This window comes from Danio rerio, chromosome 1, assembly GCF_049306965.1.
Source record: "Danio rerio strain Tuebingen ecotype United States chromosome 1, GRCz12tu, whole genome shotgun sequence".
NCBI classification, from domain to species: Eukaryota; Metazoa; Chordata; class Actinopteri; order Cypriniformes; family Danionidae; genus Danio; species Danio rerio.
Genome location: NC_133176.1, coordinates 59,093,740 through 59,236,009, shown reverse-complemented (window position 1 = coordinate 59,236,009; position 142,270 = coordinate 59,093,740). Strand labels below are relative to the sequence as shown.

The following is a 142,270-nucleotide window of genomic DNA, read 5'->3' as shown; positions in this document are numbered from 1 at the left end:
TTTGCACAGTGAACCACTGATTTTATTTAAAAAAAAAACTTCATAAAAGTTTGAACTGATCTAAAAATAGCCTTCTTAAAGCAAAAAAAGTAATAATTTCAAAATTGCAAGGTGATTATATAAACCTATTCACACTTTCACATAAATCATTTCCTTTTTTCCACATAGCAAATTTACATGCAACTTGACTGTTGCATAAAAATAATAGGTTAAATGACAACTAGATTTAATTAACAAACAAGTTAAACATTTTAAATAAAATGAAAACGAAAAAGTACTAAGTACTTAAACCAGCTCAAATGTCAAATGAAAAGTATTACATATTTGTACAATTGTAAGTCATTTAATACTTTTATAACCGCGCTCCACACTTAAAAGCAGGCAGTTCTGTACAAGTACAAAATTAATTGGCTTAAAGATATCAGCCTAATTTTGAAATTGGAATGATAACGATAACATTATTAATAGCATTTTTCAGCAGATAACGATATGGCTGCAGATACATCGTCTAGGCATGGGCTGATATAAGATTCTGACGGTATGATACCTTGGATCAAAATATCACGGTTTTACGGTGTTGTGATTACTGCTCTAGAATATATTCCTTTTTAAATGTCTGGGTAAACAACAAAAACTTTTTTCCCTTTTGATCACACTATATTTTATTTTGAGAAACCTTTAAAATATTTAGGAGCAGTAAAAGTGTCAGGCTTAATGAACTATTGAATTTAGCTGTCTCCGTTTTTTTTTTTTCAAATCAATCATTCTGCTGGAGATATTGTTGTCCTAAAAAACGTAAATAAATAAATTTACACACACCTTAGGAACGGTATTGCGGAACATTTTTACGGTTTAAAAACCTTGACTTTTCCAAACCACAGTACATCTCAAAACCGTTATCGTCCCATGCCCATGCGTCTCTAGTAAATACATTTCCTGAAGTGCTAAAAATTATTTCAGACAGTGTGCTAGTGGCGGACGCTCAAAGATTTGTTTGTTTTAAATCACTAATTTATCTCAAATCACTGCAATCTGTATATTAAATTTACAATTGCCAATTTTGATGTTGCTCAGCCGTAATGTTTTTGAATTCTGAAAATCGCGTAGAAATAATTCATTTACCTTGCATTTTACTAAAGTCTTTCTTCTCCACTCTTCTCAGGCTCTTTGTGGTTGTGTGATTAACGTTCCAACGCTAGATGGTCGCACGGTTAAAGTAACATCTCAGGACATTGTTCGGCCTGGGATGAAGCGGCGCCTCACCGGGGAAGGTCTTCCTCTTCCCAAAGCTCCAGATCGCCGCGGAGACTTGGTTGTTGAGTACGAGGTCAGGTTTCCAGAAAAGCTCTCCCAGAATGCCAAGGACACTATTGCAAATGTTTTGCCAGCTTCTTGAGCTGCATGTACTATAAAGCTGGAGTCACTACCATTGCCATGTTTTGTTTCATAGTGTTTAAATATCTGAGCTCTCTTGAGCTGCGTTATTTAAAGAGCTGTTTTTCCTGTAATGTTCAGCCGATAAGAGACTACATGGACTGAAACGTTGCTGGACTAGACTTGTTTATGCTTCTAAGTCATGTTTATTTTGGTGCAATATTTCTTTAGGGTCTAGTCCAGCAGAAGGTTTCCAGCTGTTCCAGTTTTTTTTTTGTGCACTGTTTTAGATATGGAGATGCTATGATGTGCAAGAGAACAGTGATGTGGTTTCTCTTCAGCACTTTGGACCTTTTGGACACCTCAGGGAAGTCTTTCTGTGAAAGCACCCTGTACTTTTTTCCTATAATATGGTGTAATGGGACTGTGAGAGATGCCACTGTTAAGTCGTTTCCAGTGTAATGGTGGCCCGAGGTGATTCCTACTTGAATAATCCTACGTCAAGTACATAAAAAACACACTTGATGTAGAGGTTACGTGGTTGGCATGTTAAAAAAAAAGTCAGCTAAGCCACAAATTTATGAGTAGATTTTATTTTTCAATAAAACAATACCAAAGAAGATGGAAAATGTTAGTTTACATACATGTAAGTGATGATATGAATTGTGACTGTGAAACATGTTGATTCACTAATCACTACACAGATGCTTTTCTTTCCTTCTTGGATTGTGTGAATGTTGAGGTTTGGGGTATTTTTGTAAAGGGTTTTAAATAAAATGTTTATAAGAAAACATGAGTTGAAGTTACATTTATAAAGCATTTTAAATAAATGTTATTTGTAAAATAAGCACAGTGCAAGATGTTAAATAATGAAAGTCACATTCATCATGTTTAATGTGTAAATAATGTTAAAATGGCACTTGATTGTCTAAACCTGAAGTGTAATCCTCAGCGTGTTTTGAGGGCCGTGTTTACGTTGTTGGTTTTGCATCCACAGCACAGACATGTGAAGATCTTCTTGTACTGCTGCCTGATCTGAACAAGAATGAGAGATCATTGTATTTGTATGAAGAATGCAAAATAGGCTTAATTTTACCAGAGATCATTTTTTTTCGGCCCCATTTACGCTAATACGTAGTTTTAAAATGGTGTTTTAGAATGAAAATGTTCCATGTCCACACTGGTGTTTCACCTAGTGTTTCTAAACAATTTTTCGTCCACACTACACTCTGGCATGCCCTGCAGGGTATGTGCATGTCTGAGCTCTAGGCAGTCACCAGGTGCTTTGAGCGCGGAACCCCAGGTGAGAGCTGTGCACGTCGAACGGTTCATCAAGAATCTACCGCTGGATCTAATCTCACTATATTTGTTACACGTGATCTTTAATTAACATTGTCCATGTCTAATGACATATTCCCCAACTTTGGTCTTTTGAATCTATTACTTGAACTCAGGTGTTGTGTTTTGGCTGAGCGTGAACATAAGTTAATATATTAATTAATGTAACCACGTACACTGATTCTGAACATTTGACTGATTGCTTGCCTTTATTTCCTAAAATGTATAAATTTATTGTATGTTATACTTTTATAATGGACATTATTGATCATTAAAACTGATATTCAGCAAAAGAGAGGGTATGTTTCATATTTTCAGTGAAAATTAAAGGAGGCAGTTATACACTCAGAAATAAAGGTACGTGAGCTGTCACTGGGGTGGTGGTACCTTTCCGAAAGGTACAAATTTGTACCTAAAAGATCCATATTAATACCTCAAGGGTACATATTGGTACCTAAAAAGTGCAAAAGTGTTCCTCCTAAGATTTTTAGCTACTAATATATACTTTTAAGGTACCAATATGGACCCTTTAAGTACAAATGTGTACCTTTTAAAAAGGTACCATCCCAGTGACAGCTCACGTATCTTTATTTCTGAAATTGTTGGCTCCGTTTTGTTATATGCATAAAGTTGACAGTCATGTAAAAATGCAGCTACACAACGTCTCAACATTCTTGGCGTCTGTTAATATCAAAATAAAAATAAGCAGTTTGTAATATCAGGTTTTCATTTTATTGTTTAGCTAGTGAAACAATATAGCCTGGGTGATGTAAATGAGGTACAAAGTACACTGTTTCCTTAAGATTTACCCAACGAGTTTTAGGAGTTTGTTTTCCATATCAACCTTCATAAGTCTGAACTTAAAAGGAGAGGTTGCAAGTCGGAACTTTTTTTAGGCTATTTAATATTGAGGAAAAAGCCCGAATCAGACATCTGAAAACAGAGTCTCCGTTTTCCCCCATCCACACTGAGACGGAGCAGCAGCATTTTAAAATGAAAACTGCCTCTACAGCGTTTCCAAAATGCTCTGTTTTCAGCACTCAAAATCTCCGGCGTAGTGTGGACAGAAGTAGTAACCGTAGCAAAACGTTGTAAAATGTTTTAGTGTAAACAGGGCCTCAGAGTGATGCCTTACCTCAGTACTGAGCACACAGTAGATCAGGAAGATGAAGGTTCCCTGCTGAGAGTTTATGATGATGAAGACGATCTCCACCACCATATTGACATGAGCGAAGAAACCCAGAATCCAAGGGCAACCAAGAATCACAAACTGACCCAGTGTTTTAAACACCATAACCCTGCAGAGAAATTGAAATTTAATCTTTAACTTTTACATTTTGTTATTCTAAAGAGTAATTAAACCAATGTTTGTTACTTGGTTTGTTTCAACTGTGAAACTTCAGCGTTCAGCTTTTTGAGTGCCGAGTTCAGATAGATGCTGATGCTGATGAAGAGAATCACGTTCAACTGTGCAGGGAAAAAAAACAGTATTAATCAGATTGTTTTTCTTCTAAACTTAAGTCATAGAAAAAAAAGCTTTACTCCAAGTATGACGCAAACAGGTCCCAAAAAACTCCAGAAGAAGCCTTTATCCATTTTAATCCAGCATCTGTTTGAAGTAAGATACAATCAAATAAACACTGAAAAAATATGGATGAAGCTGTTGAGAGTTGAATCACTCAAAAGTAAACTCACTGTTCACTGCCGTATCCTTCTGGAACCATCCCAATAGACACACTCACCCCAATCAAAGCAACCACATATCCAATCACACACAGAAATCCATTGCTAAGCACCTCCTTCTTTCTGGAGCTGACCTGTGATAGGTTCTTGACGCAGATGAAGAGCAGCACAGCTTCAATGAACATCCACACAAAGGCGGAGAGGAAGAGGAAGTGCAGAAGGCCTGCTATCACCACACACAACACCTGGAGAGCATGAGAGAGGGTTATGATGATTCTCAGTGCGGCTGTGCTGAGCTGTAGAGCTCCTTCATCATTCTCACCTGCTGAGGGCGAATGAGGCTCAGGAACTGTTGTGTGAGCAGCAACAGAAGGTGAGCCGACAGCAGACTGATGCAGATGTTGATTCGAGCCACATTATTGACTCCAGGACTCCACTGACAAAGAGCAAAGGACAACAGAGCCAAACTGAAGAACACCAGACCCACGATCACACACACCAGATTCAGCAGATCCAGCAGATCGCTCTGAGAAAACATGCAGAGAACATGAGTGCCAGATCTGTGCTGCTCTTCAATGCTCTCTAGAAATGTTCTGGTACCGGTGGTGGACTGCTGCTGGTCTGCATGATGAGAGCGAATGTGGACAGATGAACACAGGAACACACAGTGTGGCTGCTGTTGCTGTTTAACACAGAACAACCATCTACAATCCACTCGCTGATATTCCAGTACACACAGGACAGAGAACCGCTGGGGTCAAACTCCTGCAAGAAGAAGAAGAAACAAGCAGAAAATATGAGCAGAGTGAATATTAGATGTGTTCAGATGTTGATCAGTGCTGATGTTGGACTAAAACACATTTCAGTCTCTCACTCTGATGTGTCTGAAGGTGAAGTTGACTGGTTTGGTGAGTGCAGTGTTGCTGGTTTTGGGAAGAGTAGCTGAGATCACAGTGGACATCATGGTTTTATTTGTGTTTTTTTGTGTGTTGAAGAAGTCGGCCTTCAGTAGATTCTCCATTATAGTGTAGCTCATGAAAGCCACAGCAGCAGATCCTGAGGGACAGAAACAGGTGCTTGCATGCAATACTGGCTGAAAAACGACAATAAAAACACTGCGAAGTGTATTTGATATGTTTATCTTGACTTGTCCCCCCTACAAAGTACATACGTGTGTCCTTGTTGTTCTTGGCAATGCCAATAAGATCAATGTCCATAAATGAATTAGTTGTGTTTAGTTGAAGGATTTCATTTAAAGTGACATTTGGTCCAACCATGAAAACGTGTCCCTCTGATTAAAAAACAAAGCAGGAGTTATTAAACACTTCACTCCATATCCTGTATTCATTTAGATATTTCTCTCATCAATAAATTAACACAATATATATTTATTTCTGTAAAGATTTTGATTCTGAACCATTTTGAGAGATGTACACAATAACAGTGGTTCCAACGTTTTCCCTGTATTGCATTTCTAATTTCTACTGCTTCCGAGAATCCAAAAAGAGCCACATATTGATAAATAATACTATGATAGCTGTTTTAACATTAATTTATGATAGAATTGCCTCTTTATAAAGTTATGAAATAGTTTGACAACAAACAGGAAACGTTCATGGGCCGATGACACAACCACATTGAACCACATATGGTCTATAGTTCAATCTCTACTTGGAAACAGACTTATATAACCTCAAAAGACCAAGATTTTACTTCATATATGAAGTTTTAACCAATACTGCGGCAACAAAGTTTTCTAGGAAAAATCAAATTCTTAATCTCATTATAACAACAATTAAACGAATGTAGTCTTGAGACGTGCTTTCCCTTATAGTTTTGAAGATAAAAACATTACTGGCGGTCTTGACATTTGTCTAATTTGATGGAATTTGTGCTATTTTGATTTATTTTCTGTAATGATAGACAATTATGTATTTGCGGTAGACATTTTCATTAGTGCCACCCCATCACTGCTTACTAGACTATATAAACTAACTTTTATTATATTTAGCACAAGTGTCTCCACTTACCTACATTCTCCAGAGTAAAACTGACATTGGCACTTGTGTCTGTCAGCTTCACCAGTGTAGAGATGAGTTTCTCAGTGGATTCCAGCACACGGTTTCCATATGAGGCCAGTTCAGCCGGGCTGTCTGACGATGAAGACACTAAAAACTTCTCTGTGGCTTCAAGGACCATGTCTAAATAGTTGGTCACTGTCTAAATTATTGATCAAACAGATACAGTTACATGTGAATGTCAAGAGAGCCAACATAAGAAAACTGGATCAGTTTTTATATAACTGAAGATTTGATTGTTTTATATTTTTTCTTATGGAGACTTACATTTAAAGGAAGCACTTGAACCGTGATGTTCTCTATCAGCTCAAGAATGTTTACAAGACAATCTTTAGCAGTCCAATCCTGAAATCACAACAGATAATTCAGATCATGTTTATATAGGCTATTAACGAGCAGGTCAAATAAGTTTTCAAAAAATGTGCTGTTTGTAAAGTTGTTAATCAAAAAAAGTGCATGCTAAATCAAAATGTAGTCTCTCAAAAAAAAAAAAAAAAATCAGCTCTGAATTGTATTAATGTGTTGTTATACTTTCAAATTGTTTGCATTACAGTGATCTACATCACCACAATCGAAGTAGCATAATTGCAAAACAGCTGACAATTCAGATTTAAGTTGGCTCGTGGAAGGGAGTGTTTTACAGACCTTAAGCCTCATCGAAATAGTTTCTGGCTACACAAAATAATTCTAATATGAAATGCATGTTCTGAGAAACATTTTGAGACATATTTTCCTGACCATGGAGACATTTAAACCTTTGAAGGGGACTCCAACACAACATTACCACACTTGAAAACACCACATGACCTGCTGTTTAATAGCAAAAGGAAGTTCCAGAGAAAGAAAAGCACATTGTACATTATCCTATCATTTTGATCGGAGCTTAAGTCCACCTCAACGTCAGAAACTCAACTTACTGTGCATGCTTCCTCCAGTGTTGTATGTACATCTGCAATTAGAGAAATCAACATGAAGGCAATAATAAAATAAACCATATCAATTTTAAAGTTCACATTGTAAAACATATTCAAAACATTTCATGGTGTTAATTCACCAAGTTAATCACAGTGTTAATAGATTGCTCAACATAGTATATACTTATATTTCAGAGGTTTTTCATCTTTAATGTGATATGACAGTGGAGTTTACAGACAGGGAATTTCATCACATAATATTGTGTAATGGAAATGCCAAAATGCACATAAATTTAGAAAATGAGCATAAAAAAGATCCGCTTGCAGGTCCACCATCATAGTGTGGCATTGTCTTGGGTGACACTTCTTTACAATATGGCATGGAGGTCGAGGACAGTACCACTGGACTGGCCAACTGGGGTGGTAGTTCTCATTTTTAAGAAGGGGGGCCAAAGGGTGTGCTCCAACTAAAGGGGGATCACATTTCTCAGCCTTCTTGAAAAAGTTTATGCCAGGGTACTGGAGAGGAGGATCTGCCCGATCGAGGGGGACCAATGTGAATTTCGTCCAGGCCGTGAAATACTGGACCAGCTCTAGTCTATACCCTCACCAGGGTGCTCAAGGGTTCATAGGAGTATGCCCAAACAGTCCACATGTGTTTCATAGACCTGGAAAGACATTCGACCATGTCCCTTATTGGAGGTGCTCTGTTATGGGCTGTCTCGTCCCTGTGTGAACAGAGTAGGAGTTTGATTCGCATTGCCTGCAATAAGTCAGACTTGTTTTCAGTGCATGTTGGACTCTGGCAGGGTTGCCCTTGGTCACCCATTCTGTGCATAATTTTTATGGACAGAATTTCTAAGCGCAGCATTGGGGTGGAGGGGGTCTGTATAGGATTATAATTCTGTTATTTGCAGACGATGTTTTCTGTTGGGTTCATCAGACATGGTCCTTCAGCATGCAATAGGGCAGTTTGCCACCGATTGTGAGAATCAAGACCTCCAAGCCTGAGGCCATGATGCTCCACTGGAAAAAGGTGACTTGCCATCTCCAGGTTGGAGGAAAGTCCTTACCTCAGAGGGAGGAGTTTAAGTATTATAGGGTTATTTTCGCAAATGAGGGAAGGATAGATTATGAGATTGACAGGCCGATCAGTGCAGCAGCAGCAGTAATGCAGTCAATGTACCAATTCTTCTGGTAAAGAAAGAGCTGAGGCAAAAGGCAAAGCTATCAATTAACTGGTTAATCCTGGGCCATGACTGAAAGGAAAAGATCTCTGATACAAGTGGCCAAAAATGAGCCATATAGTTATAGACAGGGTGAGGAGCTCTGTCACCCAGGAGGAGCAGATTAGCAGCTGTTCAAGCAATATATATTATAATAATAATAAAAAAACACATTGGCTTCTGTCACAGCAAATGACATTTTTCTTTTTCATAATTGGTGCTAGTTTATCCATGATGATTTTGTTTTCTTTGACATTGGATAAAAACGAATGCTTTATTTGCCTAAATTATGCTTTATTATTATTTATACAATATTGTAATTTTGGAAGCCCTTGGATCTGTAGTTTTTGGCTTTTATCGGTGGTATGTTAAAACCAATAAATCCTGATGGAGTATATCACTAAATAAATTAGCAATCATTCAAATGTACTCGATTAGATGTTAAAATTTGATGGTTTGTAAAAGTTATTGGATTGTGAGTATAAATTGGGTATATTGATCATGTAAATTAAATAATATCACTACTTGATTAAGCTTCAACGCAAGGTGTGATGCTAAACTCAAGAGTTTAAAAAAGCTGAAAGTAAATAGACTTACCTGCACAGTAGGCTGAGCAAATTAAGGGACTAATCAGTTCATAGACAGAATAATTTCCAGGACAAGCTTTGACTTGAATGGAAAAAGAGCCGTTAAGGCAGCAGTCCCCGCACCAGTGACTGCAGACATTTCGAGTGACGACTCCATCCTCTACTGCTGGGTGTCCACCACTAATCCACAGTGGGGCAGCAGTGCCACAGCTATAGACCTCAACACATGTGTCTGGGATATGAGCGCTCAGACCGTTAATGAAGAGCCGATACCAGCCGCTCCAGGAGACTGAGGCATCACACATGATGGGGGGTTGTGAATTACCAATGTGTCTCCATGAATCGTTCAGCACAGTGTAGTTGTTGCAGGGGTCAGTCAGACTAGCTGTTAGGAAAATATTTTGAAAAATCATTACAAAACATTGTTTTAAACTGCTATAATGTATACAGGGAGAACTACAAAGCATTATTTAAAAAACACATCATGATTGGGAAGGAGAATCTTGAGTAAGTCATAAAAATTAAAGGAACACTCCATTAAAAAAAATAATAATAATGGAAACATTTTTTTTTCTCTCAGTTTTGTTGACATCTGAAGCTGTGACTCACTGAGATGTGAAGGGGTGTCCACAGATGCTAAGTTTTTTCCTGTTATTAAAAAAAATGTCTTAGGAATATATTTTATGGGAATTACTGCTAGTAAAATTAATGAACAATTTACTTATTTTTATACAGCTGCCCTAGACTTAGTTTTTTAAATTGAGTTTTGCCTTTTTTGTTGTGATTTTGTTGTTTGTTGTCTAAGAAAACACAAATTAGACATTAATTTCTCAACAAATTATTCAACAAAATGCAAAAGGTGAGATATCAACATATGTCGTTTTCGCAGGGTCAGCTTTTGAAAATGGTGCCTGAGGCTCTAAAGCTAGCTTAAAAATAGAGTTTGATTAAATTTAATTAAATCTATCTAATAACAGTATTTATTCTTTTATGTCAGACTATTGAAATAAAAATGAACATTGCACCTAATTAGATTAGTAAGCATCCGCTAGGGATCACTTCCTACATTTTGCCAATCTACACGTGCCAGAACTGCGGGCACTGTCAGACACACAGTTAGAGTTCATGATTCACTAGTTACAGGACTGTTGAAACACCTCAGTTTCACACTCAGTTAGCTGTGTCTTGTCTAGCTATATCACGTAAGCGTTTATCCTTGTATCTTGTCTTCCTGTGTCTTGACCTGTAGGATTGTTTATATTGTTTTTCGATTCTTTGCTGCCTGCCCTGAACTTTTTGCCTGCCTTTTGGACTACGCTTCTGGATTGTCTCATAAGCTTGGTTTCAACCCCTGCAAGACCAGTCCTTCATTTATTCGGCCCTTCCTTTGTTCCTCCCTTCATTCTTTCGCTCATTCATTTGTTCATATTTTTGTTCCTTCCTTCCTTTCTTCCTTCCTTCCTTCCCTCCTTCCTTCATTCATTCATTCATTCATTCATTCAGTCCTTCATTCTGTCTTTCCTTCCATTTCTTGTTCAGTCCTTTCTTTAATTGACCCTTACTTCCATTCTTCATTTATTCCATTCAGTGATCATTTAAGGGTGTTTGGTGATTTCAGTCCTCATGCAGTCGACATCCTTAATTTTCTCATTAGTGACATGAAGTCTATAAATAGTTTCTGGGTCATTGCGTGTAAAGATTTTAGACATCTTCTTGGACTTCTTGATGCTTCCAAAAGATTTGCTGCATTTATAAAGCTTCCATATCTTAAGGTAGTTCAGTATGATGCGATTTTACTTTCTATGTGTGCACGAGATATTTTATTGCATGAGAATCGCAGGACTGATTTTTCCACTTGAGCCAATCTCCATAGACAAGAAATAAATAAAGTAGTGACTGCAGGTTGACGGAAAATATGGGGTAAAAGTACCAGTGTGCATTAAAATGTACTCAAGGTAAAAAAAAGTGCACAGTTTTAAAACTAATCAGTAAATTACAATTTCTGGAAAAAAAAAGTTTATTACAGTAATTGGAGTATTTGTAATTTGTTACTTTACACCACTAAACCCTAAATAAAACTGCATTTGGAACTAACCACTGGGTAAAAGCTGCTCCAATGCAATACACAGCACAATAGACAAGACAGTCTGAACTTTTATAAAGCCTGTTAAGAAATATAAAAAGGAGAAAAAAAGTCATTTCATTTGATTAAATTGCATTTTTTTAGATTTTAAAATTCATAATCTGACTGCATACATATGTGAACCAACTTTTATATACTCACCTCCACAAAAGCCCATGGTCAGTTTTGACGTTCCAGTGTATTTCACTTTATCTGAAGTGAATTAGAGGACATTACAGTTCAGTGGGAGAAAAACAAATGAGCTGTGGCTCCGAGGCCTGTCAAACACACATGCGAACTTCAACTGCATTTATGAATTTACAGCTATATATGGTTTATTTACTAATTCAAGGTATCAGTATGGACCCTAGGTAAAACTATGTACCAGGTACTGCCCCACACTCTCAGAAAGAAAGGTACAAAATATTTCACTGAAGTAGTACCATTTTTACACTTCCAAAACATGTAGTGTTGGTCATCCTCCAGGCATGTGGTTGAGAAACACTGCTTTAGACTTTACACTTCATTCATTAATTCTCCTTCGGTTTAGTCCTTTTATTCATCAGGGTTCGCCAAAAGTGGAATGAACCGCCAATTTTTCCAGTATATGTTTTACACAGCAGATGCCTTTCCAGCTGCAACCCAGTACTGGGAATCATCCATATACACTTCAATTTAGTTTATTTAATTCCCCTATGGCGCATGTGTTTGGACTGTGGGAGAAACCGGAGCACCTGGAGGAAACCCACACCAACACAGAGAGAACATGCTGACATAGAAATGCCATCCGACCTGGTCGGGACTTGAACCAGTGACCTTATTGCTGTGAGGCAACAGTGCTAACACCTGAAGCATTCTGTCGCCTAGAGTACACTTTTGTACCTTTAATGTTCACTTTTTTTTTGTATATTCAAAAAGGCAGCAACATAATAACAATCCAAAAATGCTAATTTATTTAGCCAAAAGCTTTGTGTCAGCCTTTTTATTTTAATAAGTTAGCATTTTTGGTTTTGCCGCCTTTTTGAATATATAATTTGCACTTTTAGCATTTTGGCTGAGAACCCAGTTAAAAGTGACGTGTGTGCTTTTGTAATTTTTTTTCATTACATTTTTTTTTTATTTACACCTTTGTATTTTTTAGGTATTAATATTTTCCTTTAAAGACCTCTTAGGAACAAAAATGTACCTTTTGAAAAGGTACTGCCCCAGTTACAGATTTGCTATATTTATTTCTGAGAGTGCAGTAGCTGTGTTTCTATCCACAAGCGCAAATTAGATTTAAATAAAAGTTTTGAAAATACATTAGCTGTTTCTAATCAATCAAAAAGAACATAATTGTCTCTTGCTGATAAACTGGTGACAAATATCTACTATAGGACAATGTTTTTTTTTTTTTTTTGCAGCAAATCCCCTTCCAACTAAAACCCACTACTGGGAAACACTTTTCCCTTCACACTCATACACTACGACCAATTTAGTTTATCCAATTCACCTAAAGTTGAAGTCAGAATTATTAGCCCCCCTTAATTATTCGCCCCTCTGTTTATTTTTTTTCCATAATTTCTGTTTAATGGAGAGCAGATTTTTTTCAACACATTTCTAAACATAAAAGTTGAATAAATTCTAAAAACTGATTTATTTTATCTTTGTCATGATGACAGTAAATAATTTTTTACTAGATATTTTTCAAGACACTTCTATACAGCCTTAAGTGACATTAGGTTAATTAGGTTAACCAGGCAGGTTAGGGTAATTAGGCAATTAGGTAATTAGGGTAGTTATTGTATAATTATGGTTTGTTCTGTAGATTAACAAATAAAAATTTAGCTTAAAGGGGCTAATAATATTGACCTAAAAATAGTTTTTTTAAAAATGTTAAACTTCTTTTATTCTGGCCGAAATAAAACCAATAAGACTTTCTCCAGAAGAAAAAAATATTATCAGACATACTGTGAAAATTTCCTTGCTCTGTTCAACATCATTTGGGAAACATAAAAAATAATAATAATAATTCAAAGGGGGGCTAATACTTATGACTTCAACTGTATGGCTGTTGTTTTAACTGTGGGGGAAACCGGAGCACCCAGAGGAAACCCACACCAACACGAGGAGAACATGCAAACTCCACACAGAAATACCAATTGACCCAGCTGCGACTCAAACCAGCAACCATCTTGCTGTGAGGCCACAGTGCTAACCACTGAGCCACCATGTCTTCCAATATCACTCATTATCACTCCTAATATACAAAGACTAAAAGAAATGTAACAATTAAGAGGTTTGTGGTAATACTGAGAATGTTGTTTTTATAATATTTCAAGAATGTCTTACCTGATCTGAGTTTATCCTTAAATGATCTTTACTCATCTAAAGGCAAATGTGCTGAAGATTAAATAACACATTTTATTTTCCCCTCCTACTCAAATTCAAATTCATATTCAAATGCTGTCGCAGAGATGATTATTCATACGAAACTAATAAAACACTAAAGGTCACATTTAGTGCTAGATGCTTTTCATAAAAACAAGACAAACATTTACCTGTGTGAATAGTTTCATGAGAATTTATTATTTGCATGTTGTGTTGTAAAATCCGGTTAAGAGCAAACAAGTTTACAGTCTAATTGCGACAAATTATTAAAATAGTCAATGATTTAGTTGTGAATTTCACCATGTTTATGATCTAAATTAAACATTGTATGTTAATATGTTGCATAGATTATTACAGCTTTTTTGGCGAGTAAAACTTGCTGATCAAGTTTCAGCGTTTATTGCCAAATCACCTTATCTCTTTGCTCCATCCTGCTGAAATAAGACTGAGATAAATCTTTCACTGCTTTACATCTCACATCAATAATGCAAACAGAAATTTCCTGACATCATCAAGTTAAACATTTCAATATTTAGGTTTATTTGTGGCCAATGAGAATTCCTGAAATCATCCCACACTGTTAAAAAGTGATAACATGCACTGTAAAAATATGTTAATGAACTGTTTCTGTATTTTGTGTTTTACACTTGTTTATTTACGGTTGTGAATTGCATTTTGGAATGTTGATCTCTGTTCTGTCCAATTATGATGTTGACAATTTAACTCTGCAGTTTCACAAAGTTACATTTATTGACATTTTAGTAAATAATATGATGTAAAAGAAATAACATACAGAGAAATAAGTCTTTAAAATAACAGACAGTGTGCTGCAGTTTACTAGAAGGTGTTTACAGTGCAATATAGAACACCAACACCAACCCAGAAAATATAGCAGTGCAAACTATTACAGATGTCCATAAAAGTCACTTTTTCAAACCTTTTAAGGATAAAAGTTGCTGAAAGAAAGATCAAGCTCCCACAATGCAATTCAAAAGCAGAAATAAGCTATATGATATCTAAACAAGGCCACATGGTGACTCAGTGGTTAGCACTGTCACCTTACAGCAAGAAAATTGCTGGTTCGCTGGGTCAGTTGGCATTTTAGAATGGAGTTTGCATGTTCTCCCTGTGTTTGTGTGGTTTTCCATCGGGTGCTCCAGTTTCCCCCACATTCCAAACACATGCTATAGGGGAATTAGGTAAACTAAATTGGCCGAAGTGTATGTGTTTGAATGTGAGAGTGTATGGGTGTTTCCCAGCACTGGGTTGCAGCTGGAAGAGCATCAGCTGTGTAAAACTTATGCTGGATAAGTTGGCGGTTCATACCGCTGTGGCGAGCCCTGATTAATAAAGGGACTAAGCCAAAGAAAAATTAATAAAAACATGAACACAAAATACGAAAACTGCTAATTTACAGAATTTTTTTAAAAGTGTGCAACAAATGTTTTTATGTTAATCATTACTTATAATTTTTTAAATATCATGTTTTAACCTGTTATTTACCAAGCCTATTTGTGAGTTTAAGACTGCAAAGGTAATTTAGAAATTCTAATATATATATATATATACATATATGTTTGTGAATTTTATTTTGTATGTTTGCACAAGTGTCATTTGGGTGTTTATGCACACATCAAGTTTATATTCTTATGTGAGAGTTTATGGGTGTATATGCATAGATCAAGTTTATATGTATATGCAAGTGTGTATAGGTGTGTTTGCATGCAGCAAGTTTATATGTATGTGCGTGTGTTAATGTGAGTGTTTATGTGAGGATCGAGTTTATATGTATGTGTGTGTGTATGTGGGTGTATTTATGCGTCAAGTTTATATGTATATACACAAGTTTCATCCCTGTTGTTTTGAACATCCGGTAGTATAGGTGTATATGCGAGTAATTTATAGGTGTATATACACGTGTTTCATGTATGTGTTGATAAGCAAAGTTTGATTTAAATCCTATACGGCACCTCATATAACTGAGCAACAAAAAATACATTAAAATCATGATACAAATTATACCAAATGAAATTTGCTACAACAATATCAAATTAGACAATATGAAGTGGTCTAAAATAATTTAAAAATTTATTTCAGTGTTTCCTGTTGCTCTTTTGGTTTTTCATCTATTGTTTTTTTTCACAGTTTTGCAACCTTAAAGTGCTCTACAGACTATTCAAATAAAAGGATCTATTGTCGCGCAATCTTGTGAGAGCATTTTAGTGACGTTTCCACATGCAACAATATGTATTTAATAAAGAGACAGTTAATGACGATACTAGCGTTTACAAAATATAGTGGCACCACCAGTATTTTGGAGCCATAGTATCACGATACTATTATAGTACCGGTAAACCGCGCAACCCTAATTACTACATTTCACTGTACTCTGAAAAAAATATATATATATATATTTTTAAATATATATATTTTTTGCTTGTTTAAACTATTAAATTAAAATAAGCTGAAACAACACAATTCTTGAGATTTCATTGGGACAATTGAATTTTTTTTGTTCAATCCACATAAATATGTTGAGTGTTAAGTTAACCTAATCAATTTGTGTTGGGACAGCATGAATGAATTGTGTGTAATCCTGCACTTTTTAGTGTATGAAACGCTGGGTTCTACACAATTCCTTTGTGTTGCCCTGACACAAATCAGTTAGGTTAATTTGATTGTTTTTTACAATTTTAAGTGGATTGAACCAGCCTGATCTTACGAGGAAACGAAAGTATTTTAAGTTTTGTCATTTTAGTGGCTAATCCGTAAGTTAAATTTAGTCTTAAGCTCAGTCATGCGAAAATGTATGATTTTGAAAAGGACATGTGGCACCAAACCCCACCGCTAAACCCAACCGTCATTGGCTGATGAGTGAATCATATTTAATTGCACGAATTAGATCTTATGAATTCATATGAATTAGCCACTAAATCAAAAAGTTATGAACTGCCATGATATTGTGCTGGATTGAATAAAAAACAATTAGGTTGACCCCCAAAAGTCAGCGCCAGTAGCCTAGTGGTACTGTGCACTGACATATACTGTGGCACCAATGTGCTCACGATGACCCGAGTTTGATTCCTGGCTTGAGGTCTTTTGCCAATCCTTCCCCTCTCTCTGCTCCCAATGCTTTCCTGCCTAAATTTTGTACTGTCCTGTTATAATAAAGGTGAAAAACCCCTAAAATTAATTATATCAAAAAAGTTGACCCCCAAAAAAAGACAAAAAATGTGCTGATTCAGCTCATTTCAAGCAAGTAATTTGAACAAGCAGCAAAAATCATTTATTGAGTGTTGTGGTATTATAGCATTAATATATTTACCTCAACAGATTAATAGATTAATTAAAATACTTTGCTATACATTGAAAAAAATTATTCAAAGATGATTTCTTGGATTTACTCAATTTTTTTATGTTAAGTGGTTGTAAACAATTTATTTGGGCTGAATTTAAACAAACTAATTAAGTTGAACATTATTAAACTTAATTTGTTTGTTTAAATTCAACACAAATAAATTGTTTGCAACAATTCTGTTTAAAAACATTAAGCATGTGTCACTCTCACATTACCTTTCAAAATATACTGTACTTTTTAGGAACCGATATGTTCCTATTTGACCCAACATTGGCTTATATGAACCCAGCATTTTCTAAAAGTTATAGTAACTTCCTGTAAATTTGTATTTTTTTAAATCTGAAGGTAAGATAAAGAGAGAAAAGTGTAGATCTAGTTTTAAATAATGGCTAATGTCTGTTTCATTGCATGTCAAGTTTTCTATCCTGTCTATAAGCGTCTCCTTGGAAACCTGTCTGATCACAAACAGCTACTGAAGACAAACACTGTAAATACGGAGAGTGATAATAACTAAACAGCTTCTTCTCATTAAAGAATGTAAAAAGGATCTTACCTGATCTGCGTTTACACTCAGTGATCTTCTCCTACTAGACTGAATACTCCTACTGTTTGTTGCTTCATAATTAATGCAAATATTTTGTGTTGGAATTTCTATAAAAAGGTTACCTAATGAGGAAGCTAACGTATTTTCCTGCTGAAATTCAAATGGATATTCAAATTGATGCTCTGAGCTAAAAAACGAAAACAAAATGCAATTACAAAAACAACAACAGCTCCACCTCCATCATCATAATAGTGTTGATTTTATTATTGTTGTACATCTGTTATTATGCTTTACAGACATCAAAAGAAACATTTGTAGATTATTTATTTATTTCTATCTAAAAATAATGATAAATCCCCCACCATCTTCATCACACTAAATATTCTTGTATTATAATAGAGGCAATTAAAATGAAAGCACAATTCACAAATACACACTTGTAAAATAATAAAGCAAGATTTCAACAGAGAAAATAAAAAAAGAAAGATAATTAGTCTAAAATTAGACTTTATAAACAATATGCTAGTTGCTAATATTAATATATATATGGTCTGAGACTGATAGTGTAATACATCCAAAGCAATAACTCTGTTGTATTTATGTTTAAAACTTTAATTTAATTTAAACTTTAATTTTTAAAACTTTAAATATCAAGGCATGATCAGATTTTATTTTGGTAAAATAAGGTTAATCTTGAGGCCTCTGCCTTTATATAAGCCACTTCTGATACTAATTGATTAACTAGAAGTCAACTTATTATTTGTTGTTCCTAAAACTTGAATAGGTGACAAGACTTTTGGCAGGTAGTGGATGTTTTTGAAACTATTTATAATAAATGTGGTTTATTTCAGAAAACTCAAACGAAGCTGAAAAACAAGAAAACATGATATTTACAGAATATTATCAATAAGGCAAAAATGACAAACATCTACTGTCTACATTTGACTAAATATGTGAGTATGATTACAGAAATAACTAAATACAAATATGAAAAAACTACAAAATGAGACATAAAGCTTTAGCATAACAGCTAATTTACAGAAAGTGATTTACTGATGTTATCTTTAAAAAACTGATTTCATTACAAAAGTACTTTAATGGTGTAATCGGACGAAATGTTCACTTTTTGTAGTTTTTTGCATGTTTAGTCATGTTTCTGCTGTGTCTGCCAGCTCAGACAAGTTGAAAGTAAACATGCAGCTTGTTTTTTTTAAGTGTTTGAATGTGCCATAATCGACCTGTTTGAAATTAGTGAGGGTTTATACATAAACGGCTGCTTCTTCAGCAAGTCATGGACTCCACCCTCTTCGCCAGCTCTTTTTGTAAACAGATAGCGAAGCAGCTGATGATGCCTTTAGTTTATCAACATTTGAGCAATGAAACTATTCTGGCATGCAGTCTAATGTGTGTTCAGATGAAGAGGCTCATCGTTGTGCTTACACAAAATCTCATATGCATGTAAAGCTCACTCCTCTGACCTCTAAACATGCTCTATTGACAGGCGCTAGAGGCCATGGTCTTTAGCCTTCTTGTTAGAGCAAACAACCCCCATGCAAAGAATCGCTGATTTGATCCTAGCTCAGACCGGGTTGGGTGGAGTATGACCAGTGGGTTACACGAGGGGGCTCTTCCGGGATGGGAGTGAGGTAAAAGGGGTAAGTGTAATGGAGGCCAGCTAGCGAAGTGCTATGCAGGTAAATCTCACTCCTCTGACCTCTAAACTTGCTTTATCGACAGGTGCTAGAGGCCATGGGCTTTAGCTTCCTTGTTAGAGCAACCGACTTCCATACAAAGAATTACCGGTTTGATTCCAGCTCAGACCGGGTTGGGTGCAGTAGGATCAGTGGGTTACATTTATATATATTTTGTTTTGTCTGGTTACAGTTAGTAAACACCAACTTAAGTTCACTGTTGTTTAGAAGTGTGGTGCTGCTGATTTTCACTCATAGACTGTGCAGCCGAGCATTTGTTAAGTAAACCAGTGTCACTTTTCATATATGTAGAGGTTTGTTTGAATACGTTTTACATTGATAATGTTGGGCTGCAATGTCAAGCAATGATGAATTATATGTGATGATTATAGGCACGGGACATGGCTGTCATTAACAGCTTTAACTTAGCTGCTCCTCAAAAATGAATGACCATTCCTGATCCAGCATGAGAGATGGGCGGGGCATCTGCTGCTCATTAGCATTTAAAGAGATATGATCTAAAACAGCTCACTGTGCTTTGACTGGGTAAAGGGGTGTTTATTTACACCACTATTAAGAAATTAAATCAAAGAAGGCTATAAAGTTTCCTTAAGACTCATATCAACTGAAGTGAAATGGGCACACAATGTCACCTTTATGAGGATTTTCTAAAAATAAGTGCTTTAGTCCTCAAAATTTCATCAGGTCTCAGTTGATTTTGCTGGGTTTGTGTCCGGAGCAGAGAAATGTGAAGCATTTCCAGTACTGCTGTCTGATCTGGGAAAAGAGGAGATGGGTTCATTTAACTTCTGAAACATATTAGCTTGGTTATAATACAATTTTGTCAAGAAAATAGAGTTGCATTTCCACACACTGTCTGTTGAAGGATAAAGTGACTGAGCTCATTACAAAATTGCTTATATATAAAGGGGGCAAATTATGCAAAACACACTTTTATAAGATGTTTGAATGCAGATGATGAATAACCAGACTATTAGCCCTTAATGACATTGTGCTGTAATTTCATTTCTTCAAGAAATGTAACCAAGAAAGTCTAAAGACTGTAAGCGTAACCATTTTAACACTATTTTGAAGGGATGGGACACAGAAACATTTGCATATCACCTCAGTTTGCTATAAGAGTTCTGTGGTTCGTACTGTAGGGGGAGTATCATGTTTGTTTGGTAACACTTTATTTTGATGGTGTGTTTGAGTATTAGTAGACTGTCTGCTTATTATATGTTGATACTGATCGTTCAACAGACATTTAACTGACTATGAGAAACTTTGCAAGTATATGTCAACTAACACTAACCCCAACAGTCTACTTATAATCTAATAAGACTTAGTTGGCAGGTAAATGCAATGTAACTTAAATTCAACAAACAGACTATCAAAATGAAGTGTGATCTTTGTTTAGTTCAGTTTGAATATCGTTACACCCCTAGTTATGATGGTAGATTGAGTAAATGTCTGACCTCATTATTGAGCAGACAGTAGATCAGGAAGATGAAGGTTCCCTGCTGAGAGTTCAAGATCAGGAAGACGATCTCCAGCACCTCACTGCTATTAGTGAAGAAACCCAGAATCCAAGGACAACCAAGAACCACAAACTGAACCAGTGTTTTAAACACCATAACCCTGTGGTAAATGAGAGAAAGAACAAGATATTGTGTGTAGTTTAATTCATTTGTGTTTTTTGTTAAAAATGAATCACATTCATTACTTGGTTTGTTTCAACTGTGAAATTTCAGCGTTCAGTTTTGAGAGAGCCGAGTTCAGGTAGATGACGATCCTGATGAAGAGAATCAAGTTCAGCTGTAGAAAGATTAAGAAATGATCAGTTTAGAGTTTTGTTGATTTTAACAGGTCATGAGAAAAACGTCTGTAACTAAAACTTACTGCTAGTATGACACAAACAGGACCCAGAAAACTCCAGATAAACCCTTTATCATATTTAATCCAGCAACTGATTAGAGGAAAACACAATATAATAAACGAATACATTTATCAACAAGAACTGATAGTTACTGATATTAAGATTATATGTGACATTGTTACAACCTGTTAACAAATTTAAAAAAAACAAAACAATGAAATTAACAACACCAACTCACTGTTCACTGCCGTATCCTTCTGGAACCAGCCCAATAGACACACACACCACAACCATAGCAAGCACATATCCAATCACACACAGGAACCCACTGCTAAGCACCTCCTTCTTTTTGGAGCTGATCTGTGATAGGTTCTTGACGCAGATGAAGAGCAGCACAGCTTCAATGAACATCCACACAAAGGCGGAGAGGAAGAAGAAGTGCAGAAGGCCTGCTATCACCACACACAACACCTGGAGAGCATGAGAGAGGGTTATGATGATTCTCAGTGCGGCTGTGCTGAGCTGTAGAGCTCCTTTATCATTCTCACCTGCTGAGGGCGAATGAGGCTCAGGAACTGTTGTGTGAGCAGAAACAGAAGGTGAGCCGACAGCAGACTGATGCAGATGTTGATTCGAGCCACATTATTGACTCCAGGACTCCACTGACAAAGAGCAAAGGACAACAGAGCCAAACTGAAGAACACCAGACCCACGATCACACACACCAGACCCAGCAGATCCAGCAGATCGCTCTGAGAAAACATGCAGAGAACATGAGTGCCAGATCTGTGCTGCTCTTCAATGCTCTCTAGAAATGTTCTGGTACCGGTGGTGGACTGCTGCTGGTCTGCATGATGAGAGCGAATGTGGACAGATGAACACAGGAACACACAGTGTGGCTGCTGTTGCTGTTTAACACAGAACAACCATCTACAATCCACTCGCTGATATTCCAGTACACACAGGACAGAGAACCGTTGGGGTCAAACTCCTGCAAGAAGAAGAACATTAAAAAAAAAAAGCATCTTACGATAACTTCTTTCACAAATTTGGCTCATTGGCTATGTTAGGGGTAGCCAACCCTGTTCCTGGAGAGCCAACTTCCTGCAGATTTCAGTTGCAACCCATATCAAACACACCTGCCTGTAATTATCACGTGGTGTTCAGGTCCTAATTAATTGCTTCAGGTGTGTTTGATATGGGTTGCAACTGAAATCTGCAGGAAGTTGGCTCTCCAGGAACAGGGTTGGCCACCCCTGCACTACAGGCTACTCAAATCTCAAAAACGGCACTGGGCCACATTTTCTCATGCGTTCTCTGTACATGTCTTTTTCCTATTTGTTTGTAAGGATCCGCTCAGCTTGTAGTGCATCTATCAATGAACCACACCTTTCCCTTAACCTAACCAATACTGATTTTACAAATTCACACTTAGCTATTGCTTGATACTATTAGCAGATTTGACATTCTGTCCCTGCAGAGAACCCTGAGCTCTGAGATAATTGAGCCCAGAGCTTCCGCCTGGTCAAATAGCAAGCAAGGAGGTTCAAGATTAGGTAGGTCTCAAAAGCTTCCCCTGGTAAAGGGGGAAATGACAAAGATAGCGGAAGTAAGACAAAATGGGCTAATTGGTAATTCAGCTAATTGGTTTAACAATGATAGTTGTCATGCCATTTACCAAGATTTCACAAACCCAGACCACTCTGCATCCCAAGTACAACACTGTACAAGGTGAGCTACCAAGCAAACTGACCGTGCTAGAAAAGCTTTAGATATCAGCGGGTGAGGCGAACTCTGACGATTACAGACCACAGATGCTTCTAGGTCATTTTTGTGCTGTTTATCATGTGCTGTGGGGGAAACCATGTGAAAACAACCCTTTATCCATCGATAATATGCCCTTGGTGCTAAAAGGGACAGAAGTTGTCAGTGGTGTAATACAGCACCGTACCCACAAACTGCAGACAAACCTATTTGGTTTTCCAACAAATTGGCCGCGTATTCCCAATGAGCCTGTAAATAAAACCAGGATCTGCTGGTTAGGTATGTTTTAAAGCATGCATGCTGGTTTGACCTATGTGCTGGTCCTCAGATAGTCCAAAACAACTAGTTCCCATAATCATCACATGACCATCAGCCATGCCATTCAACAGAATCGCTCTAAATGAACTCACTCTGATGTGTCTGAAGGTGAAGTTGACTGGTTTGGTGAGTGTAGTGTTGCTGGTTTTGGGAAGTGTAGCTGAGATCACAGTGGACATCATGGTTTTAATGGTGTCATTAGTTGTGTTGAAGAAGTCGGCCTTCAGTAGATTCTCCATTGTGGTGTAGCTCATGAAAGCCACAGCAGCAGTTCCTGTGGGACAGAAACAGGGTCAAATGCACAGCACATCCAGAAAGAATCCACAGCTGCTGCATCCCAGTTCACCTTTACAGACATCTGTGTGGGGCTTTCATGCACAATATAGGAAACTAAAGTTAATATCAGTATGTGTATGACTGATCACCATTCAGGCATGCAAATACTGTTGACATACCTTTTTCCTCGTTACTCTTGGCAATCCCGATCAGATCAATGTCCATAGAAGCAGTTTTTGTGTCCAGCTGAGGGAACTGTTCTGAAGCGAATTTTGGTCCAATCGAGAAAACTTTTACCTCTAAAGAAAATAATGTGAGTTAATCTTTTCTCATGTATCTTTATTATTAGCTCAGAGAGTAATGCATGAGGATTTCTCACTTTATCCAGAAGAAATACCTCTTCAGATAAAGTCTGACTCTATGAACTGTATGTGAAACGATGTTGCTTGATTCTTAATCTGCACCTTCACTCACCAACAGTGTCGAGAGTAAAACTAACATTGTCGCTTGTCTCTGTTGGTTTCACCAGTGCAGATAGGAGCTTCTCGCTTGCTTGTAATACACGATTTCCATTTGCCACTAATTCTTTTGAATCAGTTGACGGCAAAACCACAGCGGATGTGTTCAGAGCCATGTCCAAAACCGTAGACACAACCTAATTTATGATACAAAAACACTTATAAATGGGTAATAATTCAGTCAGAACAGCAATGCTACACACACACACACACACACACACACACACACACACACACACACACACATCTCCAAACAACAGGACATGTGATTTTTTTTCCCTCCTATAAACGTACAGATAATGGAAGTTGTGTAACGTTCTCCAGCTGCTGAAGTAGATTCTGAAGGCATCCTCCCTGACTCTGAAATCACAGGTGAGCTTTATCAATACACCTAAAAAAACTCTGAAAGTGCACTGAATAAGTGTTTAGTGTTGATTGTACCGTGCATTGATCAGGCAGAGTGATAGTCTGAGCTGAAATGAAATGGCTCGTCATTACAACACATATACTGTATAATAAACTAAATATCATGTTTCATTCTAGGAATATCTCACCTGGAGTAGTTGGACTGGGTGTGGTTGTGGTGGTGGAGATGTAAGACTCACAGTAGCAGGAGGACCAAGTGCTTCTGGAGCAGGTACAGGTGTCTTTATTACCATTGCAATAACAGTAATTACTCGAGCACTGGCTCTGATACTGGTTTTGGTTTTTATATCTCCAGTAATTGAAACTGTGCATGCTTGTGTTGCAGAACATGCGGTACTGAGCACCAGTGCAGACGTATGTGTCATTATAAAGCACACAGTCATAGACTGGACTGACTCCTGCAGGGATGATGTTATTATTGGTGTAATTTGTAGATAAGCAAGAGGATGGGGCACTAGTGGAGCATGAACTGGTATTTTTATTCCCAGTACAGCTACAGATACTGCTTGTACACTGATGCGCATTTGTACTATAATAGAAATTATGTAGACTTGTGTTGCAGAACATGCGGTACTGAACACCAGTGCAGATGTAGGTGTCTTTATAAAGCACACACTCATAGACTGGACTGACTGCTGTAGTGAGAGCGATGCTTTTTCCATAAGACTCACAGAAGCAGGAGGACAGAGTCCTGCTGTAGCATCCACAGGTGTCTTTATTACCATAGCAATCACAGTAATTACTCCAGCACCGGCTCTGGTACTGGTTTTGGTTTGTATTTCTCCGGTAGCTGAAACTGTGCATGCTTGTGTTGCAGAACATGCGGTACTGAGCACCAATGCAGACGTATGTGTCATTATAAAGCACACACTCATAGACTGGACTGACTCCAGCAGGGATGGTGATGTTATTGCTGTAATCTGTACAGTAGCAGGAGGATGGAGCACTAGTGGAGCATGAACAGGTATTTTTATTCCCAGTACAGCTACAGATACCGCTTGTGCACTGATGTGAATTTATATTATAATGGAAATTATGTAGACTTGTGTTGCAGTAGATGTGGTACTGAGCTCCAGTGCAGATGTAGAGGTCATTATAAAGCACACACTCATAGACTGGACTGCGTGATGTAGTGAGAGCTGTGATATTGCCGTAAGTCTCACAGAAACAGGAGGACAGAGTGCTAGTATAGCAGGCACAGGTGTCCTTATTGCAAACGCAGTTACAGTTATCGCTCACACACTGGTATTGGTGTTGATTCTGATATCTTTGGTAGGAGAAATAATGCACTTGTGTGTTGCAGTACATGCGGTACTGAGCACCGGTGCAGATGTAGGTGTCATTATAAAGCTCACAGTCAGGGGCTGAGACTGGAGGCAGATTTGTATTGAGTGAAGTGCTGTTGCTGAGGGTCTCACAGAAGCAGGAGGACAGAGTGCTAGAAGAGCATGAACACAAATTATTATTAAAATTGCAGTAACAGTTATTACTCTGACAATAGTACTGGATTTGGTTTTGATTTCTCTGGTAGTAGAAATAGTGAATTCTTGTGTTGCAGTACATGCGGTACAGAGCGCCAGTGCAGACGTATGTGTCGTTATAAAGCACACAGTCAGGGATTGTGGCTGGACTCTGTCCTGAGGAAAGAGAGGTGCTGTAGCCATAATTTGTACAGAAGCAGGAGGATGTCGGCCTATAGCATGAACAGGAGTTCTTATTAAAACTGCAGTAATAGTAATTATAATAGTTATTATAATTCCGACATTCATACTGTTTTTGGTTTTGGAATGGATATATGTTGTACGTAAAAGAATTCAGTGTTGTGTCACAGTACATGTTGTACTGAGCACCAATGCAGGTGTATGAGCCACTATTAAACGTACAGTCTGAAATTGAACCGTCTGCTGCAGGGACACTGATATTACTGCTGAAGGTGTCACAGAAGCAGGATGAAGTATTATTATAACACACACAGGTGTCATTATTACCAACACAGACACAGTCATTACTCAAGCACTGGTATTGGTGCTGGTTCTGGTTTCTCTGGTAGTAGAAGTGATGTTTTGTAGTGTTGCAGTGCATGCGGTACTGAGCGCCAGTGCAGATGTACAGGTCACTATAAAGCTCACAGCCAGAGACTGGACTCACTGCTGCTGCTGCTGTGGGGGATATTAAACCTGAGGAAGAGGAAGATGTGATCAGAAAGAGCAAATGACAAACCAGATTAACTTCTTTCTTCTGATAGAGAGTTTCTCAGTACTGACTCTCTTCTTTCAGGTAGTAAAACAGCTTTAAACTGTGTTTATTTGTAAATATTTTATTCCAGCATATTAGATCTGTTTTGTAAGTGAGATTAACTGATGTTTATTAGCATCCTGTCATAGACAACTGCTAAAGCATCTGCTAAATTACTAAATTTGTCACGTTTTAACAGTAATTATTGTAAGATTAATGTAATTAATGTAAACAATTGCATTAAAAAACGTATTGCAACACTGCTGGCTTACACTTACAACAGCTTAAAGTGACGACAGTCAACAGCAACCGTACAACACCTGAGATGAAAACAAAAAATAACCAATATCATCATGCTGGCTTTATAAATTGAACTGTAGGCTACTCACTGCTCACAAAAGAGAACTGCGGCCATTCAGAGACACAAGGTGGCGCCATTTGACTAATTTTAATTTTTGTGACACAAAACCCGTTTTGCTTTTAATTTAACCATTTCAATAAATGCCATTTTTCTGATAGAGTTTAATACATTTAGATAGATTTTGGCTTACAGATGAAGGAAAGGTAATGTTATGCAACACTGTTCCTGCATATTGTTATGAATTATATGTGTTGTTTGGTTTACAAATCAATAAATTATTAAATGTACTATTTTTTTTCTTAATCTAAATAGAAAAATCGAAACTTACTTTTGAAAGCAACGAGCTCCATTATGGGATCCGATGTCCAGCAGTGTGTAGTTTTTTCATCAACCAACCAAAGCACTGACTGCAAATTAAACAAATTAGTAGGAGGAACTTGACAAACTATTAATTTTAAGTCCTCTAGCCATTATTTTCTAAATAACTTAGAATTTAAAATTACAAACACACCAAAAATCGGAAAATATTTTTCTTTATAAGTTGCAAAGGCAAATTTGTTGCTAAAAGCTGCTAAATAACGCTAAGAATATTTAAAAACATTTAAAAAAACATACATATGTACTATTTATATATCACATATATATAAATATCACCAGCCACTTTATTAGGTACACCTGTCCAACTGCTTGTTAACACAAATTTCTAATAAGCCATTCACATGGCAAGGCAAAGCAAGGCAAGTTTATTTATATAGCACATTTCACGAACAGTGGCAATTCAAAGTGCTTTACATAAACAGAAATAAAAGAGACACGTATTCAAGAAAAAAATATGAATACACACAAATAGTATAAAAACAGAATTATTATAAAAACATTTTATTAAAAATTAAAATGTGTTAAAACAGGTTATAAAAGAATGAAAAGTGGTAGAAAGACATAACAGTGCAATCTGTCGGACGTAGCACAGTACTCATTTAATAAAGGCACAGCTAAATTTCAGTCTTGATGTGAATATGCCTAACTGCTTTAACTGAACTCTTGGAATTTCTAGTTTATATGATCCTAAATTGCAGCAATCCAATGCATTTAGGCATGTAGACATGGCCAAGATGATGGGAAATGAGAAAGAAAGGTGTTTTAAGTGAATTTGAACAAGGCATGGTTGTTGGAGCCGGATGGGCTGGTCTGAGTATTTCAGAAACTGCTGATCTATTGGGATTTTCATGCACAACCATCTCTACGGTTTACACACAATGGTCCAAGTGAACATTGTGTCAACACCACAGCCTACCTCAGCATTGTTGCTGACCATGTTTATCAATAGAGAAAGTGACGTCACTGTGAGGAGTAGGGTTAGGAGTGGGGTTAGGTGAGCTCATTAAAAAGTAAAGGATGCAGCTCAGATTGCACTACACCAGGTCTGCATCCAGACCCCTCACTTGTGATGTGGTGGAATGAGAGATTCACATCATAGATGTGCAGCTGACAAATCTGCAACTGTGTGATGCTATTATGTCAATATGGAGGAAAATCTCTGAGGAATATTTCCAGTATCTTGTTAAATCTATGCCACAAAGGATTAAGGCAGTTCTGAAGGCAAAAGGGGTCCAACCCAGTACTAGTAAGGTGTACCTAATAAAGTGGCTGGTGAGTATATATAGATAGACAGATAGATAGATATCAAATTCTCTGGCTTTTCCGTGCCATTTACATAGATGAATTTCCTTGACCAACTATGAATTGAAAACAGGAAGCTGTTGTGTTTAGCAGTCCCTCCAGATATAATGATTTTACAAACATGCAAAATCAAGCAAATGACACAACATTGATGGTAATTAATATTATATTCACCTATAGAAAATGCTCATCTGATGTGTGATACCTGGAGTTGTCATAAACACAGCTCATTGATTCTGTGAGTCATTTCAGACACTCATTCAGCCAAAACCTGTTTGAGCCTGGTGTATTTTTATATTAATTGCTCAAGTTTCAAATTCTAACATGATTTTTCTAAAACCATTGCAGAAGAGATCTAAAGTTTTATTTATTTACATAATTTTGGGTCATGTGTCAGATATGATGGTAGGCTTTATGGTTAAGATGTAAACACTTTCCCTGTAAATTACACAGACCAACAGCTCTTGAGGTCAGAAAAGTAACGCAGCACTTAGATTTGTGTATATTTCCACTGCAGAACCACACAAATGCTGAACAATCATTATTATAGTCTGGAAATATCAGAATTTTTGCATGCAAATTCCAGGAGAGACTGCTTGAACACAGACACACGATAAAACCATTTTGATGAATTAAAATTAAAATTAAAAATGAAAAAATAAATATTCCACAACTTCAATTATTTTCCTTTGGTTTAGTCCTTTATTTATCAGGGGACAGTGGAATGAACCACTAACTATTCCAGCATATGTTTTACACAGCGGATAACCTTCCAGCTGCAACCCAGTGCTGGGAAACACCCATACACTCTCATATTCACACACACTCATACACTTCAGCCAATTTAGTTAATCTAATTCACATATACACCTGTGTTTGGACTGTGGGGGAAAACGAAACTCTCGAAGGGAAACCAACACCAACACAGAAAGAACATGCAAACTCCACACAGAAATGCCAAATGTCCCAGCCGAGACTCAAACCAGCGACCTTCTTCAACAGTGCTAACCACTTAGCCACCCTGCCGCCTTTTTTACAACTTTAATATGTAAGCAAAAAATCACAACAATAAAATACACAAATTTAATATATAAATACTTTTTATCACCGGCTTTAGCCTGAGGTGACAGAATTTGTCAAGACTTGTTTTATTCGTAAAGTCTGTTTCACATCAAACAAAAAGTCTTTAATCACTGAGCAACTGATCCAGTGTTTGGGCTTGACTCATTTAAATATCACAGCATAAATGAGCAACTATAGATTTACCACAACAGCTTATTTCAGGTACTTTACTAATGACAGAAAGTAACACTGCAGTGTTCAAAAAGACACTATAGTATTTGTGTCAAAGCTGTCAGCGGGACGATACCTTTACTAAAACACACGTCAGTACTTTTTAGGAACCGATATGTTCATATTTGACCCAACATTGGCTTATATGACAACCCAGCATTTTAAAAAGCTATAGTAACTTCCTGTAATTAGATAAATAAAAATCTGAAGGTAAGATAAAGAGTGAAAAGTGTAGATTTTGTTTTAAATGATGGCTAATGTCTGTTTTATTAAATGTCAACGCTGTCTATAAGCGTCTCCTCGAAAACCAGTCCTATTACAAACAGCTACTGATACCACTGTAAATATGGATGAAGTGACAATAACTAATCAGTTTCTGATTAAAGAATATAAAGATGATCTTACCTGATCTGTTTACATGCAGTGGTCTTCTCCTACTAGACTGAATGCTCCTACTGTGCTTCGATAAGTCCCAATTCATGCATCTAAATAAGAGTTTTGTTTTTGTTTGTTATCTGATGAGGAAACTAACTTATTGTTTAGTTGGAATTCAAATGGATATTCAAATTAATGCTCTGAGACAGAAAAAAAACAAGACGTGATTACACAAACATACTAAATAAACACACAGAGTACATTTTACCAGAATACATTTTAAAAAGACCTTCATATTATCCAAATAATGGAAATCGTGCTTAGGGAGTGGAGTGTGTAAAGACAACAACAGCTTCACCGCCATCATCATAATAGTGTTGATTTTATTATTGTTGTACATTTGTTATCATGCTTTACAGACATCAGAGGAAACATTCATAGATTATTTATTCATTTCAATCTAAAAAACAATGTTAAATCTTCAACCATTTTCATCACACACTATATTCTTGTATTATTCATTCATTCATTTTCGGCTTAGTCCCTTTATTAATGCAGGGTCGCCACAGCAGAATGAATCGCAAACTTATCCAGCATGTTTTTATGCAGCAATTGCATTTCCAGCTGCAACCCATCTCTGGGAAACATCCATACACATTCATTAATACTTATACACTACGGGCAATTTAGCCTACCCAAGTCACCCTTTACCACATGTTTTTGGGGTAAACCGGAACACTCGGAAAAAAAAAACATGCAAACACGGGGAGAACATGCAAACTCCACACAGAAATGCTGACTGACCCAGCCGAGGCTTGAACCAGCAACCTTCTTGCTGTAAGGCGACAGCACTACCTACTGTGCCACCGCGTCGCCTATACTGTTTATTTTAGTAATGATCTTATTCTAAAATGCGGAAGTGCACCTGAATCTTCTGATTCAGTCGCCTGTGGGAGAGATGACTAGCAATAACAAACTTCAGAAAACAGTCAAACTACTTGCTCTACAAACAAATGTTTGCATGACTATACAGACCAAGTAAAATAACATAATAAGAAAATATCAGTTTGCAGTTTTTAACGTCTAAAAATGAATGGAAGTGAATGAGACTGGAAGTCTCGAGCCAAAAATATTTAAATGGTTGCTCCCACTCGTCGGCAAAGAATAAGGTGAATAGACTTAATAAACATTAACTAGTTGCTAATATTAATACATACAACTTGCGACTAATAGTGTGATACAATTAAAGCTCTAATTTTGCTGTACTTATGTTTAAAACTTTTATTACTGAATGATAATGCCACTTTGAAGTCCTCAGTGATGCATGATGAAGAATAAGTATATTTGCCTTTAAAACTATTTATAGTAAATGTGGTTTATATTTATATATCAAATGTATATCGAAGCTGAAAAACAAAACAAAAGCAAACATATTTACAGAATATTATTAATAAGGCAAAATAATGACAATTATCTACTGTTTACATTTGACTAAATATGTGAGTATGATTACAGAAATAACTAAATGCAAATATGAAAAAAATCATAATAAAATTCTATCAAAATTAATGACAGAGAAAATGACACATAAAGCTTTAGCATAACAGCTAATTTACAGAAAGCTATTTACTGATGTTATCTTTAAAAAACTGATTCCATTACAAAAGTATTTTAGTGATGTCATTCGACAAAATTTTCATTTTTTGTAAATTTAGTCATGTTTCTGCTGTGTCTGCCAGCTCAGACAAATTGAAAGTAAACATGCAGCTTGTTTTTTCATAAACGGAGTGTTTGTATGTGCCATAATTGACCTGTTTGAAATTAGTGAGGGTTTTTACTGTACATAAACGGCTACTTCTTCATATGTGCAAGCAAATTATGAACTCCGCCCTCTTCACCACCTCTTTTTGTAAGCAGATAGCGAAGCAGCTGATGATGCCTTTAGTTTATGAACATTTGAACAATAAAGCTATTTTGGCATGCAGTCTAATGTGTGTTCAGATGAAGAGGCTCACCGGTGTGCTTACATGGAATCCCATATGCATGTAAATCTCACTCCTCTGACCTCTAAACATGCTCTATTGACAGGCGCTAGAGGCCATGGTCTTTACCCTCCTTTTTAGAGCAAACAACCCCCATACAAAGAATTGGCGGTTTGATCCCAGCACAGACTGGGTTGGGTGCAGTAGAACCCATAAAAAACATTAAAAAAACATGTATGCCCAGACAGATACCCTGACTTTTTCATGACATTTACATAGACGCATTTCATTGACCAACAATGAATTGAAAACAGGAAGCTGTTGTGTTTAGCAGTCCCTCCAGACAAAGGGAATCTACACACATGCAAAGTCAAGCAAATGACACAACATTGATGTTATTTAACATTACATTCACACATAGAAAATACAAATTTAGTGTGTCATACCTCGAGTTGTCATAAACACAGCTCATTGATTCTGTGAGCCACTTCAGACACTCATTCAGCTAAAGCCTGTTTGAACAAGGCTACATTCTTTGTACTCTTTTTGTAAACAGATAGCGAAGCAGCTAATGATGCCTGTAGTTTCTCAGCATTTGAACAATAAAGCTATTTTGGCATGCAGTCTAATGTGTGTTCAGATGAAGAGGCTCACCGGTGTGCTTACACAAAATATGCATGTAAACCTCACTCGTCTGACCTCTAAACATGCTCTATTGACAGGTGCTAGAGGCCATGATCTTTAGCCTCCTTTTTAGAGCAATCAACCCCATACAAAGAATTGGCGGTTTGATCCCAGCTCAGACTGGGTTGGGTGCAGTAGAACCCATCCCAGGGTTACACCTGGGGGCTCGTCTGGGATGGGAGTGAGGTTAAGGGGGTGAGTGTAATGGAGGCCAGCTAGCGAAGTGCTATTCAGGTAAATCTCACTCCTCTGACCTCTAAACTTGCTCTATCAACAGATGCTAGAGGCCATGATCTTTAGCTTCCTTTAGCAAATGGCTCCCATGCAAAGAATCGGCGGTTTGATCCCACCTCGGACCGGGTTGGGTGCAGTAGGACCAGTGGGTTACATTTATATATATTTTGTTTTGTCTGGTTACAGTTAGTAAACACCAACTTAAGTTCACTGTTGTTTAGAAGTGTGCTGCTGCTGATTTTCACTCATAGACTGTGCAGCCGAGCATTTGTTAAGTACACAAGTGTCACTTTTCATATATGTAGAGGTTTGTTTGAATACGTTTTACATTGATAATGTTGGGCTGCAATGTCAAGCAATGATGAATTATATGTGATGATTATAGGCACGGGACATGGCTGTCATTAACAGCTTTAACTTAGCTGCTCCTCAAAAATGAATGACCATTCCTGATCCAGCATGAGAGATGGGCGGGGCATCTGCTGCTCATTAGCATTTAAAGAGATATGATGTAAAACAGCTCTACTATTAAGACCACAATAAAGCTCTACTATTAAACACCACTATTAAGAAATTAAATCAAAGAAGGCTATAAAGTTTCCTTAAGACTCATATCAACTGAAGTGAAATGGGCACACAATGTCACCTTTATGAGGATTTTCTAAAAATAAGTGCTTTAGTCCTCAAAGTTTCATCAGGTCTCAGTTGATTTTGCTGGGTTTGTGTCCGGAGCAGAGAAATGTGAAGCATTTCCAGTACTGCTGTCTGATCTGGGAAAGGAGGAAATGAGTTCAGATACATTTAACCTCTAAAACATATAAGCTCGTTTATAATTCAAGTTTTTTTTTTTTTTTTTTTTTAAATAGAGTTGCATTTCCACACACTGTCTGTTGAAGGATAAAGTGGCTGAGCTCATTACAAAATTGCTTTTATATAAAGGATCATATTATGTAAAATACACTTTTATAAGATGTTTGAATGCAGATGATGAATAACCAGACTATTAGCCCTAATGACATTGTGCTGTAATTTAATTTCTTCAAGAAATGTGACCAAAAAAACTATTTTGAACTCACTATTTTGAAGGCATGTGGCACAGATACATTTGCATATCACCTCAGTTTGCTATAAGAGTTCTGTTGTTCGTACTGTAGGGGGAGTATCATGTTTGTTTGGTCTGTTTGAGTATTAGTAGACTGTCTGCTTATTATATGTTGATACTGATCCTTCAACAGACATTTAACTGACTATAAGAAACTTTGCAAGTACATGTCAACTAACACTAACCCCAACCTAACAGTCTACTTATAAACTAATGAGACTTAGTTGGCAAGTAGATGCAATGTAACTTAAATTCAACACACGGACCATCAAAATAAAGTGTGACCTTTGTTTAGTTCAGTTAGAATATCGTTACACCCCTAGTTCCCCTTCGGTTGGGGAACTCCAGTACTATAAGTGGATTTGATGTTCTAAATCCACGTATGGGAGATTCGGTTCAGAAGGTACTCGTCTGAAAGTATTGAACGGGCCAATGAAAGCAATGAATTGGCAGCGTAAGCTTGTGCAGCAAACGCTATCCTTTTCGCTTCAGAGACTTTTCTGATCGAGTCGATGAGGGTTCCTCCTGCTGTGACCAGCGATGCCGAGCGAACGAGAGTTTCTCCCGACCCAGAATGTCTACAAACGCAGCGGCAGACGGTCGAGCTGGGTTTCTCCCTTGCTGGCGTGCCTTTGGGTCCGGTCCTCCAGAGCGGTGCGTATAAAGTTGCAACTTCACAAAAAGAGCAACACAGTCGTGCAGCACGTCCTTTTCAGGACGGCGCTCCGACTGTGCGTTTCTGGATGCTGTGGGTTCCTGTCTTTGGATGATGGGCACGATAAAGATCGCGGCTAGCCTTTGCAAAAGGGCGAACCACCCCAGCTGTCCCCTGCTTTGCAGCAGGCACTCGGGCAGATCTGAGGGTTCAATGAGAGATAATACGTCGCCCACGGGCCCGCGTACCTCTCGCTCCTCCAAGCGCTCCATCTAAGCTTCGAGTGAGGGAAGCGATCCGTCTAACAGATGGTAGCCCTTACGCTCGATGACACCGGAGACCAGACATCCACCGCGGCATCGGAGGGTGGGCTTTCATTGTCCGATGATGATCCAGACCCGCTCGCCCCCTTCGGGCAGGTGAGCGCTGTCAAACGGATCCTGAAACAGACGTGTTAGCCATGCTTTCCCGGGCTGCTTCGGCCGTGGGTTGGAGATGGTTTATCCCCCAGCTCCTAGAGGTGGAGGTGCACAGTAGGCTCACGCGGACTTGAAGGGCACTTTTTACTGCTCGTGCCTCCACCCTCACCACTCTTGGTGGTGGATCGGCCAGGGGGTATGTGGCGATTCCTCAGGTTGAGTGCGCGATGGCGGTTAATCCGCGCAGCGCCTCTTCTTGGTGGGGTCTGCCTCGTCTCCCATCCAAAGCCTGTGAGTTTTCTGCTCCCTCAGAGCTAGAGCTTAGAAAGCTACGGACCAGGCTGCTTCCGCCTTGCATGCAATAGCCACCTACCAGCGCTACCAAGCGCAGGCGCTGGCCGAGCTGCGCGAGGATGGGTCCAAACCAGGCTTACGAGCTTCGCACCGCCGCCGACTTAGCTCTTCGGACTACTGAGTCCGCTGCGTGTGCTTTTGGGGAGGACGATGTCCACACTAGTGGTCCAGGAGTGCCACCCCTGAGTAAAACTTGGCTGGTATGCGCGAAGTCGACAAAGTCCGCTTTCTTGACTCGCCCATATCCCAAGCTGGTCGGCGACACTGTCTGCGAATTTACCCAGGAATTCGAGGCAGTGAGAGAGCAGTCTGATGGGTGATGTCTTATTGGCGGATCCGTAAGCCGGCTCCGCCCGCCGTGCCATCCATACCTGCTCCTCGCCGAAGGCGCCCGCCTACGAGAGCTGCACCGCCCCCACACACGCCTCTGGCAAAGCGAGCGCGTTGAGCACCTCAGAAGCAGGCAGCTCCCCCTGCCCAGAACGCCACTAAGTCCGGCAACGGACCGCGAAGCGTCCCTGGGACAGGTCATCTGGAGAAGAGGGAACTTGCTCTTCCCCGCTGGAGGGCGGGGCGCCATTTCCAACGGCACCTTTTACTGCCATGAAATTAAAGGGCACTTTTCCACTTCCCCGGATGTGACAGCCCGAAATCTGCCAGTCTGAGACACTGTGCTCTCTAGCTCGCAGGTTCGGTGCGCTCTGCTAGTGGCTCATGAGCACTGCAAGCCCTGCCAGTCTGGGACGCGCAACCTCTCAACTCGCAGGGTCTGCATGCTCCGCCTGCAGCTCACGGGCGCGGGGGGGACGGTCTCCCTTCTCCCAGCCTCCAAGCACCCTTTCCGGAGTCAGGGTGCGGAGCCAGAGCGAATCGCTCTCCTCCAGCTCTTCTGTGGGACCCTCGCGCTCCCCGGATCAGCACACCCGCTCCGCGCTGCCCCTCCGCGGGTACGTCAATGATTTCTGCGATGATGTCATTAGCGAGGGCTCTGCCTGCCTGGTTAGCGAGGGCCAGCCCCTCGCAGTGGCTCATACGCACGATCAGACTCGGCTACGTACTTCAGTTCTCGAAACGGCCTCCCAAGTTCACGGGCGGGTATTTCATCAGGGTCAATACCCTGTCCGCCCCTGTCTTGCGAGAGGAGATTGCTGCCTTCCTGGCGAAGGGTGCAATCAAGCCGGTACCTCTAGCCGAGATGGAGAGCGGGTTTTACAGCCCGTACTTCATCGTACCAAAAAGAGCGGTGGGTCACGGCCAATCCTAGATCTGCGCGTTTTGAGCCACTGCCTTCACAAGCTGTCGTTCAGAACGCTCACGCAGAGGCGCATTCTCCAATGCGTTCGTCCTCAGGATTGGTTTGCAGCCATAGACCTGAAGGACGCGTATTTTCATGTCTCCATTCTTCCACGCCACCGTCAGTTTCTGCGGTTTGCATTGAAGGTCGAGCATGGCAGTACAAGGTCCTCCCCTTCGGGCTCTCTCTGCCTCCGCGGGTCTTCACTAAACTCGCGGAGGGTGCCTTACCGCCCCTTTGGCTTGCGGGCATCCGCATACTCAATTATCTCGACGACTGGCTGCTTAGCCCACTCGCGGGAGTAATTGACTATGCACAGAGACGAGGTGCTCCGGCATCTTCGCCTATTGGGGTTGCAGGTCAACTGGGAAAAGAGCAAACTCGCCCCGGTGCAGAGGATCTCTTTTCTCGGGATGGAGCTGGACTCGGTCACCATGGTAGCGCGCCTCTCTGGAGAGCGCGCTCGGCTGCTGCTGAACTGTCTGAGGGAGCTCGACAACAAAACAGTGGTCCCACTGAAATATTTTCAGAGGCTCCTGGGGCATATGGCTTCCGCCGCGGCTGTCACGCCGCCCGGACTGCTCCATATGAGACCACTTCAGCACTGGCTTCAAGATCGAGTTCCAAGACGCGCATGGCATGCGGGCACACACCGAGTCTCTGTTACTGCGCTGTGTCGCCGCACCCTCAGCCCCTGGAATGACCCCTCGTTCCTGCAGGCCGGTGTGCCTCTGGGACAGGTGTCCAGTCATGTTGTGGTCTCAACAGATGCTTCCAGCACAGGCTGGGGAGCCGTGTGTCGCGGGCATGCAGCTGCGGACCTGTGGGTAGGTGCCCAGCTGCATTGGCATATCAACCGCCTAGTGCTGTTGGCAGTGTTCCTTGCTCTCCGCCGTTTTTCTCCGGTGCTGGAGCAGCAACATGTGCTGGTCAGGACGGACAGTGCGGCGGCGGAAGCGTATATCAACCGCATGGAGGGTATGCCCTCTCGCCACATGTCTCAGCTTGCCCGCCGTCTGCTCCTCTGGAGTCACCCGCGGCTGAAGTCGCTGCGCGCCATTCACATTTCAGGTATGCTCAACCGTGCAGCCGATGCGCTCTCACGGCAGCAGTTTCACTCTGGAGAATGGAGACTCCACCCCGAGTCTGTTCAGCTTATATGGACACGATTCGGGGAGGCCAAGATCGATCTGTTGCTTCCCCAGAGAACACTCATTGCCAGTTGTTTTATTCCCTGACCGAGGGCACTCTCTGCACGGATGCACTGGCCCACAGCTGGCCTCGGGGCATACGCAAGTATGCGTTTCCCCCAGTGAGCCTGATCACGCAGTTACTGTGCAAGGTCAGGGAGGACGAGGAGCAGGTTCTGCTAGTTGCGCTCCTCTGGCCCAACCGGACCTGGATATCAAAGCTCTCCCTCCTCGCGACGGCCCTCCCCTGGCAGGTCCCTTTGAGAGACAACCTACTTTCTCAGGGACAAGGCACCATCTGGCACCCTCGCGTGTGGTCCCTAGACGCGAGGAAGACTTAGGTAACCTGCCGTCCGCGGTGGTGGATACCATCACTCAGGCTAGGCCCCCTCCACGAGGCGCGCCCACGCCCTAAAGTGGAGTCTATTCACTGAATGGTGTGTCTCTCGCAGAGAAGACCCCTGATCTTGCCAGATCAGTTTTGTGCTCTCTTTCCTTCAAGAGAAGCTGGATAGCAGGCTGTCACCCTCCACTCTCAAGGTTTACATTGCCGCCATCTACGCTCACCATGACGCGGTGGCTGGCGGCACCGTGGGAAAGCATAACCTCATCATCCGGTTCCTCAGAGGTGCTAGGCGAATTAATCCAACTCGCCCCCCTTTCATGCCCTCTTGGGATCTCGCCCTCGTCCTTACGAGCCTGCGATCTAATCCCTTCGAGCCACTCGACTCAGTATCCTAAAGATTCTGTCCCTGAAGACAGCTCTGCTGGTCGTGTTGGCCTCCATTAAGAGGGTCGGGGACCTGGAGGCATTTTCGGTCAGTGACTCGTGCCTGGAATTCGGGCCGGATTTTTCTCACGTTATCCTGAGACCCCGCCCGGGTTATGTGCCCAAAGTTCCTACCACTCCCTTAGAGATCAGATAGTAACCCTGCAAGCGCTGCCCCTGGAGGAGGCAGACCCAGCTCTTTCCTTGTGGATCGTATTCAGTACTGTAGATCTTCTGAGCAGCTCTTTGTCTGCTATGGCGGACGGCAGCAGGGAAGTGCCGTTTCCAAACAAAGATTTTCCCACTGGATTGTGGAGGCCATTTCATGTGCTTATTTGAGCAGAGGTCAGCCGCGTTCCCCGGGAGTGCGTGCACACTCCACTCGGAGCATTGCATCATCTTGGGCGTGTGCACGCGGCGCCTCTTTAACAGACATTGTAGAGCTGCGGGCTGGGCGACACCCAACACATTGCAAGGTTTTACAATCTGCGAGTGGAGCCAGTTTCCTCAAGGGTGTTAGGTAATTGAGGAAACAACTCGGTGGGGTGTTGTAGCACGCTTGCGGTGCCTTTTTTTCCCTAACACGGAGAGATGTGCACCTTCCTGTCTGTCATTAAAGTTCCCCATTCGGTGAGCCCGGCAGGTTCCTCTGAGGCCCCCAGCACTGACTCAGCGGAGGAGTCACTCGCTGGCCCACTACGTTAGGTCTGCCCGCTGGTCAGCCCGCATTTTGGGGATAGGTCCCTGCTATGTGCGATCCCCGCTGGTGATCCCCATATGCTTTTCTGCCACAGTTAAGTCCCCCCACTGGGTGGACCCGTGCCTTCCCTATCCGTTAACCACCTTCTTATGCGCACTCCCCCTCCTTAGGGTTAGTCCATATGTAATTCCATTTGTCTCCCTATTGGGTGCGGATGGTCTCCGCAGCGTCCTCCCTACCGGGATTGCACGCTTCCCAATGTACTGTCGTATTTTCCTACAATTATCTAGACGCTAGCGACTCCCAAAAAAATATACCTATTCCGCAAAGCTTCTTTTGAAGAGGGAATAAGTTAGGGCCAAGGGCACGTTGGAGGACCGCGCCTTCCATAATTTGAGTGCGTCACGCTTGCCTGACTGCCCTCTCATCGGAGGCGTTGGTAAGGTGCAGTCATTATGAGGCTTTCAATGGACTCCCATACGTGGATTTAGAACATCAAATCCACTTATAGTACTGGAGTTCCCCAACCGAAGGGGAATGTTCGAGGTTACAGAAGCAACCCTTCGTTCTCCGAGGAGAGGAACGGAAGTACTATACTCCGTTGCCATAATGACTGTCCCTTAGCTGTTAAAAGTCTCTTCAGCTTAAAAAGGATAGCGTTTGCTGGCGCCAGGTGTGCTTATATGCTCAGTTAATTGGCGATGCAGCACACCTGCGCAAGCTTACGCTGCCAGTTCATTGCTTTCATTGGCCCGTTTAATACTCTTTCAGACGAGTAGCTTCTGAACCGAATCTCCCATTCGTGGATTTAGAACATCAAATCCACTTATAGTACTTCCGTTCCCCTCCTCAGGGAATGAAGGGTTACTTCTGTAACCTCGAACGTTATGATGGTAGATTGAGTAAATGTCTGACCTCATTATTGAGCACACAGTAGATCAGGAAGATGAAGGTTCCCTGCTGAGAGTTCAAGATCAGGAAAAGGATCTCCAGCACCTCACTGCTATTAGTGAAGAAACCCAGAATCCAAGGACAACCAAGAACCACAAACTGACCCAGTGTTTTAAACACTATAATCCTGCAGAGAAACAGAAAAGGAGATTTAGTCTGTACTAACTGTTATTTTCATGAAGTGATTAACTCAGAATGTTTATTACTTGGTTTGCTTCATCTGTGAAACTTCAGCGTTCAGTTTTGTGAGAGCTGAGTTCAGAATGATGACGATCCTGATGAAGAGAATCGTGTTCAGCTGTAGAAAGATTAAGAAATGAACAGTTTAGAGTTTTGTTGATTTTAACAGGCCATGAGAAAAATGTCTGTAACTAAAACTTACTGCTAGTATGACACAAACAGGACCCAGAAAACTCCAGATAAACCCTTTATCATATTTAATCCAGCAACTGATTAGAGGAAAACACAATATTATAAATGAATACATTTATCAACAAGAACTGATAGTTACTGATATTAAGATTATATGTGACATTGTTACAACCTGTTAACAAATAAAAAAAAAAAAAACAATGAAATGAACAACACAACTCACTGTTCACTGCCGTATCCTTCTGGAACCAGCCCAACAGACACACACACCACAACCATAGCAAGCACATATCCAATCACACACAGGAACCCACTGCTAAGCACCTCCTTCTTTTTGGAGCTGACCTGTGATAGGTTCTGTACACAGATGAAGAGCAGCACAGCTTCAATGAACATCCACACAAAGGCGGAGAGGAAGAGGAAGTGCAGAAGGCCTGCTATCGCCACACACAACACCTGGAGAGCATGAGAGAGGGTTATGATGATTCTCAGTGCGGCTGTGCTGAGCTGTAGAGCTCCTTCATCATTCTCACCTGCTGAGGGCGAATGAGGCTCAGGAACTGTTGTGTGAGCAGCAACAGAAGGTGAGCCGACAGCAGACTGATGCAGATGTTGATTCGAGCCACATTATTGACTCCAGGACTCCACTGACAAAGAGCAAAGGACAACAGAGCCAAACTGAAGAACACCAGACCCACGATCACACACACCAGATCCAGCAGATCCAGCAGATCGCTCTGAGAAAACATGCAGAGACCATGAGTGCCAGATCTGTGCTGCTCTTCAATGCTCTCTAGAAATGTTCTGGTACCGGTGGTGGACTGCTGCTGGTCTGCATGATGAGAGCGAATGTGGACAGATGAACACAGGAACACACAGTGTGGCTGCTGTTGCTGTTTAACACAGAACAACCATCTACAATCCACTCGCTGATATTCCAGTACACACAGGACAGAGAACCGTTGGGGTCAAACTCCTGCAAGAGGAAGAACATTCAAAAAAAGCATCTTACGATAACTTCTCTTCACAAAATTGGCTCACTGGCTATGTTTTTCGCAAACAGTAAAATACATTGCTCCGGCAACATTTGCTTGCAGCTCGTGTTCACAAATCTACTAGAGCAAGGGTAGGCAACCCTGTTCCTGGAGAGCCACCTTCCTGCAGATTTCAGTTGCAACCCATATCAAACACACCTGCCTGTAATTATCACGTGGTGTTCAGGTCCTAATTAATTGGTTCAGGTGTGTTTGATATGGGTTGCAACTGAAATCTGCAGGAAGTTGGCTCTCCAGGAACAGGGTTGGCCACCCCTGCACTACAGGCTACTCAAATCTCAAATACAGTACTGGGCCACATTTTCTCATGCATTCTCTGTACATGTCTTTTTCATATTTGTTTGTAAGAATCCGCTCAGCTTGTAGTGCATCTATCAATGAACCACACCTTTCCCTTAACCTAACCAATACTGATTTCAAGAATTCACGATTAGCTGTTGCTTTATACTATTATTAAAAAAAAATACTAATACTACTAATACTTCCCTTCTTAGACTTTACAGACCTGAAACTTGCCTATAGCACTTATTCATTGTTGCTCTTAGTTGTGTAAATTGCTTCCTTGTCCTCATTTGTAAGTCGCTTTGGATAAAAGCGTCTGCTAAATGACTAAATGTAAATGTAAATGTATTAGCAGATTTGACATTCTGTCCCTGCAGAGAACCCTGAGGTCTGAGATAATTGAGCCCAGGGCTTCAGCCTGGTCAAATAGCACGCAAGGAGGTTCGACATTAGGTAGGTATCGAAAGCTTCCCCTGGTAAAGGGGGAAATGACGAAGATAGCGGATTTATAACAAAATGGGCTAATTGGAAATTCAGCTAATTGGTTTAACAATGATAGTTGTCATGGCATTTACCAAGTCCCCGTTTACACTAGTGCGTTTTAGTTTTAATACGGTGTTTTAGATCAAAAACGATCCGCGTCCACACTAGTGTTTCACCTAGCGTTTCTAAACATATCTCCTTCTACACTACGCCACCAAAAACATATATCACGTGACCATTCGCACATTCTAGGTATGCGTGTTCTAGTATAAACAGGAAGCGTGTGTCTCGCTTGGCATTTGGTTATTGTTAGTCAACAAACGCTGGTTAAACAATAAACGCGATAGCAAAGAAAGAGGTCTTTTTGTGTACAGACAACGAGGTCGAGTTGTCACTTAAACACAACAAACGAATAACTGTACAATGGCGCCTAAAACAGACAATAGTGCAAACAATGCTCCCATTTCTGTGCCCATGTTGTTGTTTACAGTGACGGCTGGTCTACTGTCTTCCGGTAGTGTTAAAGCCATGTGTTATGGTCATGTGACAGTAGCTTGACAAAAAAGGGAAGGATACGCAATGACACAAAAGCCCCAATCAGGTAGCAAATCTCAGCAGCCCCGCCTCCCTTTTCAGATGTCTCTGTTTTCCCCCATCCACACTGAGACGGAGCAGCAGCTTTTCAGAATGAAAACGGCCTCTCTAGCGTTTCCAAAACGCTCCGTTTTCGGCACTCGAAAACTCCGTCGTAGTGTGGACGGATGGCGTAACCGTAGCAAAACTTATGCATTTTCCAACTAAAACGCATTAGTGTAAACGGGGCCCAGGATTTCACAAACCCAGACCACTCTGCATCCTAAGTTCAACACTATACAAGGTGAGCTACCAAGCAAACTGACCGTGCTAGAAAAGCTATAGATATCAGCAGGTGAGGCGAACTCTGACGATTACAGACCACAGATGCTTCTAGGTCATTTTTGTGCTGTTTATTATGTGCTGTGGGAAAAACTATGCGAAAACAACCCTTTATCCAGTATGTTCCTGTTAATGTCAGTATAAGCGCTAAAAGGGACAGAAGTTGTCAGTGGTGTAATACAACACCGTACCCACAAACTGCAGACAAACCTATGTGGTTTTCCAACAAATTGGCCGCGTATTCCCAATGAGCCTGTAAATAAAACCAGGATCTGCTGGTTAGGTATGTTTTAAAGCATGCATGCTGGTTTGACCTATGTGCTGGTCCTCAGATAGTCCAAAACAACTAGTTCCCATATTCAGCACATGACCATCAGCCATGCCTTTCAACAGAATCGCTCTAAATGAACTCACTCTGATGTGTCTGAAGGTGAAGTTGACTGGTTTGGTGAGTGCAGTGTTGGTGGTTTTGGGAAGTGTAGCTGAGATCACAGTGGACATCATGGTTTTATTGGTGTTATTTTGTGAGTTGAAGAAGTCGGCCTTCAGTAGATTCTCCATAGTGGTGTAGCTCATGAAAGCCACAGCAGCAGATCCTGTGGGACAGAAACAGGGTCAAATGCACAGCACATCCAGAAAGAATCCACAGCTGCTGCATCCCAGTTCACCTTTACAGACGTCTGTTGTGGGGCTTTTGTGCACAATAAGGTGAATAAAAGTTAATATCTGGAAGAGTATGACTGCTCACTGTTTAAATGTATGGTGAAAATCAGAGGATGCAAATACTGTTGACATACCTTTTTCCTCGTTACTCTTGGCAATCCCGATCAGATCAATGTCCATAGAAGCAGTTTTTGTGTCCAGCTGAGGGAACTGTTCTGAAGCGAATTTTGGTCCAATCGAGAAAACTTTTACCTCTAAAGAAAATAATGTGAGTTAATCTTTTCTCATGTATCTTTATTATTAGCTCAGAGAGTAATGCATGAGGATTTCTCACTTTAAAGAAATATCACTTCAGATAAAGTCTGACTCTATGAACTGTATGTGAAACGATGTTGCTTGATTCTCAATCTGCACCTTCACTTACCAACAGTGTCGAGAGTAAAACTGACATTGTCGCTTGTCTCTGTTGGTTTCACCAGTGCAGATAGGAGCTTCACACTTGCTTGTAATACACGATTCCCATTAGCCGCTAATTCTTTTGAATCAGTTGACGGCAAAACCACAGCGGATGTGTTCAGAGCCATGTCCAAAACCGTAGACACAACCTAATTTATGATACAAAAACACTTATAAATGGGTGCAAATATTTCAGTCATAACAGCAATGCTACACACACACACACACACACACACACACACACACACACTTTTCCCTCCTATAAACGTACAGATAATGGAAGCTGTGTAACGTTCTCCAGCTGCTGAAGTATATTCTGAAGGCATCCTCCCTGACTCTGAAATCACAGGTGAGCTTTATCAATACACCTGAAAAACTCTGAAAGTGCACTGAATAAGTGTTTAGTGTTGATTGTACCGTGCATTGATCAGGCAGAGTGATAGTCAGAGCTGAAATGAAATGGCACGTCATTACAACACATATACTGTATAATAAACTAAATATCATGTTTCATTCTAGGAATATCTCACCTGGAGTAGTTGGACTGGGTGTGGTTGTGGTGGTGATGTAAGACTCACAGTAGCAGGAGGACCAAGTGCTTCTGGAGCAGGTACAGGTGTCTTTATAACCATAGCAATTACAGTAATTACTCCAGCACTGGCTCTGGTACTGGTTTTGGTTTGTATTTCTCTGGTAGTAGATATTGTTCATGCTTGTGTTGCAGAACATGCGGTACTGAGCACCAGTGCAGACGTATGTGTCTTTATTAAGCACGCAGACGTACATTGGACTGACTTCAGCAGGGATGATGTTATTGCTGTAATCTGTGCAGTAGCAGGAGGATGGAGCACTAGAGAAGCATGAACAGGTATTTGTATTCCCAGTACAGCTACAGATACTGCTTGTACACTGATGCGCATTTATATCATAATAGAAATTATGTAAACTTGTGTTGCAGAACATGCGGTACTGAGCTCCAGTGCAGATGTAAGTGTCATTATAAAGCACACAGCCAGAGACTGGACTGACTCCTGTAGTGAGAGCGATGCTTTTTCCATAAGACTCACAGTAGCAGGAGGACCAAGTGCTTCTGGAGCAGGTACAGGTGTCTTTATTACCATTGCAATTACAGTCATTACCCAAGCACCGGCTCTGGTACTGGTTTTGGTTTGTATTTCTCTGGTAGTCGAAGCTGTGCATGCTTGTGTTGCAGAACATGCGGTACTGAACACCAGTGCAGATGTAGGTGTCTTTATAAAGCACACACTCATAGACTGGACTGCGTGCTGTAGTGAGAGCTGTGATATTGCCGTAAGTCTCACAGAAACAGGAGGACAGAGTGCTACTGGAGCAGGTACAAGTGTTCTTATTACCATTGCAATTACAGTAATTATTCCAGCACTGGTTTTGATACTGGTTTTGGTTTGTATTTCTCTGGTAGTAGATATTGTTCATGCTTGTGTTGCAGAACATGCGGTACTGAGCACCAGTGCAGATATATGTGTCATTATTAAGCACGCAGTCGTACACTGGACTGACTCCAGCAGGGATAGTTTTATTACTGTAATCTGTGCAGTAGCAGGAGGATGGAGCACTAGTGGAGCATGAACAGGTGTTTTTATTCCCAGTACAGCTACAGATACTGCTTGTACACTGATGCGCATTTATATCATAATAGAAATTATGTAGACTTGTGTTGCAGAACATGCGGTACTGAGCTCCAGTGCAGACATAAGTGTCATTATAAAACACACAGCCAGATACTGGACTGACTCCTGTAGTGAGAGAGATGCTTTTTCCATAAGACTCACAGTAGCAGGAGGACCAAGTGCTGCTGGAGCAGGTACAGGTGTCTTTATTACTATTGCAATTACAGTCATTACCCAAGCACCGGCTCTGGTACTGGTTTTGGTTTGTGTTTCTCCGGTAGTCAAAACTGTGCATGCTTGTGTTGCAGAACATGCGGTACTGAGCACCAGTGCAGATGTAAGTGTCTTTATAAAGCACACAGTCATAGACAGGACTGACTGCTGCAGTGAGAGCGATGCTTTTTCCATAAGACTCACAGAAGCAGGAGGACAGAGTCCTGCTGTAGCATCCACAGGTGTCTTTATTACCATAGCAATCACAGTTATTACTCCAGCACCGGCTCTGGTACTGGTTTTGGTTTGTGTTTCTCCGGTAGTTGAAATTGTGCATGCTTGTGTTGCAGAACATGCGGTACTGAGCGCCAGTGCAGACGTATGTGTCATTATAAAGCACACAGTCATAGACTGGACTGACTCCTGCAGGGATGGTGATGTTATTGCTGAAATCTTTACAGTAGCAGGAGGATGGAGCACTAGAGGAGCATAAACAGGTATTTTTATTCCCAGTACAGCTACAGATACCGCTTGTACACTGATGCGCATTTATATCATGATAGAAATCATGTAGACTTGTGTTGCAGAACATGCGGTACTGAGCACCAGTGCAGATGTAGAGATCATTATAAAGCACACACTCATAGACTGGACTGCGTGATGTAGTGAGAGCAGTGATATTGCCGTAAGTCTCACAGAAACAGGAGGACAGAGTGCTAGTCGAGCATGTACAGGTGTCCTTATTACCAAGGCAGTTACAGTTATTGCTCACACACTGGTATTGGTGTTGATTCTGATATCTTTGGTAAGTTAAATAATGCACTTGTGTGTTGCAGTACATGCGGTACTGAGCACCGGTGCAGATGTAGGTGTCATTATAAAGCTCACAGTCAGGGGCTGAGACTGGAGGCAGATTTATATTGAGTGAAGTGCTGTTGCTGAGGGTCTCACAGAAGCAGGAGGACAGAGTGCTAGAAGAGCATGAACACAAATTATTATTAAAATTGCAGTTACAGTTATTATTCTGACAATAGTACTGGATTTGGTTTTGATTTCTCTGGTAGTAGAAATAGTGAATTCTTGTGTTGCAGTACATGCGGTACAGAGCGCCAGTGCAGACGTATGTGTCGTTATAAATCACACAGTCAGGGATTGTGGCTGGACTCTGTCCTGAGGAAAGAGAGGTGCTGTAGCCATAATTTGTACAGAAGCGGGAGGATGTCGGACTATAGCATGAACAGGAGTTCTTAGTAAAACTGCAGTAATAGTAATTATAATAGTTATTATAATTCCAACATTCGTACTGTTTTTGGTTTTGGAACGGATATATGTCATATCTAAAAGAATTCAGTGCTGTGTCACAGTACATGTTGTACTGAGCACCAATGCAGGTGTATGAGCCACTATTAAACGTACAGTCCAAAATTAAACCGTCTGCTGCAGGGACACTGATATTACTGCTGAAGGTGTCACAGAAGCAGGATGAAGTATTATTATAACACACACAGGTGTCATTATTACCAACACAGACACAGTCATTACTCAAGCACTGGTATTGGTGCTGGTCCTGGTTTCTCTGGTAGTAGAAGTGATGTTTTGTAGTGTTGCAGTGCATGCGGTACTGAGCGCCAGTGCAGATGTACAGGTCATTATAAAGCTCACAGCCAGAGACTGGACTCACTGCTGCTGCTGCTGTGGGGGATATTAAACCTGAAGATGAGGAAGATGTGATCAGAAAGAGCAAATGACAAACCAGATTAACTTCTTTCTTCTGATAGAGAGTTTCTCAGTACTGACTCTCTTCTTTCAGGTAGTAAAACAGCTTTAAACTGTATTTTTTAGTAAATATTTTATTCCAACATATTAGATCTGTTTTGTAAATAAGATTAACTGATGTTTAGTAGCATCCTGTCATAGACAACTGCTAAAGCATCTGCTAAATTACTAAATGCATTACGTTTTAACAGTAACTATTGTAAGATGAAATTAATGTAAACAATAGCATTAAAAAACATATTGAAACACTGCTGGCTTACACTTACAACAGCTTAAAGTGACGACAGTCAACAGCAACCGTACAGCACCTGAGATTAAAACAAAAAAATAATTAAAGTTATGCTGTTTTTATAAATTATACTGTAGGCTACTCACTCACTGCTCACAAACGACAACTGCAACCATTCACAGACACAAGGTGGCGCCATTTGACTAATTTAATCATGTGACACAAAACCCATTTTGCTTTTAACCACCTTAATAAATGTAATTTTTCTGATGGCTTGTAGAGGAAGGAAAGGTAACGTTATGCAACACTGTTTCTGCTTAGTGTTATGAATTATAAGTATTGCTTGGTTTACTAACTAATAAATGATTAAATATACACCTTTTTTCTAAATCAAAATAGAAAAATCAAAACACTTACTTTTGAAAGCAACAAGCTCCATTATGGGATCCGATATCCAGCGGTGTGTTGTATTTTCATCAACCAACCAAAGCACTGACTGGAAATTAAACAAATTAGTAGGAGGAAATCCTTAATAAATCTTGGGTAATCTAGCCATTATTTTCCAATCAATCAATCAATCAATCAATCAATCAATCAATCAATCAAAAAAAAACGTTGGTGGTGATTACAGACCCACCAAAAATTGGCAAATATTCTTTATGTGGCAAAAGGCAAATTTGTTGCTAAAAGCTGCCAAATAACACTGTGATGATTTAAAAAGTAAAAAAAATAAAATAAAAATCACCGGCCACTTTATTAGGTACACCTGTCCAACTGCTCGGTAACGCAAATTTACCAGCCAATCACATGGCAGCAACTCAATGCATTTAGGCATTTATACATGGTCAAGACGATCTGCTGCAATTCAAAGCGAGCATGAGAATGGGGAAGAAAGGGGATTTAAGTGACTTTGACTGTGGCATGGTTGTTGGTGCCAGACAGGCTGCTCTGAGTATTTCAGAAACTGCTGATCTACTGGGATGTTCACGCACAACCATCTCTAGGGTTTACAGAGAATGATCCGACAAATAGGAAATATCCAGTGAGCGGCAGTTCTGTGGGCGCAAATGCCTTGTTGATGCCAGAGGTCAGAGGAGAATGGCCAGACTGGTTCCAGCTGATAGAAAGGCAACAGTAACTCAAATAAGCACTCGTTACAACCGAGGTCTGCAGAAGAGCATCTCTGAACACGTCCAACCTTGAGGCGGATGGACTACAGCAGCAGAAGACCACACCGGGTGCCGCTCCTGTCAGCTAAGAACAGGAAACTGAGGCTACAATTCACAGAGGCTCAAAACTGGACAATAGAAGATTGGAGAAACGTTGCCTGCTCTGATGAGTCTCCATTTCTGCTGACACATCCGGATGGTCTGGTCAGAATTTGGCATCAACTACATGATCAACAGTTCAGGCTGGTGGTGGTGGTGTAATGGTGTGGGAGATATTTTCTTGGCACACTTTGGGCCCATTAGTACCAACTGAGCATTGTGTCAACGCCACAGCCTACCTGACTATTGTTGCTGACCATGTCCATCCCTTTATGTCCACAATGTACCCATCTTCTGATGGCTACTTCCAGCAGGATAACGCACCATGTCATAAAGTGTGAATCATCTCAGACTGGTTTCTTGAACATGAAAATGAGTTCACTGTACTCAAATGGCCTCCACAGTCACCAGATCTCAATCCAATAGAGTGCCTTTAGGATGTGCAGCCGACAAATCTGCAGCAACTGTGTGATGCTATTATGTCAATATGGAGCAAAATCAGGTATATTTCCTGTACCTTGCTGAATCTATGCCACGAAGGATTAAGGCAGCTCTTAAGCAGTAGTAAGGTGTACCTAATAAAGTGGCTGTTGAGCATATATACATATATATATATATATATATATATATATATATATATATATATATATATATATATATATATATATATATATATATATATATATATAGATAGATAGATATCAAATTCCCTCTTTTCCGTGTTATTTACATAGATGAATTTCCTTGACCAACAATGAATTGAAAACAGGAAGCTGTTGTGTTTGGCAGTCCCTCCATACATAGTGAATCTACAAACATGCAAAATCAAGCAAATGACACAACTTTGATGGTAATTAATATTATATTCACCTACAGAAAATGCTCATCCAGTGTGTGATACCTGGAGTTGTCATAAACATGGTACATTGATTCTGTGAGTCATTTCAAACACAGAAAAGTAACGCAGCACTTAGATTTGTGTATATTTCCACTGCAGAACCACACAAATGCTGAAAAATCATTATTATAGTCTGGAAATATCAGAATTTTTACTTGCAAATTCCAGGAGGGACTGCTTGAACACAGACACAGGATAAAACCATTTTGATAAATTAAAAGTAAAATTAAAAATGAAAAAAAAAATCCACAACTTCAATTATTTTCCTTTGGTTTAGTCCCTTATTTATCAGGGGTCGCCACAGCTGAATGAACCACTAACTATTCCAGCATATGTTTTACACAGCGGATACCCTACCAGCTGCAACCCGGTACTGGGAAACACCCATACACTCTCACATTCACACACACTCAAACACTTTAGCCAATTTAGTTAATCTAATTCACATATACACCTGTGTTTAGACTGTGGGGGAAACAGAAACTTGAGAAGGGAAACTCACACCAACACGGAAAGAACATGCAAACTCCACACAGAAATGCCAAATGTCCCAGCTGAGACTCAAACCAGCGACCTTCTTGCTGCGAGGCAACAGTGCTAACAACTTAGTCACTGTGTCGCCTTTTCCATAACTTTAATATGTAAGCACAAAATTACAACAATAAAATACACAAATTTAATATATAAATACTTTTTATCACCGGCTTTAGCCTGAGGTGACAGAATTTGTCAAGTCTTGTTTTATTCGTAAAGTCTGTTTCACATCAAACAAAAAGTCTTTAATCACTGAGCAACTGATCCAGTGTTTGGGCTTGACTCATTTAAATAGCACAGCATAAATGAGCAACTATAGATTTACCACAACAGCTTATTTCAGGCACTTTACTAATGACAGAAAGTAACACTGCAGTGTTCAAAAACACACTATAGTATTTGTGTCAAAGCTGTCAGCGGGACGATACCTTTACTAAAACACACTTCAGTACTTTTTAGGAACTGATATGTTCGTATTTGACCCAACATTGGCTTATATGACAACCCAGCATTTTAAAAGTTATAGTAACTTCCTGTAAATCATTTTTTTTTAAATCTGAAGGTAAGATAAAGAGAGAAAAGTATAGATTTAGTTTTAAAAGATGGCTAATGTCTGTTTTATTAAAAGCCAACGCTGTCTATAAACATCTCCTCGAAAACCTGTCCAATCACAAACAGCCACAGATACGACTTTAAATATGGAGAGTGACAATAACTAATCAGTTTCTCATTAAAGAATATAAAGATGATCTTACCTGATCTGTTTACATGCAGTGGTCTTCTCCTACTAGACTGAATACTCCTACTGTGCTTCAATAAGTCCCAATTCATGTAAGTATTTGTTTTTATAAAGGTTATCTGATGGGGAAACTAACATATTTTTCAGTTGGAATTCAAATGGATATTCAAATTGATGCTCTGAGACAGAAAAAAACAAGATACAATTACACAAACATACTAAATAAACACAAAAAGCACATTACATTTTTACAATTAATATTTACAGTGTTGGAAATAGTAAAAAATAATACTTAAAACTGTAAAACTGTAAAAGTAGCATTACTTGCCTAAAAATGTAGTGCAAGTAGAGTAAAATTATCTGTTGTAAATATTACTCAAAGTATGAGTGAAAAGTAAACCTTTTTAAAGTACTTAAGAATGGTGAGTATTACGCTGTAAAAAGCTGACGTGTTTACATGTAATTTTTGGTTGTGTGTAAACGTAACATTCTGTAGTGCATTTAGTTATTGATCAGCAGACACAACATCCTAAGACATTAGTATTAGGTTAGATTTAGGTGGTGATGTCAGATGATTAAAATTCAAGTCTAACTAGCATAAGGACAAAGTTATTTTGATGACTAATAATGATGACGATATTTGGTTGATTTTGTGTTGGAAAATGACCAAAATCCAACAGCGAACCAACATCTTAAACCAACGTCATATTGACGTCAAATACAGACATTTGTTTGTCAGCTATGGCAACCAAAATCCAACATCTGATAGACGTCATAGTGGTAATGTCCACACATCGTTAAGCTGTAACCTCATTAGACGTTGATATTTGGTTAATTTTAGGTTGGATATTGACGTCAGTCTGATGTTGAGTTCTGAAGTCAACCAATTTTCTTTTCCTAATAAAATTCAATGTTTCCATGACATTGGGGTACAACATCAATTTGACGTCATGTTGACATCTTGTGCCTGCTGAGTGTTTAAGGCCATTTCTGTCACCACACAGTAAACATCTGTCATCTTGTCATCAGTGACATGCATCTAAACAGTCTCTGGGTCAATGCGTGTGAAGATTTTGGACATCATCTTGGACACTTTTAATGCTTACAAACAGTTTGCTGCAATTATGAATCATTCTTGTCTTGAGGTAGTGCATTATGAGGCAGTTTACCCTCTGTGTGAGATTTGATTGGACAAGAATCACAGGACTGATTTTTCTAATCACCATAGACAAGACAAAATACAGTAGTGACCGCAGGTTGAAGAAAAGTAGTGGAGTAAAAGTACAGATACAGCACTAAAGATGTTCTCAAGAGAAAGTGAAAGTCCACTTTTTTAAAACTGCTTAGTAAATTACAATTCCACTCAAAAACTTACAAAAACTACTCAATCACAGTCATTTGAGTATTAGTAATTATAATGATGAATTCGGATTTCTGCCTTCCAATTCGTCCCAGCATGGATCAACATTTATCCTTATCATTTAAATATGATTATTTAATTAATGAATAAAGTTAACTCATTGCTTAATATAAGAATGTTTAGTGTGTTTGCCTGTCTCCTTGTCACTTTATTTTCTGAAGCTATACCAAACTAGTTCAGAGATCACAGAGACCTCGAGTGGAACTGAAGGGCTGAGGACTGAAAATAACTGTTTCTATTGTTCTTTCTATGAGTTAATACTATATAAAATGTCTACTAAAACCACTAAAAAGTAGTTTTACTCTTTTTACGGTTAATTCTTTTAAAGTGATTCTACTTTTATTCAAGATAGACTTTGTGTGGTAAGGATATCTGGTTGAAATCAGAAGTTTCCATACACTCTAAAAAAAGGAACATAACCATTTTTTAAAAATGTCTGATGGTACATCATACTAAACGTTTACTATTTTAGGTCCGTCTGGACTACCTAAATGATTTACATTTGCTAAATGCCAGAATAATGAGAGAATATTTTTTTGAGAATTTTTTATTAATTTCTAGATAGTCAAAAGTTTACAAACATTTCCTTAGTGTTTTTTTTTTTTTTTAGCTTTGCTTATAAACTGTATAACTTTGATCAACTGTTTTGGGTGTCCTTTCAAGCTTCTAACAATAGTTTGAAGGAATTTTTCGGCCCATTCCTCCTGACAGAATTGGTGTAACTGAGTCAGATTTGTAGACTTTCTTGCTAGCACAATCATTTTCAACTCTGCCCACACATTTTCTATAGGATTGAGATCAGGGCTTTGTGATGGCCACTTCAAAACATTCACTCTGTTTTCCTTAAAGCACATTTTAACTAGTTTGGCAGTATGCCTAGGGTCATGTTCTGTTTAGAAGACCCATTTGTGGCCAAGTTTTAATATCCTGGCTGATGTCTTGAGATGTTGCTTCAGTATTTCTCCATAATGTTCTTTCTTCATGATGCCATCTATGCTGTGAAGTGGATCAGTCCCTCCTGCAGCAAAACAGCCCCACAACATGATGCTGCCGTCCCCATACTTCACAGTTGGGATGGTGTTCCTAGGCTTGTAAGCTTTCCCCTTTCTCCTCCAAATGTAACACTGGTCATTATGGCCAAACAGTTCAATCTGAGCTCCATCAGAGCACAGGATATGTCTCCAAACATTACTCCTTTTTCCAGTGTAATTTAGCAAATTGTAATCTGCCTTTGTTGTTGATTCTGGCTTGTTGATTTTCCCATGTTGTCACACAAGGAAGCAGTGTGTTTGAGCTTTTCCTTCAATACTATTCTACAGTTGTGCCTCCAGATAACTCAAATGTTGTCCATTAACCAATCAGAAACTTCCAAAACCTTGACATCATCATCTGAGCTTCTTCAGAGGCAGAATAATATTATTGTGTATAAACTTGAATTTCAAGAAAAGTTATAACAGTTTTTCAGCAAATATCTCTCTCATTATTCTGCTACTGAGCATAACAGAAACAAATTTGATAATCCGAATTTAGTCACATTAAAACCTGACCTTTTTTATATGGTTATGTGCCTTTTTATACAAACTTCTGCTTTTAACTGTAACTGCCTGAATGTAGATTATAGTTTTTTTTTAACCAGTTTTAATAAAGATGGCTGAGAATGAACTCAGCCTTGGGTAAGAGATTGGGTTAACAGATTGTACTTCAAGCGTTTGCATTTTATTTGATTATGGATCCTTTTGACAGGTCTGGAGTCAGCTCTAAACAGTCTAGTGGCTGTCTGATGTTTAGATGCTTAAGATATTGTTCAGAATTGTACGCACGTACACACATGGAAATTTTCCTAGGCTATCTGTGAAACCAATCAGGGTAGAAAACCAAGATGTATGACGCAGTTAATGACGTTATGTGAGAGGATTACTGATGTTGATTTGTGATTGTAAGCAGAGTGGCCTAGGAACTCATTGCGAGTGCTGAAATTGCTTATCTTCCATACATTTTATTTATTTATTTGAATCTCTGACTCTTCGTCATCTGACAGACTGCTCATTTTTTGGGTTAAAACTGTAAATAATCCCTTCAATAAAGTCCTTCATATTTTCTATTATGTGTATATTTGACGTTCGGGAGGTGTGGTGTGTAAAAACAACAACAACAGCTTTTACATCCATCATCATAGTGTCTGATTTTATTATGGTCATACATTTGTTATATTATTTTACCTTTACAAACAACTCAGGACTGTTAAATGACATCAGACGAAACGTTCAAGGATTATTTACTCATTTAAATATTAACATAATGATTCATCTTCAACCACTATCGCATTAAATATTTTAGTTTGATAACAGAAGCATTTGAATAAAAGTACAATTCACGTTTTATATCCAAAATACAAGCAAGGATAGACACAAAACAATAACGTAAGATAAAAAAATTATAAAAGAAAGATAATATATCAAAATTTATCCCCTGAATAAAATAACATTAGGCTGACGGCACAATCGCCTCACAGCAAGAAGGGCGCTAGTTCGAGCCTGGGTCAGCTGTCATTTCTGTGTGGAGTTTGCATGGTCTCGTCGTGTTGGCGTGGGTTTCCTCCGGGTGCTCCTGATTCCCCCACAGTCCAAAAACATGGTATAGGGGAACTGAATAAGCTAAATTGGCCTAATGTATGTGAGTGTGTGCAAAAATGTGTGGGTATTCTCCAGTGTTGGAGAACCTTTCATGTTATTTTGATTGTCATGTAATAATGTAAACATTTCGTAAAGCTGCTTTGGAATCACAATCATCGTGAGAAGCCATATACATATTTAAATAGAATAAAATACTCGAAGAAAAATGAATGAATTTTACAGTATTTGCTGTTATTTCTCATTGATGCTGTGGTCCTGTTGTTGTCGTCCAGAGCACAGAGATGTGAAGCACTTTCTGTACTGCTGCCTGATCTGGATAAAAATCACACGACAGATTTGGAGATCAGTTTAACTTCAGAAAGTTTACAATGGGTTTAAAACAATTTACATAAGAAAAGTGATTTAGAAGACCAACCCCAGGATCATTAATGATACGTACCACCCCTGTATTCATTTCTGGACAGCACGAAATAAGTCCCAGGAAGCACATTGTTTTGCAGTTTTTTTAGATCTCAAATTTTTCTCACGAGTGCCATTCACATCTGCTGTTCTTGCTTTACCAGTGAAACGGTAACGGGTCTGTGACGTCATCGGCTTTCGTTTTAAGATTTAAAGGGCTAGCATTGCACCAGACTCCCTTAAACCCACCAGAGGCTGCTGATGACGGACTGACTAACCAACTGGCCAATCCCCCACCCACCACCTAGTAAGAGTATTTTCAAAAGCATTAATTGACCCAATCGCCCACTTCCCAAAACCCAACCGACAGTGTTTTCAAAGGAATTCAGAAAAAAAAAACCTTGTGGCCGCCTGACTTATTATTTTTTTTACCACATTCTCATTCTGTTGTTTGTTTTTGTTTTACCAGCTTTCTGGAACAGTTTTTGGTTAAACTAGAACCCTGTTGGCGCGGTCAACTCCACTCTGCATCTCAAGTCCGTTGTTATACATGGTGAGCTACTGGACAAACTGGTAAGAGCAGAAAAGTCGTCCACATGGAGGTAAGCGATCAGCTGGTAGCGTGAAAAAAAATCAGATGTTGGCGGCTTCATACCGCCCTGTAGCATCCGTTTTAAAGGCGAAATGCAGCCATACATACCTCTGGCTACATAATTCACACTCTCCAGAAATGTATACAGGGGTACATTTTTACTATGAGTCTGTGTTGAAATTCAAAATGGATTGAGAAAACTTGACCTTAAAGCAGTTTTACTGCAAAAATGCTTCTGCATTCATACTATGGGTTTTTGTCGTGCCTAATCCAAATATTCTAAAATTCTTAAATCAAGAAACATTTTCTAGAAAAGCTAAAATGTTGTCTTGTTTAAAGAAATGAAGTCTAAATGAAGTCGAGTTTTTTCCTGAAAACAAGCTAAATAATCTGCCAATGGGTTACGGGTAGGATATGGGTCGGGTTAGGGACAGGTTTGGGGGTATGTGTAGGCCCAAGGGTGAGTTAAGGTGTAAAGGATGGGCAACAGTGTGATTACAGAAATTAGTTCCAGATTTATCAGCAATAAGTGCAATGTAAAAACATGATGTACACAATAAATACATAGTAACAAATGATCAATTTCAGTGTAAGTACATATTAGTTAAGGCCACCTAATATAAAGTTGGACCGTTGGATGTGTTATTGTTTGCTGGTTTTAGTACTAAGATCTTGATCCACAAGGGAGTCAAGATTTGTACCTCTAAATTGTTATTTCTTCCTCTGTAAAGCTGTTTTTATTGCGTGCATACAAAAAGGTATCTGAGGTGTTTGTTGTAATGTCAGAACGAGTTACTTGAACTCACAGATAAAGCTGCAGCATAGAAAATTATTACTTTTTCCAGGCCAGAAAAATGACTTTATCTTTGAACTGATATAGAGTTAAATAGTAAGCTCAAACAGATGAGCAGATCAGTGTATGGGAACTTGAGTTCTGCTACCATTAATGATAAAGTCAACCCAAATATTCATAATAACAACTAATAAATATTCATAATTATATAGGCTAAATGTTGCTACACAGTTTAGAGATGTATCTGTTATGATCACCAGCTGTGTTGCCCTTGCAGGCTGCTAGAGATCACTCCTTGTCCTTCAGCTGAACTACATTTCCATCATGCCCTGCACTCACACACCAGTTCCCGATCAACCCTTCATTACACCAAGCTGAAGCTTGTCATTACTGATTACTGGGACTATATGTATATATACACAAACCACACACACTGATATCCAGTGCTGAGTCTTGTTAGCTGCTAGTGAACAATTGTAAGCGTTTCCCCGCCTTGTCTAGCCATTGTTTTGACCCTTTTGTCTTCCAACACTGGCTCATTGTGGATATTTACCCCAGTCTACATTTTTGAAGAGTGTGAAAAAATTTACTTGGAGTTATGTTTTCTTGCAGTTTTTGTTTCCGAATCCACAGCCGATGTGTGCACTTTTCAATAATCTCAAATGTCTCCTGTACATGCCTCTTACGCAAATCCACCAGATGGCACAACAACATACACTAACTTCAGCTGACTGGCTGACCGACTTACCCAATCCACCCCCTTCCTTAAACTAAACCGATAATGTTTTCGAAAGCTAATCTAGAAAAAAAGAGCAGTCGCCACCGCGCAATTTTACCATGTTTTCAGATTTTTGTAACCACGTTCTCGGCCTGTTATTTATTTGCTTATGTTTTACCTACTTTCTGCAACTGTTCTTCGCTGGACTCTGATGCCTGTTTTTGCAGCAACCCATCAGGCAAACTAACAATAATAACGGGAAAACCCGTCCACACGGACAAAAATACCAAAAGCTATTGGTGCTGACGTCATACCGTCTTCCAGTAGCGTTCGTTTTTGCAGACTAAATGAAGCCAAATGTAGTTCTCAGTACATTGTTCACACTTTCCAGCAATGTAAACTGAGGTATGTATCCACAGTGAGCCAGTGTTGTTTTATTCGTCGTTCAAGTTGTTTTGCCGCCTACCCCGACCATTCGCCTGTGACTTCGATTAAGCTTTGGATTACCTGCATGCTCCTGTCTGTCCCTGTTTTGACCTTGCCTGTATGATCATTCTCTAAACTTGCTCTTCAGTGTTTGAACTCTCAGTAATGATTTTAAATCACACTGAACTGAGCTAAACTGAACTGAACTTAAACACGAAAAACTGAACTACAATGATCCAGTTACTATGACCATTTATGTGAAGCTGCTTTGACACAATCTACATTGTAAAAGCGCTATACAAATAAAGCTGAATTGAATTGAATTAAATCAGGGGTGTCCAAACTCGGTCCTGAAGGGTCAGTGTCCTGCACAGTTTAGCTCCAACTTCCTCCAACACACCTCATTGGAGGTTTCAATACCTAGAAAGAGCTTGATTAGCTGCTTCAGGTGCGTTTATTATGGGTTGGAACTAAAATATGCAGGACACCGGCCCTCCGGGACCGAGTTTGGATTCCCCTGCTCCAAATAAACTGTGTTTGGATCCTTTCATTGTTACTTCTGAAGTTACAGAACTGTCACAGAAATACACTTAAAACTGGACTGACTACAAAACTTAGGTGTAAAGGTACAAACTAAGAATAGGGTGAAAACCATTGTAGTGTTCTCTCATGTTAACTGTTGATGTTGATTGGGGTGGTACTGAAGACGGAGTAAATGTCTGACCTCATTATTGAGCACACAGTAGATCAGAAAGATGAAGGTTCCCTGCTGAGAGTTCAAGACGAGGAAGAGGATGTAGATCACCATATTGACATTAGTGAAGAAACCCAGAATCCAAGGACAACCCAGAACCACAAACTGACCCAGTGTTTTAAACACCATAATCCTGCAGAGAATGAAATTGAGTTAATGGGAGGATTCAGTGACTACATCTTGTTCTCTTGGAGTAAACAACAAGGGATCCACATTACTTGGTTTGCTTCATCTGTGAAACTTCAACATTCAGATTTTTGAGGGATGAGTTCAGAGTGATGATGATGTTGATGAAGAGGATCATGTTTAACTGTGGAGAAAAGAAGAAATACCTAGTTTAGTTTTTTGGGCTTTGACAGCTTGTGTGAAAAAAATGTTTTTTACTAGAACTTACTGCTAGTATGACACAAACAGGACCCAGAAAACTCCAGATAAACCCTTTATCATATTTAATCCAGCATCTAGGTCAATAAAAACACAATATTAAATTAAATAAATATGTAACTGAATAAAATTAAATAGTAAACTGTGGTCTGTGAGGATGTTACAGCCCGTGTACAAATATATATTTAAAAAAAATCCCCTGCTTTACTTCCTTTTAATCAAATGAGCTCAATAAAAACAACAACTCACTGTTTACTGTCGTAGCCTTTAGGATCAGTTACGACTGACACGCCCACCACAACCAGAGCAACCACATATCCAATCACACACAGGAACCAACCGCTGGGCCCCTCCCACTTTCTGGAGCTGATCTGTGATAGGTTCTTGACGCAGATGAAGAGCAGCACAGCTTCAATGAACATCCACACAAAGGCGGAGAGGAAGAGGAAGTGCAGAAGGCCTGCTATCACCACACACAACACCTGGAGAGCATGAGAGAGGGTTATGATGATTCTCAGTGCGGCTGTGCTGAGCTGTAGAGCTCCTTCATCATTCTCACCTGCTGAGGGCGAATGAGGCTCAGGAACTGTTGTGTGAGCAGCAACAGAAGGTGAGCCGACAGCAGACTGATGCAGATGTTGATTCGAGCCACATTATTGACTCCAGGACTCCACTGACAAAGAGCAAAGGACAACAGAGCCAAACTGAAGAACACCAGACCCACGATCACACACACCAGATTCAGCAGCTCCAGCAGATCGCTCTGAGAAAACATGCAGAGAACATGAGTGCCAGATCTGTGCTGCTCTTCAATGCTCTCTAGAAATGTTCTGGTACCGGTGGTGGACTGCTGCTGGTCTGCATGATGAGAGCGAATGTGGACAGATGAACACAGGAACACACAGTGTGGCTGCTGTTGCTGTTTAACACAGAACAACCATCTACAATCCACTCGCTGATATTCCAGTACACACAGGACAGAGAACCGCTGGGCTCAAACTCCTGCAAGAAGAAGAAGAAACAAGCAGAAAATATGAGCAGAGTGAATATTAGATGTGTTCAGATGTTGATCAGTGCTGATGTTGGACTAAAACACATTTCAGTCTCTCACTCTGATGTGTCTGAAGGTGAACTTGACTGGTTTGGTGAGTGCAGTGTTGCTGGTTTTGGGAAGAGTAGCTGAGATCACAGTGGACATCATGGTTTTAATGGTGTCATTAGTTGTGTTGAAGAAGTCGGCCTTCAGTAGATTCTCCATTGTGGTGTAGCTCATGAAAGCCACAGCAGCAGATCCTGTGAGACAGAAACAGAGAAATAAACCTCTCTTTAAAGTTACTGTTAGAGGAATAGTTCACCCATTTTGTCTTCTAACCACATTTTGGTTCTGTTGAACACAAAAGAAGATGCATTGAAGAATGTTGGAAACCTGCAACCACGGGTGTTCAACAGAAAGAAAAAACTCAAACTGATTTGAAACAAGCCAAGAGTAAATAAATGATGACAGAACTTTTATGTTGGAGTGAACTGACCCTTTAAAACTCCACAAAGATTTTAAATGTACTGTACTTGTTTCATTGTTGTTCTTGGCGATGTCTATGAGATCGATATCCATAGAAGAACTTGCTGTATCCAGTCGAGGGATTTTATCTAAGGTCACCTGTGGTCCAACCATGAAGACTTTTACCTCTAATTAAAAAAATACACAGCATATGATAATGGCCATATATGCAGATTACATTGCTCGGATTTCATGTCATAATTTGCAACCTATATTTCAAAATATTCAAATGTCTATTTGCATATTTGTACACAATTCTGATGGCTGAAAAAGATATGTAAACGGCAAGTTTCAAATTGCATGCACTCACCGGCCACTTTATTAGGAACACCTGTCTAACTGCCTGTTAACAATAATTTCTAATCAGCCAATCACATGGCAGCAACTCAATGCATTTAGGCATGTAGACATGGTCAAGAGGATCTGCTGCAGTTCAAAGCGAGCATCAGAATGGGGAAGATGATGATATAAGTGGCTTTGAAGGTGGCATGGTTTTTGGTGCCAGACGGGCTGGTCTGAGTATTTTTAGAAACTGCTGATCTACTGGGATTTTCACACACAACCATCTCTAGAGTTTACAGAGAATGCTCCGACAAAGAGGAAATATCCAGTGAGCGGCAGTTCTGTGGGCGCAAATGCCTTGTTGATGCCAGAGGTCAGAGGAGAATGGCCAGACTGGTTCCAGCAACAGTAACTCAAATAAGCACTCGCTACAACCGAGCTCTGCAGAAGAGCATCTCTGAACACACAACACATCCAACCTTGAGGCGGATGGGCTACAGCAGCAGAAGATCACACCGGGTGCCACTCCTGTCAGCTAAGAACAGGAAACTGAGGCTACAATTCACACAGGCTCAAAACTGGACAATAGAAGATTGGAGAAACGTTGCCTGCTCTGATGAGTCTCCATTTCTGCTGCCACATCCGAATGGTCGGGTCAGAATTTGGCATCAACAACATGAAAGCATGGATCCATCCTGCTTTGTGTCAACAGTTCAGGCAGGTGGTGGTGGTGTAATGGTGTGGGGGAGATTTTCTTGGTACACTTTGGGCCCATTAGTACCAATTGAGCATCGTGTCAACACCACAGCCTACCTGAGTATTGTTACTGACCATGTCCATCACTCTATGACCAAAGTGTGCCCATCTTCTGATGGGTTCTTCCAGCAGGATATGAGCCTTGTCATAAAGCGTGAATCATCTCAGACTGGTTTCTTAAACATGAAAATGAGTTCACTGTACCTAAATGTCCTCCACAGTCACCAGATCTCAGACCAATGGAGCACATTTTGGGATATAGTGGAACGGGAGATTGGCATCATGGATGTGCAGCCGACAAATCTGCAGCAACTGTGTGATGCTATCATGTCAATATAGAGCAAAATCTCTGAGGAATATTTCTAGCACGTTGTTAAATCGATGCCACAACTGATTAAGGCAGTTCTGAAGGCAAAAGTGGGATCAACATGGTACTAGTAAGGTATACCTAATAAAGTGGCTGTGTATGAGATATTATGTTAAATTTAAACATTAACTTGCATGTCAGTAAATATCTTTATATATATATATACACACACACACACACACATAATATTTTAAAATTCTATAAGGGAATAAAAATACAATTAATAATCAAAACAGAAAAAAAAATACTTGTAAAGTTGTGGTTTTCACTCACCCACAGTGTCCAGAGTAAAGCTTACATAGTCACTTGTGTTTGTGGGCTTCACCAGCATGGACACCAGTTTCTCGCCTGCATTTAACACACGGTTTCCATCTGACACCAGTTTACTTGGGTCTGCTGCTGCTGCTGATGAAGACGTTACAACCATCCCTGTAGCATTGAGGACTGTATCCAAAATGATTTTCACATCCTAAATTTGGATAATTAGAATGAAAACATTCCTACTGTTTCATCATGTAAATTACAATTGATGATTATTTAGTTTGGTTTATCTTACTGTCAAAGGAAGCACTTGAGCTGTAATGTTTTCTATCAGCCCGAGAACATTTTGCCATTGTCCTGCAGCCTGAAATCACAAATGAGCTTTGGTAAATTAAACTGAATAATGATCTCTGTGGAGTATTTTAATTTCTTTCATTGTTTAAAATGAAGTGTGTTCTCTAAAAGCAACAAGGGCAGCTGTTGTTTCAAGTTTTATTAATAAATCCAAAACCTCAAATCACAATGTTAGAAATTTGTCTTGCAAATACATACCCTGGATTCTTCCAGCACTGGGATATTCAGACATAGAACGAGAAAGATAAGACTATGTGATGTGTATTTGTGTTAAAAATAAGATTATATGTTATACAGCATATTATAAAACTGGTTAAACACGTCAAATACAAATTAAAGTTCATTCAAGATTCTGAAATTTCTAGGTCAGAAGAACAGACTTAATGTTATAATATGATCAATCAGATTGCCTTTTATTTAAGTTAAAGTCAAACATTCAATGACTATAAAGACTCAGACTGAATTTGACAGCTGCAACGATGGAGAAATAATTATGACACGCCGTATTTAAAATGCTCCTCTAGTAATTGTGAGAGATGAAAACCCAGCAGAATAAAATGCATGCAAATAGAAAAAGCATCAATAAAATATGTTCAATAACTTGTACTGAAAATCTTCACAATGCAACCAAATACAGAAAATTTCATTGTTTAAAATGAGCTTTTTGTTTATTTTAACACCCTATATAATATTAGTCTCAGTAATCTAACAATCTACATGCTATTTAAAGTGGATTTACTATCATAGATGTAAGTTAATGAGGAAGTTGGGGGGATTTGCTAGTGTTTTTTTCAGTTTGCAGTGACAATTTCACCAAAACAGGATGATAGAAAGTCTACTCTCAGACTGACCTGCAGAACTAGTGAATGTTGTGGAAGTGACTGATGATAAACTAACTGAAATGATAACAATCAGAAAATGAAGTTTATTCAGAACGAAATGATCATTTACTGTGCTTCTTTTGAAAGCCACATTCTAGTTTGTTAACACATTCACCTGTAGTAGTAGAGCTAGTCGATGTTGCGGAAGTGACCATGTGTGAAGAAACTGAAAAAGCAGATAAACTCTGTTAAACACAAACTCAGATGCTGAATTACTCTGTTGCTTATGAAGAATTTGATTATGGAGAATTGCTTTTCAATATTACAGTTCAGTCCATCATCATCCTCACCTGTAGAAGTAGCTGATGTTGCGGAAGTGACGGCTGGTAAATGAACGGAAATAATAATAGATTAAAAACAAAGGCTAGTCAGTCTCCAACCAAGATTAACTGTGCTCTTTATGATAATAGCCAGATTTTAGCTCTGACACATTGAAACAATTAAACATTGAAAAAAGTCATATGCAGATGCTCAATTGTTTCCTCATGTAAGAAGAGGGTCATGTACACGCTCAGAAATATAGGTACAGGAGCCGTCACTGAGGCAGTAGCTTTTCAAAAGGTACAAAATTGTACCCAAAGAGTCCACAGTGGTACATAAAAGGTGCAAATTAGTACCCAAAAGTACATAAAGAGTAACTTTGAGGTACCATTATGGACCCTTCAGGTACAAATTTGTACATTTTGAAAAGGTACTGCCCCAGTGACAGATCCTGTACCTTTATTTCTGAGAGTGTATCAATACTATTGTCCAGGCCAACATCATCCTTACCTGTAGAAAAAGAACTAGAGGATGTTTTAGTAGTGAAGGGTATTAAAAAAACTGATAATAGATGAAAATTTGTTAAGTCAGACTTAAATGAAGATTTACTGTCTTCTTCACGAATAAATGTATTATGATGAGTTTTAATTTTAAAGCCACATTCAAGCAAAAAAGTAAATAAATAAAAAATGCACATTCACCTGTAGTAATGGACTTGGTATCTGTTTTGGAGTTGACAGTTGGATTAGGCACAGGAACTGAAATAATGACAGACAGAAGCACATATTACATCAGAACCAGATGCTGACTACAAAGCTTTTAATGAAGATGATGATTATAAGGCAATATTTGTATAAAAGCCATATTCCCCATTCATTCACCTGTATTAGTGGGACTGTAACATATTATGAAAGTGACGTTGTGTAAATAATCTGAAACCATAAAAGATGAAGCAAAAGGGACTGATACAGTATCAGATGACTCTGATGATGAATTACTGTATTCTTCACTGTTTATAAATAACAGGCCGCATTCAATCTAGTATCATTCTCACCTGTAGAATTTGCAGATGAATTAGTTGATGTTGTGGTATTGAGTGGCTCTGAAGAAAACAGAATAAAAAACAAAAGTAGAGTTAGATGCTGAACTTCCATGTTGTTCATAAAGAAACACATTATGTTGGCGTGTTTTAATATCACACAGTATCCAGCAGCACCATCACCCTCACCTGTAGTAGAATTAGTTGATGCTGTGGAGGTGTTTAGTAAAGAATCTAAAACAATAGAAGACACATGTTAAATCAGACACAGATTCTGAATTCTTCATGAAGATTGAGGTTAATTATCATCATTGCAACATTATCAACATTACAGTCTACCATCATCTTGACCTGTTGAAGTAAAATTAGTAGATGTTGTGGAATTTTCAAGAGGGGTCTGGCTGCAGACTTGGTGCAGTGCAATCTGAGCTGCATCCAATGTTTTTTAATGCGCTCACCTAACCCCACCCCTAACACTACCCCTGACAATGACGTCGCTCACTCCATTGAGTGCATTGAGTCTGACATGGCATCCCTGAGTGATGCAGTCTCAGCTTGCATCATAAAGGCTGCATCCAGATACTATTGGAATTGTCAGGCTGTAACAAGACTGATGGAAAAACATACTGAATTTGACATAGATGATGAACTACTGTGTTCTTTGTAAAAAAAATAATAAAAATTGAGGCCATATTTTAAAAGACTATTTTTAGTCAAGTATAATTCTCACCAGTAAAATTAGCAGAACTAGTAGATGTTGCGGAAGTGACTGGCTTTAAAGAAACTAAAATAATAACAGAAGAAAACATATTAGATCAGATTCTGATGCTGATGTGTCATGTTTCAAATAAAGAAACAGATCATTGAGTTTTGTTTTTAATTTCACAGTGCAGTCCAGCATTATCCTCACCTGTCGAAATGAAATTAGAAGGTGTTGTGGAATTGTCGACAGGGGTCTGGCTGCAGACTCGGTGCAGTGCAATCTGGGCTGCATCCAATGTTTTTTAATGCGCTCACCTAACCCACCCCTAACCCTACCCGTCACAGTGACGTCGCTCACTCCATTGAGTGCATTGAGTCTGACTTGGCATCCCTAAGTGATGCAGTCTCAGCTTGCATCATAAAGGCTGCATCTAGATACTATTGGAATTGTCAGGCTGTAACAAGACTGATGGAAAAACCTACTAAATTTGACTCAGATGATGAACTACTGTGTTCTTTGTAAAAAAAAAAAAAAAAAAAAAAAAAAAAAAAAAAAACAATTGAGGCCATATTTTTAAAAGACCATTTTAAGTCAAGTATTATTCTCACCAGTAAAATTAGCAGAACTAGTAGATGTTGCGGAAGTGACTGGCTTTAAAGAAACTAAAATAATAACAGAAAAAAACATATTAGATCAGTTTCTGATGCTGATGTGCAGGGTCAGACGGAATATGCGGATGTTTTTTGCTATTTCTGCGGAGAATTTTGGTAAAAATCTGCGGATTTCTGCAGAATTATTTTGGGAGTATCCAGCGGAGTATCACAACTAAAACCTTAATATATTAAATAAAAAGTAATAAAAACTGAATAAATTCATATTTACAAATTTACTCAAGTAAATAAATAGAATTAATAATGGGCTAAATATCTCCTGCAATCTGCGGAATTCTGCGGAAAATCTGCGGAATTCTACGCGCACAGAGTCCGTGTGGGCCAACTTATGTGTAATGTTTCAAATAAAGAAACAGATTATTGAGTTTTGTTTTTAATATCGCAGTGCAGTCCAGCATTACACTCACCTGTCGAAATGAAATTAGAAGATGTTGTGGAATTGACAGACCGCAAAGAAACTGATACAAAAACGGACACAAAAGATGTTAGATGTCAGAATCAGATGATCAACTGTGTTGTTCTTTTAAAAACATCATGAGGCATTGATTGAGCCCACTTCACATTTCACACATTGCTGTCTGCCTAGTTTCTGTCCTATACTTATGCTGAAAAGACCATAATGGTCCAACATTCCTGACCATTATCACCAATAAAGCCTAGAAAAAAAGGCCATCAATTTATTGTAAACCGATTCCAGTTCCAGTTATCAAAGGAATAATTTGTTTCTTAGTTTTAGTTTTGTATCTTTTAAATTGTTTAAAATTCAAAACTGTAATATATACATCAGTGTAAAACGTATAAATGGTGGAAAAACATATATCTGACATTGTATATCTGTGTCTCCACTTTTGCCATGGCGTCTTTTGACTTTAACAAACTCATCTCTTGGGTTTTTCCAAACCTTAAACAAAAACGTTCCTCCTTTTCATGGCTGTTGTAATTTCTAGCCAAGAATTATTGTTCATCAGGTTATCTCTTTGATCACGGGTCATGAAGATGTGTGTACAGCCGTACCTGTTTCAGAGAAAATCTCTACAAAGTTTTTCATATTCAACTCAAATCAAACGCGCATCGTTAAAAAAAATAATAATAAAAAACATGTGCTCCAAAAGCCGAAATTTCGTTTCACACACCCAAAGCGAACCAACACAAACACCGTGATGATGTCACATTCACCACGTGCACTCAAGCGAATTACCGTACGAGTCGAGTACAAACTAGGCTTTACAGTCCAGTGCAGCATTATCCTCACCTGTGGAAGTGAAATTAGCAGATGTTGTGGAATTGACAGGCTGTGAAGGCACTGATGCAAAAACAGATACAAAAGATGTTACATCAAAGTCAGATGATCAGCTGTGTACTTCTTTACAAAAACCAACAATATTTTTAAAAGACCATATCTAGCCACTCTTACCAGTAAAATTAGCAGAACTAGTAGATGTTGCGGAAGTGACTGGCTTTAAAGAAACTAAAATAATAACAGAAAAAAAAACATATTAGATCAGATTCTGATGCTGATGTGTCATGTTTCAAATAAAGAAATAGATCATTGAGTTTTGTTTTTAATATCACAGTGCAGTCCAGCATTATCCTCACCTGTCGTAGAAGGTGTTGTGGAATTGACAGACTGCCAAGAAACTGAAACAAAAACAGATGATAGAAGAGGTTACTTCAGTCAGATGATCAGCTGTGTACTTTTTTACAAAAACATAATCAAGCAATCATTTTAAAAGACGACATCCATTTATGTATCACTCTCACCAGCAAAACTATCAGAACTAGTTGATGTTGCGGAAGTGACTGGCTCTAAAGCCAATAATAACAGAATTAAACCATAGTAAATCAAATATTTAGATACTGAAACAATAAAATGTGCAAAAGAGATGTTAACTAAAACTTAGGGCTGCTCGATTTTGGAAAAAATTATAATCACGATTATTTTGGTCATAATTGTTATCACGATTATTCAAAACGATTATCAGTTGAAGTCAAAATTATTAGCGCTCATGAGAATTTTGTTTTTTTAAATGACTATTTCCCAAATTATGTTAAACAGAGCAAGGAATTTTAACAGTATTTCCTCTAATATTTTTTCTTCTGGAGAAATTCTTATTTCTTTTATTTTAGCTAGAATAAAAGCAGGTTTACATATTTTGAAACCCATTTTAAGGTCAATATTATTAGCCCCCTTAAGCAATATATTTTTTGTTTGTCAGCAGAAGAAACTAGTGTTATACAATGACTTGCCTAATTACTCTAATTAAGCCTTTGAATTGCACTTCAATTTGAATGCTTGTATTTTGAAAAACATCTAGTAAAATGTTATGTACTGTCATCATAGCAAAGATAAAACAAATCAGTAATTAGACATGAGATACCAAAACTATTATGTTCAGAAATAAGTTTAAAAAACTTCTTTCCATTAAATGGAAATTTCATTTCTCGTCGTTTGATTAATGATAAAACAGGCGGCAGCATTTCGCACTGTCACTTTAATGGTTTCTCTTTCACGTGTCTTTTGATTCTCAACTCGTTTGTAGTATGAATTGCATGTTCTGAGGTATGTTTGGCCTTGGTTCGTCTGTACAAAACTACGAATGCTATGCTATATGAACGGGTATGAAGCTGGCGCCGTAATTCCTTTTCGCGCTACTGGCTGACTGCTCACCTCCATATGAACTTTTCTGCTATTACCAGTTTGTTCAGTGGCTCGCCACGTACGTTGATGGACTTGGCATGTGGAGCGGAGTTGACTACGATGACGAGGTTTGAGTTTGGCGAAGTACGGTTCCAGAAAGCAGCAAGACAAAAACAAAAGCCAAAAAGTGAGATCTGAAAATGTGATAAAAATCAGGTGGCTGTGAGGGCTTTTCCTTTTCTGGATTGCTTTTGAAAACACTATTGTTTGGGTTTAGGCCGGTCAGTCAGTTGGTCCACTGACTTACTCTTGTGGTAAGTCTCTAAGCAGGCACGAATGTCACTCGTGAGAGAAACTTGAAATCTTAAAAAGCGCAAACGGCGGCCTCTAGTGGATTCACATAAACAAAAACTGCGAAGAGATGTACCTCCTGGGACGTATTTCGTGCTCTTCAGAAATATATACAGGGGTACGTATCCACAATGAGCCTGGGTTGGATAATTTACGGTGTTCTTCATGAAAAAGAGAGTTTTTTAAGACCCACATTTCAGTTGTGAAATACATTTGCCTACAGTAGTAGAATGTGATGGAAGTGACCACATATAAAGGAACTAAAACTATTATTTGGCTGTAAAACCCCTGATAAAACACCATATTCAAAAAGTCCAATCATACTCAAAGAACAGGCTTCATGATATTTATGAAAGACCACATTCAGTTAAGCATCCTTCTCACCTGTATCAGCAGAAATATTAGATGAGGCGGATGTGACTAGCTCTGAAGAAACAAAAACATGGCAAATCAGACTTAGATGCAACTATCATGTTGTCCATAAAGAAACTATATGGAAGCTTATGTTTCAAGATTGCAGTCCAGTCCAGGGTCATCTTTACCTGCAGTAGTAGTATTAGTAGGTATTGTGGACTTGACAGGCTGTAAAGGCACTGATACAAAAACAGATGGAAAGAGAGGTTAAACATCATAAGAGGAAATCTCTAAATGATCTAGTACCATCCTCACCTGTAGAATTAGCAAAACTATTAGATGTTGTGGCGTTGATTGACTCTAAAGAAACTAGAATAGTAATAACAGATTCAGATGCTGAATTACCATGTTGTTCATGAATAACTTAATTATTGAAGTTTGAGTTTTAGTTTTACATTCAATCTAGCATCATCCTCACCTGTAGAAGTAGAACTAGTAGATGTTGTGGACGTGACTGTTGGCAAAGGAACTGAAATAGATAAAGCTGGAGTTAACTGGATGATCAATTAGGATGTCTGAGCTCTTTTTAAAGTACAAAGAGGTGCTTCTTCTAAAGCAGGGGTGGCCAACTCTGTTCCTGGAGAGCCAACTTCCTGCAGATTTCAGTTGCAACCCATATCAAACTCACCTGCCTGTAATTATCACGTGGTGTTCAGGTCCTAATTAATTGGTTCAGGTGTGTTTGATATGGGTAGCAACTGAAATCTACAGGAAGGTGGCTCTCCAGGAACAGGGTTGGCCACTTCTTTTCTAAGGGCACATTTCAGGCGGGCAACACATTCACCTGTAGTAGTGGGATTGGTACATATTATTGTAGTGGACGTGTGTGAAGAAACTGAAATGATAAAAGAGGGAAGAACAAATGTTAAATCACACTCAAGAAAGTACTTCTGAAAGGATTAGAGTAACGTTACAATTCTACAGTGCAGTCCAGCATCATGCTCACCTGTAGAAGTAGAACTATTAGACGTTGCGGAAGTGACCAGGGGTGAAGAAACTGGAACAACAGGGGGAAACAGATAATCAAACAGACTCAACTTATGAACTACTGTCTTATTTAAAAAGACAATGAGATAAAGGGTTATGTTTTGATATTACAGCCAAGTTCAGTGTTCTCCTCGACTGTAGATGCTGAATAGTCATCTGGTGTGATTGTTTTTGGCAACATGATTGCAACATCTGTTGTATTGTTGCTGCTTATTTCAGTAACATCTGAAAAAAAAAAATCAATCAATAAACTACTGTGATCATGATTTATTTTTAAAAGACCACATTCAATTGAGTACCATTCTCGCCTGAAGAATAAGCAGAACTAGTAAAAGCATTGGAAGTGGCTGCCTCTGAATAAAGAAGAAAACCATATAATCTAAATAAACATAGTCTCAAGGTGTACTCACACTAGGCTATCCGAACCGTGCCCGGGTGCATTTGACCCCCATTTCTCACTAGGCTTGACAAGTGTAAGTGCTACAAATCGTGCCTGGGTACGGTTCAGTTGGCTGGCCCTAGCCCAGTTGGAAGAGGTGTGCCAGAGCATGGTTTGGTTGGGCTTTAGGGTGGTACGCTTGTGAGTGCAAAGCGTGACTGAACCCAAAACTGAAGATGCAACATTTAAGGGACAGTTTCATATGGATTTATTAATCGTTCTTCCATTTCAATGAACACAAACTGTCATAGTTTATTAACGATACAAACCCCCAGCTGCCACCCTCAGCAAACCTCCTAATACCTGCAGCACAATTACTTTCATGAATTTTTTTCGAGCGTCAAAAGTGGTGGATCTGTTCAGCGAAAAAGTTGACTGTGTCATCTCGTCCCATACAACTCAAAATAATACCCAACGATATAACTAAAGCAATCTCCACTGTACTGAGCAAGAGCGCTTCCCCTATGATCAGTCTTTTAACTGGACAGTGGCATCATCAATGACATAAGCGTGCTTGGGGTCAAAAAATTGCAGTGCTCCAGGGGTGTCCAAACTCGGTCCTGGAGGGCCGGTGTCCTGCTGAGTTTAGCTCCAACTTGCTTCAACACACCTGCCAGGTGGTTTTCAGTTTATCTAGTAAGAGCTTGATTAGCCAGTTCAGGTGTGTTTGATTTAGGTTGGAGCTAAACTCTCCAGGAAACCAGCCCTCCAGGACTGAGTTTAGAGACCAGTGAGATTTCTGTTCAAATCCAGTCTGCAGCGCCACATTTGACATTTAGTCAAACACAATCACACAAGAATCATCAGACTACCGTACCAGCTAAGCTCATCTCTGGAATGGCTGTTGTACTGGTGTTGCTCATGTTAGTGCCAGCTGAAAAAAGATGCATATAAATCAAATTACAAATCGCACACACAAACACTGAGCCATATAAAGGTCATATGATATAACATATATGAATATGAACTCTGAAATTATGAAAGGCTGCATTTTGATATTAGTCTTTCTGACATTATTGACATTTAAAGACTTTGCATATTTGATTAGATAAGTAGACCAGTGTGCAATCCCCCACCATCGTGTATACTTACGCAGAATAACAGAGACGAGAGCCAGTGTTCTTATAAAACCTGAAAAGCATATCAAATTCACCAAAAGGTGTTATTAAAAGTCATCTGACGATAGCCCGTTTCAAACAAGCCTGTGTTGAAGGCTGGGATTTGTTGGGTGAATTGGTGAAGAAGTAACTTTTACTAAACTTGGCAAGAAAAACACTCACTTTTATGAAGAGAGGAGGCCATTGTCAGCATTTCTCTTTATCCAAAGAAACAAACAAAAACAGATGATAGGAAAAGTTTCCTTCACAGGTCAGAAAAAACAAAACAAAAACAAAGTAGCATTGGCACTGATGCGTGACTTTGTTTGTTTATTCTGTGTTTTAAACATGAATGGAATATTCCACTGAATATATGAACATGTTAGAATTGCACGCAGTAGGAGGTTTAAGCATTTATATGTGAAAATATAAATGTAAAAAAAATTAATGAATACATTTTGGTGACAAACCTCAATATTGGTGTCTAGCATCTTTCTAGCTCAGCTAACATTGTAAGCGTCATATACCATGATTGCATCATTCACTGATGTCTATTCCCTCATAGTCCAGATAAAAAAAAAAAAAAAAAACTACCTCTCTAATCCATTGCTTCTGCATTCTCAGACCAAGCCATCTCATCACTCACTAGTTCCCTGATTTAGACCTTTGGCTTTCCTGCAATGTCAGCTATTTCAGAGATTCAACAGATTTAACACCCGTTGTGGCTGCCGGTCCTGTGTCAACAACTGTCATGGCCACCGACCCAGAGACACCTAACAAAAAGGCCACTAGCCCTGTCTCTTCCCAATATAGCAGCCAACTCAGTCTCTCTTCTCTAGATGACCACCAGCCCAGGGGCTTTTTCCATAATCATTGCCAACCCAGTGTCTTTTCCTTACATGGCCCCCAGCCCTGTCTTTTCCAAAGATAACAATGATCCTAAAGTTTTTTCTTAAAATTATCACCATCAACACTGTCTTCTGTACATTACCCCAATCCAGAGTTTCATCCCTAGATTAACCCCAAATGCAGAGTTTCCTTCCTAGAATAACTCCAGGCCAGAGTCTCCTCCCAAGACAGTCTCTAACCCAGGGGCTCTTCTCAAGATGACCACCAGCCCAGAGTCTCTTTCAAAAATAACCACTAACTCAGATTGTCTTCCCTAAGTTAAGAGAGTCCAGCCCAGTCTCATCTCTAGATTAACCTCAGCCCAGAGTCTCATATAGCCTCCAACCCAGAGGCTCTCCTCAAGATGACACCAGCCTAGAGTCTCTTCTCAAGATGACCACCAGCCCAGAGTCTCTTTCAAAAATAACCACCAATACAGAGTGTCTTCCCTAAGTTAACCACAACCCAGAGTCTCATCTCTAGACTAACCTCAGCCCAGGGTTTATTCCCAAGACCTTCTCAAGCTGATCACCAACCCAAAGTATTTCCCTAAGATTGTCACCAACCCAGAGGCTCTTCAAGATGATCACCACCCAAGAGTCTTTTTCGACAATAACAGTTAATCCACAGTCTCATCCCTATATGTACCCTAACTCAGACTGTCTACCCTAGACTAACCCTGACCCAGAGTGCCTAACCTGGATTACCCCCAAACCAGAGTCTTTTCCCTAGATGAACCCCTGATCCACAGGCTCCTTCCTAGAGTTCCACCCAGAGACTCTTATCTAGATTAACTGGTCCAGGAATATTCTTATTATGACCTCAAGAGTCTTTTCTAAGTTACCAGTCAACCCAAAGTCTCTTCCCTAGATGCACCCCAACCCAGAGTGCCTTCCCTACATTAATCCTAACCCAGAGACTCTTCCCTAGATTACCCCTGACCAACAGGCTCTTCCCTAGATTTACCCCCCCCCCATCCAGAAACTCTTCTCTAGATTAACCCCAACATAGCATCTTCCTTAGAGTAAGCCCCACCCAGAAACTCTTCCCTAGATTAAACCCAGTCCAGTATCTTCCCAACAGAGAGACCTTTTCCTAGATTAACCCCAGCGCAGGGTCCCTTCTTAAGATAGCCAACATCCCAGAGGTTCTTCTCAAGATGTTCACCAAACCAAAGTATTTTCATTAGATGCCCACTAGCCCAGGGTCTTTTCTCAGGATGACCACCAGCAAAGAGTCTTTTTACAATATAGCAGACAACCCAAAGTCTCTTTCCTAGATGCACCCCAACCCAGAGTCTTTTCTATAGATGAAACCCAACCCAGTGTGCCTTCCCTAGATTACCCCTCACCCACAGTGTCTACCTTAGATTAACCCCAATCCAGAGTCTCTTTCCTATATTAACCATAACCCACAGGCTTTTCCCTAGATTAACCCCCACCCAGAATCTCTTCTCTAGATTAACCCCAAGATAGTGCAGGGTCTCTTCCAAAGATGTTCACCAACCCAAAGTCTTTTCCCAAGATGGTCACCAGCCTAGGGTCTCCTCTTGAGATGACGACCAGACCAGAGTCTCTTCCCTAGAAGAACCCCAACCCAGCCACCGGTCCAGAGTCTCTTTCTATACTGTCTGCCACTGCTGACTTCTGGCGCTCTTTCAGTTCGTGACTCCATTCCAGAGGCTGTTTTAGTCCATGGCTCCGCTTCAGATCTGGTGCCGCCTGTGCCACAGTGGTTGTCCTTAGCCCCAGTGAAGTGGTTTCCTGCCCTGCTAGCTCTATTTTGCTGGGTTCAACCTGGCTTTGCCTTGTCTCACTGCCCCCTTTGTGTTCCCTGTATTCACCCCTTTGTTTTCTATTTTTCTGGTTAGCCCTCTTGTAATTTAGTCTGAGTTTGTTGATCTTTGAATGCCAATGTTAACAGTTTATTGTTTACGTATTCTAGTTTCCTGCTTTTTTCAGTTCTTGTTTTTGTTTTGTTACAGAAAAAAACTTTAAAACTCCACATGACCTTTCCTCTTTGCATTGGCTTTACCATTTGTTACTTAAAAACGATCACACATCAACACATGAACACAGAAAAACACCTGCTGAAGCGTATAACATTTTACAAAGATCATTATGAACAGAAAAGTACATCTTACCTGATATGAGCTGATAATGAGTGATCCTCAACTGACAAGATAGACTTCTTAACTAATACAATACCTCTTTGTGTTGAGCAGTATAAAGAAATGTTGTCTGTTCATGTAAATATGTTTCCAAGTTCCTCCTATGGTCTGTATTGTTTCACTGTCAAATTCAAATTTTAAAGCCAGTGCAAAAACAACAAAAATCCCATGTCCAGTTCCTTTGTAGTGTATTTTTAGAAACATCATTAGAGCATTTGTTTTTTTAATTATTTTTTTTACCGGAGATGGCACTACATGGGTGGGTTAAAAGGTATAAAGCTCAGGGTATTAAGTGTTTTTTTACTGTTTAAGGGTGCATTCACACCTGTAAATCGATTCAGTTGTTCCGAAACAGAGATTACAATTGTTACATTGTTGCTCTTTGCTCTTGGAGTGGTTCGCTTTCACACTACAAAGTTTATAATCGGACCAATAGAGCTAAAACAAGTCACGTGCGAGTAAACTCTCCTCTAGGGATGGGAAGATTAATCGATATGTATCGATACGCGGTCATGCGCGTGCACGATGCGAGTGCATCGGTTGAGCAGCAGAGGATGAATGAAATTTTGGAAGCAAATCGAGATGCATCGGTTTTTGTGAGATGCATCGGTTTTTCCGAGATACAGCTTATTTTTTTAATATAGAATGTATTTTTTATTTATTAACAAGTGTTGTCAACCTGTTTTTGGCGCATAATTTAATCGACCTACATAAAGTAAGCCTTAGCAACGGATTTGCGGATGTGTACACTCACACTACAACTCAGTGTATCAGGTGTGCGGATGAAGCTAGTGGAGCGCCCTCAGAAAGCGCGAGAAGCAAAACAAACATTTTATTCCCCACTGAGTTTTAAATCTAAAGTATGGCAACATTATGGATTTAAAGATGGACGACTTGACAGGACAGATGCGATTTGCAAAATGTGCCGCGCATCTGTAAAATACGCGGGTAAAGTACGACTAATCTGAAATCTCACTTGAAGCGGCGCCACGGTGTTGTTGTGAAAGCATCTTCCAGTGTTCCTACATCCCCGGCTTTCGCACTGCTTGAACTGTAGCTACCAGCTCCAAAGGTGGTGAGAAAAGCATTGCAAGTTTTTTTTCCATGCGCAAAAGTTTTGTGCGCTCTACGCCAATAACGAATGCTATTGCATTGTTCATCTGCAGGGCCGGAGCAAGCTGAACTGCTGCTCTAGGCAGAGGACGATCACGCCGCCCTCAACCCCAATGTGAAAACGAAAGTGACCGGTTATGAAAATGAAGTGACGTGTCGTGAACCTCTATTCTGCCGCCTTATGCGCGGATATAACTGAGGACGCTCGGGTGTCGCGGACCTCTATTCTGCCGCCCTATGCGCGGATATAACTGAGGACGCGCGGGTGTCGCGGACCTCTATTCTGCCACCCTATGCGCGGATATAACTGGGTGTTGTGGACGCCGCCCTCTCTATACTGCCGCACTAGGCGGTTTTAAACACCTCCTCCTGTTAATTTTTATTTAATTATAATAATAATAATAATAATATTAATAATAATAATGATAAAAATAATGGGTGTCACGGTGGCACAGTGGGTAGTTTGACCACCTCACAGCAAGAAGATTGCTGGTTTGTTATATTTGTATTAGCCTGTTGTTTACAGTGACAGTGATGTTTCAACGCAGCATAACACTGCTAGTTCATGACCTTAAGTTTTGAATATTCAGTGGCACAATATATCTTTGTAAAACTTGTTTTCATATAGTTGAAAAGTTAAATCACAATTCTTGTTGTGCAATGCTCAACCTTTATGTTGAAAGAGTGCAAATATATACATATTTTAATATATATTGCACTTATACATACTGTTTATCTTGAAAATACTTAAATAATATGTGCTATATGTTCTAAAATGGCCCTCTACTGTAAACTGACACTCTGGCTCTGAGAGAAGAGCCAGTTTGTAAAAAAAGTCTTGGTTTTGCTTGGTTAATAAATAATCAAACTCATTCAATGGCACAGCATCCTCTTTTACATAATCTCATAAACTTGATTTACTAGTTAGTGCTGAATTATCGCATTGTATCGTGATATGGGTGTGAATCGTATCGTGTCGCAATATGTCATAAATGTATCGCTAATATATCGGATCGTATTCTTTGTATCGAGATGCGTATCGGATCGGCATTATAGCTTAGATGCCCAACCCTACTCTCCTCACATTGGTCAGAGTGTCAGGGTTTATTTTGCAGCGTCCCGCTCAGCTGTCAGGAGAGGTGGTGGTTTGGTGGTGATTGACAGGGTGCGCGTGCGATGCGGTGGGGAGGGGTGAGAAGGGTGCGCGACGATGCCTATTTGAGGACCAGGAGGGAGACGCAAGATTACCGGGAGATCATCACTCGTTTGCGGGCATCCGGAGACTCGCGAAACTTCCCGCCCTACTCATAATTCTCTCTTCATATAGCCGTATGCCTATTACATATCCATAAAACACTGTGATATAACCGCGCTCGGATCGGATCGCTTTCTCACTACAATCGAACCGCTCCAGGGTTCGTTTCAATCGAGCCAAGACCACCTCATTCAAGCGATCTCGGAGCGATTACTTTGGCGCGGAACAGAGCGCGATTGCCCTGTTCACATATGCCAAACGAACCGCGCTAACTGGGCAAACGAGATACGTTCCGAAACAAAAGTGTAGGTGTGAAAGCACCCTAAGTCCAACATCAGCATAGTGTCTTAAGTTTTATGTATTTTTAATGAACAGAATGCTCTTGTTAACTTGTTTTTCTAATTGAGCTTCACAGTTTTTTAGAAAATTTGAGGATTTAACAGGGGACAGCTAACCTAGAAGAGGTTCTTTGTTTTCAGTTTATAATGTTTTCACCTATAAATGTAAAAAAGGCTTGCAAAACTTGCAAAGCTGCTGTTCAAGAGTGAGAGTGACAACGACAACAATATAACTGCTGAGCTTTATGATGAGCATGTGCACTGAGAAGCCACGTATACACTACAAATAAATCAGCAAATCTAGAGCATTGCAATGTGCATACATCTCAAATAACATCAATACAAATAACAACAGACACCATGAAATAAAATTGTAACATTATACACATCAACAAAGTGTAGATAAGATGCAAATAACAGAATTTATCATATATTTTTACTAGAAGAGATAAATAGAAACTGATTTGTGCAAATATTTGGATTTGTGCTGGGGTTGGAGTGTGTTAGATTTGACTATATCCCTGAGGGAAACCTACAGTTCCAGAAAAGCTTCAAAGGCAGGACACTTTAATCCTGCCTCAGCATAATCACATGTAAAGCAATGTTCATAAGCACAATGCTGCTTTGTGTACAGTCAAGAACTGCAGGAAATGGATTTTTGGTACTTAAACTAAAGTGTTTCCCTGCGCTTAACACAATAAAATAACAGTAAATAATCTATTTCATTCGCTCTTTTAGCAAACAGAAACTTGTACAGAGTTACGGTTCTTCAGAAGTCAGTAAACATTTTTCCCCTCCACATAGAAATCTTAAATCCTTATAGATGAAATAAAAAAGCTGACAGGTTATACATGAATAGTATTGACTGTTGTTTTATCATGTGACATTTAGCATGCAAAACCCTGTCTCTAGTTTTTAAATCACTTGGATTGTCCTGAACATGATGCTCAGCGCTGTTTGCGTCCAGAGCACAGAAATGTGAAGCACTTCCAGTACTGCTGCCTGATCTGGACAAGAATGAGATGAGAAGAGCTGAGTGAGAACAATTTAAGCTCTGAATCTCATCAATGATAATGTCACTAGAAAAAGGTAAACAAAAATTTTAAAAGTCTAGCAGCCAGATTTACTTAACTGTGCAAATTAGCTCAATAGATAAGCACTGATAGCTGTAGGAACACCTGACAACACCTAGATAAACAGAGGTTTTAGCATAGATATAGATTTTGATTAAAAATGTCTGACCTCATTATTGAGCACACAGTAGATCAGGAAGATGAAGGTTCCCTGCTGAGAGTTCAAGATCAGGAAGAGGATCTCCAGCATCTCATTGCCATTAGTGAAGAAACCCAGAATCCAAGGACAACCAAGAACCACAAACTGACCCAGTGTTTTAAACACCATAACCCTGCAGAGAAACAGAAAGGGAGATTTAGTCTGTACTAACTGTTATTTTCAGAAAGCGATTAACTCAGAATGTTTGTTACTTGGTTTGCTTCGTCTGTGAAACTTCAGCGTTCAGTTTTGTGAGAGCTGATTTCAGAATGATGACGATCCTGATGAAGAGAATCAAGTTCAGCTGTAGAAAGATTAAGAAATGATCAGTTTAGATTTTTGTTGATTTGAACAGGTCATGAAACAAAAATGTCTGTAACTAAAACTTACTGCTAGTATGACACAAACAGGACCCAGAAAACTCCAGATAAACCCTTTATCATATTTAATCCAGCATCTGATTAGAGGAAAACACAATATAGTAAATTAATACATTGATATAGAAGAACAGATAGTTACAGATTTTAAGCTGGAATGTGACATTGTTAACAAATTTATTTTTAATCAGAAAGGAGAAAACAGTCAATGAACAATACCACTCACTGTTCACTGCCGTATCCTTCTGGAACCAGCCCAATAGACACACACACCACAACCAGAGCAACCAAATATCCAATCACACACAGGAACCCACTGCTAAGCACCTCCCTCTGTCTGGAGCTGATCTCTGATAGGTTCTTGACACAGATGAAGAGCAGCACAGCTTCAATGAACATCCACACAAAGGCGGAGAGGAAGAGGAAGTGCAGAAGGCCTGCTATCACCACACACAACACCTGGAGAGCATGAGAGAGAGGGTTATGATGATTCTCAGTGCGGCTGTGCTGAGCTGTAGAGCTCCTTCATCATTCTCACCTGCTGAGGGCGAATGAGGCTCAGGAACTGTTGTGTGAGCAGCAACAGAAGGTGAGCCGACAGCAGACTGATGCAGATGTTGATTCGAGCCACATTATTGACTCCAGGACTCCACTGACAAAGAGCAAAGGACAACAGAGCCAAACTGAAGAACACCAGACCCACGATCACACACACCAGATTCAGCAGATCCAGCAGATCGCTCTGAGAAAACATGCAGAGAACATGAGTGCCAGATCTGTGCTGCTCTTCAATGCTCTCTAGAAATGTTCTGGTACCGATTCTGGTGGACTGCTGCTGGTCTGCATGATGAGAGCGAATGTGGACAGATGAACACAGGAACACACAGTGTGGCTGCTGTTGCTGTTTAACACAGAACAACCATCTACAATCCACTCGCTGATATTCCAGTACACACAGGACAGAGAACCGCTGGGCTCAAACTCCTGCAAGAAGAAGAAGAAACAAGCAGAAAATATGAGCAGAGTGAATATTAGATGTGTTCAGATGTTGATCAGTGCTGATGTTGGACTAAAACACATTTCAGTCTCTCACTCTGATGTGTCTGAAGGTGAAGTTGACTGCTTTGGTGAGTGCAGTGTTGCTGGTTTTGGGAAGAGTAGCTGAGATCACAGTGGACATCATGGTTTTAATGGTGTCATTAGTTGTGTTGAAGAAGTCGGCCTTCAGTAGATTCTCCATTGTGGTGTAGCTCATGAAAGCCACAGCAGCAGATTCTGTGAGACAGAAACAGATGCTTACATACAAAACTATTTAATTAACAATTGTCAAAAATAAATCTGGTTTTGTGGTAATGTCTTGATTATACATTAAGAAAACATACACCAAACAATTAACTTACTTTCATTGCTGTTCTTGGCGATGCCAATAAGATCGATGTCTACAGAAGAATTTGTTGTGGTAAGTTGAGGGATTTTATCTAAGGTCACCTGTGGTCCAACCATGAAGACTTGTCCCTCTGATTACCAACAAACACGATGTTATGTTATAATTTATTATATATACATCATCATCATCATCATCTCTCTCGCTCTCAATATGCACCACTTTCTGACCAACACTCCTTATTTCTGGAAAACATTGTGCAATGTTTAGTGGGTTTGACAAGCTACATGTAGAAGACACCATTTCCACTCCATATGCACCAGACACCTTATAACCACACCCTACTTCTGAAAACATTGTGCAATTTGGAGTGTGCTCCACACAGTTGAATGGGCTTGACCGACAACCTATAAGACAAACGCTCTCCAATCCTTCCTTCAATAACCACAGAGTGAAAGAGTTACAATGATTCCAGGGCTTTGCCAATTTCTGCAGCCATGGCCTAATTGTTAGTTGTTACTTGTGATCCAAAGGTCGCAGGTTCGAGTCCCAGAACCAGCAGGGTTTGTTGATGGGAATATCCCCCTTAGTACCACAGGTGAGGCGATTCTCTTGAACAAGGCATCGAACCCCCAACTGCTCCCTGGTTGTGTGTTCACAGGTGTAAGTCGCTTTAGATATAAGCATCTGCTAAATGCGTAATTGTAAATGTTACATTCAGTTTCAGTATCATTACCTTTCCAGCTACCTCACTCCTAAAAGGAAATTCAGAGACCCTCACTTGGAACCTTGCTGCCCACAAAACAATCCAGCTACTAAAAGAAATGCACGGCCCTCCTGCTACATTATCCAGACCTTCTGCTCCCTTGAAAGTAGTCCGGTGGTCTTCCATGCCTCCACCCTTGCACATACTTGTCCAGGAAACTATCTCTTGGAAAAAATGTTCCATTGGCAATTAAGAACTCCTGGCCATCACCCTGGAAGAGTGGTGAGACTGGCTGGAGGGGGCATGACATCCCTTTACAGCCATCGCTGATCATAAATACTTGAATGATGTGAAAACATCTTATCCCTCACCAAGTTCTACGGGCCCTCTTTTTCAAATACTCTCCTGATGATAACAGTGGACTTGAAACCATTGTCCAGTCCAAGCTCATTGTCTGTACCATTGAATGACATTTAGACACCTTGATGAAGTACCAGGCTCTGGACACCCAGATTGCAGATCAACCCTCTCACTACTCAAGCTCCACTACTGGTGGCCTTAAATGACCGGCAGTATCACCATGTACATCTAAAGTCTGTGCCATGTCTAAAACACCTCAACATTTATATTGAGTCACTTAGCCAGTCACCAGTCATTGTGTGCACCAAATCCTGGAACTCCATGTACTCCTTCACTTGAATATAAAATCTAATTATCAACACTTCCATATATTCTCCACTCATTCACTGTCAAGTCTTGTTTGAAAACTGCCTAGAAAATCTCATTTTCCTCTGCTTTCATTACCCATTCCCTTTGACCTAGGTCCCATCTGGGAACTAATTTCATCACCGACCAATTCTCTTCTAATACCAAAATCTGTGTTCTGGCAATTGTGGATATGCAAGCGCATTCCAGTCTTTGAATAACTTACAGCTTTGGAAACAGCAGAGATTCTCTTCTATCAACTCTTTTGTAATTCCCAAATATATTGCATCCAACCGAAATTCCCAGTTAATAACCTGAATATGGCAAGCTTTTTCTTTTGCATAGTTACAGTAATTCTACAGGGCTTGACTAAAAATAAGATACTTACAGAACCATCAACAGACTTGAAGCGGTTACCTACCTTAGACAGATCATGCACAGAACTCAGCAAAGAGTCCACCAGCTCAACACTACTCCTGTGCACATTTGGACTATGAATCACCACTCTTCCTCTAGCAAGGGGAGCTATAAGATGCCCCTGCACTTGATCACTAATTCCAAGAGAATGAGAGGGTCTTGGGAATTGCCCATGTTCATGTTAAAAAAGCAATATGATGATATTCAACAAGGGACAACTTCCTTACACTACCCTGCACAAGTGTCTGGCTCTCGACAAAAGACATCAAACTCTGATACTCCTGCAGTAGGTTCCCACCTTATTGGTCTTTTCACTATTCAGAAGCAGATAAAGTTAGTATGTCAAACTTTCATTACAATATCATATCTTCCCTTCATTTCATATCTCTTTGTTCAAGCCACATATGCTCAGTCCACTGTTTCTCCATCCATAGTATCTGGTGCCAGTAATCCTTTTTTTTCACATAGATGACTTTACTGAGCACATAAATTGAGTGAGAACCTTCATAGACTTGCAACGATATAACAGTACTGCCTCTGGGTTGGTCAGATCATGAATTCTAATAATCCACACCCACAAAACAGATCACAGCTTCCTACCAGATCCCTTCCCTCTATTGATTTATCTGCCTTTTTTTCTTGGTTGATCAACCAACACTGCAAAAAAATCAAAAGGAAGTTAACTGTATCTGATCTCTGCTTACCACTTTGGGTTCTGTTATTTTCCTGTGCGTCATTCAATAAACCTCTGTTGTGTGAATCCCTAGTCTTTGTGTATTGTTATTTGTGGCAGTTGGGAATGGGGCCCCATATTATAACTTTCTGTAGCATTGATGCACATGAGATTTTTTCAAATTTGAACAGCCAACTTGCTCTGATGTTAACCCAATGGGAGGTGACAAGTAGACCACACCAAACCAACAAGCTGAACTGACCCCACCACCAGCTTGAATCTGCCCAATTGCCAACTGTCGGCTTGGTGTGTCCTTGCCTTTAGATGGAGTATTTATTTACTCCATAACCTTCAGTTCCTCTCAGTACTGAGAATCGAACCTGCAACCTTTGGAAGTCCAACTACCTAACCATTCAGCCTTAAATTCCCAGTAATTGTAAATTGTGCTTTCACTTTTTTGGAATCAGTTTCTGAATCAAACATAGTATATGACAGAATGAATTAAATATTGCCAATTTCCATTGTGTAATGTTTACTAAAGTTGAGCAAGTTAAAGAGGAGCAGGTCTGAGCTGGAGTGATTGAGTCTCTGATATATAATCTCAGGTTCATCATCAATAATAACAGTGTCTCCACTTACCTACAGCTGCAAGAGTGAAACTGACAGTGGCACTTGTTTCTGTCCGCTTCACCAATGTTGAAATGAGTTTCTCGCTAGTTTTTAACACACGGTTTCCACTGGAGGCTAGTTGAGCTGGACTGGCGGATGCTGATGATGATGATGATGATGACGATGATGATGATGATGATGATGAAGACACTGAAATCTTCTCAGATTCATTGAAGGCCATAGCCAAAATGTCCGTCACTATCTAATTCATTGATCAAGCAATAACAATTACATGTGAATGTATTGACAGACAATAAGATAAAACTATCAATGTATGTCAGATGAATATGGCATAGATTTAATTATTTTTCTCTTACATTCAGTGGAAGCACTTCAGCTGTAATGTTCTCTATCTGAGCAAGAACATTTTGAAGACATCCTCCAGAGCTCTAAAAAACACAACTGAGCTTTATTCGGTAGGGATGCACCGAAAGATCGAAAGTCATTTGAAAAGTAGATTAAGCAAAAGCTGGAGTTGCCATGCAATCATGGTTTAGTGATGGAATATCTCATGTGTGGAAAACCCGAATATAAAATGCCATGAAGAAACCTATGAAATTTCTATGGTAGCAGCTACATAAGGTGCTTAATTAAGAAAGATTTAATTGCATTCTTTAATTCAATGACTAATGAACATAAGACTATAGGATCATCTCACAAAAGAATGCATATCAAACACTCAACAGACAATTATATGTTAGAAAAATATGTTAGAATGACATTATGGGGAGTGTATGTAAATAGCGGGTGAACTGAGCAAATAGTGTGAGCAATAGGTGCAACCTTCCAATGTTCCCAGGCAATGATTACCAAATTATGAGATTATTAAAAATTTAGTGGCTCATTCAAATCTTTTAGCTAACTGCAGGCTAGGGACTTCTAGATATACAACAGTACATTAAGGGAAAAATGCCAGTCCCAAAGGGGAATGACACTGTGGAGGCCACTTGCTACCCAAACGGGGAAACACAGTGACAACATGAGCATATACAGGGGGAGCACCATATGGGATTAGCACATTAGCTGGGACCAATCCCCAAAATGCAGGTTGACCAAGAGGGCATAGCGGGCAACGTAATAGGCCAAGCACCCTGCTCCTCTACCAAGTCAGGTGTTGGGGGCCTTGGTGGAACTCTCTAAGTTTGCTAGATGAGGGACTCACTAGCAGAGCGGAATAAGTGCACGCATCTCTGGATTAAGGAGAAAGGCACAGCAATTGTTTTTCTTTTGACATGGAGCTTAGCTTCCTTCTAGTTGGCTGGTGCTACCAACCCAAGCTCATTCTGGAAACGTAGCCCCACGGACGTTTCTGGAGGGCACGATTTACGTGGCCGGAGGTACGTACGGAAGCGTTTAGTTTTTTCGAGTGAACGCTGCGGGGCGGTGTGGCGCCGCTCCGCTCCTCCTCTTCGCGCTCGCCGGCCGACGGCTCGCCTCCGTGTGGAGGGCTTTCCCGATGCAACCAGTTTGTCCGCTTAGCTCACTGCATTGCGTCGGCGGAGCGGAGGCCCCGGAGGAGGAGGAGTCGGCCGCAGGGACGACGACCGGGATCGAGTCCGGGGAACAACGGTTCCAGAAATCAGGTAAGATGAAAAACAGAATCCGAAAAATAAGGGCGAGAACGTGGCGGGATCCGAAAACGCGGTCGAAATCGAAGACGAGGGCTTTTGCTTTGTTTTTTGGTTTTTTTCTGGACGGCTTTTGCAAACCATCGCTCGAGTTTAGGGAAGGAGGAGGAGGAGGAAGAGGAGGGCGACTGTGTTGGCTGATCCAGCGGCTTTTCGCTCGAGAACAGCGCGGACGCGAACGGCGCGCGCTCCCGAGAGGCGCCCGAATTGCGATAAAAATTGCAGATCCGCGAAAACAAAAAACTCTCGAATACGTACCTCCCGGGATGTATCTCGCGGTCTGCAGAAACGTCCGCGGGGCTACGTTTCCACAATGAGCCCGGGTTGGGTGCTACCCAGCAATCAAGAGAAGACCGGCTTTACTTCACACAGTTGGCTCTCTGGAGAAATGAGCTTGGCAGAAGGTATCTCTTCAGCTGCATCTGATTTGCTCTCCCTCAGGTGCAGGTTATGTACTCAGCTGATTATAATCAACCACACCTGTGAGAAACTACACTTGCCAACTTATAAAGCTGCAGTCACACTAGAGCTTGTGTGTGCGAAATTCTACTGTGTGGCGCTACGAAAAGGGGTGGGATTAAACAAGATTATTTGGCAATAAAAAAGCAAGCGATTGCTCCATGTTTTAAATTTCTGTCCAGAGAGGTCATGTTTTGATCCTCGGTTGGTCTCACGCAGTCAAGTGATGCGATTTCGCAGGTCAGAGTTCACCAAGCTTGAATTTTGCACTGCAGAAACCTGTGAAACTTGACGCATGACCCTGCGTTTCCGGTCTGACGCATTCGAGTGCATATGAATGGAAGTCTATGGGGAAACAAGTCCAGTGTGACCACAGCTTAAGAATTCATTCGCCCTTTTTTTTATTTTTTAGAGTAACTGGTCAAACTGGCAATTCCCTCATAATGTCATTTGACAATGACGCAGTCGCATTAAAGTTTGTGCGTGCGAAATTCTGTTGTGCGGCGTTGCGAAAAGAGGCGGCATTAACTAAGAGGATTAGACAAAAACTAATGCAAAACTTATCACACTGTTGTCTAACCTATTAAACTATGATTTCTTTAACTCAACTTACAGCGCATCCACTCAGCAGTGTTATAACTGCAATGAGAGAAATCAAAGTGAACACAATTACCAACATGAGCATATAGAAACTTTGCAAACATGGTTTCACTTAATGACTACAGACATTACAGACATTACCAGGTAAGCTTGTCTGCGGTGTAACTGTTGTACTGGTGGAGGTGATGCTAGAAACAACTGGAAACAAATGAGGATAAACAATCAGACAAATATCATGTCAAATTAGCCAAGCCTTAAACATAAAACTGCCAAGTAAGCTTTACACTAATTACATTTCAAGAGTTCCCATTAAGATATGTTTGGTGTTTATAGCAGGTTTGGCATGCTGTCCTGGGAGAGAACCCTGAGCTCCAGTACTTGAGCCCAAGGCTCCCATCCAGTCAATAAGCATATAAGGGGATCCGAGATCAAGTAGGTCTCGAGAGCTCCCACTTAGAAAAGTGAAAAAAGGAGGAGATGGGGTGGAAGGGGGGATTCTTCCAAAATGAAGATAGAGCTGTAGCGAGAAAACGATCCATTTATAGTAAGCTTGGATCACTCTGATTGGATTATTACTGATTACAAATGAGAAGCCAGTCGTGCTCAATCATATCTCATGCTCCTCTCGAAATTAGTTTGTTAAACTTCACTTTTCTAAAAATGAAGAAAAAATAATAAAATACATTAAGACTCTTAACAGGGGTGCCCAAACTCAGTCCTTGACAGTCTGTCTCCTGCAGAGTTTAGCTCCAACTTGCCTCAACACTCCTGCCAGGGGTGCGTTTCTGAAACCATCTGTGCTAACTAAGATTGCAAGTTCCGTCGTTACAAGCATAGTTTGTTTTTTGTGTTCCCAAAATGTAACGTTCCAACAAACATTCGCAAACTGCATCGCAACTTGTAGGCTTGTAACTACACCTGTAGAGCTGTAGTTAGAGGCACAGTTCATGGCTGTGTTCTATTCCGTTATCTCCCCTATGCTGTATTCATTTAGAACATTCTAACATTTAAACTTGGAATGATTTTAAAAAACAGCATTTAAGTCATCTCTCTTAGGTGTAATTTGCTTTCAAAGTATTTTCACAGTTCAGTTTTAGCGATCTTCATATTGACAATTTTGCTCCCTTCGTAGTGCACTTTGAAATCATTTATGCCATTTTGAACACAGCCTCATGGCGAAAGCTATAGGTGATCTATTAATAAAAAGCAAAATTTATGTTATGTTTTCAAAGCTTGTAAAAACAAAAAATATCTCATACGTTATTAATGCTACATTACCATACATTAATGCTTCTAAATTTATAGTAGCTTATTTATTAAGAAATGTGTATGTACTGTATGTGACATGGGCCTGCTGGTAAGAACATTTCTGCAGTGGTTTATGTGTGTCAAATTGTAAAAGTTGACTTTTCAAAACATAAAAAATAAATAAACAATACCCTACTGAATAATAACAGTAATGATGTTGATTATCATTAAATAGGATTTTTTCATTTCTTAATAAATAACCTAATGTAAATTAGGCCTACAGCCATCGACGATTTATATGATTTATATATGAGAGTAGAATATGTGTTAGCTAAGTGATTTTTATATAGAATAGGCTATTTTCAATAACATTTGTAAAGGAAACATATAGTTCCTATATGTGTCATGTACATATATTTTAATTAATATGGAAAACGGGTGCATTTATTATTATTTTTTTACTAAATCTAATATAAGATTTTTTTATTGTGTGAAACAATATAATTTGCACAAAAAATTATTGGGTTTTTCTCTAAAGATGCAAAGACTTTTTATGTTATAAATAACATGGTTCAAACGATCGATCTGCAACAGAGAAACTATTTGGGAAACACTCGTCCCTACATTGATATTTTCCCCAAACGAAGATTGTACTATGATTGTTCAGCCACGAGTTACATTGTTGTTTGGGAAACGCAAACAATGATTGGCTAGCCCAGGTGTGTCGAATTGGGGTTGGAACTAAACTAAGCAGGACACCGGCCCTCCAGGACCGAGTTTGGGCACCCCTGCTCATGAAAATTTAATGATTGAGCCCCAATAATAATTAAAACTTAACAAATCAGTTCTACTTCTACAAGTATCATCATACCAGCAACCTTCTTGCTGCGAGGCCACCATGCTACCCCATATAAAACATTTATAATTAATTTACTAAAACAACAACGTGTATACTACAAATCATTGATATGACAATAATGTCTAACTGATCAGATTCATTATCTGTAAACTCAAGAAAATAGTGCTAATCAATTAAACGTGAAATAATCTTGATTCTTAATTATAGACAAATGCACAGAGACACAAATTATGATTGTGTAGAAACAACTGAAGTAAATAGAATTACCTGCACAGTAGGTTAAATTACAGGTAGTTGGTTTAAGCAGCTCATAGACATAATAATTTCCTGGACAGGCTTTGACTCGAATAGGAAAAGAGCCGTAATAGCAGCAGTAATTTTTCCAGTTACCGCAGACATCTCGAGTGACGACTCCATCCTCTACTGTTGGGTGTCCACCACGAATCCACAGTGGAGTATCAGTGCCACAACTGAACTTCTGAACACATGTGTCTGGGATCTGAGCGCTCAGACCGTTAATGAAGAGCCGATACCAGCCGCTCCAGGAGACTGATCGGTCACACATGGAGACTGATTTTGTTGGCTGACTGCTGTTGGCTCTCCATAAATTATCCAGCACAGTGTAGTTATGGCAGGGGTCAGCAAAGGGATAAGCTGCAACAGAAATATGCAAATATATATATATATATATATGCAGGGCTTCAAATTTGACCCCTATCGCAAGCTTATACCTCATATGTGATCGACAATTGCTATAGTTATTCCAGTTGCGTTACCTTTTGGTATTTATCTTCAGGAAATCAATATCATGTTATCATGATGATATAATGTGGCTATAAGCTTGTAACTGTACTGTGCATTTGCACCGTGGCCATATTCATCTTTTAAATATGCAGCATCTTTTGCATGAAATAACCTCCAAACAAAGCTGTGGTTTAAAGAGTTGGTTTCACAACATGCTTTTAAAAAGATTTTAAATGATTTGGAGTTTGAAACATTTACCTGTAAATGTTCTAAATACGTTTTTAACTTTCATTATATGTGTGTTTTGATGGATGAATGATGTTACCTGTTATTTGTTTTAATATGTTATTAATAATTATAATAATAATAATAATAATAATGGTCGCCCACTGAAGCTAAGCAGGGCTGCGCCTAGTCAGTACCTGGATGGGAGACCACAGGGGAAAGCTGGGTTGCTGCCGAAAGTGGTGTTAGTGAGGCCAGCAGGGGGCGCTCAACCTGCGGTCTGTGTGGGTCCTAATGCCCCAGTATAGTGATGGGGACGCTATACTGCTCAGTGGGTGCCATCTTTCGGATGAGACGTTAAACCGAGCTCCCGACTCTCTGTGGTCTTTAAAAATCCCAGGATGTTCTTCGGAAAAGGGTAGGGGTTTAACCCTGGCATCCAGGCCAAATCTGCCCACTGGCCTCTGTCCATCATGGCCTCCTAACCATCCCCATATCATAAATGGCTTCATCACTCTGTCTCCGGTTAAATCTATGTGAACTGTATACTGCCTAATCTTGGCCAGGACACTCTTGTAAAAAGATTTTTGATCTCAATGTGCTTTTCCTGATAAAATAAAGGTTATCATAATGATAATTCTAATAAATTAATGTAAACACAAGAGGAGAGCGTTAACGTTATACCAGACACTGTAAAAAGCTCATTCCCAACCCCTAAACCAGGGATGGCCAAACTTTTTCATAAAAAGGTCCAAAAAACAAATTTGATTGGGGCTAGTGGGCCGAAGGTAAATATAGTTGCCATGGGTAATTTCCTTATTTATTTAATAATTTTTAAAAATAACTAGAAAACTCAGATTCATTTAAACATTTAATTTCAGTTTGCTTTTTTGTAGCTCAGCAAAAAAACAAACAAATAAAAAAGGCTATTTAAAGGCATTTCCCCCAACTCTCTCCATCATTTCTCACTCTCTTCTCAGGGCCTACTCACACTATGTACGGTTGCCTTGTCCCTCTTCCCGTCTCCCCTGACGGCCCGCACTCACATTACATTCGGGCCTGGGCACGCTTACGTCATCGATGATGCGCTGTTCAGTAGAGAAGCGCTCTCGCTCAGCACAGTAGAGATTTCTTTAGCTATTTTGCTTTAGTCATTTAAAATGCGGTGACCACACAGTCAAATATTTCGCTGAACAGATCAGCCACTTTTGACGCTCATAAACAATCATAAAGTCCTCGTCCTACAGGAATTAGGAGGTTTGCTGAAGGTGCAGCTGTCATGCAGTGAGGGGTTTGAGTCTTTAATAAACTACGGCAGTTTGCGTTCACTGAACAGTAAGAATGATTAATTAATCCATATGAAACAGTCCCTTAAAAGTCACGTCTCGCTTTTAGTTTCGGGCTCAGGCACGTTTTGCACTCACATACAAGCGTACCGCGCCAAAGACCAAGTGAATCGCGTTCAGGCCCACCTCCTCCAACCGGGCCAGGGCCGGCCAAGTGAACCGTGCTTGAGCCCGATTCAGTGCACTCACACTTCTTAAACGACCTGGGAAACGGGCCTGGGCACAGTTCAGATACCATAGTGTGAGTAGGCCATTAGATGGGATGGTGAGCCAAATTAAAGGTTACAATGGTCCAACTTTGACCCGCAGGCCATACTTTGGGCATCTTTGCCCTAGACTTTTCTGACAGGGGATTCGAGTGTCAGATGTTAAAGCATTTTGTTTTTTGTTACTACCATACAGGAGTTATTTAAAGGCATTAACGTTATAGATAGCAAAGTTTTGCATTTTTTATTTTAGTGGTTCACAATAAAATGTGAACACGGTTATTAATATATTAAAACATGTGTTTGTTTGTTGTAAGAATTCATAAAAATACTGTGGCTGGTGTATTCTGGAAAATTGTCGTACCCTTTTATTTCAAGTGCGGTCCTGGGAAATCTCTGTTTCAAGGGCTATCTAGCCCTTCTCCTTAGCCGTACACCTTCAAGCTAAAGAGAATTGGGACACCTCTACCCCTTCAAGTAAACGCACAAAGCGACGGGTAGGGGTAAGGGAAAGGGCTAAGTGGAAAAATTGGGATTGGGCCTATATAAGATTAATTTTTTTTTTGTGAATACCTTCAAATAGCACAATGTTACTACTAGTACTACACTACTACTACTATTTTTACTTATTTTAGAATTAGCCATGATCTAATGGTTGGGTTAATTGGAATCCAAAGATTGCATGTTAGAATCCTGAAAACAGCAGGGATTGTTGATAAGGAGATAAATAAATATCAACTATAATACAACGGCTGAGTTGATTCTCTTGAGCAAGGCACCAAAGCCCCACTGCTCAGAGTATGTGTAAGTTGCTTTAGATAAAAACATCTGCTGAAGGCTGTAATTCAATGTATAAACAGCCTCTAATTTTTATTTGCCTACAGAGCAAACAGCATCTAGCTGTCACCGTCTTATTGTTATGTCGTGGCTTAATTGTTGTCTTTTTAAGTTCAAAACCAAAAATATGCTTTGTTGTGCACTATGGGGATATTGTGGATAAAACAAAAAATAAATAAAGGAAAAAAATAAATACAAATTTTGTGCAGGTTTTTATATATAAGAAAAGAAATGCAAAAACAAAAACAATAGAGAACATTGTGTTATATTACCAGTGACTGTGGCTGTTGTGACAGATGCAGAGCTTGTGGAAACACTGCCAACATCTGAAAGTTTGAATAAATAATGATTAATGAAAAGAAAATGTATATATACCCCCCCCCCCCCCCCCACACACACACACACATATATACACTGTGAATATAGATATTAAGGGCTCTATTTTGACGGTTCATGCGTAGAGCACAAAACGCAGGGCGCAAACGCTTTCAGGGCGTGTCAGAACGCATTTTTTGCTAATTTAAGGACGGGAAAACCTGCTTTGCGCCATAGCGCATGGTCTAAAAGGGTTGAGTTTATTTTCTTAATGAGTTATAGGTGTGTTTTGAGAATAAACCAATTACAGTCTCATCTCCCATTCCCTTTAAGAGTCAGCTGCGTCGCGCCAAGAGCGCATTCGCTATTTACAGGACGTAAAGTAAGTCTAAGTGGAAAAAATTAGCATTTCACAAGCAAACAGTTCACAGTTAATTAACAGAAAACTGTTAAACAGAGCATCTACTGTGAGAATGTAAGATAATGGATCACTTTCACATTCGCTCTTGGATCGGGAAACCTTTACGCACAGACATTAATTAGTCTATAAATAAATAATTTTGTTTGTTAAGCGCAAATATTCATTTCTAAACTATTTCTAAATTCAGTTCTAATTTCCAGCAAACGAATAAATGAATAATGATAACAAAATGTCTTCAAAAACCTGAGTTATATCCTAAAACACATGCTGTGCCCCATATGGTCTAAAACCTGACAGGTGGGCAAATCTAAGCTTGTTTTTAATAAAACAAATATAAATATGGATATAATAAATAATACTGCTAATAATAATTACATTATACAAAAGCAAATTGTTATGAATGAACTGAAAAAGCCTCCCGAGATGAAGAAGACATAAAAGCAGTGATTTTTCATATTTATATAGGGTAGAAAATAATATGTTTTGTAATATTTTAATCCTTTATATTTATATTCTATATCTATTCTTATTATATCCTATATATATCCTTAATATTTACATTTTTCATATGTAAAGATATTTGCCTGTTGCTCTCGTGTGTATTAAGCAGTTTGTAAGCAAGGCGCAACTCTGCGCCGGAGTTTAGACCGAGTTAGTTTTGGTCTAATGAAAAACCTATTATAGTTTCTCAAAATAGCAACGCGCCAGCGGTCCGCCTCAGAACGCCGTCCATTTTAGACCAGAACACCTATGGGCGCACAAATGAGCGCTAATGCATTTGCTATTTAAACAGCGTAGCGCAACGCCTCAAAACCACTCTTGCGCCAAGCTGAAACTACCAAAAGACTACTGCGCCGCATCTTGTGCCACACTGCGCCGGGTGTATGATAGGGCCTTAAATGTAGAAAGATCTCATGTAAATATAATTAAATATATATAATTATAATTAAATTTAGAAGGATCTCATGTAAATATAATTACCTGTACAGTATCCTGAACAAAACACAGCTGGACTAGGAAGCTCATAGACATAATAATTTCCCGGACAGGCTTTGACTTTAATGGGATAAGACCAGAAAAAGCAGCAGTAATTATCCCAGTGACCGCAGACATCTCGAGTGACGACTCCATCCTCTACTGTTGGGTGTCCACCATAAATCCACAGTGGGGTAGTAGAGCCACAGTGTCCTTTTTCAACACACGTGTCTGGCACATGAGCACTCTGACTGTTAATGAAGAGCCGATACCAGCCGCTCCATGAGAACGAGGTGTCACATTTAAAGTTTAAATGAAGTAAATAATCTGTATTGTTGACAGATCTCCAGGAATCATTCAGAATTGTGTAGTTGTAACAGGGGTCAGTCAGACTAGCTGTTATAAAAAATATTAGAGATGGACATGTAATTGTACTCTTTACTATGAAATACAAAAATGAGAAGTGCATTGGAAAATACTACTAAGTTACACGATACACATAAATATTAGTAGAAGTCATCCACATTCAACATATTTCAAACATTTGGACAATATTAAAACATTAACCAGCATCAGGCATGTTTAAATTGTTCAAGATTTTAATGGTAAAAGGAGTCAATTCAAAGCTAAAAAGAGACGAAGGCTGAAGTTAAAAACAATTTATTACCATTTGTAGTGGTCTCTGCCGTGGTTGTAATAGAAGATAAATTGTGTGTCAAGATATCTGAAAAATGGTCACATAAATCAACAAATTACAAAGATCCCGAAGAAATATAAGAAACTGAAGAACAAATTAAACTGAATCTGAGGGCCATTTTAACAAGCATGCAACTCAAAAATCATCATTTACGGATATTGATCAATCAATACATCAAGCGGCATGACGTTTACCCAGAGATGTATAAAGTACTAGAGACCCAGACTTAAGTAAAAGTACAAGCACTCTATCAAAAAGTGACTTGAGTAGAAGTTTTATATATATATATATATATATATATATATATATATATATATATATATTAAGTATAATATGCGGTTATTACAGGTAATCCCTCATAGACACAGTGGAGAAATCTCACACCACAGGCACGCTAGTGTCTGGATCCAAAAGGATCGCTTTAACAGCCGAAAGGAGAGGAAAAATTACCTCACAAACAGGCCAGCGCAGCGGGTCAAATGTCCAAAGTAAGAGAGAGAGAGGTAAAGATGGAGTTTTACAGCATTTCTCCCTAATAGTGAAATAGCGGGTCGTGTGCTGTGTCGCCTTCACTGTAGTAAAAGTGTTTACTCACGCTTGCCTCCTTCACCATAGTATTGCAACATCGCGCATTGGAGATAAATGACTTCTATATGTAATAATAAGTTATGATCTATTACTGAACCGATATTAATAATTTTGACACCCCTAGTAACGATGCTGCACATAAGTAAAGTTTATTCATAAACTAATTTCGAGAGGAGCACGTGATTATGATTGAACACGGCTGGTTCTGCATTAGCATGTATGATCCACCAATCAGGCCATTCCTAACCCACTATAAAGAGTCAGGGTTTTTCACTAAAGTCATCTTCAATTTGAAGAATCCTACCTTCCACCCCTAACTTTTCACCTTTCCCTCCATGGGGCAGCACGGTGGCCCAGTGATTAGCACTGTCGCCTCACAGCAAGAACGTCACCGGTTCTAGTCCTTTAACAGGCCGGTGGTCGTTTCTGTGTAGTTTGCATGTTCTTCCCGTGCTTGCGTGGGTTTTCCCCGGGTCCTCCGGTTTCCTCCCACATTCCAAAAACATGCACAAGAAGTAAATTGATCAATCTACATTTTGCACTACAGTTAATCTCTCACCATGCAGCATATCTTTTAATAGCATTAAATTTTTAGTCATCAGTTTTTATCAAGGGGGAGTTGTCGAGATCTACCTGAGCTCAATGCTCCCCTCTCGCCCTCTAAACGGGAGGGAGCCCAGGGCTCAAGAACCTTTGGGCTCAAAACTCTCCCGGGACAGCATGCCAAACTTGCTTATAATCAATCATCAGCTAAGTGTGAACTCTTGAAAAAACTATCAGAGTAAAAGTATTAAACTCATGGAAAATAGGTACTTGAGTAAAAGTGGAAGTAGAAGAAAAAAAAAACAATACTCCAGTAGAGTACAGATAATGCCTTAAAGTAATTAAGTACAGTAGTGAAGTAGTTCTACTTTGTTACTATACATCTCTGCGTTTACCCAGTCACTACATCACTGTGAAGGCTAAAAACAAACATAGAACAGACAAAACACACAACAACGATATACTTACACAGCACACCAAAGATGAAACCTGTCATGAAATATCAGGATCAGAAATACAATTTTAAAAACTATATTGGATTGTGTTGCAATATGACCGCAGTTTAAAAAAATAAATCACCTTCATGAAGAGAGGAAGCCATTGCCATTTTTGACAGTCTGATTCATTTCTCTTTCTCCAAAAGCCCGATCAAACGACAACCTTCCACTGATCCATGATTAAGATCGTGTCCTTTTTGTTTAAAACACAAATCCAGTTATTTTTCAACATTCACTTATTACAAGACTTAGAGATTAAAAAAATGAAGCTGCTTTTAAATGATCTTCTGTTTTCAAGGTGGTCAATAAAACACTATATACATGAAATGATATACTAACACAGTGTTAACACATGAAAACAACAGGAACACGATGGCAAGTTCTGTCAGAACCACTGTCAGATTTAGTATTGCAATTAATGCATATGGGAATGTTGATGTGTTTGTTCTTAGCGGTATAGATCTGCTACGCTGCTGCTGCTTTAATTATTATGGCGGAGCAAGTTCTGAGACCTGCTACTGCCAGTATATTCACAGACATGCCATCTGAGAATATAACATGCTGCTGCAAGCATCATATATACAGTTGAAGTCAGAGTTATTAGCCCCGTTTATTTTTTGCCCCAGTTTCTATTTAACGGAGAGATTTTTTTCCAACACATTCATAAACATAATAGTTTTAATAACTCATTTCTTTTATCTTTGATGACAGTAAATAATATTTGACTAGATATTCTTCAAGGCACTTCTATACAGCTTAAAGTGACGTTTAAAGGCTTATTAAGGTCAGCAAATCATTGCATAACGATGGTTTGTTCTTTAGACTATTGAAAATATATAGCTTAAAGCGGCTAATAATTTTGACCTTAAAATGGTTTTAAAAAAATTAAAAACTGCTTGTATTCTAGCTGAAATAAAACAATTAAGACTGCAGAAGAAAAAATATTATCAGACATACTGTGAACATTTCCTTGCTCTGTTAAACATCATTTAGGAAACATTTAACAACGGCGAGGCAGTGGCGCAGTGGGTAGCACGTTCGCCTCACAGCAAGAAGGTCGCTGGTTCGAACCTCGGTTCAGTTGGTGTTTCTGTGTGGAGTTTGCATGTTCTCCCTGCCTTCGTGTGGGTTTCCTCCGGGTGCTCCGGTTTCCCCCACAGTCCAAACACATGCGGTACAGGTGAATTGGGTAAGCTAAATTGTCCGTAGTGTATGAGTGTGAATGTTTCCCAGATGGCTTGCGGCTGGAAGGGCATCCGCTGCGTAAAAAAACTTGCTGGATAAGTTGGTGGTTCATTCCGCTGTGGCGACTCCGGATTAATAAAGGGACTAAGCCGACAAGAAAATGAATGAATTAAAAAAAAATTTAAATAAAGGCTGACTTCAACTGTATATAACTCCCCTAAACAAGCAGGAGAACATGAAGACAAACATGCATAAACATGGCATAAGCAATTTGCATCATCAACACGAGTAGAAATTAATAGACATTAAGATAACAGCCCCCAAAAACAAGCAGATCTATCTCCACGACATGTTTATTTAAAGGTGTCACTTTAAAAGGCCTGTACAGAAGCTGATCTGGGATCAGTTTATCATACGAAGCACATCCGTACACATGCATTCGCAGATTCAGAGGTTATATATAAAGGCCGATGATCAACGCACAGCTTCAATGAAAAGATTGTAAATGCAGACATTTTTACATCCATTGCAGTGTGCTTTCAAGATTAAAAATACATGAGAATCCATTTACATTTCCACCCATTTCCCCCTCCCACCATCACGCCCCTTCCGGATATTGAAACTTCTTATATCAAGAAGCATTATCTAAACAAGCAAAAAATATAGAAATAATAAGTCAAAATTAAGGGTGTTTCCTTAAAACAAGCAAAAATAATCTACAAGCAAATAATTCCTGCTTTGTCTTGAGTTCTTGTTTTTGTATTATTTAAAAAAAAACAAATCTCCACATGGATGTCTCCTCTTTGCACTGCCTTTACAGTAAACATGATCACACATCAACACAACAGCACAGAAAAACACCTGCTGAAGCGTATTTGATTTACAGAGACTGATAAAGACCATACTGAACAAAAGTACATCTTACCTGATATGAGCTGATATTGAGTGATCCTCGACTGACCAGATAGACTGCTTAACTAATACACTACCTGACTGTGTTGTGCTGTATATTAAAATGTTGTCTGTTCATGGAAATATGTTCCCAAGTTCCGACTATGATCTGCATTGTTTCAAATTCAAATTTAAAACAATGTCCAGTTCCACTGTAATCTAATTTTAGAAAATGTACGATTACGTTTTATATTATGCGGATAAATCATTTATGTATTTACAGCAGATGACACTACAGGTATGTGTTAAAGGGCTTAAGCTCTGAGTGTTTTAAGTAAAGCCTATAAAGTAGACTGTTTTAATGATTTTTTTTGTTAGCTTGTCTTTCTAATTCACAATTATGTAGAAAATTAGAATATTTAATTAGCTAATCTTGAAAAGTTCTCATATTTTGGAAGGCATGCAGATGAGGTAGGAATTTTATCTTTGTGAAATAATTTTTCCTGTTCATTAGTCTGCCAGTAAAGTAAAGAGAGACGGTTTTTATTTTAGACAGATGAGTTAGACATTAACCGTTTTGCGAGATCGTTCTTTATTTAGCATTTTTTTGCCTGAATATTTTAAAATAACAGTTTTAGTCCTTTTGTTGCTGTCAAGACATCCACCCTAAAATGGGGAGAGGAGGCTGTGACCATATTGAGAAATATAAATTTGCCCCTCCTCCTTTTAAAAATAGCCAATAGCATTTGTTTATATCCAAGTTCTGCCATCCAATGAGAAGATTAAGAACCAGTTGAAGAATCATATTTATTCATTTTGGTGTAAGCGTGATTCCCATTTACTTCTGTGGGCATCTGTCATTGAGAGAACACCTCTAAGGCCCCGTTTACACTAGTGTGTTTTAGTTTTAAAACGGTGTTTTAGATCAAAAACGATCCACGTCCACACTAGCGTTTCACCTAGCATTTCTATTTCCGTCCACACTACGCCACCAAAAACATATATCACGTGACCATTCGCACACTCTGGGCATGCGCGTTCTAGTATAAACAGGAAGCATGTGTCTCGCTCGGCATTTGGTTATTGTTAGTCAACAAACGCTGGTTGAACATTAAACACGATGGCAAAGAAAGCAAGAGAGGTCTTTTTGTGGACAGACGACGAGGTCGAGTTGTTACTAAACGTAACAAATGAATAACTGCACAATGGCGCCTAAAACAGACAATAGTGCAAACAATGCTCCCATTTCTGTGCCTATGTTGTTTACAGTGAAGGCTGGTCTGCTGTCTCCCGGTAGTGTTAAAGCCATGTGTTATAGTCATGTGATAGGGGCTTGACGAATAAGGGAAGGATACACAATGACACAAAAGCCCCAATCAGGTAGCGAATCTCAGCAGCCCCGCCTCCGTTTTCAGATGTCTCCGTTTTCCCCCATCCACTCTGAGACGGAGCAGCAGCGTTTCACAATGAAAACAGCATTTCCAAAACGCTCCCTTTTTGGCACTCGAAAACTCTGCGTAGTGTGGACGGATGGCATAACCGTAGCAAAACTTATGCATTTTCAAACTAAAACGCATTAGTGTAAACGGGGCCCAAATATACAAACAGCTTGCCATTACATGACGCCTCGAACAAAGCTGCTGTTCAGGTGTGAGAGTGACAACAACAACATCACTGCTGATCTTTCTGATGAGCATGTGCACTGAGAAGCCTTATATACACTACAAACAAAACTGCAATTCTAGAGCTTTGTAATCAAATAAGAATGCATACATGCCAAAAAAAACTTTAATGCAACAACAGACACCATGAAAATAAAATTTTAACATTATACACATCACCAAAGTGTAGATAAAACGCAAATAACAGAATTAATGCCATGTGTAAATAAACTTTTACTGTAATGGGAGATAAAACTGATTTGTGCAAATGATTTACACTGATTTGTGTACAGCCAACATTTATATGTGTTTTGCACTGACCACAATAAAATAATAGCAGATAATCTATTTCATAAGCCCTTAAAGCAAACAGAAACTTGTACAGAGTTACGGTTCTTCAGAAGTCAGTAAACATTTTTCCCCTCCACATAGAAATCTTAAATCCTTATAGATGAAATAAAAAAGCTGACAGGTTATACATGAATAGTATTGACTGTTGTTTTATCATGTGACATTTAGCATGCAAAACCCTGTCTCTAGTTTTTAAATCACTTGGATTGTCCTGAACATGATGCTCAGCGCTGTTTGCGTCCAGAGCACAGAAATGTGAAGCACTTCCAGTACTGCTGCCTGATCTGGACAAGAATGAGATGAGAAGAGCTGAGTGAGAACAATTTAAGCTCTGAATCTCATCAATGATAAAGTCACTAGAAAAAGGTAAACAAAAATTTTAAAAGTCTAGCAGCCAGATTTACTCAACTGTGCAAATTAGCTCAATAGATAAGCACTGATAGCTGTAGGAACACCTGAAAACACCTAGATAAATTTTTGCATAGATATAGATTTTGATTAAAAATGTCTGACCTCATTATTGAGCACACAGTAGATCAGGAAGATGAAGGTTCCCTGCTGAGAGTTCAAGATCAGGAAGAGAATCTGCAGCATCTCACTGCTATTAGTGAAGAACCCCAGAATCCAAGGACAACCAAGAACCACAAACTGACCCAGTGTTTTAAACACCATAACCCTGCAGAGAAACAGAAAAGGACATTTAGTCTGTACTATTTGTTATTTTCAGAGAGCGATTAACTCAGAATGTTTGTTACTTGGTTTGCTTCATCTGTGAAACTTCAGCGTTCAGATTTGAGAGAGCTGATTTCAGAATGATGATGATCCTGATGAAGAGAATCAAGTTCAGCTGTAGAAAGATTAAGAAATGATCAGTTTTTGTTGATTTGAACAGGTCATGAAACAAAAGTGTCTGTGACTAAAACTTACTGCTAGTATGACACAAACAGGACCCAGAAAACTCCAGATAAACCCTTTATCATATTTAATCCAGCATCTGATTTGAGGAAAGCACAATATAGTAAATTAATACATTGATATAGAAGAACAGATAGTTACAGATTTTAAGCTGGAATGTGACATTGTTAACAAATTTATTTTTAATCAGAAAGCAGAAAACAGTCAATGAACAATACAACTCACTGTTCACTGCCGTATCCTTCTGGAACCAGCCCAATAGACACACACACCACAACCAGAGCAACCAAATATCCAATCACACACAGGAACCCACTGCTAAGCACCTCCTTCTTTTTGGAGCTGATCTGTGATAGGTTCTTGACGCAGATGAAGAGCAGCACAGCTTCAATGAACATCCACACAAAGGCGGAGAGGAAGAGGAAGTGCAGAAGGCCTGCTATCACCACACACAACACCTGGAGAGCATGAGAGAGAGGGTTATGATGATTCTCAGTGCGGCTGTGCTGAGCTGTAGAGCTCCTTCATCATTCTCACCTGCTGAGGGCGAATGAGGCTCAGGAACTGTTGTGTGAGCAGAAACAGAAGGTGAGCCGACAGCAGACTGATGCAGATGTTGATTCGAGCCACATTATTGACTCCAGGACTCCACTGACAAAGAGCAAAGGACAACAGAGCCAAACTGAAGAACACCAGACCCACGATCACACACACCAGACCCAGCAGCTCCAGCAGATCGCTCTGAGAAAACATGCAGAGAACATGAGTGCCAGATCTGTGCTGCTCTTCAATGCTCTCTAGAAATGTTCTGGTACCGGTGGTGGACTGCTGCTGGTCTGCATGATGAGAGCGAATGTGGACAGATGAACACAGGAACACACAGTGTGGCTGCTGTTGCTGTTTAACACAGAACAACCATCTACAATCCACTCGCTGATATTCCAGTACACACAGGACAGAGAACCGCTGGGCTCAAACTCCTGCAAGAAGAAGAAGAAACAAGCAGAAAATATGAGCAGAGTGAATATTAGATGTGTTCAGATGTTGATCAGTGCTGATGTTGGACTAAAACACATTTCAGTCTCTCACTCTGATGTGTCTGAAGGTGAAGTTGACTGCTTTGGTGAGTGCAGTGTTGCTGGTTTTGGGAAGAGTAGCTGAGATCACAGTGGACATCATGGTTTTAATGGTGTCATTAGTTGTGTTGAAGAAGTCGGCCTTCAGTAGATTCTCCATTGTGGTGTAGCTCATGAAAGCCACAGCAGCAGATCCTGTGAGACAGAAACAGAGGCTTACATGCAATATTATATGCTAATAACAAATTCAAAAGAGTAAATGTGGTTTAGTGGTGGTGAAATGAGGTTTCATTATACATAAATCACTGATTACACCAAACATTTAACTCACTGTCATTGTTGTTCTTGGCGATGCCAATAAGATCGATGTTTATAGAAGAATTTGTTGTGTAAAGTTGAGGGATTTTATCTAAGGTCACCTGTGGTCCAACCATGAAGACTTTTCCCTCTGATGAAAAACAAGCATGCTGTTATGTACTAAAATAATTTGCTATATTTATCTCCATCTATTAAAGGTTATGCAAAAAAAAAAAAACATTTGAGAAATTGATTCTACATAGATTCTCAGATTTTCAAAGTGCATCACTGTTACCTCTTGAATAGATTCGGAGCTTAGTTTTTTAGCAGCAGATGGCACTGTATTCTTTACAAACAGCCATACTCTCCTTGCATCTACACTGTATATACCAACTGTCAGAATCATGTATTCCCTTATACAGTACTATTTACTAAATAAAAATATTTATATTTGAATCTTCTTGTTGCCTGAATACTCACTTTGTTTGTGTGTGTGCAATGTGCACAGGTTCAGTTCACTAGTTTTAGCTACTGTTTATTATTATTATTATTATTAATGTTAGTATAATTAGTGTTTAGGTGAATCCTCAGTTTGAGCGAGTCAAAGAGGAGCAGGTCTGAGCTGGTGTGTTTGAGTCTCTGATATATAATCTCAGGTTCATCATCAATAATAACAGTGTCTCCACTTACCTACAGCTGCAAGAGTGAAACTGACATTGGCACTTGTGTCTGTCGGCTTCACCAATGTAGAAATGAGTTTCTCGCTGCTTTTCAACACTTTAGTTCCATATGAGGCTAGCTGAGCTGGACTGGCTGATGATGATGATGATGATGAAGACACTGAAATCTTCTCTGAAGCATTGAAGGCCACAGTCAAAATGTCGGTCACCTTCTGATTCATTGATCAAACAAACACACAAATGTAAAGACAGACAATAAGATAAAACTGCTCTGCCAGTCAACTCTAACAGAACTGACTTTATAATGTTTCCCCATCTAGGGAACTTCAACACTGCGTCTAACCAGAACACTAGGGGAACATCTCTTTTATACGCTCCTCGCGGTTCAGGTCCCGCTCATGCTGAGGCTGAGCATTGGCTTAGATCCTGGGGATCACAGTTTTATCTAATGGACGAGGTGGAGACAGACTCTGTCCTTTCTTTGCCTGTATCCGTGAGATCTAATCCTCCCTCGGGAGCGTCAGAAGCACACTCTGCAGTTTCTTCTGCATCTCGTGGGAGGTCGGCGTCCTCCGTTTCTGAGGAAACAGACACGCCATTGCAGCAAAGGCAAAGAGGGTCGGGGGAACTGCCGCCCCAGTCAGTTGAATATGAGGTGATGTCACACTCTGCTGAAAGGTTTGATGCTATAGACTGGCAGCCAGCACATGAAAGGCAACAGTTGCGTCTGATGGGTATGCTGGATGAGAGAGAATTACCCAGCAGATTTGATCCTCCACAAAGGGACCTCCCCTTCTATCCTGAGCTACATAACCCTGTGACAAAATCATAAAATAATTCATATTTATCTTGTTTAATGACACCATTAACAGTCATTTATTTAGTAGTTCCCTTGTCATCTAGACCATTAAGAGTCACTTCTGGTCTAGTTGGCAAAGTGTATATGACGGCTGGTCAGTCTGTAGGATACCTGCACACTATGTCAGTGTTGTAAGCATATCAGGCTGACCTACTTAAAGAATGTTTAGACGGTGGGGGAGCGACACCCGAACAGCTTCAAGAAGCTCTTTGGGCATCCGACTTAGCTCTGAGAGCTACTAAGGAGGCGGCCTCTAATTTGGGGCACTCTATGGCAACCCTGGTGGCTATTGAGCGGCACCTATGGCTGATGCAAGCAGAGGTGTCAGAAACTGATATGGCTATTTTTATGGAAGCTCCAATTACGATCTCAGGGCTATTCGGCAACGCCATCAATTCCATCCTTTGATAGGGTGAAAAAGCGCTCTAGCTCCCTCAGGGGCTTTCTTCCCCCACGATCCAAAAGTCGGGGGGCTGCTAAAGAACAGCCCCAGCTGTCAACCAGCTTCTCAAACTGTGCGGTACAAAAGGAGAGCGTCACTTCTCAGACCCCCCCTCAAAAAAAAATGGGCCTGGAGAGCACGCTCTCAGCCTGAGCCTTCCTTGAAATTACCCATGAGGACAATAGGAATTTCAAGGAAGGCGAAGGATAAAAGGAAGTCCTGATGTGTTGTCAGGACACAAAATACAGTTTTGTGCACGCCAGCCTCACTTAAAAGATGTTACACGCACCGTAATAAGCCAGAACAGGCTATGGCTATGGAACAGGAAATACTGGCTCTATTTAAAAAAGGTGCAATAGTGTTCTCCCACTCAACAGAGAGTCAGGGTTTTACAGCCAGTATTTCAAAAAAAGGATGGGGGACTGCGTCTGTCAGGGCCCCGAGGTTCAGGATGCTAACCATCAAAAAGGTGGTGTCACAAATTTAGTCAGAGGACTAGTTTGTCACAATAGACCTGAAAGACGCATACTACCCTATATCCATCCTTTCCCAACACAGGAAGTACCTGAGGTTCGCTTTCGAGGGCGAAAATTTCCAGTTTCGGGTTCTTCTATTTGGCCTAGCTCTGTCACCTCAAATCTTCTCCAAAATAGTAGAAGCAGCACTAGCTCCACTTCGTATGCAGGGTATACGTATCCTAAACTACATAGACGATTGGCTGATTCTAGCTCTGACTCATAATATGGCAGTCCGACATCGAGATGTCATTCTCACCCATATCAGAAGGTTGGAGTTTCGGTTGAACATCGCAAAAAGTGTTTGTTCCAGCCAGGACGATGATTTTTTAGGTGTGCTATGGGACTATGCTTGATGCGAGGACATTTGTCCCCGCCACAAATTGCTTCAATTCAATCAGCCATACACAGAGTCAAACTAGGCCAGTTCATCACTGTAAAACTCTTTCAGAGGTTGTTGGGCCTCATGGTAGTAGCAGCCAGCGTGATTCCATTTGGTCTAGTGTACATGAGACCCCAACAGTAGTGGCTTAAATCCAGGGGGTTTTTCCTCAAGGGGAATCCTGGGACTGGATGCCATGGTGCAGATGTGGCCGAGGCTACGTCTGTATACTTTTTGCCTGGTCGCACTTCTCCAGGAGTCCTGGAGAGGGTCCATCTAGACAGAGTTCAGTTACTGCTGGTAGCCCCATTTTGGCCTACAAGAATTTTGTTTTCAGACCTCATAGCCCTGCTGGCGGGTCTCCCATGGGAGATCCGCATCAGAAAGCATCTTCTGTCTCAGGCGGGAGGGATGATACTTCAACCTCGCCTGACTTATGGAAACTATGGGTGTGGCCTCTGAGGGGGCCCACCTCATAGAATATGGATTGTCAACCGAGGTTGCTCAGACCATTCTAAGCCCCAGGGCTCCCTCCACACAGAAGCTTTTTGGCCTCAAATGGGCTCTCTATTTGGCTTGGTGCAGAGAACACCAGCTGAACCCAGTCAGCGGTCAGGTAGTCTCAGTGCTGGAATTTCTCCAAGATCGCTTGTCTGCTGGGTTAGCTGCATCCACTCTGAGAGTGTATGTGTCAGCCATAGCGGCCAACCGTCTTCCCCTAGATGATTAGTCACTAGTGCAGGATCTGCTAATTCATCGCTTCCTATGTTGAGCCATAAGGCTAAGGCCTGTCAGCACAAACAGTGTACCTACATGGTACTTAACATTGGTACTCTAGGGCATCTCTGTTCCCCTATTTGAGCCACTAAAGGAGGCGTCAGATACATTTCTTACACTGAAAACAGCTTTTTTTGTTAGCTATTTCTTCCCTGAAAAGGGTTGGTGACCTCCAGGCTCTGTCGGTTGCACCTTCATTTCTAGAGTTTGCTCCGGGCATGTCTTAAGCTTTTCTTTACCCCAGACCGGGGTATGTGCCGAAGGTTTTTACTCATTTGGCGAAACCTGCTGTGCTGCAGGCCTTTAATCCGCCCCCGTTTCAGTCGTCAGACCAAGAGAAATTGAATCTACTCTGCCCAGTTAGGGTTCTGGATACATACGTTAACACTGTTATTAATTAGAGAAAGAGTGAGCAGTTACTGGTTTGCTTCGAACTCTCAAAGAGGGGAAGTCCGGCGAATAGACAGACCATAAGAAATTGGATAGTTGAGACTATCTCAATTACTTATCTGGCTGCTGGACATACTGCACCTAAATTTGTTAGGGCCCACTTCACAAGAGCTGTAGGGTCCTCCAAAGCTTCTATTTCAGGCTCTGCCCTTTCTGACATTTATTTGGCAGCAGGATGGTCGACACCACATACAATTGCGCATCACTATCAACTTGATGTAGACCCCTCCCCAGGGTCCTCTGTTCTACATGCGTAGTGTGCGTTCACAGTGAGCAACGAGTTTGGCCTAGTGGGTATTGCGTCCCCCTAGCGCTCTAGTTAGACGCAATGTTGAAGTTCCCTAGATGGGAAATGTCTCAGGATACATATGTGACCATAGTTCCTCGAGAGGGAACGAGACACTGCATCTTCCGCCATACTCTCTTCTGCCTGTTACTTATTTCAAGCAAATTTGAAGTTAACACTGAATGCTCAGTGCAGGCTTTTATACTCTCTGGTCTGACGTCACCGCTTTATTACATTAGATTAATTTCACATGTGCTTCAAGACGCGTATAAAAGAGGTGTTCTCCAAGCGTTCTGGTTAGATGCAGTGTCTCGCTCCCTCTCCGGGAACTATGGTTGCACACGTAACTCGAGACATTCTCTTGAAGACTTACATTCAGTGGAAGCTCTTGAGCTGTAATGTTCTCTATCTGCTCAAGAAGATTTTTTAGACATCCTCCAGAGCTCTGACTCTGAAATTACAATTCAGCTTTATACAGTACAGAAATCATGACCTCAATCATGTTTCACAATATTAATAACAAACAAAAGCACAAAACCATCAGAAATAAACAGAAAAGCAAAAGTTACAACATGCAAACTTACAACACACATATCAACACACAGCTCTCTAAACTATTAGGCGTATATTTCAGACACTCAACTTACAGAACATCCTTCCTGCAGGGTGATATTTATAACTGCAATAAGAGAAAATCACAGTGAACACAACAATAACACAACTCACATGAAAAAGATGTTCTAATAATGTCTGCCATGATCTGCAACTGTACATCTCAGATCCTCTTTAATCCTTCATCTTTGTCCAGAGACACAAACACACTCACACACCTGTTCAGTTCTACACACTCAGTCCAAACACACTCAACAGAGGAATCATCAGACTACATTACCAGCTGAGCTCGTCTGTGGTGTGACTGTTGTACTGGTGCTGCTAATGTTGGACACAACTGGAAAACAGTCAACAATCAGACTGAGCATACAAAGAAAACATGAACGTATTAGCAGCAATTTATATTATCTGACGATTCAAGATGGTGGAAGAGGTGTCGCGCATGAGCGGGTGTGGTGGATGGCAGAGGGGTGTCGCAGACAAACGTGAAGAGGGTTGGGAAGTCGCAGAAAAAAGTGAAAGTGAACAACAGAAGTGGGTGGAGGGCTGTTGAGGAGGATCGGTAAAATAAGGTGCTGGATCAGATTTCAGAGGTGCCCAATCCAGCGTGTTCTGGCACAAACTAAGCCCTGTATATACTACTGATCAGTGTTGTGACGACACAAAAGTCACATCTACCTGACCATAGGTACCAGACCAAAGTATACTAGACCATATTCATATTCAATTAATCAAAACTCTGTTCTTCATACATAAAGCATAAAGGGATAGTTCAAACAAAAACCTAACATTTCTTCACTATTTATTATGGCTTTCCTTTTTCTAAATTTGTTTTTAAAATTAACAAACTATTCAGAAAAAAGAAACTCCAACAGCTTGAGTAAATAGTGGCAGAATTTTGGCTGAACTAACCCTTTATTAAAGACAAATACATTGAGGCATAAATATCATGATTGTGTAAAAGCGGCTGATAAATATAGTTACCTGCACAGTAGGCTGATGGGCATGTAGTTGGACTAAGTAGCTTATAGACATAATAATTTCCTGGACAGGCTTTGACTTTAATGGGAAAGACCCCATACGTGCAGCAATCATTACCATCATTACCACAGGCATCTCTAGAGACGACTCCATCCTTTACTGTTGGGTGTCCACCACGAATCCATAGTGGGTAATCAGTGCCACAACTACACTTAGCAACACATGTGTCTGGGATCTGAGCACTCAGACCATTAATGAAGAGCCGATACCAGCCGCTCCAGGAGACTGACCGGTCACACATGGAGACTGGCTTTGATGGCTGACTGCTGTTGGCTCTCCAAGTATTGTCCAGAACAGTGTAGTTGAAGCAGGGATCTGCAGAAAGAAAAACCGAGAAGAAAATATGTTTATGACATTTATAAATATTAATTAAATGCATTTCATCAACACGCTATAAATGAAACAGTATTTCCCTATTGTAGTCTGTATTATATAAACATGAGTTACAAACATCGGTTTTGACAGTGAAGCAAGTGTAGCAGAAAGCCTCCATGACCCAGCTACAGTTTCTGGAGGAATTGATGAACTCACAGAGCTGGGTGCACCTCTGAAATCAGTATCTACTGCACTCAGACATGGCACCGAACGAATATATGCTGTTTTTCAGCCTTCCTAAAGCACATGAAGCACAGCTATTATCTTAAAAAAATACATGTTAGCCATTTAGCCATGATGCTAGAGTCACCGAGCAGACAGAAGTTCTGCCTATGACGCGAATCTGTGTCTATTGTGAAGCGAATTTGATGCGCGAAAGCAGTTAGTAAACGCAAAATGTTCACTCGACTATTTACATGTGAATATCATGATTTATTCATGTGCCGCGTCTGGTGTGAACTCTCATAAGTCTTTCCATGTTTGATCCTTGCCTTGATTTACTGTTTATATTGATTTTTTGACCACTCGCCTGTGAATTTTACTCCTTTTTTGGATTACCCCATGATACTGTTTGTAGCTGTTTGACTGTTGCCTGCCTGACCATTCCATGTAAAACTGCACGTGGATCCCTAACTTTGTTGTCCAGCAACCTTCAGTTACAATCTTATGCATTTTCAGCCAATTTGTGTCAAGTTCTGCCAATATGGTCCTACTTAGGATCTGATACCTTTCATAAGGGCTTCAGTGTTAAATCACACATTGATTTGAGAGGCTGAACTCTACATTAAAACCATCATTTGGTTGTAGTATGGTTAAATTAAAAATAAAACAAAATTAAAAACAAAACAAAGAACTCTGATTAATGCTGATTTAAAGTAAATATACCTGTCTGACACGTATTACCAGTATAGACAGAGTTTAGAAAGAGTTTTAAACTAAAACAACAGACGGTGTTATATTACCAGGTGAGATGATTTCTGGTATGACTGTAACCACACTGCCAACATCTGAAAGTTTAGATTAAAAATGATTAATGAACAGAGACAGAGATGTGATGCATGTATTGAAAGCTCATGTGAATATAATTACCTGTACAGTAGGCTGAGAAGGCTGATATTGGCTCAACAAGCTCATAGACGTAATAATTCCCTGGACAGGCTTTGACTCGAATGGGAAACAGGTTAATACAGCAGTAATTGTACCAGTGAATGCAGACATCTCGAGCGACGACTCCATCCCCGACTGTTGGGTGTCCACCACGAATCCACAGTGTCATATCAGTAGTACAACCATGAATTGCAACACACATTTCAGGGATGTGGGCACTCGCTCCGTTAATGAAGAAACGATACCAGCCGCTCCAGGAGACAAAGTTGTCATATTTTCTATTTTTTACCTCAGAATATGAATTACCGTAGGCTCTCCATGGTTGGTCCAGCACAGTGTAGTTGTTGCAGGGGTCAGACAGATTAGCTGTTAGAAGTATTAGAATATTGGTTATATTGGTCACAATGGTTATCATAAACTCATCTGTAGACGTTTAAAAAAGTCTGATTCAAAGTGTTTCAATTCACAACAAAACTATATTTAGTGTTGAAAAATTATTGTAATACATTTGGATGGCTGTCTAACATTCGAGAAGGAGGAGGCAAAGATCCAACCAGCATTTCAGACATTTATTAATCAAAGGAAAAATAACCAAATATGTTTTATGACAAAAAAAGACTTGTTCTCGGCCAATGTGGCTTGGATACATTCCCTTTAAGAAGGGGCAACAAAATTGTTTCTGCATCTGTTAGACTGTTGTCTGCAATTTAAACCATTTAATTCAATCAGATAGCTAGCAGCAAAATCACATGAGCAGTGGAGCGAGGAAAAGGAGCAGGAGCATAACCAACACATAACATGGAATTCTACATAATTTATTGCTTACAGTACCAACTGCTGTCTAATTTAAAGGTGCAATAAGCAATTCAAAAATGAGCTGGACAGACCAGAGAAGACTATAAATAGAGAGAGGGCAATCTGCAGAAAGTTTGTAGAAACTTTGATGAAGATGAGGCGATGCACAAGAGAAAAGCTCTGAGGCATATCACTGGAAAATTATGATCAGGCAAGAGCTTTAAGACCCGCATTAATGAAGACCTAAGGCAAGGCAGGGCAAGGCAAGTGTATTTATATAGTACATTTCATACACAGTGGCAATTCAAAGTGCTTTACATAAACATGAATAAAAGAGACAAGTATAAGAAAGTAAAAACAAACAATAAAAATGATTAAAAACAGATGAAAATGTGTTAAAACAGGTTATAAAAGTATGAAAAAGAAAAGAAAGACATAATAGCGTGATCTGTGGGATGTAGCACAGTGCTCATTTAGATAGAGCTGTAGCGAGAAAACGATTCATTTATAGTAAGCTTGGATCACTCTGATTGGATTATTACTGATTACAGATGAGAAGCCAGTCGTGCTCAAGCATATGACATGCTCCTCTCGAAATTAGTTTGTTAAACTTCACTTTTCTAAAAATGAAGAAACAAATAAAATACATTAAGGGTGCTTTCACACCTGTGAATCGATTCAGTTGTTCCGAAACAGAGATTACAATTGTTACATTGTTGCTCTTTGCTCTTGGAGCGGTTCGCTTTCACACTGCAAAGTTTCTAATCGGTCCAAAAGAGCTAAAACAAGTCACGTGCGGGGAAACTCTCCTTACATTGGTCAGAGTGTCAGGGTTTATTTTGCAGCGTCCCGTTAAGCTGTCAGGAGAGGTGGTGGTTTGGTGGTGATTGACAGGGTGCGCGTGACGTGTCTGAGGAGAGACGCGGTGGGGAGGGGTGAGAAGGGTGCGCGACGATGCCTATTTGAGGACTGGGAGGGAGACGCGAGATTACCGGGAGATCATCACTCGTTTGCGGGCATCCGGAGACTCGCGAAACTTCCCGCCCTACTCATAATTCTCTCTTCATATAGCCGTAAGCCTATTACATATGCATAAAACACTGTGATATAACCGCGCTCGGATCGGATCGCTTTCTCACTGCAATCGAACCGCTCCAGGGTTCGTTTCAATCGAGCCGAGACCACCTCATTCAAGCGATCTCGGAGCGATTACTTTGGCGCGGAACAGAGTGCGATTGCCCTGTTCACATATGCCAATCGAACCGCGCTAACTGGGCAAACGAGACACGTTCCGAAACAAAAGTGTAGGTGTGAAAGCACCCTAAGACTCTTAACAGGGTGCCCAAACTCTGTCCTTGACACTCGGTGTCCTGCAGAGTTTAGCTTCAACTTGCCTCAACACTCCCGCCAGGGGTGCGTTTCTGAAAACCATCGTTAGCTAATTAAGATTGCAAGTTCCGTCGTTACAAACATAGTGTGTTGATTTTAGTGTTTCCAAAATTCAATGTTCCAACAAACATTCGCAAACTGCATCGCAACTTGTAGGCTTGTAACTACACCAGTAGAGCTGTAGTTAGAGGCACAGTTCATGGCTGTGTTCTATTCCGTTACCTCCCCTATGCTGTATTCATTCAGAACATTCTAACATTTAAACTTGGAATGATTTAAAAAGACAGCATTTAAGTCATCTCTCTTAGGTGTAATTTGCTTTCAAAGTATTTTCACAGTTCAGTTTTAGTGATCTTCATATTGACATTGACAATTTATATGATTTATTTATGAGAGTAGAATATGTGTTAGCTAAGTGAATTTTATATGGAATAGGCTATTCTCAATATAGCCGTCTGTTTATCACTGAATGTATCAGGAATATCAAAACAAAACCAACTTAGCTCCGCTCCTTTAGCGCCCCTCACACAGCTTGATCCACGCTGGCATTTGGCCTCTTGGGTTTTAGGTTTTGAAAAGGTTTTGAAAAGGGAAAAAATTCCAACACCCTGTCCAAACTTTTAGGATACCTGGTATAAGATTTGCACAATCCATATGCAACATATAGGTTTTTGGGTGTGGCTTAGCGAAGGGTCAATTCAGACAAAGGTTTGAGCACTGGAGTTCATGATAATGTCTGCAATGATCTGCAACTGTACATCTGAAACTATAATCTTTCATCTTTACAGACACAAACACACTTACAAACCATTACAGTTCTACAGATTCACACACTCAGGCTACATTACCTGGTATATTTTTGCGGGTGATGTTGGAAACAACTGGAAAACAATCGTAAACCAACAATCAGATGAATAATACTGAACATACTATGGGTCCAATAAAATATTTACCAGTACTTTGTGAACTGACAAAGTAACTGTCTTTTAAAACATATACTGCTTGAGGTAAAAAAAAAAAAAATCTAAAGAATATGAAGACTTAATATTTTGAGTTTGTTCAGTGCATTGTCATTTAGCATAAATTTCTATGTAATCGTGCTTAGTGGTGCAAATCGTTTATTTTTAAATAAATTGATCCTGGCATGGCTCACACTAAAATCTAAATTCACTCACTATTTACTCTGCCTCAAGTGGTTACAAACTTTTATACGATTTTTGTTCCTGCCAAACTCCAAAGAAGATATTTAGAAAAATGTTAAAATCTGTAACCAAAGACATCCACAGAAGGAAAAGCTAATATTATGGAAGTCAATAGTTACAGGTTTCCAACATTTGTCAGAAGAAATTATTTTGTGTTAGAAAGAAAAAAAAAAGAAACTCAAACAGGTTGAGTAAATGATGACAGCATTTTCACTTTAGGTACAGATAAATACATTGAGGCATAAATATCATGCATGTGTAAAAACAGCTTATAAAGGACTTACAGCTGATGTCAGAATTATTAACCCACTATATGTTTGTATATATTTTTTAATTTTTCTGATTTTTTATCTTTGCCATGATGACAGAACAAAATATTTGACTAGATGTTCTTCAAGATACTAGTATTTAGCTTAAAGTAACATTTATAGGCTTAACTAGGTTAACTAGGCTAACGTTAGGGTAATTAGGCAAATGATTGTATAATGATGGTTTGTTCTGTAGACTATCCAAAACAAATATTGCTTGAGGGGGCTAATAATATTGACCCTAAATGGCTTTAAAACAATTAAAAACTGCTTTTATTCTGACTGAAATAAAACAACTAAGACTGTCTCCAGGAGAAAAAAATATTATAGGAAATACTGTGAAAAATTCCTGAATCTGTTAAACATAATTTTGGAAATATTAGAAAAAGAAGGCAAAAAGTCACTGTTTGGCTAATAATTTTGACTTTAAGTGTATGTGGTGTTTGACTGATTATTGTTGATGTCATTTGACTAACCTTAGTATTATTATTGATATTATATTATGACTATGAATGCTTAGTACTTTTTTAATACTACCTTGTCATGGCTGTTTATGCACAATCCTTTTTTCCTTTCATGTTTCCCTTTCATGTTCTCTTGCTGTTTATTTGTTGTGTGTTTACCATGTACTGTACAGTATGTTTTTGCACTCTTAATAAAAGAGAAGAACGAAACAGTTGATAAATAATGTATAGTTACCTGCACAGTAGGCTGATGGGCATGCAGGTGGACTAAGTAGCTTATAGACATAATAATTTTCTGGACAGGCTTTGACTTTAATGGGAAAGATCCCATACGTGCAGCAATCCACACCATCGTTACCGCAGACATCTCGAGTGACGACTCCATCCTCTACTGTTGGGTGTCCACCACGAATCCACAGTGGGATATCAGTGCCACAACTGAACTTCTGAACACATGTGTCTGGAATCTGAGCATTCAGACCATTAATGAAGAGCCGATACCAGCCGCTCCAGGAGACTGACTGGTCACACATGGAGACTGGCTTTGATGACTGACTGCTGTTGGCTCTCCATGTGTTGTCCAGAAAAGTGTAGTTGTAGCAGGGGTCTGCAGAAAAAAAAACCGAGAAGACCAGTATGAAATCACAACTTTAATATAAATGTTCATTAATCTTTGAAGCTAATCAAAAGGCTCATGAAACAGAATTTCTCTAATTTATGCTGCACTATATAAACATGACCTCATCTGATCTGACAGTGAAGCAACTGTGACAGATGTAAAGAGACACATTTGGGGTTCATGACAGCCAACCACACCCGAGATCAAAACAATAATAATAATAATAATAATAAATATTTAAAATAGAGCCTATAAAGTTACTTTCATCAAGGTGGCATTTAATAAATGTTAAGAAAATTGTTAAATATTTCATACAATTTTAAATAACTACTTTCTTATTCTATGTAGTTTTAAATTAAATTATTACTCCAGTCATTATTGCTATATTATTATTACCATAATAATAGTAACAGTATTAATAATAATTATTATTTCTTAGAGTGATTTCTGAAGAATCATGTTACTCTAAAGACTGAAGTAATGAAGCTAAAATTTAATCTTTAAAATCACTGGAATGAATGAATAAATGAAATTATAATCGACTTTTATACAGTTATTATATAGTACAATAACATTTCACAATTTTTCAATGTGTACTGTATGTTTGATGAAATAAATGCAGCCTTGGTGAGCAGGAGAAGCTTATTTTAACACATTTAAAAATTCCACTGACCCCAAACGTTTGACCGGTAGTGTGATAAATGATTTAAGACCTACAACACCATATTTCAGTGAATTTAGGAGATTTTAGGACCCCACACATACCCTGCTAAATGTAACAAACAAGTGTATTTTAATACTTGGTGATTTGTAAATCTGTTGTGCGAAAGAGCCCGTCTGGTACCATCCATGAGTGCTTCAGTGTTAAATCACATATTAATTTGAGGTGCTAAACTGTGCATTAAAATAACCATTCTTTTTCTTTTCAGCTTTAGTCACTTTACTAATCTGGGGTTGCCACAGCGGAATGAACTGCCAACTTATCCAGCATATGTTTTATACAGCGGATGCCCTTTCAGCTGCAACCCATCTCTGGGAAACAAACATACACACTCATTTACACACATACACTATTTACAATTTAACGTACCCAATTCATATAGGGGAGAGCGGGGTACAAAGTAGCGGTTTTGGTCAAATAAATAATAACAAAGTGATGGGGTAGACAAATCTTTTTTTTTTTTTTTTAAAAAGCAACACACAAGTCTCTCCTACAAATGAGCACTGGAGTTATGATCGCTGGACCTATGGTTTTTGTGCAGTATTGCCAAAAATACCAGGAGTAAAAATGTTACTGTTCACCCCACCTGCGGGGCAAGTTGTAACAGACAGGGGGTTAGTTGCAACACAAGCTTACAAAGGCAGATTTCACACAATTAATTTAATTTCAGTTTACTTTAAATAGTAGCTAGATTTCAGTAATTGGCTTATTTCTTTTTTATTCTACATAGCACAGTGTGTTTATTTAAATGGTTATTGGTTAAACACATTTAAATCTATTTGCATTATTATTGAAAATTATTTATTTATTATTATAGAATGTATTTATTTGCATTATTAGCAATTATATAAATTTTTTTTTTCTTGTAAAAAACATTTTTATTAAAAAAAGTTCCCAACGTTAAACTCAAAATTCATTAATTACTTTGATAGTTTGATTGGTGTCCAACAGTTTGCGGCTTAATTCTAATACCCTGTTACAACCAACCCCGTTGTGCCATGTTTTCCTCAAAACTGGCTGGCAGTCACTGTGTGTGTTTTACATCTTTTAGCCTAGAAGACAGTAATCACAACAATATAAGATTTTACATATATATACTTTCACAGATTTTTTTTTTTTTAAATATTGACTACAATAAAAAAATACTTTTATGCTGCAAAAATGGTTTCTCCTGTGTTTCTCATCCAAATTTTGCTGAACTTTTGCAATAATTAGCAGGAAGACATATGCCGACATTGTGGTGAAAACCATGGAAGCATGCCATGGTTAACCCTGAACAAATACCTAAAAATTCTGTGTTACATTTAACCCTGGATTACTTTGTGCCCCACGCTCCCCTACCGCATGGACTTGTGGGGGAAACCAGAGCACCCGGAGGAAACCCACTCAAAAACGAAGAGAACATGCAAACTCCACATAGAAATGTCAGCTGACCACGCCGAGACTCGACCCAGCAACCTTCTTGCTGTGAGATGGTCGTGCTACCCACTTCACCACCATGCAGCTCCCCTTTATGATTAAATGAGCAAAGCTAAAAACAAACCATTGAACCAAGGAGTGATAGATTTAAAAGAAAATAAGATTTATCTTCAGCTGTTTAAAAAAATGACCAAAGGCTCAATTTATTTTACTACAGTCAAGGATGATGGTTTACACTGGTATGATGGAGATTAAAAGTAAATATAACTGTCTGACACAAGCACATATTAATGGTACAGATATGTACATACTTTAGAAAGAACAAAAACAACAGACTGTGTTATATTACCAGGTGAGATGATTTCTGGCATGACTGTGATCACACTGGTAACATCTGAAAGTTTAGATTGCAAATAATGAATCAACAGAGATGTGTATTGTGATAAATGTATTGAAAGAGTTGATGTGAATATAATTACCTGTACAGTATCCTGAACAGAAGATTGGCGTTTGAACAAGCTCATAGACGTAATAATTCCCTGGACAGGCTTTGACTTGAATGGGAAACACGGAATTGCAGCAGTAACTCAGCCAGTGAATGCAGACATCTCGAGTGACGACTCCATCCTGTACTGTTGGGTGTCCACCCCTAATCCACGCTGTCATATCAGTAGAACAACGGTATTTTACCACACACGTTTCTGTGATGTGGGCACTCGCACCATTAATGAAGAAACGATACCAGCCGCTCCGTGAGACTGAGGTGTCACATTTTCTATTTGATAACGGAGAATAATAACTACTGATGCCTCTCCATGGTTCGTCCAGCATAGTGTAGTTGTTGCAGGGGTCAGACAGATTAGCTGTTATGCAGAGGTTTTAAAAGAAATGTTAGAATATTTATGAAAATATTATACAAACATTAAAAAAGGCCAATTTAAAGATATTATAATTTTTTATAACTATAGGAGGATGAGGCCATAAACCAACAATCAAATAAACAAAAAATAAACTACTTAAACTTTTTTGTTGTCGGGTAATGTTGTTTGGCTACTTTCCCACTGAGAGTAGGCAAAAAATGTATCTGGATCTGTTAGATCTTCATCTGCAGTTTTTTTTTTTTTTTTAAAGATTCTCCAATCAGAAAGCAAGCTGCAAAATTTCATGACCAATTTGGATCAATTGCCTAGACACAATACTTGTGCTAGATGACGAGTACGTCACTGCCAAGGACTGTTGAAACATTCCGGAATGGTTCAAACTTTGTATCCTGAAGGTTGTGCTGTGTATCAGGATGATAATGCACCAATACACACAGCAAGACTGGCGACAGAGTGGTTTGATGAACATGAAAGTAAAGCTAAACATCCCCTATGGCCTGCACAATCACCAGACCTAAACATTCTTGAGTTATGGTAACGAATAACCTTAACTTTTCCAAATTTGATTGTAATGAAATTATGTGCACCTTTTGCTGCTTTGAAAAAACAATTGTTGTGAAAAGTGCATTACAAATAAAGTTGAATTGTAATGAATCTGTGAGAATGTGTTGTCTTTTTGTCTATTTTTAACCGCAGAATATCAATTGCTGATGCCTCTCCTTGGTTTGTCCTGCACAGAATCAACAAATATTTCAGGTGCTTAATCAGGGTTTCTGCAGATCTCATAATGTCAAATTTAATACTTTTTAAGACTTTATAAGACCATTAAGCATTAAATTTAAGACCTGTATCGCAATATCAAAAACACGCGAGAGAAACCGCAAAATCACAAAATTAGTGGTAAAATAAATGTATTTAAATTGAACAATATTGAAGACAGGTTAGATGCACCATTGAGCTAAAGAAAAAACAAACAAACAAACATCTTAATGCTGATTTATACTTTCACCTAGTGCCACATCGCACACCTCGCGAAACAGAGAAGGCTTTTACACTTGACGTGTTCACTATTGAGATATTCTTTTAAACGACAGGGGGTTAGTCAAAAGAAACAGACAGTAAAATCAGACAAATAAAAAGAGAATCCTTAATATCATTAAAGATTTTTTTGGGGGCCTCTTTTTTTGTTTTAACAAACATATCCCTCAGGTTTTTTCAAACTTTTACAAAAACTTCCCTCCTTTCCCATGGCTGTTGCAATTTCTAGTCCATAATTAGTGGTCATCTGGTTCTCCCTATGATCATGCATGGACGGATCATAAAGATGTCTGTACAGACAGACGCACCTGTTTCAGACAAAACCTCTTCAAACTGTTTCATAATCAACTCAAATCAAATGCGGTGCCCTGCGAACTGTTCACCCGAGTCTCAAAACATTCCATTAGCTCCACTATGGCGTTATTTCACTGACAAATGTCGTGAGCGCAGTATTACAAGTCAAGAGGGCATTCATGTAATACGAGCGAGCGAATTTCTTTGCTCGCGCACCGATTGCCTCTGTTTGTGAACAAAACTTCTTGCGAGCTCTCAAATATAATATGCTGCTCACACACAAATTCTTTCACTCTGAAAAATGCACTGCTCACGCACAAATTTTCTTCTTTGCACTCAGTACACTGTTCCCTCTTCCTTGCATGCTTTTTTTATATGATTTATATTAGTACACTATTTCTTACCAATAACCAAAATACTAAAATAGACTTACATATTACATTTTTAATCTAATAAAACATCACATTTTTGGCTGTATGTTATATGATGAGATATTTCCAGTTTCAAACACTACAAAGAATAGTTTACTTTTAAAAACATTCATTAAACATCCAAAATGTGCATCATACTAATCAAATAAAATACATTTCAATATACTGTAACTAATGCAAGCAGAAATGTAACTTAAAGAAAATAGGGGAAACTTGATAAGGTATTATAGCCTACTGTACTATTCCCTCTTCAAATAAATCTCACGATCAATCCCATTTTATCATGGCAACTAAAACAAAGTGAACTAGTCTCTGGGTATATTATTCTACAATTCACCACACTTTACTGTAGTAAAACTAAACTGTATTTCATTTTATCAGTTCAATATTCTTGAAGCATCTTTGGAGAGCAAAAGCACAAAAGGAGGAGGAAACACAAGACACAAAAATTGTGAGTCTGCATCGTCTGACGGGGTGAGCAGCCAGTGTTTTGAGAACTCGCGTGCAGTTTTATCCACGAACTGAGGAAACCGGCACGTGAGCAAAGAGATTCGCTCTCTCGTATTACATGAATGCACTTCCGACTTGTTATACTGCACTTACGACATTTGTCAGTGAAATATTGCCATACTCCATCAGTTGAAATCATGTGGCACGCAACCACAGCGAACCTCCGCAAATACATCGATGACATCAAATTCGCTGCACGCACTGAGTCAGTAACAGAAAGCTGATTGGCTATTGCAAGTTGACCTCACTTGTAGTTGTCATACCCCAAATTACAATTGGACTAGTGAAATAAAGTAACTACAACACCCCGAAAAAACTGGCAACAACAACAAAAAAGAATTTAAATGAGCAGTAGATTTAGTGTTACATGGACATCGGAAAAATAAGACCTGTGCAAAAATATTTAAGACCTAAAACAGCAAATTTAAGACTTTGTAAGACCTTAAATTTTGATTTTTAAATTTGACACTTTTTCAGACCCCGCGGAAACCCTGTTAATACTCAACGAAAAAATAACCAAATAAACTTGATGTCGGCCAATGTTGCTTGGATACATTCCCATGAAGAAGGGGCAACAAAATTGTATTTTTAAAAGTTGAATTGTTGTCTACATTTTTAACCCATTTTACTTGCAGCAAAATTACATGACCAGTAAAGTGAGGAAAAGGAGCAGGAACATACCCTACACATAACATGGAATCTACATCTGCTGTCTAATTTAAAGGTGCAATATGGGGCACAATCTTAGCAGTGGTTCAAAAGATATCTGAAGTTATATAACTATCATTTTGATTATGTCTATTTCTGAGGGAACAAGACCATTGTACCAATCACACTGAGACATTCAAATGATATCAAACATGCAAAAAGTCACATGCAATTATACAGGACATTTATGCTTTGAAATGACCATTCAGTGTGAGTTGGGTGAAAAGGAGTGTTGGTCAAGGGAAGGGAGTGTGGGAGATGATGGTATTCAATATTCAAATATTTCAATATTCATTGTGTCTGTAATATGGAGGTCCCACATCAGGTGCTCCGAATGTTGCTCCGAAAATGTGTCAATCAGAGTGAAAAGATTAGGAATAATAAGAAATTATGATTAACACATTGATGAAAACAAGATAAACCAGTTGGACACCTTGCATTTAGTTCAAAATCAAAGTCCTTAAAAACACAAGACAAGAATTGAATACACTACCAGCTGTGGTCATCACTGGTGCAACCATTACAGAGACCAAGATAAGTTGTGACACATCTGAAAAAAAAAAAAAGTTTTTATTATTCCTTTTTTTTTTTTTTTGACTCATGCAAAAAAATTATTCTTTACCACACAAAGTATGATTTGTGAGCCATATTTCAAGTCTTCAGAAGTTAAACTGAAGTAGATTCAGGACTAAAATATTTTCAGACAAAGCTCTAAATAAAACAATGATAAAAGACATAAAACGAAACAGTTATGCTGTGTGGAAAACTTACACTATGGGGATTTCATCAGAAAGCCAATAATCTAAAGAGTAATATAACAGGCCAATGAAATGCCGATGAATTGGCAGCGCCCAGTGCACGCAGCTGCCAGCAATCACAATTAGCTGTGTATAAAGCTGCCAGATAGGTGTTGCTCAGCACATTTTCTAGCTGCAGAAGCCGAACTACAGCTGTCAGCTAAGGTGCAACCACTGTGGCAAAGGAACATAGCATTTTTGTTCTCTATGGTTCTTAGCGTTCCACAGCATATGGACTCGCCAATGGGGATTGCGTATAGCAGGCACCGAACCCCGGGCTGAGTGAATGGGCATGCCAAACAACGTAATGGGCCAGGCACCTGACTTCTCTGCTGAGTCAGGTGCTGGGGGTCTCGGAGGAGTTCAGTAGGGTTTGCCAAATGGGGAACTCAACTGAGTAAGAAAGGTGCACATATCTCCATCTTAGAGAGAAAGACGCAGCAAGCGTGTTTTAACACCAAATCAATTTCCTCATTCACCATAGTTATCCAGCACATGTTAAGGAAATTGGCTCCACTCTATGATTTTAAAATCTCACAAATGTATTAGGTGCCGCCCAGCCCACAGCCTCCGGGATTTTTCCGGGAGAGAGACCAAAACAGGAGAAGGGTCTGAAATCTTGGAGACTCCCGGGAAAAACGTGAGTGTTGGCAGGTATGGCATGCCCTGAGGCCAGCTGTCTGCCAGAGTGTTTGTGCCGAAGAGGGCCTCGGATAGGGAATAAAACGACTAGCAATGGGTGGAAGGCAAACAGGTCGACCTGGGCTTCTTCAAAGCATGCCCATATCAACTGAACAGACCCGGGGTGGGGACTCCATTCTCCCGGGCGTGGAAGCTGTAGTGTGAGCGTATCAGCTGCATGGTGGAGCTCGCCGAGGATGTGAAGAGGAGCCAGAGAAGGAGATGGCGAGCAAGCTGAGACATGCGACAAGAACGGACACCCCCATGTGGTTGATATATACGCCACCATCACCATGTTGTCTGTTCTGACCATCACGTGTTTCCCCTCTAGCACCAGCAAAAAATAACAAAGAGTGAGATACACCACCAACAGCTCCGGGCAATTGATATGCCAATGCATCTAGATTTTTCTTTTCGCACTCTTTCAGACAGGTCAGCATCAGCTTGTGATCGAGTCCAGCTCCAACCTGAAAAATTAGTTGTTCTGCAAAGGGGCAAACTTGCTCTTTTCCCAGTTGACCCGAAACCCCAACAGGTTGAGGTTTCTTCAGGTATTATAGTGTCAAATTTAAGACTTTTTAAGACATTTGTAAGACCATTAAGTATTAAATTTAAGACCTATTTCGCAATATTAAAAACACACATGGACAAAAAGAAAACAAAAAACAAAAACAAAATTAGTGGTAAAATAAATGTATTTAAATTGAACAGTACTAAATACAGGTTAGATGCATCATTGAACAACAGAAAAAAAAAATCTAAAGGCTGATTTATACTTTCACCTGGCGCCACATCACGCACCTCATGAAACTGATGAGGCTTTTATACTCGACGTGTTCACCATTGAGATATTCTTGTAAATGACAGGGGGCGGTCAAAAGAAACAGACAGTAAAATCAGACGGATAAACAGAGAAGTGGAAAGTTTCCGGAAGTAGGTCATATCATTAATATCATTGAAGATTTTTAACCTAATGATTTTTTAATTATTTTTATAATTTATTATAAAGATTTTTATAACCATTTACTATTTTTTTAATCAGTTTTTTTTTTTTATCTAAATGATGCATCACTTGCTTTTGTCCATATCTCAGACAGTTCTACCTATTAAAGTTAAATATTAATGGCAACAGAACTTGTGTTGCTCTACAATTAATTTTTTTTTTATTACAGCAAGAATAAAAGCAAAAAAGTACACTCACTAAAAATACTGACCTTATTTTTTTTATATTTTATTTTGCCCACTCAACAATTCACACATTACAGTCTGGCTAGATTCTGTCCTCTACTTATAAGCTAAAATGGCAATAATGGTCCAACATTGCAGACCATCATCACCAATAAAGCCTAGAAATTGGGCATCAATATATTGTAAACTGATAGGTTCATATATTCCTTTCCAGATACAGTTGAAGTCAGAATTATTCGCCCCCTGTTTATTTTTTTCCCAATTTATGTTTAATGGAGAGAAGATTTTTTTTTCAACATATTTCTCAACATAATAGTTTTAATAACTCATCTCTAATAACTAATTTATTTTATCTTTGTCATGATGACAGTAAATAATATTTGACTAGATATTTATCAAGACACTTCTTTACAGCTTAAAGTGACATTTAAAAGCTTAACTAGGTTAACTAGGTAAGTAAGGGTAATTAGGCAAGTTACTGTATAACAGTGGTTTGTTCTGTAGATTATTAAAAAAAAAAGCTTAAAGGGGCTAATAATTCTGTCCCTAAAATGGTGTTTAAAAATGTAAAAATTGTTTATTCTAGCCAAAATAAAATAAGGAAGACTTTCTCCAGATGAAAAAAATATAATCAGACATACTGTGAAAATTTCCTTGCTCTGTTAAACATCATTTGGAGAAAAAAAAAAAGATTTGAAGGGGGCCAATAAATCTGACTTACACTATATAATTTTACTGCTTTTAAACTGGACTGTATCTCATGACTTTGTGAGATAATTGTGATGATGATAAGTGATGATTACCTTGCACTGTAACTGCATCACTGTTAAGCTATGTATAAAAAAACTGCTTATACTTACATGTTATAACAGAGATGGTACTCAGTGATTTCTTAAATCCTGAAATATTAAAAACACAAATTATACTGTATTGGATTGTACTGCAAGTTGGAGTATGTAAAACCTACATTAAACATATAAAATCTGTGAAAGTCAGAGTTTTGGGTGATGAAAGACAATCTTACTTTTCTGCAGAGATGGGGCCATTGTCTATTATAACAGTCTGATGTGTTTCATCCACAAAGCAGTACTGCCGATGAATTTCCTTTACAGTACAAAAAATGTATATATAAAAAACAATGAGGACTGTCTCCGAAGCATGACCAAAAATGTTTTCTATTTACTTCACACAGATAAGGAAAATAATCAACTGCATCAGTGAATTGTAATTTTAAGATCTAAAATGACTGAGAATCAAAGATGAAATGAATAAAAGAGATGCAGTTCTTATTAAAGATTAGGTTCATTTTTTTTCCCCCAGAAATTAATATATAAGAATCAACTCATGTAAAGTGAAGCAGTTCAACAAGTTAGATATATTAGATGTTACAACATTAAATATGGTTTCGAGCATTCATTAAGAGTCCTGACCTGGTCAAAGCACAAATGACTCAACTATTACTATTAAAACACACAAACCACCCAATCACACTTGATGACACTCTTTAACATCATCATCAATCTAAAAGCAGAAAGATCTTACCTGATGTGAGCTGAAAAGCAGTGATCTTCACCTAAAACAATTGACTGTCTAAGTGAATATTTGAGTTTTATCGCTCCATCATCCTGAGAGAATTTGATTTTACACTCACGGTTTCCTTCTTTAATTCAAATTCAAATTCAAATGTACATAGTAAACACTTTCCACAGAATCCCTTTGTCTTGTGGAACATGCAAAACTGTTTTCAAAATGCTAAATGAGTTCAGGTAATCAATTCATGCTAAACAACATGAAACTGTTCATTTATACAAAAAATGTGTAAAAATGTCTGACTTCATATTTGAGCACACAGTAGATCAGGAAGATGAAGGTTCCCTGCTGAGAGTTCAAGATAAGGAAGAGGATCTGCACAGCCTTACTGCCATTACTAAAGAAACCCAGAATCCAGAAGCCAAAAACTGATCGAGTGTTTTAAACACTATAACCTTTGGTAAACGAGAACGAGACATTGTGTATGATCCTGATGAAGAGAATCATGTTCAGCTGTAGAAAGATGAAGAAATGATCAGTTTAGAGTTTTGTTGATTTTAACAGGCCATGAGAAAAAAATGTCTGTAACTAAAACTTACTGCTAGTATGACACAAACCAGACCCAGAAAACTCCAGATAAACCCTTCATCTGTTTCAATCCAGCATCTGATTAGAGGAAAGCACAGTATAATAATAATAATTAATACATTCATCATAAACAATTTGACTGTTACATATCATAATCTTGTGTGTGACGTTGTTACGGCCTGCAAACAAATGTATTTTTATCAGACAGTAGAAAACAGCCGCAGGCTTTTAATCAAATGAACGAATAAACAATACCACTCACTGTTCACTGCTGTAACCGTCTGGAGCCACACCTATATGCCATAGCAAACAGCGTCTTCCAGTAGGATGCTTAGAACTTAAAAGATTACAGCATTTACAACCGGCAAATCTTGATGTAAAAATGGATGTCAATAACGTTTTGAGTGGCTTACGGAGTGTTATTTTGTGATGCACAACTCTGAAAGGTGTGTGTTAAAGCCGTTATGCCTCTGTCAGATGCGAGAGTCTGCTGTCAGATATGAAATATAGCGTTAGTGTTCCTCACCTGTGAGCTGTTATACTGTGCTCAGTGTCCTCTTTAATGTACACACACATACTGTACACATCAAACACACAATACATCACTGTATTATGAAGCAAACTATATTACTGGCATGAAACTTAACAGGTATGTAAGACATGCAATTTCCAAAAAAATAAAAGCCTGTGACAGATACTCTGCTGGCTGATTTGCATGTTGATTCTAATCGGAAGCCGTTTATGTTTCATTTAGTGTTTTGTGTTGTGTAGTATTTACCATGGTATGTGCTTTTCTGTCATTTCAAAACGCCACTTTATTTTCCCTTTGTGCCACTCTTTTAGTCAATGTGTCAGTGGGACAGTATAATAGCATATTTATTAACACAAAAATGTAAGATGACTGTAACTAACAAAAAAAAATATTAATATAAACATTATTGTTAAATGCCTTTAGGCCAGCATTACATTTGTTCTCTCAGTGGTGGTATAATAAGCATAAATAATTATTTCTTCTTTATCTTCAGCTTGAAAATGTAGGTTCAATTTAGAATACTCTTAATCTAATTGTTCTGGTTTAAGCTGCATTTCTGCCAGTGCTGTCTGCAAAATTGTATTATTAAAGAGCTCCTATTATGGGTTTTTGAGAATGACCTTCCATGTAGCGTGTAACACAGCTTCAAATGAGGTAAAACATCCAGCTAAGGCTTAAAGTGGACAGTGTTTAAAACTATTGATTCATTTATAAAAGAGTCGACTCCTAGTACTTCAAATGAATCATCTTGATAATGAGTCTTTAGCCGTTTCGGCGTGACGTGGATACAAAACTTAAGCCCCGCCCAGTTAGTGTGCACAGCCCCGCCCACTAGCACAGTAGCAAAGAAAAAGAGGCTAGACACACACTGAGGCAGACGCTGGTTGAATCAACTCACGCTGTGCTCAGCTGGATATTATTGGAAGTGTGAGGGGAAGGTAAGTGTTATTTTCTCTACCCAAAGATGAAACTGTGAAGAGAGAGTGGTTGAGGTTTATTTTAAAAAAAATACCTGTGTTATAGCCCAGCCTGTGCTGCTGTTAGAGTGCTTCTGGAATCTACACGCTTACAACTGGTCATTCGTCAGCTGTTTGTTAAAGAAAGGATCAGAAAAGACTATTGATATAAGGGACTTTGTCAGTACATGGAATAGTGGATCATGGATCAGTTTTTACCTCCATTTCACAAGTGTAAATAAGTGCGATTAAAATGGCTGCCTCCTTGTTTTTTCTAGCTTGCAAGTTCTGTATTTAATTGTGTTTTGTTAATTGTAACCGCTTGTACTGTATCAGGTTAACTCTTTATATTCTAATATCGCGTCTAATGTCCCGTTGAAAACACGACGTATGCCACATTGTTTACAGTTTTAAATGTGTTTGTGAGCTCGTGTTTCCCTGCCATTTGACATTGCTATGGCGGCTGTCAGCTGATCTTGCACATGTGCAGCGGTCAAGTTTCAAAATAGTTCAGCTTTTGCCACTATGTGGATTAATACTGATTGTGTGTCATGGTTAGGAATAGAGCATGGTTTTTCAAAGTCTAAGACAGTGGGCCTTCCTTTTGACACAACTTATCCATTGGCGCCCCCCTCCTCCCAAACACGCACGCACACACAAGACACAGCCAGATGTCAGACTGTTAACTCACTTTTATCATCATTTGCATGAAAGTGCAATTATTTACAGAGTAATAACAAGTATTTTAATATAACGTTTTTAAAACTAGGATGATGGTTCAATATGAATAGAACAGATAGATCCAAGAACTGTCCATCCCAGTCAAAACAGTCGAAGTTTAGCGGATCTCATGCTCTCATTAGCCAAAATATCTTGACAAACCACACTTAAAGGTCGTGGTTCATCAGCTGGTCCTGTCCACGTAAATCCTAAACTCAAATACTGATCATCATATCGTCATCTTTTGGGTTTAAGCCCTGAACTTGAAGGCTTTGAATCGGGGGGTCTCAGAAACCGATCCATTGTATTAGCAGGCATATACCTGTATTGGCGGGCTTGCCAAACAGAAGCGAATTCACAGCTATGGCCTTCTGGGTAAAAAAGGTTTTCTTATTTTTGACGTCAATTTTTTTTAGCTTTGTGTAATTAAAAAGTTTAAATATAATAAAAATACATATAATAATTAAACTTAATAATTATATTTTTATTATATAATATTTTTTCCTGCGCCTCCCCTGACATGCTCTGGCGCCCCCCAGGGGAGGCGCGCCTCACACTTTGAAAACCCCTGGAATAGAGCAATATGCTGGTGTTCAACTGCACACACATACCTGCCAACATCTGTCCCTGAAAATCCAGGACACCAGGGGGTTAGGTTCAGGGTGAGGTGTCTGAATAACACTCAGGGCCGAAGTAAGCCAAACTGGAGCTCTAGGTGAACGGCGATCACTGATCATGAAATTACGGAATTTTTCCAGAATAAATAACAAAATGGGAGGGTGGCTGGAGATGGGTCTGAAATACGGGAGACTCCCGGGTAAAACAGGAGTGTTGGCAGGTATGCTCACACATACACTCTGCACTCTGACTACTTCAATATTGTTGATAAGCCATTTCACTCTCTCGCGCTAAACAATGTCAGTGTCGACCAATTGCAACAGGCTGTCATCGGTCCAATCGGCACAGATTAGCTTCGCGCTCAGGAGGGCTTTGGGAACAAATGAATCACTGGATGATTTATATGGGAGTCCCTGGGATAATTAGGTAAAATAGATGCATATTATAAGACAATGAAAGTGTTTTTTGACCTTACAGGAATATTAGACTGTTGTTGGAGACCTTTAAAACCAAAACATAACCCTATTTGATGTATATCACGGGCTCTTTAAACTAATGGATTTGTGTATGCAGAAAAGAACTGAAAGGTTTTAATCCATTATGCCGTTCCTTCAGGAAAGCACCTATAATTGTTTTGGGCTTAGTCGTGATACCAAATACAAAAATGTATGTTAGGCAAAAAAACAGCTGGTGAATTAAAGACAGTCATGAAATGACCTCCACAGAGTCCAGACCTGAATATTACACAGGCAGTATGAGTTTCATCTGTATAAATAGAGAAATGCATGATAGCCTACATCTACAGTAAATAGCATTATCAATACATTAAAGCAACTTGTTAGGTGTGTGTAAATGAACAATCAAAAGTGGGCAAAAGTATTTAATGAGGATTACAGTTATGTACAGACAGGTGCATAATGATCTTCCTCCACTTCCCACACAGGCTGACAGAGTCCAGTACATTAGAGTTAATGCAGTTGGCAAGGTAGACAAAGGCACACATAGTCTAGTGCAATAGAGTAATGCAAGTTTTATTGTTTTGACTTCATGTTGTCCTGCTTTGTTGGGGGGGTAATGTGTGTTGTGTTTGCAGTAGCAATGTGTTATATTCATAGGAAACATGTTTGTGAATGTACTGACAGTTGCAAGTCTTGGTACCTGCTCTGCACTAAAAATCAAATCATCAGCAGCATCGCAGATCTATATTACTGGTATGACATCACATGTATAATAATGGCATTTCAGCAGTACAAATATTACTCAGTCATGATGCAGTCCTCAGTGTTGTTTGAATCCGGAGCAGAGAGACAAGAAGCACTTCCAGTACTGCTGCCTGATCTGGACAAGAAAGAGATGAGAAGAGCTGAGTAGGCTCAGGAGATCAGTGTAAACACTGAAATAATGAACAATTCTTATGAGCTAGTCTATAATAAAAATGCAAGATACTCAATCAATAACAGAGCTTCTATTTCCAAATGAAGGTGTTTTTCTTCCCATATATTGTGTCTGGACAACATGAAATGGTAATTAATTATAGAGTAAGGTGTAAAAATGTCTGACCTCATTATTGAGCAGACAGTAGATCAGGAAGATGAAGGTTCCCTGCTGAGAGTTCAAGATCAGGAAGACGATCTCCAGCACCTCACTGCTATTAGTGAAGAACCCCAGAATCCAAGGACAACCAAGAACCACAAACTGACCCAGTGTTTTAAACACCATAACCCTGTGGTAAATGAGAGAAAGAACAAGATATTGTGTGTAGTTTAATTCATATGTGTTTTTTGTTAAAAATGAATCACATTCATTACTTGGTTTGTTTCAACTGTGAAATTTCAGCGTTCAGTTTTGTGAGAGCTGAGTTGAGACCGATGCTGATCCTGATGAAGAAAATCATGTTCAGCTGTAGAAAGATAAATGATATTTTAAATTTTAATTCAACAACCCCCTTGCAATTTTCTGTACCAAGAACTTACTGCTATTATGACACAAACAGGACCCAGCAAACTCCAGTTAAACCCTTTATCATATTTAATCCAGCAACTGATGAGAAGAAAACAAAATATTACAGATTCTAATATTGTCAGTAATGTTATTACAGCTCGTTTACAAATAGATTTTTGTTAAAAAGCAGAAAACAGCTCTGAGCTTATGATCAAATATACGAATGAACAACACAACTCACTGTTCACTGCCGTATCCTTCTGGAACCAGCAAAATAGACACGCCCACCACAACCAGAGCAACCACATATCCAATCACACACAAGAATCCACTGCTAAGCACCTCCTTCTTTTTGGAGCTGATCTGTGATAGGTTCTTGACGCAGATGAAGAGCAGCACAGCTTCAATGAACATCCACACAAAGGCGGAGAGGAAGAGGAAGTGCAGAACGCCTGCTATCACCACACACAACACCTGGAGAGCATGAGAGAGGGTTATGATGATTCTCAGTGCGGCTGTGCTGAGCTGTAGAGCTCCTTCATCATTCTCACCTGCTGAGGGCGAATGAGGCTCAGGAACTGTTGCGTGAGCAGCAACAGAAGGTGAGCCGACAGCAGACTGATGCAGATGTTGATTCGAGCCACATTATTGACTCCAGGACTCCACTGACAAAGAGCAAAGGACAACAGAGCCAAACCGAAGAACACCAGACCCACGATCACACACACCAGACCCAGCAGCTCCAGCAGATCGCTCTGAGAAAACATGCAGAGAACATGAGTGCCAGATCTGTGCTGCTCTTCAATGCTCTCTAGAAATGTTCTGGTACCGGTGGTGGACTGCTGCTGGTCTGCATGATGAGAGCGAATGTGGACAGATGAACACAGGAACACACAGTGTGGCTGCTGTTGCTGTTTAACACAGAACAACCATCTACAATCCACTCGCTGATATTCCAGTACACACAGGACAGAGAACCGTTGGGGTCAAACTCCTGCAAGAAGAAGAAGAAACAAGCAGAAAATATGAGCAGAGTGAATATTAGATGTGTTCAGATGTTGATCAGTGCTGATGTTGGACTAAAACACATTTCAGTCTCTCACTCTGATGTGTCTGAAGGTGAAGTTGACTGGTTTGGTGAGTGCAGTGTTGCTGGTTTTGGGAAGAGTAGCTGAGATCACAGTGGACATCATGGTTTTAATGGTGTTTTTTGGTGTGTTGAAGAAGTCGGCCTTCAGTAGATTCTCCATTGTGGTGTAGCTCATGAACGCCACAGCAGCAGATCCTGTGGGACAGAAACAGATGCTTACACGTACGTAAAACTATGGTAAAATCACAAATGTCAAGAATAAATGTGGTTCAGTGGCAGTGATATGATAATACATTAAGAAAACATACACCGAACATTTAACTCACTGTCATTGTTGTTCTTGGCGATGCCAATGAGATCGATGTCCATAGAACAACTTCTTGTTTTAAGTTGAGGGATTTTATCTAAGGTCACCTGGGGTCCAACCATGAAGATTTGTCCCTCTGATTAAAAACAAACATGCTGTTATGTGCTATAATTTATTTAATTTTTTTAACCAACACTGCTTACTTCTGGAGGACAATCCTTACTCTGCTTCATACAAGTGACTGGGCTTGACAAGCTACCTGTGGCAGACACTCTTTTCCTCTTCATATGCACCAGACATCTTTTTATAAGCACGCCATACTTATTGGAAATCATTGTGCATTTTTAAGTGTGCTCCACAGAGGTGAAGACACATGCTCTACAATCCATCCTTGAATGACCACAGAGCGAAAGAGCTACAACAATTCCTGGGCTTTGCTAATTTCTACAAATGCTTCATCCAGTTTCAGTATCATTACCTCTCCACTTACCCCACTCCTGAAAGGACATTTAAAGAATTTCATTTGGAAACCAGCTGCCCACTAAGCATTCGAGCTACTTAAAGAAAAGCATAGACCTACTGCTACACCATTCAGACCTTCTGTTCCCTTGAAAGCAGTCCAGGGATCCTCCATGCTTCCACCCTTGTATAAACTTCACCAAGAAACTATCTCCAACTGAGCAAAACTAGGAAATCTGCAATGTAGAACTCCTGGCCATCAACACCTGGTTCACCTTGGAAGAGTGGCGAGACTGGCTGGAGGGGACTTCTCGTTGCCTTACAGTCATTTCTGAACATAAATACTTGCATGAGGTGAAACATCTTAACTCTCATATGAGCCGTCTTCTTCACATGCTTTAAATACTTCATAACTTACTGATTCGCAGCCATATCAACCTGCAGCCCAAGGCCAGTTACTCACTAAAGCTAAGCAGGGCTGAGCCTGGTCAGTACCTGGATGGGAGACCACTAGGGAACACTAGGTTGCTGTTGGAAGTGGTGTTAGTGAGGCCAGCAGAGGGCGCTCAACCTGTGGTCTGTGTGAGTCGTAATGCCCCAGTAAAGGGGACACTACACTGTCAGTGGGCGCCGTCTTTCGGATGAGACATTAAACTGAGGTCTTGACTTTCTGTGGTCATTAAAAATCCCATGGCACTTCTCGTATAGGGTAGGGATGTAAGACTGGGGCGGGGGGCACTTTTGATCATTTTGGAAGGGCACTTTCTATCCAAGACTAAAAAGGGCATGTGCACTGCACAGGTTGAGCCCTATGTGTGCCATGCCTGGGCGGCAGGCAAACACAGGATGAGTAAGCAATTGCTGACCGTAGGCTTAGTGTGTCCTTGCCTTTAGATGGAGTGTTTATTCACTCTCTCACCTTCATTCCTGCCTGTACTGAGAATTGAACCAGCAACCTTTGGAAGTCCAAGTGCCTAATCATTCAGCCTTAACTGCCATTTAATTGTATATTATGCTTTCTGAATCAAACATAACATATGACAGAATAAATGGAATATTGCCAATTTCCACTGTGTATTCACTAAAGTTGCGTGAGTCAAAGAGGAGCAGGTCTGAGGTTCATTATCAATAATAACAGTGTCTCCACTTACCTACAGCCTCAAGAGTGAAACTGACATTGGCACTTGAGTTTGTCGGCTTCACCAATGTAGAAATGAGTTTCTCGCTGCTTTTTAACACTTTATCTCCATATGAGGCTAGTTCAGCTGAGTTTACTGCTGATGAAGATACTGAAATCTTATCTGATATGTTCAAGGCCTTGGTCAAAATGTTGGTTACAATCTGATTTAATGATCAAAGAAAAACAGTTACTCTACATGGAAATGTAAAGACAGACAATAAGATAAAACTACTAATGTATTGTACAAATTTATAACATAGTTTTAATGAATTTATTATTTCACTCTCTTACATTCAGTGGAAGCTCTTGAGCTGTAATGTTCTCTATCTGCTCAAGAAGATTTTCTAGACATCCTCTAGAGCTCTGAAAATACAAATGGGCTTTATACAGTAGAGCTGCACTATAGATCAAAAGGAAATTGCAAAGTAGATTCAACAAATGCTTGGATTGTCATGCAGTGAATCACGATTCTGTGATCAGAAGTAAATCTCCTCTAAATGCCAGAGGCACTCTTGTGTGGACACTTTAAATACATTGTGAAGAAGAAACCCAGAAGATTTCTATAGTAGCTGCTACATAGGTTTGTTGAATAAACAGAAGATTTACCTGCATTCATTATTTCAATGTGACTAATAAACATAAGACTCATTTAACGGATGGATTTATTTCAAACACTCAACTGAAGTTATGAACAATTTAAATGAGGTATTTTCACATGCTTTCAGATGCAGGATCAACACTAGAGCTGCAGTTAACTGAGAAGCTACACAAGCAGCAGCCTTTAGCTATTATTAAGAATGACTTGGGTTAAAGCTGCGGTCACACTAGAGTTTGTGCGTGTGAGATTCTGTCGTACGGCGCTGCGAAAAGGGGCAGGATTAAACCTAATCAGCTGCTCCAGAACGCAGCAGCACGAGTGGTCTTTAATTAACATAAAAGAGCACATGTTACTCCGCTACTCACCCGTTTGCACTGGCTGCCAGTTGCTGCTCGCATCAAATTCAAAGCTCTGATGTTTAGCTACAAAGCGATTTCTGGCTGCGCCCCTACTTATCTGCTCTCACTTCTGCAGATGTATGTGCCCTCCAGATACTTGCGTTTTGTGAATGAACGTCGCCTCGTGGTTCCATCCCAAAGAGGGAAGAAATCACTTTCCCGAACTCTCGCGCTCAATCTGCCCAGTTGGTGGAATGAACTCCCTAACTGCATCAGAACGGCAGAGTCACTTGCTGTCTTCAAAAAATGACTAAAATCTCAACTATTTACCCTTCCTAATCTGCAATTGCCTCTCTAGCTATACCACTAACTGTACTCAAAATAAAAAAACTTACATTATTAATGCTTTCTTTCTTAGACTTTACAGACCTGAAACTTGCCTACAGCACTTATTCATTGTTGCTCTTATAGTTGTGTAAATTGCTTCCTTTTCCTCATTTGTAAGTCACTTGGGATAAAAGCGTCGGCTAAATGACTAAATGAAAATGTAAACAAGATGATTAAACATTTAAAAAAGCAAGATGGTGATCCATGTTTTAATTTTTTGTCCAGAAAGGTATTGTCACACGATCTTGCGTTTCCAGTTTGACGCATTCATTTGCATGCGTATGAATGGAAGTCTATGGGGAGAAAAGTGCAGTGTGACCTCAGCCTAATTATCATGCGATCATCTGCGATTAAGAACGAGGTATTGTGTAGCTCGACAGTGAACAATGACATCGTGTTATAAACACTGCTCCATCTGAAAACAGGTGCTGGAGATTTACTATTAATTTCACAACAATCACCCTTATTGTTCAGCCCTATTGATCAGTTAACAAAATCAAATCACAAAAATCATGAGTAATGATCTCAAGTTTGGGTCCCACTTTATATTAAGTGGCCTTAACTAATATGTGCTTACACAGGAATTAATAGTTTGTTATAATGTACTTATTGTGTAAACACCTGTATTTACTGTGCACTTATGCTTGATTAAATACATGTATGTAATTACATCTGTTATTAACTTTTGTAATTACATTTGTAAATACACTGTTGACCATCCCTTACACCTTAACCCACCCTTAAACCTACCCACACCACCAAACCTGTGCATAACCCAACCTCTATCCCAACTCAAAAGCACCACAAGTGTTCTCAAATACATTATAAACACAGTAAGTACATTGTATTTATTTTTTGATGTAAGTACATAGTAGTTAAGGACACTTAATATAAAGTGGGACCCAAGTTTGTTTTGCAATATTAACAAAAACAAAACTTAGTTTGACTTAGTTTGTCAGAAACCACCTGTAATTAATAGAAAATTGCAAGTATCCAATATAATGCAGAACTATATATAATATAATGCACACTGCTGTCTGAATTATTTAACTATTTGAACTACTGTATATTATAATGTAAGAAACTTAACTTACGGTGCATCCTTTCGGTGGTGTTGAAGCTACAAAGAGAAAAATCACAGTGAACAATGAGAACATCTCTATGAAAAAGGATACAATTTGTGAAATATTATAAAAGCATTTATCACTTAAAGGTGCAGCAGGTGATTGTCTTCAGAAGCATTTGTTATTGTGCTGGTTGAAAGTCTCTTCACAGTCCAATAGTAATGATTACAGTAAATGATCTAAATGTCTTCATATGCATTTTTATATGAGTAAGGCATAAAACTAAAAAAATGTTCATCCAGTTAAATAGAGTCAGGCCGACATCTCTCATAATTCCGATAAGCAGCTCAAACTGTCTATCAGCAAATGTAGATTCGGACTTCTGCGCATCTGTTCGCGCAGATCAGCCATTTGTGCGTGCCCGTCTGCATAAGCGCGGCCGCGCGGTCATGAGACAGACAGGGAGAAATCAAACGCTGAATTGAAACTTTTTAAAACCTGAATCAATATTATAGTTACTTAGCATACTGGAAGAAGGACGACACCATGGCTGAAGTATTACTGTTAGAGAGGTCATGTTCTGTTTTAAAACTGTTTTAGTCAGGCTAACCTGATGTTAGATTGTGTTCTGTTGTAAATGACTTATATGCACAGACGTGTTGTTCAGCCACTGAAATCTCCCTGTGAAAGATTGATGTGATTATTTTCAGTTTCATAAGGTCCTTTTACAGTATTGTTAATGTAGATTTTTATTTAGTTTAACAACAAAACATTAGTAAATATCGCTCTTCCGCCTAGCCTGCTTTACTGAGCTGAAGTTGCTTTTATATTCACATTGGGTCATTTGAACAGTGACAGGCTTCCTATACTGTTTACCGCTACTCTGAATATTCGCTCTGAAATAGCATGTAAGTGTGGCTAGGTAATAAATGTAATTCCTGCACGCCGCTGGCTAAACACTAACTAACTGGCAAATGACATGAACTAGTGGGTTGTCTGTCTGCTGTTGTGACACGGTGCACGCGCTCACGATTTCAGGGGGTGTGGCTTTGAATCAAAGTCCCTCCCTGCCATCCAAAGATAATATGCTAAGCGGTTAGCATTTTGGCAGATCACCTACTGCACCTTTAAGTGAAATCCTGATAACAGTTTGTGGACAGACATTGCAATGATCTGCAACTGTACAATCTTTAATCCTTCATCTTTAATTAAAGACACAAACACTTGTTCTGTTCTACAGATACACACATGCTCTCTATTAAACACAATTAACAGAGGAAACAGACATTACCAGGTAAGCTTGTTTGTGGCGTGACTGTTGTACTGCTGCTGGTGATGTTAGTAACAGCTGGAAAAAATCTGACCGTTAGTAATCAATAAATATTATTAGTATGCAACCCATATGTGAAAATCCAGATAAAGTAATTATGATTCAGTTAGTGATTCAATGTTTTCAACAAAAAACATTCAACATAATGTAAAGAATATTCTGAGAAAATATAACCTTGATTTATTTAATATCGACTTAGTTCGGCCATGTCAAAAATGTGCTTATATTCTGCAAATTTATATTTGATTTAAATTACATGAACTGTTACACCGTCAATATAATCCACTTTCACTTCCTTGCACTTCAACTGCTGACCTGTCATAAAGCATAATTATCAATCAAGCGTAGCATTAGTATCTAAAAACTGAATAACTTGGCAGCAAATCAGCCATTAAAATGAATTTAAAGTAAGCTGGTTATCTTGCCACACGTTGAGCTTTGAAATGAAATAAACTGCTCTGGAAATTCTGGCAATGATACAGAAAATTTTATACAGAAAGTATAGCACTGTCCTGACATTATCTATACAACTTTGATGCTCTTTTTCCTCAGAAATGGAGTATACGACTTTAACCAGGGTTTCACAGAGAGAGTAAAATTTACAGAACTTTACATTGAACATATAAAGGTTATATGCTGCAGACAATCAGTAGGTCAGGCATGTCAGGTAATCAAAATGTACATTGATTAATTGCAGATGGGTGGTGGATGGAAAATCAATATTATAATATAAATCAAGATCAATTAATAATGATGCAAATATGAACTTGTGAACTCTAAATGTGAACTTGTTTTAAAAGCATTTTTTCAGTAGACAAGCGCTAATATGCAAACTCTCATGTAAAAAAGGGGTGTGTGGAGGGTGAGGGAAAGGTCCTTTCTTAATACAGACTACATTACCAGGTAAATTTGTCTGTGGTGCCACTGTTGAACTGGTGTTAGCGATGTTAGTAATAGCTGAAACACAATGATATATTATTATCAATTGCTGAACTCAAATAACACACAGATAATGTGATGTCTACAATTACTTAAGTCAGACTACAGAATACATTACCTGGTAAACTTGTCTGTGGTGCCACTGTTGAACTGGTGTTAGCGATGTTAGTAATAGCTGAAACACAATGACATATTATTATCAATTGCTGAACACAAATAACACACAGATAATGTAAATTCTGCATTTATTGAAGTCAGACTACAGACTACATTACCTGGTAAACTTGTCTGTGGTGCCGCTGTTGAAGCTGTGTTGGTGATGTTAGTGATAGCTGTAAAACAATGATGAATTATTATTATTATTATTAACTTCTGAACTCAAATAACACACAGATAATGTGATGTCTGCAATTATTTAAACCAGACTACATTACCAGGTAAACTTGTCTGTGGTGCCGCTGTTGAAGCTGTGTTGGTGATGTTAGTGATAGCTGTAAAACAATGATGAATTATTATTATTATTATTAACTTCTGAACTCAAATAACACACAGATAATGTGATGTCTGCAATTATTTAAACCAGACTACATTACCAGGTAAACTTGTCTGTGGTGCCACTGTAGTGGTGTTGGTGATGTTAGTAACACCTGAAACACAATAACTGACTTTTATCAATCACTGAACACAAATAACACACAGATAACGTCCTAATGTCTCCAATAATTTAAGTCAGACTACATTACCTGGTAAAGTTGTCTGTGGTGCTGCTGTTGTAGTGGTGTTGGTGATGTTAGTGATAGCTGTAAAACAATGATGAATTATTATTATTATTAACTTCTGAACTCAAATAACACACAGATAATGTGATGTCTGCAATTATTTAAACCAGACTACATTACCAGGTAAACTTGTCTGTGGTGCCACTGTAGTGGTGTTGGTGATGTTAGTAACACCTGAAACACAATAACTGACTTTTATCAATCACTGAACACAAATAACACACAGATAACGTCCTAATGTCTCCAATAATTTAAGTCAGACTACATTACCTGATAAAGTTGTCTCTGGTGCCGCTGTTGTAGTGTTGGTGATGTTAGTGACAGCTGAAACACAATGACTGATTAATATCAATTACTGAACACAAATAACACACAGATAATGTGATGACTGCAATTACTTAAGTCAAACTACAGACTACTTTACCTGGTAAAGTTGTCTGTGGTGCTGCTGTTGTAGTGGTGTTGGTGATGTTAGTGATAGCTGTAAAACAATGATGAATTATTATTATTATTAACTTCTGAAGTCAAATAACACACAGATAATGTGATGTCTGCAATTATTTAAACCAGACTACATTACCAGGTAAACTTGTCTGTGGTGCCACTGTAGTGGTGTTGGTGATGTTAGTAACACCTGAAACACAATAACTGACTTTTATCAATCACTGAACACAAATAACACACAGATAACGTCCTAATGTCTCCAATAATTTAAGTCAGACTACATTACCTGATAAAGTTGTCTCTGGTGCCGCTGTTGTAGTGTTGGTGATGTTAGTGACAGCTGAAACACAATGACTGATTATTATCAATTACTGAACACAAATAACACACAGATAATGTGATGACTGCAATTACTTAAGTCAAACTACAGACTACTTTACCTGGTAAAGTTGTCTGTGGTGCTGCTGTTGTAGTGGTGTTGGTGATGTTAGTGATAGCTGTAAAACAATGATGAATTATTATTATTATTAACTTCTGAACTCAAATAACACACAGATAATGTGATGTCTGCAATTATTTAAACCAGACTACATTACCAGGTAAACTTGTCTGTGGTGCCACTGTAGTGGTGTTGGTGATGTTAGTAACACCTGAAACACAATAACTGACTTTTATCAATCACTGAACACAAATAACACACAGATAACGTCCTAATGTCTCCAATAATTTAAGTCAGACTACATTACCTGATAAAGTTGTCTCTGGTGCCGCTGTTGTAGTGTTGGTGATGTTAGTGACAGCTGAAACACAATGACTGATTATTATCAATTACTGAACACAAATAACACACAGATAATGTGATGACTGCAATTACTTAAGTCAAACTACAGACTACTTTACCTGGTAAAGTTGTCTGTGGTGCTGCTGTTGTAGTGGTGTTGGTGATGTTAGTGATAGCTGTAAAACAATGATGAATTATTATTATTATTAACTTCTGAACTCAAATAACACACAGATAATGTGATGTCTGCAATTATTTAAGCCAGACTACAGACTACAATACCTGGTAAAGTTGTCTGTGGTGCTATTGTTGTAGTGGTGTTGGTGATGTTTGCAACAGCCGAAACACAATGACTGATTATTATCAATTACTGAACACAAATAACACACAGATAATGTGATGACTGCAATTACTTAAGTCAAACTTCAGACTACATTACCTGGTAAACTTGTCTGTGGTGCTATTGTTGTAGTGGTGTTGGTGATGTCCGTTACAGCTGAAACACAATGACTGATTATCATTAATTACTGAACACAAATAACACACAGATAATGTGATGTCTGCAATTGCTTAAGTCAGACTACATTACCTCGTAAAGTTGTCTGTGGTGCTTCTGTTGTGGTGTTGTTGATGTTAATAATAGCTGAAACACAATGACTGATTATCATCAATTTCTGAACACAAATAACACACAGATAATGTGATGTCTGCAGTTACTTAAGTCAGACTACAT

At 39.3% G+C, this 142,270-nt stretch overlaps 9 protein-coding genes and 3 long non-coding RNA genes across 24 annotated transcripts in view; 2 read left to right on the top strand and 10 right to left on the bottom strand.

Moving 5' to 3' along the window:
- dnajb1b (DnaJ heat shock protein family (Hsp40) member B1b) overlaps nt 1-2,165 on the top strand; it is a 4,558-nt gene extending 2,393 nt beyond the window's left edge. Inside the window, exon 3 of the mRNA NM_199773.2 lies at nt 1,163-2,165. Within this exon, the coding sequence (NP_956067.2) occupies nt 1,163-1,396 (234 nt within the window). The 3' untranslated portion in view covers nt 1,397-2,165. The remainder of the gene's footprint in view (nt 1-1,162) is intronic.
- adgre10 (adhesion G protein-coupled receptor E10) lies at nt 1,161-17,680 on the bottom strand. Of its 4 annotated transcripts, none has more exons than XM_073906874.1 (17): nt 17,604-17,680; nt 13,654-13,704; nt 11,485-11,535; nt 11,296-11,364; nt 9,211-9,585; nt 7,391-7,422; nt 6,741-6,818; nt 6,426-6,615; nt 5,567-5,686; nt 5,270-5,451; nt 4,996-5,160; nt 4,718-4,921; nt 4,408-4,640; nt 4,255-4,321; nt 4,088-4,179; nt 3,848-4,010; nt 1,161-2,409 (listed from the first exon to the last, which is right to left on the bottom strand). In XM_073906874.1, the coding sequence occupies exons 3-17, from the start codon at nt 11,498-11,500 to the stop codon at nt 2,323-2,325; spliced, it is 2,073 nt and encodes a 690-aa protein (XP_073762975.1). In that variant the 5' UTR covers nt 11,501-11,535; nt 13,654-13,704; nt 17,604-17,680; the 3' UTR covers nt 1,161-2,322. The 4 variants fall into 4 exon arrangements, with proteins under 4 accessions (XP_073762975.1, XP_073762971.1, XP_021333746.1 ...); XM_073906870.1 differs by having other exon boundaries at nt 13,654-13,689; XM_021478071.3 differs by lacking the exon at nt 13,654-13,704.
- Nucleotides 17,681-17,831: 151 nt separating this feature from the next.
- Nucleotides 17,832-24,404, bottom strand: LOC110439897 (adhesion G protein-coupled receptor E3-like). The gene is made up of 11 exons (XM_021477551.3): nt 24,335-24,404; nt 23,997-24,177; nt 23,702-23,821; nt 23,339-23,520; nt 21,991-22,155; nt 21,713-21,916; nt 21,403-21,635; nt 21,188-21,254; nt 21,012-21,103; nt 20,764-20,926; nt 17,832-20,062 (listed from the first exon to the last, which is right to left on the bottom strand). The coding sequence occupies exons 2-11, from the start codon at nt 24,154-24,156 to the stop codon at nt 19,994-19,996; spliced, it is 1,455 nt and encodes a 484-aa protein (XP_021333226.3). The 5' UTR covers nt 24,157-24,177; nt 24,335-24,404; the 3' UTR covers nt 17,832-19,993.
- A 16,882-nt stretch (nt 24,405-41,286) lies between these two features.
- Nucleotides 41,287-45,103, bottom strand: LOC100536910 (adhesion G protein-coupled receptor E3). The gene is made up of 6 exons (XM_021478066.3): nt 44,939-45,103; nt 44,649-44,768; nt 44,266-44,447; nt 41,928-42,092; nt 41,650-41,853; nt 41,287-41,572 (listed from the first exon to the last, which is right to left on the bottom strand). Exons 1-6 carry the CDS (start codon nt 45,096-45,098, stop codon nt 41,336-41,338), a joined length of 1,068 nt encoding a protein of 355 aa, XP_021333741.2. The 5' UTR covers nt 45,099-45,103; the 3' UTR covers nt 41,287-41,335.
- LOC141375195 (uncharacterized) lies at nt 44,387-49,552 on the top strand. 3 transcript variants are annotated; one of them, XR_012382854.1, is made up of 8 exons: nt 44,387-44,559; nt 44,683-44,782; nt 45,244-45,319; nt 45,490-45,580; nt 45,695-45,838; nt 46,660-46,813; nt 46,928-47,130; nt 47,396-49,552. It is a non-coding gene; the product is annotated as an uncharacterized lncRNA (long non-coding RNA). The 3 variants fall into 3 exon arrangements; XR_012382858.1 differs by lacking the exons at nt 44,387-44,559; nt 44,683-44,782; nt 46,660-46,813; nt 46,928-47,130 and adding exons at nt 45,929-46,069; nt 46,184-46,386 and having other exon boundaries at nt 44,907-45,319; XR_012382849.1 differs by lacking the exons at nt 44,387-44,559; nt 44,683-44,782 and having other exon boundaries at nt 44,941-45,319.
- LOC141375207 (uncharacterized) lies at nt 45,258-45,553 on the bottom strand. The gene is made up of 3 exons (XR_012382865.1): nt 45,501-45,553; nt 45,388-45,419; nt 45,258-45,307 (listed from the first exon to the last, which is right to left on the bottom strand). It is a non-coding gene; the product is annotated as an uncharacterized lncRNA (long non-coding RNA).
- A 6,304-nt stretch (nt 49,553-55,856) lies between the features above and the next one.
- Nucleotides 55,857-65,878, bottom strand: LOC103909390 (adhesion G protein-coupled receptor E3-like). The gene is made up of 15 exons (XM_073907176.1): nt 65,817-65,878; nt 65,145-65,177; nt 64,970-65,020; nt 64,813-64,869; nt 63,915-63,983; nt 63,632-63,827; nt 61,962-62,081; nt 61,507-61,688; nt 61,233-61,397; nt 60,955-61,158; nt 60,645-60,877; nt 60,406-60,472; nt 60,230-60,321; nt 59,982-60,144; nt 55,857-56,641 (listed from the first exon to the last, which is right to left on the bottom strand). Exons 6-15 carry the CDS (start codon nt 63,783-63,785, stop codon nt 56,561-56,563), a joined length of 1,461 nt encoding a protein of 486 aa, XP_073763277.1. The 5' UTR covers nt 63,786-63,827; nt 63,915-63,983; nt 64,813-64,869; nt 64,970-65,020; nt 65,145-65,177; nt 65,817-65,878; the 3' UTR covers nt 55,857-56,560.
- Nucleotides 65,879-68,745: 2,867 nt separating this feature from the next.
- LOC141375507 (uncharacterized) lies at nt 68,746-73,270 on the bottom strand. Its single transcript, XM_073909095.1, has 11 exons — nt 73,175-73,270; nt 72,030-72,143; nt 71,878-71,928; nt 71,716-71,766; nt 71,350-71,400; nt 71,187-71,240; nt 71,060-71,110; nt 70,902-70,943; nt 69,125-69,166; nt 68,943-68,996; nt 68,746-68,831 (listed from the first exon to the last, which is right to left on the bottom strand). The coding sequence occupies exons 1-11, from the start codon at nt 73,245-73,247 to the stop codon at nt 68,746-68,748; spliced, it is 669 nt and encodes a 222-aa protein (XP_073765196.1). The 5' UTR covers nt 73,248-73,270.
- A 6,177-nt stretch (nt 73,271-79,447) lies between these two features.
- On the bottom strand, nt 79,448-100,202 carry LOC141375099 (adhesion G protein-coupled receptor E3-like). 6 transcript variants are annotated; one of them, XM_073906563.1, is made up of 20 exons: nt 99,720-100,202; nt 97,692-97,802; nt 97,581-97,601; nt 95,952-96,008; nt 95,291-95,680; nt 93,846-93,899; nt 90,483-90,869; nt 88,250-88,306; nt 88,122-88,147; nt 85,739-85,810; nt 85,392-85,623; nt 82,268-82,384; nt 81,961-82,142; nt 81,684-81,851; nt 81,406-81,609; nt 81,094-81,326; nt 80,881-80,947; nt 80,703-80,794; nt 80,461-80,623; nt 79,448-80,225 (listed from the first exon to the last, which is right to left on the bottom strand). In XM_073906563.1, exons 2-20 carry the CDS (start codon nt 97,717-97,719, stop codon nt 80,166-80,168), a joined length of 2,610 nt encoding a protein of 869 aa, XP_073762664.1. In that variant the 5' UTR covers nt 97,720-97,802; nt 99,720-100,202; the 3' UTR covers nt 79,448-80,165. The 6 variants fall into 6 exon arrangements, with proteins under 6 accessions (XP_073762664.1, XP_073762668.1, XP_073762666.1 ...); XM_073906567.1 differs by lacking the exon at nt 88,122-88,147 and having other exon boundaries at nt 99,720-99,776; XM_073906565.1 differs by lacking the exons at nt 88,122-88,147; nt 90,483-90,869; nt 93,846-93,899; ... (1 more) ...; nt 95,952-96,008; nt 99,720-100,202.
- A 1,253-nt stretch (nt 100,203-101,455) lies between these two features.
- LOC103909395 (adhesion G protein-coupled receptor E3) lies at nt 101,456-114,794 on the bottom strand. 2 transcript variants are annotated; one of them, XM_073906672.1, is made up of 17 exons: nt 114,544-114,794; nt 111,494-111,877; nt 111,367-111,411; nt 109,973-110,344; nt 109,269-109,325; nt 109,024-109,055; nt 108,750-108,827; nt 104,676-104,877; nt 104,020-104,136; nt 103,702-103,883; nt 103,428-103,592; nt 103,150-103,353; nt 102,838-103,070; nt 102,625-102,691; nt 102,453-102,544; nt 102,211-102,373; nt 101,456-101,981 (listed from the first exon to the last, which is right to left on the bottom strand). In XM_073906672.1, exons 2-17 carry the CDS (start codon nt 111,711-111,713, stop codon nt 101,922-101,924), a joined length of 2,289 nt encoding a protein of 762 aa, XP_073762773.1. In that variant the 5' UTR covers nt 111,714-111,877; nt 114,544-114,794; the 3' UTR covers nt 101,456-101,921. The 2 variants fall into 2 exon arrangements, with proteins under 2 accessions (XP_073762773.1, XP_073762768.1); XM_073906667.1 differs by lacking the exon at nt 114,544-114,794 and having other exon boundaries at nt 111,494-112,922.
- A 10,028-nt stretch (nt 114,795-124,822) lies between these two features.
- On the bottom strand, nt 124,823-127,272 carry LOC141375209 (uncharacterized). The gene is made up of 4 exons (XR_012382868.1): nt 127,086-127,272; nt 126,790-126,999; nt 125,981-126,060; nt 124,823-125,855 (listed from the first exon to the last, which is right to left on the bottom strand). It is a non-coding gene; the product is annotated as an uncharacterized lncRNA (long non-coding RNA).
- Nucleotides 127,273-130,917: 3,645 nt separating this feature from the next.
- LOC101883942 (uncharacterized) overlaps nt 130,918-142,270 on the bottom strand; it is a 21,032-nt gene continuing 9,679 nt past the window's right edge. For both annotated transcript variants that reach the window (XM_073906457.1, XM_021478060.3), the window contains 31 exons: nt 142,127-142,180; nt 141,977-142,033; nt 141,820-141,840; nt 141,657-141,713; nt 141,503-141,556; nt 141,353-141,406; nt 141,197-141,253; nt 141,043-141,096; nt 140,893-140,946; nt 140,737-140,793; nt 140,583-140,636; nt 140,433-140,486; nt 140,277-140,333; nt 140,127-140,180; nt 139,968-140,024; nt 139,809-139,865; nt 139,652-139,708; nt 139,495-139,551; nt 138,556-138,612; nt 137,295-137,320; nt 135,169-135,240; nt 134,849-135,038; nt 133,258-133,374; nt 132,945-133,126; nt 132,671-132,835; nt 132,393-132,596; nt 132,083-132,315; nt 131,874-131,940; nt 131,709-131,800; nt 131,461-131,623; nt 130,918-131,238 (listed from right to left, as the gene is read on the bottom strand). In XM_073906457.1, coding sequence (XP_073762558.1) covers nt 131,179-131,238; nt 131,461-131,623; nt 131,709-131,800; nt 131,874-131,940; nt 132,083-132,315; nt 132,393-132,596; nt 132,671-132,835; nt 132,945-133,126; nt 133,258-133,374; nt 134,849-135,038; nt 135,169-135,240; nt 137,295-137,320; nt 138,556-138,612; nt 139,495-139,551; nt 139,652-139,708; nt 139,809-139,865; nt 139,968-140,024; nt 140,127-140,180; nt 140,277-140,333; nt 140,433-140,486; nt 140,583-140,636; nt 140,737-140,793; nt 140,893-140,946; nt 141,043-141,096; nt 141,197-141,253; nt 141,353-141,406; nt 141,503-141,556; nt 141,657-141,713; nt 141,820-141,840; nt 141,977-142,033; nt 142,127-142,180 — 2,594 coding nt within the window. In that variant the 3' untranslated portion in view covers nt 130,918-131,178. The remainder of the gene's footprint in view (nt 131,239-131,460; nt 131,624-131,708; nt 131,801-131,873; nt 131,941-132,082; nt 132,316-132,392; nt 132,597-132,670; nt 132,836-132,944; nt 133,127-133,257; nt 133,375-134,848; nt 135,039-135,168; nt 135,241-137,294; nt 137,321-138,555; nt 138,613-139,494; nt 139,552-139,651; nt 139,709-139,808; nt 139,866-139,967; nt 140,025-140,126; nt 140,181-140,276; nt 140,334-140,432; nt 140,487-140,582; nt 140,637-140,736; nt 140,794-140,892; nt 140,947-141,042; nt 141,097-141,196; nt 141,254-141,352; nt 141,407-141,502; nt 141,557-141,656; nt 141,714-141,819; nt 141,841-141,976; nt 142,034-142,126; nt 142,181-142,270) is intronic.

Bases quoted from the DNA above. Each gene is read 5' to 3' on its own strand.
- adgre10 (XM_073906874.1), bottom strand. The intron at 4,180-4,254 runs GTAAAGCTTTTT...TTCCCTGCACAG, and splicing joins CTGTTTGCGTCATACTTGGA to TTGAACGTGATTCTCTTCAT. The intron at 2,410-3,847 runs GTAAGGCATCAC...ATTCTTGTTCAG, and splicing joins ACTGTGTGCTCAGTACTGAG to ATCAGGCAGCAGTACAAGAA.
- LOC110439897 (XM_021477551.3), bottom strand. From the start codon at position 24,156: ATGGCTCTGAACACATCCGCTGTGGTTTTGCCGTCAACTGATTCAAAA. The intron at 22,156-23,338 runs GTGAGTTCATTT...TTCTTCTTGCAG, and splicing joins TCACCTTCAGACACATCAGA to GAGTTTGACCCCAACGGTTC. The intron at 21,636-21,712 runs GTGAGAATGATA...CATGCTCTCCAG, and splicing joins GCCTCATTCGCCCTCAGCAG to GTGTTGTGTGTGGTGATAGC.
- LOC100536910 (XM_021478066.3), bottom strand. From the start codon at position 45,098: ATGGCTCTGAACACATCCGCTGTGGTTTTGCCGTCAACTGATTCAAAA. The intron at 44,448-44,648 runs GTATGTCAACAG...TCTGTCCCACAG, and splicing joins CAAGAGTAACGAGGAAAAAG to GATCTGCTGCTGTGGCTTTC. The intron at 41,854-41,927 runs GTACCAGAACAT...ATGTTTTCTCAG, and splicing joins CCAGCAGCAGTCCACCACCG to AGCGATCTGCTGGATCTGCT.
- LOC103909390 (XM_073907176.1), bottom strand. From the start codon at position 63,785: ATGGTTGTAACGTCTTCATCAGCAGCAGCAGCAGACCCAAGTAAACTG. The intron at 61,398-61,506 runs GTGAGAGACTGA...TTCTTCTTGCAG, and splicing joins TCACCTTCAGACACATCAGA to GAGTTTGAGCCCAGCGGTTC. The intron at 60,145-60,229 runs GTAATGTGGATC...CATTCTCTGCAG, and splicing joins TCACAGATGAAGCAAACCAA to GATTATGGTGTTTAAAACAC.
- LOC141375507 (XM_073909095.1), bottom strand. From the start codon at position 73,247: ATGCATCTTTTTTCAGCTGGCACTAACATGAGCAACACCAGTACAACA. The intron at 70,944-71,059 runs GTAAAGATGACC...TTGTTTCTTCAG, and splicing joins TACTAATACTACTACTGCAG to AGCTAGTCACATCCGCCTCA. The intron at 68,832-68,942 runs GTAAGAGTGGCT...TTTTTGCATCAG, and splicing joins TAGTTCTGCTAATTTTACTG to TGCCTTCACAGCCTGTCAAT.
- LOC141375099 (XM_073906563.1), bottom strand. From the start codon at position 97,719: ATGGCAATGGCTTCCTCTCTTCATGAAG. The intron at 93,900-95,290 runs GTAATTATATTT...TCAAACTTTCAG, and splicing joins TTGTTCAGGATACTGTACAG to ATGTTGGCAGTGTTTCCACA. The intron at 81,327-81,405 runs GTGAGAATGATG...CATGCTCTCCAG, and splicing joins GCCTCATTCGCCCTCAGCAG to GTGTTGTGTGTGGTGATAGC.
- LOC103909395 (XM_073906667.1), bottom strand. From the start codon at position 111,926: ATGATAACCATTGTGACCAATATAACCAATATTCTAATACTTCTAACA. The intron at 102,692-102,837 runs GTGAGTTGTATT...TCCTCAAATCAG, and splicing joins GAAGGATACGGCAGTGAACA to ATGCTGGATTAAATATGATA. The intron at 101,982-102,210 runs GTCAGACATTTT...ATTCTTGTCCAG, and splicing joins ACTGTGTGCTCAATAATGAG to ATCAGGCAGCAGTACTGGAA.